The sequence below is a fragment of the Phyllobates terribilis genome, unplaced genomic scaffold, assembly GCF_046119375.1.
Source record: "Phyllobates terribilis strain yellow unplaced genomic scaffold, ASM4611937v1 Scaffold_11__3_contigs__length_659146591, whole genome shotgun sequence".
Classification (NCBI taxonomy): Eukaryota; Metazoa; Chordata; class Amphibia; order Anura; family Dendrobatidae; genus Phyllobates; species Phyllobates terribilis.
In genome coordinates this window covers 52,384,591-52,528,769 of record NW_027362771.1, presented here as the reverse complement: position 1 = coordinate 52,528,769, position 144,179 = coordinate 52,384,591, and the positions used below count along the sequence as shown (strand labels likewise).

At 47.6% G+C, this 144,179-nt stretch overlaps 1 protein-coding gene across 4 annotated transcripts; it reads right to left on the bottom strand.

Moving 5' to 3' along the window:
• Positions 1-73,047: 73,047 nt before the first annotated feature.
• GNPDA1 (glucosamine-6-phosphate deaminase 1) lies at positions 73,048-123,376 on the bottom strand. Of its 4 annotated transcripts, XM_073651257.1 has the most exons (8): positions 122,009-122,530; positions 119,600-119,781; positions 112,740-112,869; positions 112,266-112,367; positions 108,959-109,141; positions 90,481-90,665; positions 89,455-89,629; positions 73,048-73,744 (listed from the first exon to the last, which is right to left on the bottom strand). In XM_073651257.1, exons 3-8 carry the CDS (start codon positions 112,861-112,863, stop codon positions 73,644-73,646), a joined length of 870 nt encoding a protein of 289 aa, XP_073507358.1. In that variant the 5' UTR covers positions 112,864-112,869; positions 119,600-119,781; positions 122,009-122,530; the 3' UTR covers positions 73,048-73,643. The 4 variants fall into 4 exon arrangements, with proteins under 4 accessions (XP_073507358.1, XP_073507356.1, XP_073507359.1 ...); XM_073651255.1 differs by lacking the exons at positions 119,600-119,781; positions 122,009-122,530 and adding an exon at positions 122,538-123,376; XM_073651258.1 differs by lacking the exon at positions 119,600-119,781 and having other exon boundaries at positions 121,961-122,530.
• Positions 123,377-144,179: the final 20,803 nt, after the last annotated feature.

Here is a 144,179-nt window from a genome sequence, read left to right as displayed (position 1 = left end):
GATTGCAAGATATAAAGAGGTCATGATTCACATGGAGCTTATTGCAGACAGAACAGGCCTTTCAGAATGCTCCAGAGACAAGGGGGTGGGCATCAGGGGAACGGGTTTTACGTAAGCGAGAATGAGGTACTTCATATTAGGTAGGGAGCGATATTAGGGGGACATAGGTCACCAGCAGAGAAAGGAAGAGCAGGTGGAAGAAGGAGAGTGGCGGGCTTGATTTATGTTTTAGTAGGATAGATCTGAGGTTGAAGAGCAGGTCTGCAGATGAGGTCAGGTGGTGAGGTAAGAGGGAAGGGGAGATAATTATTTGGTTAGACGGTGCTGATGTTTGGGGATAGTGAAGGAGAGTGAGGATTAATGGAACAAAAACTGTAAGAGCATATGTAATCATGGTGAAAGAGTAAGTGTGGGAGAAAAAGAAAAGCCAAGTACATTTAGTGAACAGTGTTTACTCGTACCTTCTTGTCCATTTCTGGCATATTTCTGCTGCTCACTTTAAGAGCCACACTTAGATGAGCCAGACCATGGTCATGACAGACCTGTGCCTCTAAATTAAGTATGCTGTCATCCCCCTATATAAAGTATGAGCCCTCACACAGCCCCTTATATACAGTATGAGCCCCCACACGGCCCCTTTATATGCCGCATGAGCCTACACACAGCCCCCTATTTACCGTAAGAGCCATCACATAGCCCCTCTATATACAGAATGAGCCACCTGTATACACTGTGTCACCACATAGCCCCCTGTATACAGTGTGAGCCCCAACATTACCCTGTATACACAGTGAGCCCCCACATAGCCCCCTATATACAGTAAGAGCCCTCACATAACCTCAAACAGTATGAGCCCCCGCCTAGCCTCCTACAGTACTGTATATACAGTGTGAGCCCCCATATAGCCTTCTATATGCCATATGAGCCCTGATATAGCCTCCTGTATACAGTATGAGCTCCCACATAGTTTCTCTATATACAGTTGTGCTCAAAAGTTTACATACCCCGGCAGAATTTTTCCTTTCTTTGCCTTGTATCAGAGAATATGAATGATAACAAAAAAAACTTTTTCTCCACTCATGGTTATTGGTTGGGTGAAGCCATTTATTGTCAAACTACTGTGTTTTCTCTTTTTAAATCTTAATGTCAACCAATAACATCCAAATGACCCTGATCAAAAGTTCACATACCCTAGTGATTTTGGCCTGATAACATGCACAGAATTTGACACAAATTGGTTTGAATTGCTACTAAAGGTAACATCCTCACCTGTGACCTGTTTGCTTGTAATCAGTGTGTGTGCATAAAAGCTGAGTGAGCTTCTGGGATCCAGACAGACTCTTGCATCTTTCATCCAGCCACTGACCTTTCTGGATTGTGAGTCAAGGGGAAAGCAAAAGAATTGTCAATGGATCTACGGGAAAAGGTAGTTGAACTGTATAACACAGGAAAGGGATACAAAAAAATATCCAAGGAATTAATAATGCCAGTCAGCAGCGTTCAAACTGTGATTAACAAATGGAAAATCAGGTGCTCTGTAAAAACCAAACCACGGTCAGGTAGACCAACAAATATTTCAGCCACAACTGCCAGGAAAATTTTTTGAGATGCAAAGAAAAACCTACAAATAATATCATCTGAAATTCAGGACTCTCTGAAAACTAGCAGTGTGGCTGTTTCAAGATGCACAATAAGGAGGCACTTGAAGAAAAATGGGCTGCATGGTTAAGTCGCCAGAACAAAACCATTACTGCCCAAATGCCACAAAGTATCTCGCCTACAATATGCCAAACAGCACAGAGACAAGCCTCAAAACCTCTGGAACAAGGTAATTTGGAGTGATGAGACCAAAATTAAACTTTTTGGCCACAATCATAAACGTTACATTTGGAGAGAGGTCAACAAAGTCTATGATGAAAGGAACACTGTAGAGCCGGCGTCTCTGCCTTCTGCCGGGCAGAGACACCGCTCTCCTCACCGCCGCTGTCCTGGTCCAGCGTCCTCCAGCTCCCCTGTTGCTGTTGCGTGCACCACTCGCAGCTTTCCGGGCACTGTGCTTAGGGCGCGCGCGAGCTCCCTCCATCTTAAAGGGGCCGCGCGCGCCGTCCTAAAGAGTCCCCGGCCAATGGCCAGAGGACCACTCCTATTTAAAGCACCTCCTCCAAAATGGAGGTGCCTGTGCAAGGTTGTTGTTTGTGTGCTAACACTCTCCTGAGCCCTCTGGTTCCAGTGCCCGCCTGTCTGTCAGCCGTGCCCGCCAGCCTGTCTTTCAGCCATGCCCGCCAGCCTGTCTACCTGCCGTGCCCGCCGGCTTGCCTACCCGGATCACCTGTCAGGTTACCTGCTGTGTCCGCCTGCTTGTCTACCCAGATCACCTGTCTGGCTACCAAGCTACCTGCCGCTGTACCTGTCAGCCTCAGCCACCTGACCCGTGGGAGTCGCCTGCTCTCACACAAGGTCGGTCCCAGAGTGGCACCTGGTTCCCCTGCCCGGTCCCTCCTTGGTTCACGGAGTCGACTAAGCCACCGCGTGGCCAGGGTCGGTCCGAGTAGGCGCTTAGTTACGCCCCTCTGGTCCCTCCTTGCATCCCAGCACAGAGGTTCCACCACCCGGACACGTATCAAACACCATTCCTACAGTAAAGCACGGAGGTGAATTGCTGATGTTTTGGGGATGTGTGAGCTACAAAGGCACAGAAAACTTGGTGAAAGTTGAAGGAAAGATGAATGCAGCATGTTATCAGCAAATACTGTAGGCAAATTTGCACTCATAAGCCCGGAAGCTGCGCATGGGACGTACTTGGTCCTTCCAACATGAGAACGATCCAAAACACAAGGCCAAGTGGACCTGTCATTGGCTACTGCAGAACAAAGTGAAGGTTCTGGAGTGGGCATCTCAGTCTCTTGACCTCAATATCATTGAGTCACTCTGGGGAGATTTCAAGCGTGCAGTTCATGCTAGACAGCCCATGAATTTACAGGAACTGGAGGCTTTTTGCCAAGAAGAATGGGCAGCTTTATCATCTGAGAAAATAAAGAACCTCATCCACAACTACCACAAAAGACTTCAAGCTGTCATTGATGTTAGAGTGGGCAATACACGGTATTAAGAACTGGGGTATGTGAACTTTTGATCAGGGTTATTTGGATGTTTTTGGTTGACATTAAGATTTAAAAAGAGAAAACACAGTAGTTTGACAATAAATGGCTTCACCCAACTAAGAACCATGAGTGGAGAAAAATTTTTTTGGTATCATTCATATTCTCTGAAACAAGGCCAGGAAAGCAAAAATTCTGCCGGGATACGAAAACTTTTGAGCACGACTGTACAATATGAGCGCTCACATAGTCCCCTAAAATACGGTAAGAGCCCTCATACAGTATTCTACATACATGCAAACATCCCATAAACATGGAAAAAAAACAACACATAACTTGCTCCCATTTCCCTGGTGTTCTTTTCCCATCTCCAATACACTGGCTCTCCCCACAGCTGACCACGATGTAATGACTGCCTCAGTTGCGCACACAGATTGGTGGAAGAAGGAGTCGACTGCTCTGTTCCACCCCCCAATGTATTCATTGCTATCTGCATCCCGAGGATAGCAATGACAGCGGGTGGCGGCAGACGGACGGCATGTGTGAGCATGGTGGGCCATTGTTTCAGCCTTCAAATGCCTCAGTCCGCTGGCTGGACTGGAACAGCCAGAGGCCCGAATGTGGCCCACGGGCCGCAGTTTGCCTAGCTCTGCTATATAATGTACTGAAAAACAGGAATAAAAATTCCAAGGATGAAATGGAGAAAAACAGGCAATTCTGACATTGTTTTTTTGTTTAATTTTTACAGTGTTAATTGTACAGTAAAAATAACCTGGTAACATGATTCTGACGCGCCCCCTGGGCCATATTCTTTAGGGGAATATCCGGAGCCGGATCAGATGGGAGTTGTAGTCTTCCGAGTGGCTGTGACCCGGTCCGTGCCCAGGGTGTCAAGCTCAGAGTATGTGGCAGTCCTACAGATGTTATAAAGTTCTTAATGTCGACTACGCCACCCGTTGTATTGCGGTCACTATGGCCGCCGCTGCAGCAGGGTCCGCTGAGGCTGATGGTGTTGGTGCAGCTTTTGGTAGTATAACCCCCAACGGGTGGGGTATAGCCTCAGGGGGTCAGGTGCAGAGGATGGGGGTTGTGGTGGTGCAGCATAGATGTTAAGTGAAGACAGAGTCGGGTTGTGCAGTTTAAGGTATTTACTCACTGCTGATGTTCCGGTCACTCCAGCTTCAAGTGACCACCCGAGCCGTGCTGCGTCCACCAGGTCCTGGATTCAGCAAACCCCCAAACAGGTCCGGAGTGTGACCCTGAGCTCTCCTTCTGTCCTTTCCTCTGGCCGTCCCCAACAGTGATCCACCTAGGTCCAGCTCCCTCGGGCCTTCTGTTGGGAGACCCTTGGCCTTGGGTTCCCTGACCCTCCATGTGGTTTGCCTTCGGGGTGGATGTGGTGGGTGGCCGTGGCAGATCCTGCCCACGGCCTCCGGTCTCTGGCTAGGGTGTGCTTTTGCCCCCACCAGTTTGGGATCCGGTACCCTATTGCCGACTCTTCACCCGGGGATTGAATTTGGGTTCTCAGAGTCCTTTCCTTTTCCCTCTCTGGGTCTTTCCTTCTCTGCTCCACTCTCTCTCTGCAGGCTCATCTGGACCTCTGCTTCTTACTGACTCTGACAGACTGACCCTGATCTTTGATGGTGCCCACCTTATATACTCCCTCTATGTGTGAGCTCAGGTGACCAGCACCCAATGAGCTCCTATCTTTACCCAGGCTGCTCCCCCTATCTGCCCCTACACTACTTGGGATGTACCACCCCCCTCCCACTCCAGCCAGGAACAGACTCGGTCGTACCTGCACATTTCCAAGTGGGAGTACCGTTGGTCTGTTCCTCGGAAATGGGATGTGTGTAGTGCATGCAGCCTACCGAGCTCAGGTCCACACTCCATCCTTACCCGGGAGTGGAATATCACACCTCTGGGTTGAGGTGCAATACCCCTGTAGCAGCCGAATCCTCAGGGTGCTACATTCCCCCCTGGTAAATCACAGCACGTCCTCGGGCTGTAAGAACAAAACACCATAAAACATACAAATTTTTTTTTTTTTCATATAAACAACATAGTAAAAACATATAAAATATCATATATATATCAGAAAACTTTTCATACAAATAACATTCTCGTCGCCTCTGCTCCTCCTCCGGTCACTGTGCAACGTGTGACCGGGTAAAGTGCGACAGTCTTCGGAACTCGTGGCTTTCCTATAAAACCGGTAGGGGGCGCTTTAGGACGCGCAACTATTTACAAGGGATATGGCCGCTCTCAGTCCTCGGCCAGGTATTAGGGAGGAATGACCGCTCTCAGTCCTCGGTCAGTGGGATTTAAGGGATAAACGGGTAAACAGTTCACACTTGCTGGTCCCAACGGGGACTATATTATCAGCAGTTCACTGTGCCCCGACGGGCAACTATATACAGCTTGTACTCTGCTGTACTTAACGACGGCGTCCTCCTGCTCTTTCTTTGTGGTTACCTTTAGCTTCAGACCCGTCCGGGTCCTCTTGTTCTTCCTCACACCGCAGCTCCTCCGTCAGGCGATGCACATGGAGGGCGTAGGGTCCTTTGGCACACTTGTGCCGGGTGAAGGTGACCTCGTCCCCGATGTAAAGGTCACGACCTCTGTGTCCCTCCGGTAGGTGGGACTCAACGTCTCTCCTGGTTACGAAGACGTCGCCTAGGGTGCGGTGGTCTCGGATGAAGCCCCACCCATGCTGCATGTTAAACTTGATCACAGTCCCGGTGGTGCGGGGACTATGCGCTGCACGGGGGTCTCTCCTGGCCCGGCTCTTCTGCTCCGCGCTCCTTATCTGGGCTTGTTGTTCCCGGACCCGCCTCTCTCTCCGCTCCCTCTCAAAGACCTCGAGCTGCTGGCGGCAGCACTCAGCACGCTCCGCTGCGGCTGCCCGAGTCTCCTGAGTGAACCCCATGAGATCTTCTCCGGTGGGGTCCCACTCAAATTGGGCCTCTTCTAGCGGGGGCGAGATCCTTTTTACGGGCTTTGGAGCCGGGATCAGGGGTTCACACATGGGCCTTGCCCTCTTTTGGAGCTCTTGTTCGTAGTACTCCCTGGGCCAGACAAAGGGCTGCCCGTCCGGCCATGTGTGTTGGGCGAACAGATCTTCTCCCAGATGCGGCACTCTTGGTTTTATGGGCGCGGTGGTGGTGGCGCCCGGGTTGCCCGGGCCTTGCGGCCAGGCCTGGGGTATCTGGAAGGTGAAGGGCACCGTAAGGACGGCGGCGCCCTGGGCTACTTGGCCCTGCGACCAGGCCGGGGGCTCCGCGGAGGTAGGGGGCGCTGTTGGTATTGCGGCGCCCGGGGGTACTAGGCCTTGCGACCAGGCTGGTGGTACTTCCTGCTTGGTCACGCTCGGGGTCGAGGCGTGTGACGTCACAGGGGTCGCGGCTGCGGCTTCCGGTTGAGGCCTAGTCTGTGGCGGTGACGTTGCGGTTACGGGCACGGCAGGGGGTGCTTCGGGCTCTGCGACGGGGAGCTGGGGCAGGCACGCGGTTTCCCGGCTTGGGGTAGAGACGTCCCCTTTACCTGCCTCCCTTCGTTCGGCTCCCTTCTCGGCGCCGTCTCCGGCCTTCAGTCCTCCTGCGCCATCCTCAGAGGCGGTCTGTCTCCTCGTCTCGGGTGGCGTGCTCCGCTGACGAGTCTCGGTCCGCTGGGCCATCTCTCGGCTCCACTGCGCCAACGTCTCTCGCTGCACCCGGGCCATCCTCCTTGCGAGGCCCTCCAGAGCGGTCTGCGCACACTCCCGGTCTCGGGGGAGCTGTGCTAGGACCTCCACTAGGCCTAGTGGGGTCGTTGCTTCCAGCAGGCTCCTGACCAACGGGTCGGTGCTGCTCTGCTCTCCTTCTGTTGTTTCCAGCAGGCTCCTGGCCAGCGGGCCGGTGCTGCTCTGCTCTCCCTCCTCTGTTTCTAGCAGGCTCCTGGCCAACGGGCCGGTGCTGCTCTGCTTTCTCGCCATCTCCGGGTAAGCTCCTCCGATACTCTTCTCCAGGCTTCTTGCCTTCGGGTGCGCTCGCTCCAGACTGCTCCAAGCGACACCCATCTTTGTTCTCCCTTTCTCAGTCCTCCCACTTCGAGGGCGGTCCCGGGGCCACTTGGTGATTGTCAGCTCCAGGGGCAGTTCTTTCACGCTGACAGACACCTCTAGCATCACAGTCTCTGTTGGTGGGGGCGGTTTCCACTTTTGGCGCCATTTTCGGTCCTGGCCCACGATGGGAGGCGGCCTCTTACCACCCTCTGGCACGCCCATAATGGCGTCCGCTCTTCCAAGGCGGGAAACCTTTGGAAATGGCGGGAATCGTCTCCCAGTGGCGGGAAACTCTGCAAATGGCGGGAAAAAGCTGTTAATGGCGGACAACCGGCGGGAATCGACCTGTGATGGAGTCCGATGGCGGGGACCCTCCGGAACCGGCAGGAGACTTCTTTTTGAGGTAAACTCGTTCTTTTCTTCAGGCACGCAGTACCCGGTTGTTGTGGGCACGTAATCCTGCCGACTACGCCAAAGTTGACGCGCCCCCTGGGCCATATTCTTTAGGGGAATATCCGGAGCCGGATCAGATGGGAGTTGTAGTCTTCCGAGTGGCTGTGACCCGGTCCGTGCCCAGGGTGTCAAGCTCAGAGTATGTGGCAGTCCTACAGATGTTATAAAGTTCTTAATGTCGACTACGCCACCCGTTGTATTGCGGTCACTATGGCCGCCGCTGCAGCAGGGTCCGCTGAGGCTGATGGTGTTGGTGCAGCTTTTGGTAGTATAACCCCCAACGGGTGGGGTATAGCCTCAGGGGGTCAGGTGCAGAGGATGGGGGTTGTGGTGGTGCAGCATAGATGTTAAGTGAAGACAGAGTCGGGTTGTGCAGTTTAAGGTATTTACTCACTGCTGATGTTCCGGTCACTCCAGCTTCAAGTGACCACCCGAGCCGTGCTGCGTCCACCAGGTCCTGGATTCAGCAAACCCCCAAACAGGTCCGGAGTGTGACCCTGAGCTCTCCTTCTGTCCTTTCCTCTGGCCGTCCCCAACAGTGATCCACCTAGGTCCAGCTCCCTCGGGCCTTCTGTTGGGAGACCCTTGGCCTTGGGTTCCCTGACCCTCCACGTGGTTTGCCTTCGGGGTGGATGTGGTGGGTGGCCGTGGCAGATCCTGCCCACGGCCTCCGGTCTCTGGCTAGGGTGTGCTTTTGCCCCCACCAGTTTGGGATCCGGTACCCTATTGCCGACTCTTCACCCGGGGATTGAATTTGGGTTCTCAGAGTCCTTTCCTTTTCCCTCTCTGGGTCTTTCCTTCTCTGCTCCACTCTCTCTCTGCAGGCTCATCTGGACCTCTGCTTCTTACTGACTCTGACAGACTGACCCTGATCTTTGATGGTGCCCACCTTATATACTCCCTCTATGTGTGAGCTCAGGTGACCAGCACCCAATGAGCTCCTATCTTTACCCAGGCTGCTCCCCCTATCTGCCCCTACACTACTTGGGATGTACCACCCCCCTCCCACTCCAGCCAGGAACAGACTCGGTCGTACCTGCACATTTCCAAGTGGGAGTACCGTTGGTCTGTTCCTCGGAAATGGGATGTGTGTAGTGCATGCAGCCTACCGAGCTCAGGTCCACACTCCATCCTTACCCGGGAGTGGAATATCACACCTCTGGGTTGAGGTGCAATACCCCTGTAGCAGCCGAATCCTCAGGGTGCTACAATTCCTTAGGTCAGTACAATTACAGCAATACCAGATAGTTATTTTTTATATTTTAGTGGTTAAAACAAATTCAGAACTGGTTTATATCACCATTTTCTGATACCAGTAACTTTTTTATTTTTCCGGAGCTGTATGACAGCTTCCTTTTTCTTTAGGAGTTGTAGTTTTTATTCAGGGCCGGCTCCAGGTTTTTGTGGGCCCAGGGCGACGAGTCTCAGTGGGCCCCTTTAACACATACCACGATTCATGGTGCACAGATACCGCAGAGAAATATAGATATATAGTACAAGGCCAAAGATTTCACTTACTTCTTACATTACATGAGTGATATCTATTGTAAAAATTCTACAATAGCTCGGAAACCTCTGAATCCTCGCAGCACAAAATGCAGACCGGATAGTATAGTCCTCCATACAGTATTATGGGCACCACATAGTCCTCCATACAGTATTATGAGCCCCATATATTGCTCCATACAGAATAATGGACCCCATATAATGCTCCATACAAGATAATGGCCCACATAAAACGCTCCATGCAGAATACTGGCCCCATATAACGCTTCATACAGAATAATGGACCCCATCTAATGCTCCATACAGAATACTGGCCCCATATAATGCTCCATACAGAATATTTGCCTCATATAATGTCCCATACAGAATACTGGCCCCCATATAATGCCCCATGCAGGCTGGGCCCCCATATAATGCCCCATGCAGGCTGGGCCCCCATATAATGCCCCATGCAGGCTGGGCCCCCATATAATGCCCCATGCAGGCTATGCCCCCATATAATGCCCCATGCAGGCTATGCCCCCATATAATGCCCCATGCAGGCTGGGCCCTCATATAATGCCCCCTGCAGGCTGTGCCCTCATATAATGCCCCATGCCTCCATACATTAAAAAAAAATAAAAAAATCAAATACTCACCTCTCCTCACCTGCAGCAGCTGCTCTCATCACTGCCGCTGCTCTGCTCCGGACTTCTCAGCCGCGTCGCCGTCTTCCCGTTCTCTGCGCTGTAACTGCTAAGCAGAGAGCGCGGTGGAAAGACATCATCGCGTCCTCTGACCTGAGACGTCAGTCCGGAGCCGCGGAAGATAGAGGACCTGCTGCAGAGGCACGGGGAGAGGTAAGTATTGTGCCGGGGCCCTGAGCAAGCAGGATGGGGCCCAGCCGCGGGCGCTAGCATCGGACTCCTCTTCTCACGGCTCCCATAGCTGCCAGGGTGCCTGACGGCGATTGGGCCCCCCGTCTGCTCAGGGCCCTGGCAATAGCACGGGTGCGCAGGGTGCTGACACCGGGCCTGCTTTTATTGGTGCCATTTTTGGGGTACAAATTATATTTTACTTTTTTGAGAGGTGCAATGACTAAAAACTGTAAGTTTCAACTTTTTGGTTCTTTTTTTTTTTTCTTTACAGCATTAATTCTATGGTTTAATTTATATTTTTTCATGGATCAGAATTTTATGGATGCAGCAATACCAAATAAATTTCATATTGTTTACTTGCATTAGATAAAGGGAGGTAATTTACATTTTTTTATTACAGTTCACATACTTTTTTTAGTCCCTTTAGGAGACTTGAACCTGCTATACTATAATATTGCATTATGGGCTACCATAGAGTATAACAAAATGGCGGTGACAAAAGTCTTCAAAGGTAATGACATGGAAACAAATAAGCACCGCACACTGAGGCAATGAGGAACCATTTAAATGCTGCTGTCAGTGACGGACAGCCTCATCTGAATGACTAAGTAATAGTGATCGTAGTTAGCTGCTAACTGCTCACTGCTGATAGAGACAAGTGCCTTCTCTATAACACAGCCGATACCTCCCAATAATGTGGGAAACTATGTTGGCACTAGCATGAAGCACCTACTTTCCATATGAATATAATGAATGTTTTCTCCAAAACTGACCAGTGGAAATTTTATTTTTACTAAAGGTGACCCATGTGGCTTACTTTGATATAGATTTCTGAGCTGACTAACTCCCTTCAATTTTGGCATTGATGAAATAAAAATTATTTCAGTTTCACTCCCTGAATTGATTGCCATGTTTGCCTGTTGGATCGCCACAGATCAGGCAGTTAAAACCTATGGCAATCAGCCATTCTAGCAGGGGGAAGCTGTGAGTGACTACACAAATGTGTTATTATATGGCACCTGTTTAGATCACTTAATGAGCAATACATGATCTAGCCCAGATCTGGGCAACGTGCGGCCCGCGGGCCACATCTGGCCCTCTGGCTGTTCCAGTCCGGTCCGCGGACCGAGACAGCCGAAGGGCTGATAACAGTGGCCCACGAGCCGCACTGCACCGCTCGCCGTCACTGCACACCGTCACCGCTGTCTCAATCCGTGGTCTCAATCTGCGGTGAATGCATTGGTGGAGGAGGGGCCGCCACTTCCCTCTTCCACCAATCAGCATTAGAAACAGCTGACACAATGGCATCAGCCTGCACACTGCGGAGAGTCAGTGCATCAGAGACAGGAGCGTAGGGAAACGGGGAGTGAAGTAAGTATATGCTGGACACAGGGGGGGCTTTAATGCTGGACACAGGGACGGCTTTGCTTTGATGCTGGACACAGGGGGGCTTTAATGCTGGACACAAGAGATGCTTTAATGCTGGACACAGGGGGGCTCTCATGCTGGACACAGGGGGGCTCTCATGCTGTACATAGTGGGGCTCTCATGCTGGACATAGGGGGCTCTCATGCTGGACACTAGGGGGGGCTCTCATGCTGGACACAGGGGGCTCTCATGCTGGACACAGGGGGGGCTCTCATGCTGGACACTAGGGAGGGCTGTCAGGCTGGACACAGGGGGGGCTCTCATGCTGGACATGGGGGGCTTTAATGCTAGACACTGGGGGGCTTTAATGCTGGACACTGGGGGGCTGTCAAGCTGGACACTTGGAAGGGCTGTCATGCTGGACATGAGGAGGCTCTCGAGCTCTCATACTGGACATGGGGGGGTGGGTGGTGCACATGCTGGACATGGGAGGGCTGTGTGGGGCTCATGCTGGACATGGGGGGCTGTGTATGGCTCATGCTGGACACGGGAGGGCTGTGTGGGGCTCATGCTGGACATGGGAGGCTGTGTGGGGCTGATGCTAGACATGGGGGGCTGTGTATGGCTCATGCTGGACACCGGAGGGCTGTGTGGGGCTCATGCTGGACATGGGGGGGCTGTGTGGGGCTCATGCTGGACATGGGGGGGGGCTGTGTGGGGCTCATGCTGGACATGGGGGGGGCTGTGTGGGGCTCATGCTGGACATGGGGGGGCTGTGTGGGGCTCATGCTTGACATGGGGGGCTTTGTGGGGCTCATGCTGGACATGGGGAGGCTGTGTGGGGCTCATGCTCATGTTAATATTAATATTGAGCAGAATTCATTTCAGCCTATTGGTTCGGCCCTCCCCAACAGTCACGGTCTCTCATGTGGCCCCTCGGGAAAATTAATTGCCCACCCCTGATCTAGCCGAACCCTTCAGAATGGGAGCTGTTCTTTGCAGTGGTTCTCCACTACTGCTGATGGGGAATATTGTCTCATTTGGAACTGTTTCTTGTCTCATTTGTAATGTGTCATAGGAACAAGCCTTATTAACAGGGGATTATATGGTTGGGATCTGAAAAGTCTCTAATTCCATTCACTCATTCAAGAGAGAATCTGTTAGTCAAATCCACAACAATTGATAAGTCTGCTCCAATTTGGAAGTGACCACTATTTCTTACCTGCATTCCAGAATATATTGGCACTATGTAATCTGTAAATAAATATCTTGAAACTTCATGAAGAAAATAGTGGAAAACTCAAAAGTAAGTAGCTGCTAATGGATCTATTATACATTTCGTAAGTCTGTCTAAAGCATTTGTCTCCATAAAGGTATACTGATGAGACCTTATCCATGTTCAGTAACAAATTAGATATCCATATGTTGTTGAACTAGATGGCAAAGTGGGGCCCCAAATGCTAACATATTGCACCATCACACAGAAACAGTTCGGTTGTATTTACATGCGCTGAGTTCAGGTCGTTAAACGAGCGTGATCGACAAGATTGAAGTCGTTCAATGCTGTTTTCACGGCCTCTTTACACAGGATGAAGAAGAATGATGGGCACAGAATGATCACTAGTAGATCTATCTGTCCCCATACAGTATCATATTATCAGCAGCATATCTGCAGTTTTCACCAGCGATGTGCTGCTGAGAACAATGATTTTTCTTTTGGCATAAACAATCCAATCATTTGATGAATAGGCAGCATTTTGTTTGTTTAGTAAAGAGGTGGGGAACCTCAGATCCCGGACCATTTACGGCCCTCGATTACCTTTTCTCCGGCCCCGGGCAGATTCCTGGGGACTACAGTGCTTGGGCCGGCAGCTGTTTTGATGGACACCGGCCTTTTAATTTCTTCTTGCTCTGTGAGCACGCACACACAAGGTTCCCTACTGAATGCTGAGGCGCATGCAATGAAAGATTACGTCCTGACACCAGTGCCAGTATTAGGACGTACTTTGTGGGCGAAGTTAGAGTGCAATTTGTATGGCCCTGGAAAGATTACTTAAATATCCAAATGGCCCTTGTCAGAAATAACCTTCCTTGCCCCTGGTTTAGTATAATGCACCCCATAGTACTCCATATAGTATAATACACTCCCCATATTCCTTCATATAGTATAATATACTACCCATAGTCCTCCATATAGTATAATACACTCCCCATAGTCCTCAATATAGTATAATGCATCCCATAGTACTCCATATCGTATAATGCACCCCCATAGTCCTCCATATAGTATAATGCACATCCCATAGTTCTCCATACAATATAATGTATTCCATAGTCCTCCATACTGTATAATGCACCCCCCATAGTCCTCCATATAGTACAATGCACTGCCCATAATATAATGCACACTATAGTCCTTCATACAGTATAATGCACCCTATAGTCCTCCATACAGTATAATGTAGCCCCCATATAGTACACATAGCATAATGCACTCCCTATAGTCCTCGTTAGAGTATAATGCAGCCCCCATATAGTACATATAGTATAACAAACAGCCTATAGTCCTGGATAGAGTATAATGCAGCCCCCATATACTATAAAGCAACTCCCATATAGTATATACTGTATAGTATAATGCACTGCCCATAGTCCTCAATAGAGTGTAATGCAGCTCCAATATAGTACATATAGTATAATGCACGCCCCATAGTCCTCTATAGAGTATAATGCAGCCCCACAGAGTATCATGCAGACCCATAGAGTACATTATTATTATTTATTTATATAGCACCATTGATTCCATGGTGCTGTACATGAGAAGGGGTTATGTGTCACCCCAGGCCTGGATGCCACAAATATTAAAGGCTGTGTCTGAGAGCAGGAGGGAGGTTCCCTGGTCAGGGACCATTAGCATGCAGCACCTCCTGTCCCAGGCCAGTAGGGGGAGCAGGCTGCCCCTATAAAAGCTGGAACTGAGGGCAGGGTTAGAGACCAGGACCCACTTCTGAAGCATCCAGAAGGGTTCCCAGAGGAAAGGGACAGGTCAGCAGCAGCTGAGGAGTCTGGGAGGCAGAGGAGGAACAGCAAGCCAGGGACAGAGGCGACGAGAGCCGGTCCTGGCTGAGAGAGAACTACACAACCGGACACTGGGGTCCGAGGCTGTCAGGGCTGCAAGCCCGGCAGCAGATAACCAACCCGCGAGGGATTTCAGGTCCCTTGGCCTGAGAAGCCTGGAGGCTCCGCCACACAGAGGGACCGGTACAGCACGGAGAAGCAACAGGTACCTAAGGCCCAGTCGCAAGCCATACGGGCGTAGTACACGGCCAGCTCAGGGACGTGGGCTATCACACCACGAAAAGGGGGATAGTCAGCAAGGGCAGAGAGAGAACGGTAGGCCTACCTACTCACCCTGACCAGTGGGGCTCGCCCAAATGCTCTCAGACACCCAGGCCCATTCCTACCCTGTACTTCTGTTGGGCGGCTTGCACCATCACCCCCAGCATCCTATTGCACTGCCCTGAGGCTACACTCTTCCCGTGGGGAGTTATCCTATCCCTGTGCTGCATACCAACATCAGCCTCAGCGGTCTGCCTTGCAGCGGCGGTCATCCCTGACCGCAATCCACGGGTGGCGTAGTCGGACATTCAAAACCCTACAAATAGACTGCCACAGCATTTGGTCTGACAACCCTGAGCCACGGGATCGGGTTGCCACTACTACCCCCAACATTGCACATAGCCCGGTTCCGTGTGCCCCACGGCCCAGGGGGCGAGTCAGCTTTGGCGTAGTTGGCAGGATTGTGACCAACCCGCCACAAACGGGTATTGCGTGCCTGAAAAAGACTGTATACGTACCTTAAAATGAAGTTTCCCGCCATACGGAGCCGTTTCCCGCCATCTTCAGTCGTCTCCTGCCATCTTCAGTCGTTTCCCACAATCTTCAGCCGTTTTCCCGCCATCGGACGCCGCGCGGGAAGAAGAGGGGCGTGAACGTCCAAACCGCGCGAGACCTGAAGCCCTGCCCTACGCACCGACGCTGCGCAAGGTCCTGGAAGGAGAGAGAGCGACGCTGACGTCACCAGGACGCGACACAAGGTCCTCGCCCGGAGCAGCACCAGCGGAGCCGCGGCCTACAGAAGAGGATCGTCGGAAGGTAGGCCACGGTTAACTAGGGGGGAGGAAGATGATGGACGCGGAGAGACCTTCTACCACCAGCGTGGCTGCAGCAGCGGTGATGCCGTTCTCCATGCCCTATATCCCCGGAGCAGCCTGGCTGCCCCAATACTCAGGGGAATCTCATACCTTAACTGACTTTAAGGAAAGACTGCACAGTTTATTTAAAGTTTATCCCCTGACAGAAGAACAGAAAGTGAGCATTCTGACGGGGCAGCTAACCGGTGCAGCCCAGCGGGAAGTGAAATCATGGTCAGATGAGGAGAAAAGGACTGTAAAGGACATTCTGACCCAGCTGCAGAGTACCTTTGATACCCGTACTTCAGCAGAAATCAAAATGCGGTTCTATGGCTGTAAGCAGCGAGCCCAAGATAGTATCAGAGACTATGCCTGGAACCTGCAAGTAGCTCTGGGAGCAATTAAACAAGCTGACCCTGGCAGCGTGCAGGACACCGATAAACTGTTGACTGACCAGTTCATAGAAGGTCTGCTGTCCAGCGCCTACAGAACCCAGCTGCGCCTCATGGCCCTACAGAACCCCGATCTGACTTTTGTGCAGTTCAAGGATAGGGCCATCCAGGTGCTCCGAGAACCCGCACCAAGTGGCGCTGTAGCTTCCCGGCGCCCTGCCATCACTTACCACCAGGGTGCGGTGCCCTACCCCGCAGACCTTGTGGGGGCTGATGCACAGGCCCTAAATCCATCCCAGCCTGCAAACCTGCACCATCAGGTCCAAGAGCTAACAAAGAGTGTGGCTGCACTGACCAGGACTGTACAGTCGTTGCAGGTGGAACCGTCAAGACCAATCAAGCTGGCTTCCAGTCCGGAGGATGTCCCGTGGCGTCGACAGAGGAGGATCCCGTCGTTCAGAGGGAGGCCCGCTGACCGTTACACTGAGGATGGACAGCCGATTTGCCGCCGTTGCAGTCAGCCAGGACACATAGCAAGGTACTGTACTTTAAATGGGTCCGACCTGGGGCAAAGGGCCAACCCCCAGGCATAAGGTCATCAGGCCCGTCTAATTGGCGTGATAAGTACGTGGGGGGATGCCCGGTCTTACCTGTAGTGCTGGACGGTATCCCCATGAGTGCACTACTGGACACCGGGTCTCAAGTGACTACCATCCCCTACGTACTTTTCAAACGGTACTGGAGTGACACTGATATAACTCGTTACCTAGACGATGACTTAAGCATCATCGCCAGCAATGGCCAACCCGTGCCGCAGGTGGGGTTCAGAGAGATGACCATCAAGATTGGTAAGGTTGAACTGCCGGCACAGGGAGTGATCATTGTGGACATTGACCCCCGTGAAAGTCACCCTAAAATAACCTTGGGTACTAATGTGATTGAAAACTGTCTTTCAGAAGTAATTGTGATTTTGCAGCAGGTGGCGATGAATGCGAGCTCCAGCCAACAGAGGGTCCTCCAGAAAGAGATAAGAGCCCTGATGAGACGGCAACAGGTAGAACTGTCTGGTGGTGAGATCGGTAGCGTGAGGATGAGCGACCCGTTCCCCATTGCCATGCCTCCCAAAAGCGAAATGATGATCTGGTGTCGGACTGCAATCGGGTTAAGAGGGAGAGACTACCAAGCCATGGTAGAACCCGTGTACTCAGACAGCAGGCCCGCCATTTTGACAGCCCGGGGGGTGGTTGATGTCCGCCATGGAAGGGTGCCCGTCCGGATCTTAAACATCGGGGAAAGGGAAGTACACTTGCCCCGGTACGCTACACTAGCCAAATTGTTTGCCGTCGAACACAATGCTATCAGGGTCGTGGAACCCTTGCCTCCATCTCCCCCGGTGGAGGGTAATGGCTCCCAGAAACACAAGGAGGACTGGTTCCAGAAACTCCATGTGGGTGCTGACTCCACTCCCCTGCACCAAAAACAAGGAGTCTACCGGGTGGTTCAGGAGTACAAGAGAATCTTTAGTAAGCACCCGCTAGACTTCAGCCGAGTAAAGGGAGTAGAACACCACATCCCCACGGGGAGCCACCCACCAATAAAAGAGAGGCACAGACCTGTACCCCCTGCACATTATCAGAACTTAAAGGGCATGCTGAGAGAAATGAAAGTAGCTGGGGGTCATTAGAGACAGCTGTAGCCCCTGGGCAGCCCCCTTAGTTCTGGTAAAAAAGAAAGACGGTACCATGAGAATGTGCATGGACTATAGACAAATCAATCGTATCACCCATAAAGACGCGTACCCGTTACCTAGGATAGAGGAGTCTTTAGCAGCTCTAAAATCAGCTAATTTCTTCTCTACTTTGGACCTTACTAGCGGGTACTAGCAGGTTCCTGTGGCAGAGGCTGACAAGGAGAAGACCGCCTTCACCACCCTGATGGGATTGAGTGAATTCAACTGTATGCCCTTCGGGCTCTGCAACGCACCAGGGACCTTCCAGAGGCTGATGGAATGCTGTCTAGGGCACCGAAACTTCGAGACGGTCCTACTTTACCTGGACGACGTGATTGTCTATTCGAAGACTTACGAGGACCATCTACAGCACCTGGCTGAGGTGTTCAAAGCCCTGGCAGGCTATGGCCTGAAGGTGAAACCCTCAAAGTGTCACCTGTTGAAACCGAAGGTCCAGTACCTAGGACACGTGGTGAGTGCAGAGGGAATAGCCCCCGACCCCGACAAAGTTACAGCCATCAAGAGCTGGCCAAGCCCCTCTAACATCAAAGAAGTGAGGCAATTCCTCGGGTTGGTAGGCTACTACCGAAGGTTCATCCCCGGGTTCACAAAGATGGCAGCTCCAATGCAGGACCTCCTGATAGGCCAGTCTAAATCCAGAAGTCACAAGCCACCCTTCAAGTGGGACAAGCCGGAAGAGGAGTCCTTCCGCCAGTTGAAGATGGCCCTAACGGGGGATGAGATCCTGTCCTACCCCGATTATGGCCAGCCTTTTATCTTCCACACAGACGCCAGCAATGTGGGGCTGGGAGCCGTACTGTCACAAAACCAACAGGGCAGAGAAAGGGTGATTGCGTACGCCAGCCGGAAGCTTAGGCCCACTGAAAGAAACCCGGAGAATTACAGCTCCTTCAAGCTAGAATTCTTGGCAGTGGTGTAGGCCATCACAGAACGGTTTAAGCATTACCTGGCCTCCGCAAAGTTCATTGTGTACACGGACAACAACCCGCTGACACACCTGGACAATGCAAGACTAGGTGCCCTAGAACAGCGGTGGATGGCCCGGCTATCCAATTATGACTTCACAATCAAATACCGGGCAAGCAGAACTAACGCCAACGCAGATGCTCTATCAAGAATGCTCCACCTACCTGAAGGAGAAGAAGACTCGGAAGAGCTGGAGGAAGTAGAGCTCCCTGCGTTCCACCGGTATGGGGCCACTCAGTATTCTCACCGGGTAAGAGACAAAGACCTAACCACCGTCATGTTCAACCCCTTACCCCACCACGACTGGGCTGAAACGCAAGATAGTGACCCTGCAGTTCGCCTGGTGAAAGACCTGTTAACCCAGGCAGACGCTAGCCCTGGCCCTGACGCTCCAGAGGAAGCCAAGCAGTTATGGAAGGAGAAAAGCAGGCTATTCCTCTACGAGGGCAAGCTGTGCAGAAGGCTTGTCAACCACCGGACGCACGAGCTGACCTGGCAGGTAGTGGTCCCAAGGCGAGATGCAGCAATGGTCCTGGAGGCCTACCATGACAGAGAGGGACACTTCGGGTGGAAGAAACTGGAGTTCCTACTGAGAGAGCGGTTCTACTGGATCGATATGAGAGGGGCCATAGAGAAGTGGAGCAGGGGCTGCGGCCTATGCCACCTCAGAAGGAAGGATCGTACCAGCCAGAAGACACCCTTGAGGCCCATCGTCACCAGGCAGCCTCCTGAGCTAGTAGCTCTGGACCATGTGAAGTTGGCTCCAAGCCGGTCCGGCTACATCTATGCCCTCACGATTGTGGACCATTACTCCCGGTTCCTGGTGGTGGTTCCTGTTAAAGACCTGACAGCCCAAACAGCAGCCAGAGCCTTCCAGCAACACTTCTGCCGTCCACACGGGTATCCGGAACAGGTCTTGACAGATCAAGGTCCAGCGTTTGAGGCGGAAGTCTTCCAGGAGTTCTGCAACCTCTACGGCTGTAGGAAGATTCAGACAACGCCATACCACCCGCAAACCAACGGGCTGTGTGAGAAAATGAACAATATCGTCATTGATCTCCTCAAGACGTTGCCCCTGGAAGAACGCAGCCTGTGGCCGGAGAAGCTGCCAGACCTAATAGACTTGTACAACCATATCCTGGTGAATGCTACAAATTGCACCCCGGCTTACCTGATGCGAGCAAGACCAGGTAAGCTGCCCATGGACCTGGAGATGGGAGTCCCGACACCCGAGGACACCTCCCCAGACGCGGACTGGGATACGGAAAGGCGGCTACAGTACAAGAAGGTACAGGAGAGTGTGGAGAGGAGTCTGGCTCAAGCAAGAGAAAAGCAAGAGAGGCTCTTCAACCAACACGCCCCTGCTGGTCCCCTGGAACCTGGTGAGCAGATCCCGAAGCCGAAGAGAAGGCTTCACAAGCTGGACGACCAGTGGGAGAGAGACCCGTACACAGTACTGCAGTCCGACCACAACAACCCGAAGGTATGTGTGATTACCAAGGATGGAGGAGAAACCACTAGCAGCGTCTCCAGAGACCACCTAAAACGGTGCCCCGAGCAGCTACAGAGTCCAAGTGAAGATCAAGATGACCTTGAACCCGCAGAGGACAAGGAAGAAATGATCAGCACAGTTCTCGGAGAGTTCCCCCGGACCTGGACTTGGATAAATGACTCGATAGTGGTACCCGTCCTACACTTCCTTCAGCCTATCTAGCAAGAGCCTACAGGAGAGCAGGAAGAACAAGAAGAACAAGCAGCCCCAGAGGCAGAAGAACCCTTGCCAGCTGCCCAGGAGAGTCAACCCTCTGCTGACACTGAGCCTGCCATGCCTGCGGTAAGCCAAAGAACCCGCAGACAGCTGCCTGCCCTGCCTGTAAACCCAGCTAGTAGCTGTACCTTTAATATTAGTGGGGAAAGCCAGGTTAGACCACCACCAGACAGTGGGTTACAGAGGTCAACCCGGAGCACTAGGGGACAAATACCAGCTCGCTGGAAGATCTAAATGTATAATGTATATATTTAATGTGTTATGTTTGTACCCTGGTTACTAATAATGTTTCTCCAGTTTTTCTAGATATATGGACTAACAGGTTATGGACGCTGAATAACCGGAACTACCATGTAGATAGTTGCACCTGGTGCCTTCTTTCGAAGATGACCACGGAAGAAAAACCTGTCCGGCGTGGCCTCCTTGTGGTCCAAAGTAGGTAGCTCAGCCTTGCCGCCATGCCCAAGGCCAGGAACTTGGGGTTTATAGGGACAGGTCCCCACATCACTCAAAAACTTCGCCTTATTGGGTGATATGGACACCCGGTCACAGACCACACTGTGACCTAAAGAACTCAATATGTGATGTTGTTTGTTATTTCTTTCCCTGTTGTGTTTATGGTCATGCAGTTATACCCTGTATTTGTGTTTCTTGTTTAGTCCCGGAGTACTAAAATTTACTAGGGGGGAATGTGTCACTCCAGGCCTGGATGCCACAAATATTAAAGGCTGTGTCTGAGAGCAGGAGGGAGGTTCCCTGGTCAGGGACCATTAGCATGCAGCACCTCCTGTCCCAGGCCAGTAGGGGGAGCAGGCTGCCCCTATAAATGCTGGAACTGAGGGCAGGGTTAGAGAGACCAGGGCCCACTTCTGAAGCATCCAGAAGGGTTCCCAGAGGAAAGGGACAGGTCAGCAGCAGCTGAGGAGTCCGGGATGCAGAGGAGGAACAGCAAGCCAGGGACAGAGGCGACGAGAGCCGGTCCTGGCTGAGAGAGAACTACACAACCGGACACTGGGGTCCGCGGCTGTCAGGGTTGCAAGCCCGGCAGCAGATAACCAACCCGCGAGGGATTTCAGGTCCCTTGGCCGGAGAAGCCTGGAGGCTCCGCCACACAGAGGGACCGGTACAGCACGGAGAAGCAACAGGTACCTAAGGCCCAGTCGCAAGCCATACAGGCGTAGTACATGGCCAGCTCAGGGACGTGGGCTATCACACCACGAAAAGGGGGATAGTCAGCAAGGGCAGAGAGAGAACGGTAGGCCTACCCACTCACCCTGACCAGTGGGGCTCGCCCGAATGCTCTCAGACACCCAGGCCCATTCCTACCCTGTACTCCTGTTGGGTCATTAGTACTAACTACAATAAAGACCCTGGACTGTTTGAAGCAGACTCTGAACCCTTATTATGGCGGCTTGCACTATCACCCCCAGCATCCTATTACACTGCCCTGAGGCTACACTCTTCCCGTGGGGAGTTATCCTATCCCTGTGCTACATACCAACATCAGCCTCAGCGGTCTGCCTTGCAGCGGCGGTCATCCCTGACCGCAATCCACGGGTGGCGTATTCCGACATTCAAAACCCTACAAATAGACTGCCACAGCATTTGGTCTGACCACCCTGAGCCACGGGATCGGGTTGCCACTACTACCCCCAACATTGCACCGAAGCCCGGTTCCGTGTGCCCCACGGCCCAGGGAGCGAGTCAGTTACATACAAGATACAGATATCAGTTACAGTAAATGAACTAACAATGAGAGACTGGTACAGAGGGAAGAGGACCCTGTCCTTGCGGGCTTACATACTACATTATGATGGGGAAGGAGACAGTAGGTTGGCATGTTGCAGCAGCTCTGGTGGTGGTGAGGAGGCATTGTAGTCATTGCAGGTTGTAAGCTTTCTTGAAGAGATGGGTTTTCAGGTTCCGTCTGAAGGATCCAAATGTGGTGGCTAATTGGATGTGTTGAGGCACAGAATTCCAGAGGATGGGGAATATTCGTGAGAAGTCTTGGAGGTGATTTGGTGAGGAACAAATAAGTGTGGAGGAGAGAAGGAGGTCTTGGGAGGACCGGAGATTGCATGAGGGAATATATCGGGAAACTAGTTCATAGATGTACGGAGAAGAAAGGTTATGAATGGCTTTGTAGGTCAGTATTAGTAGTTTGAACTGGACACGCTGGGCAATTGGGAGCCAGTGAAGGGATTTGCAAAAGGGGGTAGCAGAGGAGTAGCGAGGAGAGAGACGAACTAGTCGGGCAGCAGAGTTAAGGACGGATTGGAGAGGTGCAAGAGTGTTATCAGGTAGGCCACAGAGGAGGATGTTGCAGTAGTCGAGACGGGAGATGATGAGGGCATGCACAAGCAGTTTAGTAGATTGAGGGTTGAGGAAAGGAAGTATTCTGGAAATATTTTTGAGCTGGAGGCAACAGGAGGTGACAAGAGCTTGGATGTGTGGTTTGAAGGACAGGGCAGAGTCAAGGGTTACTCCGAGGCAGCGGATTTCCGGTTCCGGTGGAAAGCATGATGTCATTTATTGTGATAGATCAGACGGGAAGATACGTGAGGTGGAGGAAAGATGATGAGTTCAGATTTGTCCACATTGAGCTTGAGGAAGCGAGAGGAGAAGGAGTATATAGCTGATAGACACGCTGGGATTCTGGACAGCAGAGAGGTGACGTCTGGGCCAGAAAGGTAGAAAGGTAGGAGTGTCATCAGCGTACAGATGGTACTGGAAGCCATGGGATTTTATGAGCTGTCCCAGGCTAAGGGTATAAATGGAGAAGAGTAGGGGTCCTAGGACGAAGCCTTCAGGGACTCCAACAGAGAGAGGGCGGGAAGAGCTGGTAGTGTGGGAGTGGGAGACACTAAATGTGCGGTTGGAAAGGTATGAGGAGATCCAGGATCGGTCAAGGTCTTTGACTCCAAAGGAGGAGTCTGGAGAATTGTCTGTTAGCTTTGGCTGTAAGTCATTAGTAATTTTGGTCAGGGAAATTTCGGTGGAATGGTAGGGACAGGAGCCAGATTGTTGGTTGTCAAAAGAGAGTTAGGCGAGAGTATAGCCCCATAGAGTATATATAGTATAATGCAGCCCCATAGAGTATAATGCACACCCCATAGTCCTTCAGTATTATGGCCACCATGTACTCACTGATTTAAAAAAATAAATACAATACCTCTCCCCGTTCCCTGCTGTTCCAGTCTCTGCAGCACGTCTAATCAGCAGCTCCTCTGCCCGGCACCGTGTGACGTGCGATGACGTGACATCATCGCGCCCACTGCATCAAACGCAGAGGGGGAATGATGAGACTCCTGATGCTCTCTCCTCCATCTATGATGCTGATACAGTTGAATGTGCGATGTGGGTGGGGCACCAGGCCCCCCTAACTCTCGGGCCCCATTGCAGTCACTGGCTGGGGGCCCCTGGTGGAGCGGAGGCCCTATTTTACCTTCCCCTAACGCTGGCCCAGGTTTTGAGGATATTCACACCAGTCATAAGTAAAGGAAAAAGGAAGTCATAAAATCAGCAGATGCCTCAAGTACTGAGTTTCCATGAGAGCCTAGGAAAAAGGAAGCTAAGTCCCCACAATGTTGAAACATAGCAGATTTTCTGTTGCATTTTTCACAGTGCCAGTATGTTGCAAAATATTTTAAGGAATCTCATCCACATGCTACAAAATATATCCACAGCATGTCAAGGTGCAAATTTCACTTTTTCCAAAGCAAAGGGTGAAATGTGCACCTCTCCAGCTCCTTGTTCGCAATGATATGCACAGTAGTAAATTGCCTCTGCAGATATTGCTGCGACATCTATGCTGTAGGAGGTCCACAGTGGAGATGCTACATTAGTATAAGGGTTTGCTCACATGACCATATAAATCAGACGAGTACAATGCGAGAAAAAAATTTGATTGCACTCAGACCAATGTTATTCAAAGAGGCCGGGCAAATCTGTGTATTTTTTCTCAGCTTGAGAAAAAAAAAATCGCAGCATACTGCGATCTCACTCCGAAATCTAATGGGTGTGAGGAAAGAAAAAATCGGATGCTATACCATCATTATGGCATCCGATTTGTATGGATACATTACAATTCTGTACCATAGGAAACTGTAAATGGTCCTGTAAATCATTAATACAGTGCTGGTCACCATTATTGGCAACCCTTCATTTTTTTCATAGACTGTACAATATCTTCAGAAATAAATGGAAATGTACCATAGTTATATCCTCAGGATTTTTTAATTAGTGGACCAAAGTAATACAACAATAAAACATTGTTTTTCAACTTCCATGATGCAATTTCAAAGAGAAAACAATAAACAGCATGTGCAGCAATAAAGGCACCCCTAATTAATACTTGGTTGCACACCCTTTGGCATTGCTGACAGCCTCTAAACGTTTCTTGTAGCCATCTATAAGTTTCTTGCACTTCTCAGCTGGAATTTTCTCCCACTCTTCCTTTGCAGTTTGTTCAAGCTCTTGAATGTTTGCAGGGTTTTTTTTCCCAATGGAAGATTTCAGCTCACCCCAAAGATTTTCAATGGGATTGAGGTCAGAACTCATTGCTGGCCATTTTAAAACAGTCCATTTTTTCTTTTTCATACATTCCTGTGTACTTTTGGATGTGTGTTTTGGGTCATTGTCTTGCTGGAGGACCCATGATCTTCGACTCAAACCAAGTTTTCTTACACTGGGTAGGACATTTCGCTCTAAAATCTCTTGATAATTCTCTGATTATATGATTCCTGTGATACAGTCAAGGCCTCCAGTACCAGGCGCAGCAAAGCAACCCCACAGCATTATGGATCTTCCACCATGCTAAACTGTTGGTAAGGTGTCTTTTCTTCAGCAATGGATCCAGTTGGATAAACACTTAGGTGGGCTGCACTGCTGAAGTAAATCAATTCTTCAGAGATGATGATGAAAAGGCTTTTTATTAACAACGCGTTTCAACGCTGTACCAGCATCTTTTTCAAGCAAAAAAAAACAAATGTCCTTTTTCTTCAGCAATGCAATGGTTTCTTCCTTGGCATTCACCCATAAAACTCTGCTTGATTTAGTGTGCGGGATATGGTACTTGTTGAAAATATGATCCCAGGCTGTTCCAGGTTGGCCTTCAGGTCTTTGAATGTTTGACGTGGTTTTTTTTCCACTATTCGCATCAAACCTTTGAAGACATCTCTTGTCAATTTTCCTCTTTCCCCCACGTCCAGGGAGGTTCTTGACGGTTCCATGCTTGGCTAACTTCTTAATAACATTGTGCACTGTTGAAACTGGGATACCAATGTCTTTGGAGATGGCCTTATACCCTTTGAAAGTGTTGTGTTTGCTAATAATAGCTGTTCTGATGTCCTGAGACAGCTCCTTTGTCTTCACCATTGTGACAAAGGAACATAGCCTACCATGTGACTTTTTAAAACACTGAAATCATCATTCATTGGCTAATTAATGTCATATGGGAACTGACAATCAATCACAGGAGAATCTGTTTTGTAATTTACCCCAGGCGAAATGTGTTTCCATACTAAATTAATGTAAAGGGTGCCAATACCAGTGTCTCAGCTAGCTTTAGATTTTTCTATTTTTTCTTCCCATTGTTTTTTTTTTAAATTGTTTATCATTTGCGCTTTTGTATTTAACACGAGTGCGCTATGCAAAAAAAACTATTTCACTTGATTCATTTTTTCAGGAGATATTCCACATTATGTACTTAAACTTCATAGATGCCAATAATGATGAGCAGGACTGTAGGTGCTGCACATGGACAGCACACGTATGACAAGTGAGAGATAAAAAAACTGTCCCACTCTCCTGGATGAGAATGGGACGGATTTTTTTATATGCTAGTGTGACTTAGGGGAAAAAGACTTAGGGGAAAAAAGTAGAAAGAATTGAGCAGCCATAACATTGAAATCACGGACAGTTGAAGTGAATACATTGATTATCCCACTCATTACTTTTATTCATACTACCAGGGGCTGGATATATTAAGCAGATAGTGAACAGTCAGTTCATGAAGTTGACATGTTGGATGCAGGGAAAATGGGTGAGTAATGATCTGAGAGGCTTTGAGAAGGGTCAAATTGTGATAGTTGGATTGCTGGTCAGTACCATGCAGATCAAAATGTTTAATCTTTACCATGGTTACAAGGAAAAAACATACCATTGTAAATTAATACAGCATTTCTCCCAAGTATGGCAATACCCTACTTGTGACCATACACTTCTGTTTGGCACACACGGCAGGTTTCAGAAGAGAAAGGAGCGCCATTTGGCTTTTAGGGCACAGAGTTCCCTGGAATAGTTTGTGGGCACCATTTGCATAGCCCTTAATCTTCGAAAACAGCAAAAAAAAACAAAACAAAGTGACTACATTTTGCAAATTACACTCAGAGAAATCATCTATGGTGTGGTGCTGGAGCAGTTTTCAGCTGATAAGTGGTTGTGTGAGTGTCAGACCCCACTGATCTCGTATTGTTGAACCAGCGGATAGGTCATCAATGATTAGACCCAGAGAACACCATTAAGTGCGCTCTCCCCTATGCAGCAGTGCCATACATGTTGATGTTAAGTGTGACTTGGACACACAGCAGAGCTCAGAAGGGGTGCCATTTGGTTTTGCAAGCGTGGATTTTACTGGACTGTTTTTTGGAGTCATCTCGCTTTTCCAACACGTTTGAACTGCTAGTAACATGGAAGACTTCTATTCTTCCGTTGACAAATGGCACATCTTAGTAGGGGCTTATTTTTTACGGGATAAGTTGAAGTTTTTATTGATGTCATTTTGGGGTACAAAACATTTTTTAATCACTTTTTATTCCAAATTTGAGAAACAAAATGAACAAATATACAGCAATTCAGGAATTGCCTTTAATTTTTTTTTACGCCATTTTACGCTGTTCACCATGCGGTGTGTCACGCAAAGTGTGGGAAAGACTTAGTGCAACACAGAGGGAAGATGGAAAGGGAGGAGTGGAGACCTCCTGCTCTGGTGTCACCCTGTCTCAACTACCGTCCCTATATTGGCTCTTCACCAATCGCCACACGCGTTCCTCGCCCTGATCTTCCGGGGTAGCGCAATGTCATCTGTGCATCCTGCAGATGTCCGCACCAAACTACACAAGAACAATCTTCTCCTCTTTATTCGATGTGTTTTGGTGCAGATGTGAAGCTGCATTTTTAAGGTGCTTTTTATAGTACAGAAAAGCTTTGATTTTGCACTTAATGAAGTATCTGCGTTTTTTTTAGGCTCCGCATAGAAGCGTCTGAAGACGCTGCTGAACTCTGCAATAGTGATGAGCGAGCATGTGTTGTTAACCCTTTCGGCGAGCACGCTCGGCATGTATGTTAGTGCCGCCGCGGCTGCATGTGTCACAGCTGTCTAACAGCCGCGACACATGCAGCCGCTGCGGCTCAAACGTAGATGCTGAGCACGCCGAAAATACTCTGCGAGCACCCGAGCGTGCTTGCCGAAAGGGTTAACAATACGCGCTCACTCATCACTACTCTGTGGTTTTGGAGCATTTCTCTGTATAGGCTTCTTCTGAAAAAACGCATGAAGAAAAAACTCGGCCCAAGGAAAAAATTGGGCATGTGCACAACCCCATAGAATATCATAGGTACGAGTGCTACCCGTGAAAGTCAGGGATAACCATCGTACAAGAAAATTGGTTGGGTGCACGAGCCCTTAGGATTCGACTTTGCTTTTGCCGATTTCTTCAGTCGTCAAGTGAATGCTCATATGCCACCTGCTTACTTGTGGTCACGTGCTCACTAAGTTCTCTCCCTAACATTAGCATTCAGAGAAGCAGGAGAACTAACTAGTCAGCATGTGACCACAAGTATGCAAATTGCATATGAGTGATCACGAGACGACTGATAAAATCAGCAAGCAGAGCTGAATCCTTACATTGCGCATCTAATGGCAATACCGTAAGATACATGGCCTGGCAAAAAATAAATTATTGCATGTTTTCATAGGTTTCTGCCCCCATGACAACTATATTTCCCCCTTTATCTGATTTTTTAATCACTATTTTGTCATCATTTTCTAAGGCCTTTAGTGCCTGAATCTCTTCTTTAGAACAGTTTGGTTTAGAATTTTTAGCCTCTAGTTCTATTAAGTCTTTTGTTACCATGTTTACAAAAACGTCTATTGCTGATAAGCCCTACTGGGTGGAGGCATTTTTGTGCTTTTATTTTTCAATAATGTATGAGGTCCCATGCCATCTGACCGGTCGAGGTACTCATTTAGATCGACTAATTCTTGCACATCAGATAGCAAATCAAACGGGATATTCAAATCGGAATATAATTGTTTATCCTTCTTCCTAAAAAATTTTGCCACCTTAACCTCCGGGCTAATAAATTAAGGTCCTTGACCCACTCAAAAAGATTGTAGTCACTCGTTGGTACATATGACAGACCTTTGCTTAGTACATTCGTTTCTATTTGTGTGAGAGGACGGTTAGATACATTTATAACTGAGGACTTTTCTAGGTATTCCGGTTCCTGAGGTAATAATTCCTCTCTAAAAAAAAAAACCCGTTTGGTGATGGTCTACTATTTCTATCACCTCTATATCTACCTCTACCCCTCCCTCTCTGTCTACCTCTGAAAGGTTTGTTTGTACCTTCGTTATCATAAAAATCCGTTGCCGTGGATGAGAGATCAGTTACTGTATCTTTTCGTTCTGGTCTCTCCTCCAAGAAACGATAAGCTTTGTTCTCCTTAAATTCTTGTAGGTCTCTTTGATACTGTTTATGTTTGCGCTCCTTTAAATGATATTGAAACCTCTCTATTGTATTTTGTAAGAGGGTTTCTTTGTTTTGTTAGGGCGGGAGCTAACACCAGGGGCACGACAGGGTAGATTTTCTTCGGAGGAACCAATGGATTGAAGGGGATGAAGAAACCCGAACGATGCCCACGTGCAAAAAATGGGGGAGATCCACACATGTCACTAATATTTGATAACACTGTATTTTTTTTCATTTACTGACCAAGATTGTTTGGAAATTATTGGCCTTTTGGAGGTCATATGTTTGCATGCTATTAGGGCTGTTTAGATTATATGTTTTAGAATAATTTTGGTTGTTTTTGGCATCATTTGCCTCTTGTTTGGTATATTTTGAGAGGTAATACTTGTCAATTTGGATATAAGATGTAATTAAGGACTGGTATCAGGTTTTGGAGGTATTTATTATATACTCTCTTTTTAGAGATTTATTAAAGGTTATATTTTAAGAGATACCTCGTGGCTGTTATATCTTGTTAAAATACTGAGGAAAATTATCTGCTATATGTTAAGCAGATCATAGCTATTCAATTCTGGCAAAAATTAACTCTAGTCTGAAAAACCCCTTTAATCCCTTTCCGACATTGTGCGTAATAATACGTCCCTGTGCTCTGGGCTTTATGGACCAGGTACGTATTATTACACACAGGCGAACGTGCCCGCACCCAGGCTGTCTGGGTCTGATCACTGCCGGGTGTCAGCTGCTCCTGGCACTTTAACCCCCTAAATGATGCGATCGGAGCATTTAGCGAGCGAGCAGAGGGTAGTAGTCCCTCTGCTCTTGGATTGGAGACCCTGCGCCGTCAGCGTGGGGTACCTGTCGCTGCCATGGTGACCAGATGCTGTCATGACTTTGATCATGCGCAGTGCATGATCAAAGTAACTTGTCTCTGCAGAACTGACAGGTTATAATTAGTGTTGAGCGAGCATGCTCGACACTGCTCGTTACTCGCCCAAGCATCACGCTACGCGGGATGTTCGGCGAGCACCGAGCATTTCCGGGTTACTCGGGCGGGAGCTCGGGTCTCCGCCCTGCACGTTTGGCGTTCTTTATGACGTGCCCCCAGGGCAGTGGGGTACTCGGCAGCCGGGCCTATGGATGCTGGTTGGGGATATGTCACAGTGGCTGGCCCGGTCCGTGGCCCAGGGCGGTCAACCAAAAAGGGGGGTTGTAACTTGGATGGGAAAAATAAAATAAATAGTTTGTGACGCCACCTGTGGTACCTGGTAAGGTTTACCAGTGCTGCTGCAGACCTCCGGGGGGGGGGTGATGGGATGGCAGCTGAGGTGTTTCTGCTCCCCACAGGCGGAGCAGGCCCCCGGGGCAGTGTGGAGTTTGATGGTGGGTGGTGATGCTGGGACTTGTAGTGCAGGCGGATGGCGCAGCAGGAGTAACTAACAGAGACAGGGGATTCGCTTCAATACCTTTACTGGTGCGGATGTCAGGTACGGTCCAGGGTACTCAGTAGGATGGGTGCACTTCAGGACTTCTCCCCAGTGAGCGGGTATAAGGCCTCCTGGTCCGTGTCTGCCTCTCTGTATGCTCCTGGCCAGCCTGCAACTGGGCCTAGCTTATGTGTCGTGCTGTTCCTTCACCTGTCGCTCGGTAGTAGGACCTTCTGCTGGTAACCACTCTCGCTGGACGCTGGGGCCTTGTGGCTCCTGGTCCGATAATGGGTCTAGCTTCAGGTCGTCCAGGGACTTGTAGTCCTCCTGGAATGCCGGTGATCCCTACTGGGTATAAAGGGACCCTGTAGGCGCGGACCCGGTGTCCGGTTTGTATACTGGGGTGAGCCTATGATGCTCCTCTGCCCCCTCAACTCCTCTCTCCTTTCTCCTCTTGCCTTCGGCCACACTTGGGGCCCTCAGAGCTCAGCAGCAGATGCGCTGTGTCTTCGCTGCTCTCAGCGTCAGCACGCTCTCAGACTCTCTCTCAGTCTGACTCCTTCTGACTGACTGCCTGGCTCCACCCTCCATATATATATCCCTAATGGGCTCCCTCTGCTGGTATGAGATGGAAAGGTGGAGGTGTTTGTATGTAATGAGGGCCTCTTGTGGAGAAGTCCGTCCATGCACCCTGGGTCCTGTGGTACCTGTGCGCAGCAGGGTGCCACATTCCTCCCTAGTACAATTCAGTACTCCTGGACTGAAGCATTTTTTTTTAACAGGTTACAACAATAATAACAATTATAATAATAACAATAATTAAGTTACAGTAAGTCCCGTAACCAGGTGTCCATTTCACCGATTTAAAGTGCAAAATGAGTAACATGAGGGACCTGCCTGAAAACCCTCAACGTAGGCCCTGGGTGTGGCTGGACCATGTCTTCAGCCACGCCAAACGGGTTTTCGTTCTGTGGTCAATTATAGGGTATTTTGATAAGTGCAACTATTTACAGGTAAAGTTTTTGGCTGCTCACAGTCCTCAGCCTACAAGTCTTTAAACACTCACGGGTAACTACAGGCACATATATTTTTCAGTTTACATAATAAACAATAACAGTAGCAATACCCACTGGGTAACTATTTATAGTTTAGGCACTTTGTGCTTATTCCCTAAACCTGGCAGGGATTTGTCCTTGTGTGCTGCGTGTGGACCTTCGTAGCACTGGGGTGTTACTAGTGTCTGTGCATGTGACGCGCCCCTGGGCCTGTGTCGCGCTGCGTTGCGCACGCGGGAGCTTACCCGGAGCCGGATCTCTTGAGGGTTGTAGTCTCGTGGCGGTGATCCGGTCCGTGCCCAGGGAGTCAGACTAAGTGGCGCTGTATTAGCGGTAGATGTTGGACGACTACGCCACCCGTTGAGTACAGCTAAGGAGCTGCTGCTGCAGGGCAGACCTCTGAAGCCGGTGGTAGGATTGTGCAGCGTGATAGTATAACCCCCAACGGGAGGGGTATGGCCTCAGGGCAGCCGACGTGGATGATGGGGGTAGCAGGAACCACTCAGAGACGGTACGGTGTAGTTCAGGGTCTTTACTGGTGACAACGATAGACCCTCCCGGAGTACTGGCTAGCGATTGGGGCCTGGTCAGTCCTTGAGCAGATGGGATCTCCCCTGGCCAGGCGGAGTTGTAGGCCTCCCAAACTAACGATACTCTTCTGGCTACCTTGCTAGAAGCGGGTATAAGTAGCCCACGTCCCTGAGTGTACCGTGTGGTGCTCACCCGTATGGCCGGTGACTCGGGGCCTTCTAGTAGCTTCCGCTCCACGACGGCGGTGCTGGTCCCACGCGTGTGACCGTGCCTTCGGGTTTCTGGGCCAGAGGACCTGCAATCCCCTGCCGGTCGGTTTCTGCTGCTGGATAGGAGTTAGTCCCCACAGCCTCGGACTCCGGGTCCGGTGATAACTTCTCAGTCAGGGCGAGCTCTGCAGCTGCCAGCCCCTGACTCCTTGTAGCACTGCTCCCACAGAGCTCCTGTTGTTTCTTCCTATGCTGCTTCTCTTCTCTACTTCTGGCATGGCCCAGGAGCTGGGCCCAGCCGGAGCCACAGCTCCCTGTCAGCCCTCCTGGCTGAACTCTCCCTCTGAACTCTCTAACCCTGCCTCAGCCCCAGGTTTATACAGGGGAAGTTCTTCCCCTCCCAGGACTGGGCAGGAGGTGTGGCATGCATAGGATTCCTGACCAAGAGACCTCCCACCTGCTCTCAGACATAACACTGCCGTTACTGTGGAAACCAGACCCCTGGGGTGCCACACATGCACCTTCTGTTAATCTAGCAGGTGTACGTGCTGGTAGATTATAGAACTGCCTTAATCTCTCTATGGGACTGGCAAGTACACTGTCTACTGGGCCTGCAGGCTCTGCTTCAACGGGTGATTCTCTTCTTTCTGGGGACTCTTCCTGTTCCTGAGCATGCTCTTCCGGGGCGCTTACAGATTCTTCTGGTTGTTGATAGAAGTGTATCACGGGTATGATCACTGCTCCATCAAGCTGAGGCCAGTCTGCAGGGAAATCTCCTAGAACTGTGTGAAGCACTTCTTCCTTGAGTTCTTCTGGTGCTATAGGAGGCACTTCTTCTTCCGTTGTCTTCAGTAGACTTGGGCACACTTTCAGATGGTCTCTTGAGACTGTTGCAGTTGTTTTTCCTCCATCTTTGCTAATCAGGCAAGTTTTACTGTTGTCAAATCTGGAGTTCAGCACTGTGTAGGGCTCTCTTTCCCACTGGTCATCGAGCTTGTGACTTCTTCTCTTCCGCTTTAGCACTCTCTCTCCAGGTGCCAATGGTTCTGCTGGTGCATGTTTATTGTACTGCTCTTCCTGTTTTTCCCTTACTCTGTTTAGACTGTCTTCAACACAGGCCTGTACTCTCCTGTACTGCTCTTGCCGATTTGTATCCCAGTCTTCAGTGGACATATCTGCTTCCGGTTCTACCACTCCGAGTTCCAGATCCATGGGCAACTTTCCGGGTCTTGCTCTCATGGAGTACAATTTGTAGAACTCACAGGTATGTGATTGTACAGATCTACCAGGTCAGGTAGTTTGTCTGGCCACTGATTTCTTTCTTCCAAGGGTAAGGTTTTCAGCAGATCTATGACGATGTTGTTCATTTTCTCAGACAAACCATTGGTCTGAGGCTGATACGGCGTAGTCCGGATCTTCTTGCACCCATACAGATGACAGAATTCTTTAAACAGCTCGGCTTCAAAGGCAGGGCCTTGATCCGTCAGCACTTTGTCCGGGTATCCATGGGGCCTGCAGAAGTATGCTTGGAATGTTCTTGCTGCAGTTTCTGCTGTCAGATCCTTGACAGGGGCTACCACCAGGAACTGGGAATAGTGATCCACCATGGTCAGGGCATAGGAGTAGCCTGACCTGCTGGGTGACAGCTTGACGTCATCCAGAGCGACGATCTCCAGGGGCTGGGTTGTTTTGATGGACTGCAAGGGTGCTTTCTGGCTGCCGTAGTCTTTCCTTCTGAGGCTACAGGGCCCACAATTCCAGCACCACCTTTCTATTGAACTCCGCATTCCAACCCAATAGAACCGGTCCTTCAGCAGGGTTTCCAGCTTCTTCCAGCCAAAGTGACCTGCCTGATCGTGGTAGGCCTCCAACACCATCTGGATATCCGTTCTGGGTACAACAATCTGCCACACCATTTCATGGGTCTTGGGGTTGACATATCTTCTGCACAGCTTCTCTCTGTAGATGAACAGCCGGCTTCTTTCATTCCACAGTTGCTTGGCTTGTGGAGCAGCATCCTTCTCCAGGTGGGAACCTTCCTGGGTGATCAGTCTTTTGATAAGGCTGACAACCGGGTCACTGTCCTGGGTCTCCTTCCAACTGTGGTGGGGTAGAGGATTCAGCGTCCTTCCCTGACGTCTTCTGGTGACGCGTTACTCATGGACCACTCCGCTTCGGTGGAAAGCAGGTAGTTCAACTTCCTCTAAATCATCCACTTCATCCTCGGTGTCTGACTGGTGGGGCATCCTTGACAGGGCATCAGCATTGGTGTTCTTGTGACCTGCCCGATACTTGATGGTGAACTGATAATTTGACAGCCTGGCCACCCAACGCTGTTCCATGGCTCCCAACCTGGCTGTCTCCAGGTGTGTCAAGGGAATGTTGTCAGTAAAAGCTGTAACCTTAGTTGAGGCTAGGTAATGCTTGAACCTTTCAGTGATAGCCCAGACCAAGGCCAGGAACTCCAGCTTAAAGGAACTGTAGTTCTCCGGGTTCCTCTCGGTAGGGCGTAGCTTCCTGCTGGCATACACAATTACCTTCTCTCTTCCATTTTGCTTCTGGGACAACACAGCTCCCAGTCCCTCGTTGCTGGCGTCGGTGTACAGCAGGAAAGGCTGGCTGTAGTCAGGGTAAGCCAGGATTTCTTCACAGTCAGGATTTCCTTCATTACTGCAAAGGATTCGGCCTGTTCTTTGCCCCACTGGAATGGGGGACTCTTTCCTCTTTTGGACTGTCCTACCAGGAGGTCTTGTAGAGGTGCTACCTTTTTGGTATAGTCCTTTATGAACCTCCTGTAGTACCCGACCAGCCCCAGTAATTGCCGTACTTCTTTGATACTTCTCGGTTCAGGCCACTTCTGAATGGCAGTGACCTTCTCCGGGTCTGGTGCTACTCCCTCCGAGCTGACTACGTGCCCCAGGTACTGAACCTTCTGCTTGAGCAAGTGGCATTTAGAAGGCTTTAGTTTCATCCCATACCGGGACAATGCTTCAAATACCTCCGCCAGGTGCTTCAGATGGTCCTCATATGTCCTCGAGTACACGATAACGTCATCCAGGTACAGCAGCACTGTCTCGAATTTCCGATGTCCCAAGCAACACTCCATCAGCCTCTGGAACGTTCCGGGTGCATTGCAGAGTCCAAACGGCATACTGTTGAACTCGCACAGTCCCATCGGGGTGGTGAAGGCAGTCTTCTCCCGGTCTTCCTCAGCAACAGAGACTTGCCAGTACCCACTAGTGAGATCCAACGTGGAGAAGTAATTGGCAGATTTTAGTGCAGCCAGAGATTCCTCTATACGGGGCAAAGGGTATGCATCTTTATGTGTTATGCGATTAATCTGTCTATAATCTACACACATCCTCATGCTACCGTCCTTTTTCCTGACCAGGACCAGGGGAGCTGCCCAGGGGCTACAGCTATCCCTTACTACCCCTGCCTTTTTCATGTCGTGTAACATTTCCTTGGCTTTCTGATAATGTGCTGGTGGTATGTACCCCTTTAACCCTTCCAAAATCAAGTGGGTGTTTACTAAACACTTGTTCATATTCCTGAACCACTCTGTAAACACTGTGTTTCTGATGGACAGGAGTGGCGTCAGTCCCAACATGGAGCTGTTGACACCAATCCTCCAGCTGAGCTTCGGAGTCATTGTCCTCCACTGTGTCTGGCGGGGTCAAGGATTCCACTGTGTGTATGGCATCATCATTCACAGTATACAATCTGGCAACAGTGATGTATCTTGGCAATTTAACTTCCTCCTCCCCACAATTTAGGAGGCGTACGGGTACCCTTCCATTGCATACATCAACTACCCCTCTAGCAGTTAAGAGTGTAGGACTGTGCTCTGAGCTAATGGGCTCCACTACCGCCTGGTAGTTCTGTCCCTTGAGACCTATTGCTGCCCTACACCAAATCAGCATCTCACTCATTGGGGGAATCACAATGGGTATCGGGTCTGTCACCCATACATTACCAACCTCACCACCTGTTAGCTTTACCTGTTGCTGTTACAGGAGGGCTCGAATCTCTCTCTGGAGCACCTTCCTCTGCCCTGGTTTGGCAGTGTCAGCAATCTGTTGGAGCAAAAACATCACTTCTCCCAAACAGTTACCAACAATATTTGTACCAAGTATCATATACAAGTCTGTATCACCAGGGTTAGATTCTATGACAATTAGTCCTTGGTCCTTTAGTTCCACTCTCCCCACCTTCACTGTCACGTCCTTAACCCCTACTAGGTTAAGAAGAAGGCCGTTAGAGGCATACACAGAGAGGTTCGGGGCTGGCGGGTGGAGTTCATCTTTGGACCAGTACCTTTTGTAGAGGACATCAGGTATGATGATTACCTATGAGCCGGTGTCCAGTAATGCAGGTGTTGCTATGTCGTCCAGCACGATGGATAGGAAAGGCCTTCCTCCTACAAACCGATGGTACCAGCTTGATGGGCTTGATTGATCTACTCCTGGGAGTCGGCCCTTGGCCCCAGGGTTTGCCCGTTTAAAGGACAGTTCCGCGCTGTGTGGCCTGCCTTGTGGCAACAGTAGCAGAGGAAGTCTCCTGGAGGGCGACGTTGGTCGTTGGTCCTCCCACGGGGTGGCGTTGTCCTCCTACGGGGTGGTGTTGTCCTCCTTCTTCTCCTCATCCAGGGGACATCCTCAGGGCTGTCGGCGAGTAGGATCCTTTCTTCCGGCTCGGGCTCTGCCTGTAGCTGCAGGGTGCTCAGGACAGTGGCCAGGGTTTTACTTAGCTGACGCACTTCAGAGCGCAGGCTGTCCAGCTCGCTAGGAGGCACTGTTTGCATTTTTGTTTCAGACGTTAATGAAGGAGCAGTGGGTGCTGCGGGCACTGTGGCCCCACCCTGGTAACGCTGGATAGCAGTTCCTGATGTTTCCAGGGGCTGCAGACCTTTAATAGCCATGTCCTTCAGGGTGTCAAAGGTGGCATTTGGATGATCTAAGGCCCACCACCGTACAGTTCTGCTCTCCTCCTGGGACCTCAACCCCCGGATGAACTGTTCCATCAGCATTTTATTCTCATCTTGTATGCTGGCTGGACTAACCTGTTTCAGGGCCCGCAAGGATGCCTGTAAGCGCCAGGCATAGTCCCGGATACGGTCCTCAGGTTTCTAGACACAGTGGTAGAACCTCATCAGGAGATCTGTCTCAGTGCGGTTTTCAAACACAGTTTGCAGTCTCTCAAAGATAATGGATACTGATTCCTGGTCCGCGGCTGGCCAGGTTTCAACTTCCCGCTCTGCGGCACCAGTCAATTGTCCCAGCACAACAGCGGCTCTCTGCTTACCAGTCATAGAATACATGTCCAGTACACCGCATATTTTTCTCTTGAACCCAGACAGGGTGTCTGGTTTGCCATCATACTGGGGAAGCCATTTCACTCCAGAGATATACGGCAGGGCCATGGGTATCAACGGAGTCACGACCCCTGCTGGTGGGGCGGCCGCTCCGGCCTGTGCAGCACCGGGCGCAAGTTGGGCATCAGGAGCGTTAACCGGTGCTCCGGCGGCTTGCTGGTCGTCGGCCATGGTTGCGCCCCCCTAGTAAACCGTAGCCTACCTCCTGCTTCTTTTAATCGGGTAGGCCGCAGCTCCGCAGACGACGGTCTCCTTCCAGGACCTTGCGTCTCCCTCGCGGCTGACGTCAGAGCGTGCGCTTGACAACGGTCTCCTTCTAGGACCCGATGCTTCCTGGTTCGGCGTCAAGGCGCGAGGCGGGGCCTGGGCTTCGCGCGCTTACAGCGGTTACGCCTCTCCGATTCCCGCGGTTACGCCCCTCTTCTTCCCGTGCGGCGACAGGAAAATGGCGGATAATGGCGGGAAACCTAGGGAATGGCGGGAAACCTTCACCACAGTAAGTCTTACAGTCTTTTAAGGCGCACAGTACCCGGTGGCAACGGGCACGGAATCCTGTTTGTGATGCTAGAAGTTGACGCGCCCCCAGGGCAGTGGGGTACTCGGCAGCCGGGCCTATGGATGCTGGTGGGGGATATGTCACAGTGGCTGGCCCGGTCCGTGGCCCAGAGCGGTCAACCAAAAAGGGGGGTTGTAACTTGGATGGGAAAAATAAAATAAATAGTTTGTGACGCCACCTGTGGTACCTGGTAAGGTTTACCAGTGCTGCTGCAGACCTCCGGGGGGGGTGACGGGATGGCAGCTGAGGTGTTTCTGCTCCCCACAGGCGGAGCAGGCCCCCGGGGCAGTGTGGAGTTTGATGGTGGGTGGTGATGCTGTGACTTGTAGTGCAGGCGGATGGCGCAGCAGGAGTAACTAACAGAGACAGGGGATTCGCTTCAATACCTTTACTGGTGCGGATGTCAGGTACGGTCCAGGGTACTCAGTAGGATGGGTGCACTTCAGGACTTCTCCCCAGTGAGAGGGTATAAGGCCTCCTGGTCCGTGTCTGCCTCTCTGTATGCTCCTGGCCAGCCTGCAACTGGGTCTAGCTTATCTGTCGTGCTGTTCCTTCACCTGTCGCTCAGTAGTAGGACCTTCTGCTGGTAACCACTCTCCCTGGATGCTGGGGCCTTGTGGTTCCTGGTCCTGTAATGGGTCTAGCTTCAGGTCATCCAGGGACTTGTAGTCCTCCTGGAATGCCGGTGATCCCTACTGGGTATAAAGGGACCCTGTAGGCGCGGACCCGGTGTCCGGTTTGTATACTGGGGTGAGCCTATGATGCTCCTCTGCCCCCTCAACTCCTCTCTCCTTTCTCCTCTTGCCTTTGGCCACACTCGGGGCCCTCAGAACTCAGCAGCAGACGTGCTGCGTCTTTGCTGCTCTCAGCGTCAGCACGCTCTCAGACTCTCTCTCAGTCTGACTCCTTCTGACTGACTGCCTGGCTCCACCCTCCATATATATATCCCTAACGGGCTCCCTCTGCTGGTATGAGGTGGAAGGGTAGAGGTGTTTGTATGTAATGAGGGCCTCTTGTGGAGAAGTCCGTCCATGCACCCTGGGTCCTGTGGTACCTGTGCGCAGCAGGGTGCCACATTTACACAGCCAATGAACATGCAGGGATTGCCAGCCAGTCACTGTAATGCCGCAGCCATGTTGTTTATGGGCATTACAGTGATTGGCTGGCAGCACAGCGTCACCTCGAGAATTTAAAACCGGGCGCCGCCATCTTGGACACAGTCGCTCCGGATCAGCCAGTGTAGGGTCAGTGCTGCTGAGTTAGGGAGAGATATATAGTGCGAAATAGGTAGTGTAGGGTCTCTAAAGCCTGCCAAATCAAACAAACAGTCCTTCTCAGGACTAATATCCATCCCAGATATCAGGCAGGCAGGCTGTATAGGAGACGCAGTGGTTATACCAGCAAACGCTGCATTACAGTCCTGTGTGCTCCTGTTGGTCAAATTGCTAGACTGATCACCCCGGTCTCAGGGGCCAGGAAAAATTATTATTTTTTTTCATCTAAATCCTGTATTTTTTTTTTCCTCAGTCTGACTGTCCAAATACGCGTCTTATTAACCTTTTGGTATCCCCCCCCCCCCAAAAAAAAAAAAAGAAAAATTGAGTGTGTCTGTGACTGTTCAGACACCAATATATCTGTTTGAAAGAGTCTGGTGTAGACCAGAAAAATATGACTGTGGTTTTGCAGTTCCATGGGTCAAATCTCTGTATTATCCACTTTTGGGTCTTTTTTGCATAAAAAAAAAACAGTTTGAGTGTGTCGCTGACTGTTCAGCCCCAAATATATCTATTTAAAAAAGTCTGGTATACGCCAGTAAATTAGAACTGTGGTTTTGCAGTTCCACGGTTCAAATCTCTGTATTATCCAGCTTTTGGCCTGTTTGACGTAAAAAAAAACAGTAATAGTGTCTCCCTGTCTGTTCAGTCACACATATATCTGTTTAAAAGATTCTGGTGTAGGCCAGACAAATAGAACTGTGGTTTTCCTCTTCCACGGTTCTAATCTCCTTTTAATTACCCTTTTTCCATTGATAGTGTCAGTGTAAGTTATTTTACTTCACTTACAATGGGCAAGGCGCGTGGCAAGGGACGTGGAACTGGACGTTCTGGTGATGGTGCGTGTAGAGGACAGGGGCCGTGGCCAAGGTGAAAATGTGCCACAACCAACAGCCACATCTTTTCGCTCCCACTTCTTGACCGAATTACTAGGGAAGCACACTACAACACCAGTATTGCGAACTGATCAGTGTGAACAGATTATTAATTGGATAGCAGATAATACTTCGTTACCTGGGCACCACCACTTCCGGTCTGTCTTCCACACGGTCAAGTTTTAGTAGCCGTGAGTCTCGACCGCATACTCCTCCTCACCCTGATGCTCCTTCCTCCCACCATGCCGACTGTCGTCAGGCAGCAAATGATCCCACACTTGGACACTCTGAAGAGCTGTTCACTAGTCCATTTCCATATTTGTGCCCCTCCCCTGCTCCACTTGAAGTGGTGGAAGAGGAGATCAAATGTAGCGATGCCCAAATATTTGAACAGCCACGGCCACAGGAAGTCGACGCTGGCAATTTGTCACAAGAGGTGGACGATGACGAGACACAATTGCCACGAAGTGAGGAGGAGGATCGTGATGCGCAAGTGGAAGATGAGGTGGTGGATGATCTAGTAACTGACCCAAAGAGGCAGGAGGACACGCAGAGCGAGGCCAGCAGCACACAGGGGGAGGGAGGCAGAGTACCCCAACAGGCAGGAAGAAGCAGTGTGGTGGCCGCACACAGGAGACGGGCAACAGTTCCCCATAACACCAACACAAGGGACATTGCCAGTACAACCGGTAGGTCTTCCAGAGTCTGGAATTTTTTTAAAGACTCTGCTGATAACCCCAAAAAGTCCATTTGTACCACCTGCCATGCCAGCATCAGCAGGGGTGACAAAACTACCAGCCTGACCACCACCAGCATGATCAGGCACATGGCAGCAAAGCACCCGACTGTGTGGGGCGAACCCCAGGGTCCACGACCAGTGTCAGAGGGTGTCACCCCTGCTTCTTCCGCTGTTGTGTGTGTGATAGAACCCCCTGTTGTGCATGTGTGACACCCCAGGGGTCTGGTTGCCACAGTAATAGCAATATTATGTCTGAGAGCAGGTGGGAGGTCTCTTGGTCAGGAATCCTATGCATGCCACACCTCCTGCCCAGTCCTGGGAGGGGAAGAACTTCCCCTATATAAAACTGGGGCTGAGGCAGGGTTAGTGAGTTAAGAAGGAGAGTTAAGAAGAGGAGAAGCAGCTATAGGAAAGAGAGATCAGGAGCTCTGGGGAAGTCGTGCTAAAAGGAATCAGGGGCTGGCAGATGAAGAGCTCGCCCTGATTGAAGAGTTACCACCGGACCCGGAGTCCGAGGCTGTGGGGACTAATCCTTACCCAGCAGCAGAAACCGACCGGCAGGGGATTTCAGGTCCTCTGGCCAAGAAACCCGAAGGCACGGTCACACGCATGGGACCAGCACCGCCGTCGTGGAGCGGAAGCCACTAGAAGGCCCCGAGTCACCGGCCATACGGGTGAGCACCACACGGTACACTCAGGGACGTGGGCTACTTTTACCCGCCTCTAGCAAGGTAGCCAGAAGAGTACAATTAGTTGGGGAGGCCTACAACTCCGCCTGGCCAGGGGAGATCCCATCTGCTCAAGGACTGACCAGGCCCCAATCGCTAGCCAGTACTCCGGGAGGGTCTATCTTTGTCACCAGTAAAGACCCTGAACTACACCGCATCGTCTCTGAGTGGTTCCTGCTACCCCCATCATCCACGTCGGCTGCCCTGAGGCCATACCCCTCCCGTTGGGGGTTATCCCATCCACGCTGCACAACCCTTCCACCGGCCTCAGCGGTCTGCCCTGCAGCGGCAGCTCCATAGCTGCATTCAACGGGTGGCGTAGTCGTCCAACATCTACTGCTAATACTCAGCCACACAGTTTGACTCCCTGGGCACGGACCGGGTCACCGCCACGAGACTACTACCCCCAACAGGCCCGGCTCCGGGTAGTCCCCGCGTGCGCAACGCTACACCAAGTAGGCCCAGGGGCGCGTCAACTTTTGGCGTAGTCGGCAGGATTTCGTGCCCGCAACCACCGGGTACTGCGTGCCTGAAAGAGACTGTTCAAACTTACCAGTGGTGAAGATTCCCGCCATCCGTGGAGGTTTCCCGCCATCCGGCGCCATCTTCTACCTTCTTCCCGCCATCCGCGAAGTTTTCCCGCCATCCGGCGCCATCTTCTGCCTTCTTCCCGCCATCCGTGGAGTTTTCCCGCCGTTGGACGCCATCTTGAAGACGCCGCGCGGGAAGAAGAGGGGCGTGGACTCTGAAAGCGCGCGAGAACTGAAGCCCCGCCTCACGTCCGGACGTTGCGTAAGGTCCTGGAAGGAGCCCAGCAGACGCCGACGTCACAGGAGCGCGACGGAAGGTCCTCAACCCTGACGATCCACTGCGGAGCCGCGGCCTACGGAAGAGGATCATCACAAGGTAGGCCACGGTCCACTAAGGGGGGACAAAGATGTCGGATACGGAGGAGAGCTTCACTGCCTCAACCCCCGCCAGCGCCACCGCTGCTGCAGTCATGCCTTTCACCATGCCCTATATCCCGGGAGCAGCCTGGCTACCCCAGTACTCAGGGGAGTCACATACCCTGAATGACTTTAAAGAAAAGCTGGATAGCCTCTTCCAGGTGTACCCCCTCACAGAAGAGCAGAAAGTGAGCATCCTGGTGGCCCAACTAACCGGGGCAGCCCTGAGGGAGGTAAAGTCCTGGCCACCTGGGAGGAGGACTGTCGCAGGGATATTAACCCGGCTGAGGGACACCTTTGATACCCGCACCTCAGCCGAGATTAAGCTTAGATTCTATGGGTGCAAGCAGCGAGCACATGAGAGTATAAGGGACTATGCACTAAACCTACAAGAGGCCCTGAGAGCCATTAAGCAGACCAACCCTGACAGCGTGGGAAACGAGGACAGGCTGTTGACCGAGCAATTTATAGAGGGACTATATTGCAATGTCCACCGAACCCAGTTGCGGGCCATAGCCTTACAGGATCCTCATCTGGACTTTGCACAGTTCAAGGACAGAGCCATCCGGGTGCTCCGAGAACCGGCACCGGGTGGCGTTGTGACCCACAGGCGCCCAGCTATCACTTACCACCAGGAGGCGGCGCCCTTGTCGGCAGGGCCTGTGGGAGCTGATGCGCAGGCTTTGAACAATGACCCGGCTCCAGACCTGCACCATCAGGTCCAAGAGCTAGCTAAAAGCGTTGCTGCGCTAACCCGAACTGTGCAGTCTTTACAGGTTTCTGCTCCAGGGAAGATCCAGCTGGCATCCGGACCGGAGGACATCCCGTGGCGTCGACCAAGGAGGACCCCACCGGCCAGAGGAAGACCCAGCGACCGATACAACGAGGACGGACAACCCATCTGCCGCCGCTGCAATCAACCCGGACATATGGCAAGGTACTGTCCTTTAAACTGGCACAACCTGGGGTAGAGGGCCAACCCCCAGGAAAAAGATCACCAGGCCCATCGAACTGGCGCGACAAATATGTGGGAGGACGTCCAGTCTTGCCTGTGGTACTGGATGGCATCCCTATGAGTGCCCTACTGGACACCGGGTCACAGGTCACCACCATCCCGTACGTGCTCTTCAAGCAGTACTGGAATGACTCGGATATAACCCGCTATCCAGACGACGACTTGAGTATCATCGCCAGTAATGGTCAGCCCGTGCCACAGATCGGATTTAAAGAAATGACCATTAAAATCGGTAGAGTCGAACTGGCAGCACAGGGACTGATCATTGTAGACATTGACAAGCGCGAGAGTCACCCAAAGATAACTCTAGGAACTAATGTGATTGAAAATTGTCTTGCAGAGGTGATTTTCATTTTACAGCAGGCTGCCAAGAACGCCAGCTCCGGCCAGCAGCGAGTGCTCCAGAAAGAGATCCGGGCACTGATGCGACGGCAACAGGTGGAACTCTCCGGTGGTGAGATTGGTAGCGTAAGAATGTGTGACCCTTTCCCTATTGCCATGCCCCCGAAAAGTGAAATGATGATTTGGTGCCGGGCAGCTATTGGTCTGAGAGGTAGAGATTACCAGGCCATGGTAGAACCAGTCTACTCAGACAGTAGGCCCACCATTTTGACAGCACGGGGGGTAGTTGATGTACGCCATGGGAGGGTGCCCGTTCGTATAATAAATATCGGGAAAAGGGAAGTATACCTGCCCCGGTATGCTACGCTAGCCAAATTATATACTATCAACCAAAATTCTATACAGTCTGTGGAACCCTTGCCTCCATCTCACCCGGAGGAAGGTAACGGCTCTACGAAAATAATGGAGGATTGGTTTCAGCAACAACATTTGGGTACTGACTCCACTCCCTCCCACCAGAAACAGGGAGTCTACCGGGTGGTTCGAGAGTACGAGAGAGTGTTTAGTAAACACCCGTTAGACTTCGGGCGAGTCAAGGGGGTAGAACACCACATCCCCACGGGAGACCATCCTCCCATAAAAGAGAGGTATCGACCCGTACCCCCTGCACACTACCAACACGCCAAGGGGATGCTTAGAGACATGAAGGAGGCTGGGGTAATCAGGGATAGCTGTAGCCCCTGGGCAGCTCCACTAGTCTTGGTCAAAAAGAAAGACAACACCATGAGAATGTGTGTAGATTACCGGAAAATTAACCGTATCACACACAAAGATGCGTACCCCTTACCAAGAATAGAGGAGTCTTTGACCGCATTCACCACCCCGATGGGACTTAGCGAGTTTACCTGCATGCCGTTCGGACTCTGCAACGCACCAGGAACCTTCCAGCGATTGATGGAATGCTGTCTGGGACACCGAAACTTTGAGACGGTCCTGTTATACCTGGACGATGTCATCGTCTATTCCAAGACCTACGAGGACCACCTGAAACACCTGGCGGAAGTGTTCGAAGCTCTGGCAAGTTACGGCCTAAAGGTGAAACCCTCCAAGTGTCACCTCCTGAAGCCAAAGGTGCAGTACCTGGGACACGTGGTGAGTGCTGACGGAGTGGCTCCCGACCCTGATAAGATCACCGCAATTAAGGAATGGCCAAGCCCCTCCAGCGTAAAGGAAGTGAGGCAGTTCCTCGGGTTGGTAGGCTACTACCGAAGGTTCATTCCCGGTTTCACCAAAAAGGCAGCTCCTATGCAGGACCTCCTGATAGGCCAGTCCAGGAAGGCCAAGAACCAGAAGCCACCCTTCAGATGGGAGAAGCTGGAAGAAGAGTCCTTCCGCCAGCTGAAGATGGCCCTCACGGGGGATGAAATCCTGGCGTACCCTGATTATAGCCAGCCCTTTATCCTCTACACCGACGCCAGTAACATCGGGCTAGGAGCCGTACTGTCCCAGATCCAGCAGGGGAAGGAACGGGTAATTGCTTACGCCAGCCGAAAACTGCGACCCACCGAAAGAAACCCTGAGAATTACAGCTCATTTAAGCTAGAGTTCCTGGCAGTGGTGTGGGCAGTCACCGAACGCTTTAAGCACTACCTCGCTGCTTCCCGGTTCACCGTGTACACGGATAACAACCCGTTGACACACCTGGACACAGCAAGACTCGGTGCCCTAGAGCAGAGATGGATGGCCCGCTTGTCCAACTATGAGTTTACAATCAAATACCGGGCAGGACGCTCCAATACCAACGCGGACGCCCTGTCCAGGATGCCGAACCTACCGGACGTAGGGGAAGATTCAGAGGAACTGGAAGAAGTTGAACTCCCCGCGTTCCACCGTCATGGGACTATCCAGTATTCCCACCGTGTAAGGAGTAAGCAATCCGCTACGTTCAACCCATTACCTCATTACAACTGGGCGGAGACGCAAGACAGTGACCCTGCCGTCCGACTGGTAAAGGAGATGCTGACTCGGCCAGATGCACGCCTTGACCCAGACGCTCCGGAGGAAGCCAAGCAACTGTGGGCCGAGAAGAGTCGACTGTTCCTTTACAAGGGGAAGTTGTGCCGCAGAATGGTTAACTCCCGGACGCATGAACTAATCTGGCAAGTAGTGGTGCCAAGAAGAGACACAGCTATGGTGATGGAGGCATACCACGACGGAGCTGGGCACTTCGGATGGAAGAAGCTGGAGTTCCTGCTGCGCGGGCGGTTCCATTGGGTAGGCATGAGAGGAACCATCGAGAGGTGGTGCAGAGACTGTGGCCCATGCAACCTAAGAAGGAGGGACCGTGCCAGCCAGAAGACTCCCCTGCAGTCCATCATTACCAGACAGCCGTTGGAACTGGTAGCCTTGGATCATGTAAAACTGACCCCAAGCAGAAGTGGCTACGTCTACGCGTTAACCATCGTGGATCACTACTCCCGGTTCTTGGTTGTCGTCCCCGTCAAGGACTTAACGGCTCAAACAGCAGCTAGAGCCTTCCAGCAGCACTTCTGCCATCCGCACGGATACCCGGAGCAGGTGCTGACGGACCAGGGGCCTGCCTTTGAAGCGGAAGTCTTCCAGGAGTTCTGCACCCTGTATGGCTGCCGGAAGATTAGAACAACACCATATCACCCGCAAACTAATGGACTTTGTGAGAAAATGAACCAGGTGGTGATAGATCTTCTGAAAACATTGCCCCTGGAAGAACGTAGTCTGTGGCCTGAAAAGCTGCCCGACCTGGTGGACCTATACAACCACATCCCTGTAGGTTCCACCAACTGTACCCCGGCTTACCTAATGAGGGCAAGACCTGGTAAGCTTCCTGTTGATCTGGAGATGGGAGTCCTGACACCCGAGGACACTTCACCAGAAGCAGACTGGGACACAGAGAGGCAGCAGCAGTACCGGAAAGTACAGGAGAGCGTGGAGCGAAGTCTCTGTCAAGCTAGGGAAAGACAAGAGAAAACTTACAACCAGTATGCTCCCGCTGTTCCCCTGGTGCCCGGAGAGCAGGTCTTGAAGAGGAAAAGACGGCTCCACAAGTTGGACGACCAGTGGGAGAAGGACCCGTACACCGTACTGCCCTCAAGCCACAACAACCCAAAGATCTGTACAATCAGTAAAGACGGAGGGGAAACCACAGCCATTGTATCCCGGGATCACCTGAAGAAGTGTCCCGAACAGCTACGGAACCCTGAAGAGGAACAAGAAGACCCTCGACCCGTAGAGGAAAGGGAAGATATGATTAGTACTGTGCTTGGAGACTTCCCTCGGTCTTGGACTCAAGTCAATGGTGCTGTTGTGGTACCCGTCCTCACGTTCCTCCAACCAGCATCCCAAGTGCCTACGGAGACACAGGTAGAGCTGGAAGAACAGCCGGTCCAGGAGGCAGAAGACCCCACACAAGCAGACCAGGAGAATCAACCCTCTGCTATAGTGAGCCTGCCATACCCCTAGTGAGCCAAAGAGTCCGTAGGCGGCTGCCCAGTTTACCCTTGACAGCTCCTATACCCTGTAGCTCAGGACCAGTCAGCCAGCTCCGTAGGTCCACTAGGGTCACTAGAGGCCAGTTGCCCCTACGGTGGAGGATCTAAATGTTCGAGCTATTTTATTAATGTTTACCTATTTGTTGTTGCTTGTGTATAATTATGTGTTTCTAGTTGTTTGTAGGAGTCTTTGGTGGATTTACCGGGAATCCTTTGTACATATGTTGGAGCGTAACCCAGGAATGGACTAAAGACTGATAAGGACTCGGGGCAGGACAGACCCCTACCTGGTTACGTCTCCCTGTTTTGGTGAAATGGACACCCTTGTTTTCTTGAAAAACTGCACCCGGTTGCGGACACGCCGTGACCATCCTAATGTTTTTCTTTATTGCGTTGTTTCTGTTTGTAATTTGTTTTGTTTTACAAAAAAATATGTTTAGTCCCGGAGTACTAAATTTCACTAGGGGGGAATGTGACACCCCAGGGGTCTGGTTGCCACAGTAATAGCAATATTATGTCTGAGAGCAGGTGGGAGGTCTCTTGGTCAGGAATCCTATGCATGCCACACCTCCTGCCCAGTCCTGGGAGGGGAAGAACTTCCCCTATATAAAACTGGGGCTGAGGCAGGGTTAGTGAGTTAAGAAGGAGAGTTAAGAAGAGGAGAAGCAGCTATAGGAAAGAGAGATCAGGAGCTCTGGGGAAGTCGTGCTAAAAGGAATCAGGGGCAGGCAGCTGAAGAGCTCGCCCTGATTGAAGAGTTACCACCGGACCCGGAGTCCGAGGCTGTGGGGACTAATCCTTACCCAGCAGCAGAAACCGACCGGCAGGGGATTTCAGGTCCTCTGGCCAAGAAACCCGAAGGCACGGTCACACGCGTGGGACCAGCACCGCCGTCGTGGAGCGGAAGCCACTAGAAGGCCCCGAGTCACCGGCCATACGGGTGAGCACCACACGGTACACTCAGGGACGTGGGCTACTTTTACCCGCCTCTAGCAAGGTAGCCAGAAGAGTACAATTAGTTGGGGAGGCCTACAACTCCGCCTGGCCAGGGAAGATCCCATCTGCTCAAGGACTGACCAGGCCCCAATCGCTAGCCAGTACTCCGGGCGGGTCTATCTTTGTCACCAGTAAAGACCCTGAACTACACCGCATCGTCTCTGAGTGGTCCCTGCTACCCCCATCATCCACGTCGGCTGCCCTGAGGCCATACCCCTCCCGTTGGGGGTTATCCCATCCACGCTGCACAACCCTTCCACCGGCCTCAGCGGTCTGCCCTGCAGCGGCAGCTCCATAGCTGCATTCAACGGGTGGCGTAGTCGTCCAACATCTACTGCTAATACTCAGCCACACAGTTTGACTCCCTGGGCACGGACCGGGTCACCGCCACGAGACTACTACCCCCAACAGGCCCGGCTCCGGGTAGTCCCCGCGTGCGCAACGCTACACCAAGTAGGCCCAGGGGCGAGTCACATGCAAGGCAATCCCCTGTCCATACTGCATGCAAAGATGCCCCCTCCTCTCAGTCTTCACTTGTTATGACAGTTTCTCAAGAAACAGCATCAACGTCCACGTCCACGTCCCACCGCAGCGTTCAATTGTCCATATCCCAGAGCTTTGAACGAAAGCGCAAATTCGCAGCCAACGCCCCACAGGCTACAGTCCTAAATTCGCACATTTCACTACTGCTTGCGTTGGAAATGCTGCCTTTTAGACTGGTGGAGACGGAATCCTTCCGCAACCTTATGGCGGTGTCCGTCCCTCGGTACTCGGTCCCCAGCCGACACTATTTTGCCCGGTGTGCCATCCCCGCACTACACGAGCACATGTCTCAAAACATCTGCTGTGCCCTCAACAACGCAGTTACTGGGAGAGTCCACCTGACAACGGACACGTGGACAAGTGCTTGTGGCCAGGGATGGTACATCTCCCTGACGGCACACTGGGTAAACATAGTAGAAGCCGGGACCCAGTCGGACCTTTGGACGGAACACATCCTCCCCACACCGAGGAGTGCGGGCCCTATGTCAGTCAGAGTTGCCCCCACAGTGTACAGCTCCTGTGCATCATCCTCCTCCTCCTCCTCATGTTCAGCCTCCATCTCAGATATCACCACATCAGTTACAAGCTGGAAGCACTGCAGTACTGCCTCAGCCAAGCGGCAACAGGCTGTGCTGAAACTCATAAGCTTAGGTGATAAACCTCACACTGCTTGTAAGTTGTGGACAGCTGTGAAAGAGCAGGCAGATCTGTGGCTAAGACCGCTGAACCTACATCCAGGCATGGTCGTGTGTGACAATGGCCGTAACCTGGTGGCGGCTCTGAGGCGAGATCACACACGTACCATGCCTGGCTCATGTGCTTAACCTCGTGGTTCAGCGGTTTCTTAAATCGTACCCCGAGTTGCCAGATCTGCTCGTCAAAGTACGCCGCCTGTCAGTTCATTTTCGCAAGTTGGCTACAGCTTCCGCCACCCTTACTGTGTTGCAGCAGCGTTTGCAGCTTCCGGCACACCGACAGGTGTGTGATGTCCCCACACGTTGGAACTCTACCCTCCACATGTTGCAAAGGATTTGTGAGCAGAAGAGAGCAGTTGTGGAGTACCAGCTGCAACAAGGCCGTCGATATTCAGGTCAGACTCCACACATAAGACCTCAGGAGTGGACCTGAATGTCTGACATATGTACCATCCTGACAAACTTTGAGGAGTCCACCAAGATGGTGAGTGGCGATGACGCCATCATTAGAGTCAGCATCCCACTTGTCTGTCTGTTGCAATGCTCTCTGCAGAGAATTAAAGAGGAGGCATTGCAGCCCGAGTATGATGAGATGGATCAAGAAGCCGTAGCGGGCGATTACACACAGCCCAGCCTCATCTCATCCCAACGTGCATTGGGGGACAATGAGGGAGAGGAGGAGGAGGAGGAAGAACAGGAGCTGGTATCATGCGCTGTAGTAGTAGTACCTGTACAATTGTCATACCGTCGGTTCAGCGTGGGTGGCCTGAGGACAGGGGGGAGGAGGAGGAGGAGGAGGAGGAGAGCATGGTCAGTCGTCATCTTGGTGAGGACGCGGAAGTCTTGCCCGTTACCAGTCTGGCACGCATGGCTGACTTTATGTTACGCTGCCTTAACCGTGACCCTCACGTTGTCAAAATGTTGGGTGACAGTCATTACTGGTTGGTGACACTTTTAGACCTCCGCTACAAGGAGAACTTTCACTCTCTTATTCCTGAGGTGGAGAGGTCTACAAAAATGGGGCAGTACCAGAAGGCCCTTGCTGCAGACCTGTTAAAAAAATTCCCATCTGAACACGCTAGCGGCAGAGGTCACAGTTCGTTGCCCAACCAAGGCATACAGGCGAGAGAGACGCAACTCCTATCCAGCAGAGGCAGGGGAACACTCAACGTTCTGGGACAGTTTTCTGAGATCCGCCCAGCTTACAGGCCCTGACGCGCGGGGCACTCTCACAAGGAGTGGAAAGTTTCAAAAGATGGTGAGGGAGTACCTTGCCAACCGTACCAGCGTCCTCCGTGATTTCTCTGTGCCTTTTAATTATTGGGTATCCAAGCTGGACACTTGGAATGAACTCGCTCTGTACGCCTTGGAGATCCTGGCCTGCCCTGCCACTAGCATTTTATCGGAGCGTGTTTTTAGTGCCGCAGAGGGAATTATAACAGATAAGCGCACTCGCCTGTCAACTGACAATGCTGACAAGCTGACCCTTATCAAAATGAACAAGGGCTGGATTGGGCCAGACTTCTCATAAAGTCAAATCCACTGTGTTATTTCGGGAGGTGTATTTCCATGCACCGCTTCATCCCCACACATGGGTATATACGCTTGTTCATTTCGGCTGTATTTTGCTCTTCTCCTTATCCTCAGCCTCCACCACCACTATACCGCCAGAGTGACCTTGGTCCGTGTTGCCAGCATTGCAAGTTCCTCCGTCCTAATTTTTGGCAGCTTTTACTTGGAAGGCATAGGCAAAGACTATGGAAGACCCACTCCCCAATAATGGTAATAATGTTTTTAAGATGCTGTACTGCATGGTTCTTCCAAGGGGCATTAAAACCGTCTTGTTAAGCTATTGCGACCTCCACCATTCTTCCAAGGGGCATTAAAAATGTCTTGTTAAGCTACTGCAACCTCCACGTCTCTTCCAAGGGGTATTAAAACCGTCTTGTTAAGCTACTGTGACCTCCACGTCTCTTCCAAGGGGCATTAAAACCGTCTTTTTAAGCTACTGCGACCTCCACCACCTTTCCCAGGGGCATTGATATTGTCTTTTTATTCCACTGCGACCTCCACCATTCTTCCAAGGGGCATTAGAACCGTCTTGTTAAGCTACTGCGACCTCCACCACTTTTCCCAGGGGCATTGATATTGTCATTTTATTCCACTGCGACCTCCACCATTCTTCCAAGGGGCATTAAAACCGTCTTGTTAAACTACTGCAACCTCCACGTCTCTTTCAAGGGGCATTAAAACCGTCTTGATAAGCTATTGCGACCTCCACCACTTTCCCCAGGGGCATTAAAACCGTCTTGTTAAGCTACTGCGACCTCCACCACTTTTCCAAGGGGCATTGATATTGTCTTTTTATTCCACTGCGACCTCCACCATTCTTCCAACGGGCATTGCACTTCCTCCTAATTTTAGTCAGCTTTTGCTTTTCAGTGCATAGGCGAACACTAAGGGAGACCCACTCCCCAATAATGGGTAGAAGGCTTTTAGTATGCTGTAATCCACGTCTGTTTCAAGGGGCATTGCAGTTCCTCATAATTTTTGGAAAGCCTTCCATTCACTGCTGAGGCCAACAGTGCACAGGAGACCCAGTTGCTATAAAACGGTTTAGTTAAGGCCCTCTGACCTCCATGTCACTTCCAAGGGGCATTGGAGTGCCTCGAAATTTTGTTAGGCATTGCACTGCATGCCTTATAACTGTGTAGCCTAACCGCTCCTTTTGGTACAGAAACATATCCTACAAGACATGTGTGGTTGACTGGCCTGATATTGATGTGAATGGTCCCTATTCCTCCTGCTCTTTCTCCTTTGCCACCACCTCATCCATCATTCATCACCTGAAGCTTTGTTTTAACGGGAGTTATAGAACTGGGATAGTAGCCGGAAATCATCCAGCAATCCTCGGAGGAGGTAGGATATGCGCTAAAACGCTGACCTTCTCAGGCCTAGCCACTACTACATACATGCGCTTGCATTCCAAGAAAACAAAGCAGACGCTAACTTCTATCATCATCATCATGCTCCTCATCTTGGCACTCTCAACTCCCCTGATGGAGAAGCCAGGGCCCACCGGAGGAGTCTGGTTCTCTGGTGGGCTCATCCAATGCTGCCCTAAAGCAGGCCAGGCTAAGAAAAGAGTGGGGGAAGTTTGAAGGAGAAATAGGGGCGGCTGCGGATCGTTTATGGACACCCGGCCGCCCCCAGGCGGCTGGGGACCGTGTGTGGACACAAGGCCGCGGGACGGCTGGCGACCGAGTATGGACACCCGGCCGCCCCCTGGCAGCTGGGGACCGAGCGTGGACACCCGGCCGCCGGGCGGCTGGAGACTGAGTATGGATACCTTGCTGCTGAAGCAGCCATGAGGTAGTGGCCAGCTTCGGCCTCCTCCAAACTAAAAGGCCCCATTTCAAGTGCAAGCTAGCAGTATGGTATTGCAGCCTGGGGGTGGGTGGGTGTCAGGCTGCATACTTGCGCTTGCACTGCAAGGAATGGGGGAGGTACAATTGAACACTGCCCTGGGACAAGGACTTGCACGGGGATAGTTGCAAGTCTGCATCTTCTGATGCGGAAAAGATCACTTCTGATGGGCACACTTTTAGGCAGTGACCTGGGTATCAGAGATGCTTCCAGGGGTCTTCCCCATGCTGTTCCCATGTCTTTTCAGCACTGTATGCATGTGTCACATAGCACATGGCCAGATAAGATTGTAAAATGTTAAAATGACATTTCCCGGTGAATGCATTTGTCACGGGTGAAAGGAATACAAAAGTGCAAAAACGCATAAAACGCATAAAAAATGCTACTTGTGAACATAGCCCAAGGTGTGGAGGAGTATTTTTGTTTTTGGTTATTTATTTTACCTTATACACAAGTCTTTACCCTGGGAAGGAAGTTCCTTAACATATTTCACAGGAAAACCGTTTCAGTTTCGTTTTTGAACGTTTTATTGTGAGCTCGTTAAAGTGGCTTAATACCTCTGACCACGTTGTTGACAGCAGTGACCTGGGGGTCAGAAATGCTTCCTGGGGCGATGCCCATGCTGTCCCCATGTCTTTTGAGCACTGTCACTATCGTTTTGGGCACTATTTAGGCTTTCTACAGACTGCCGGGGGTGCCGCCGCAAAAATACTCGGGTCTCCCATAGACTACCATTGGGCTCGTTGCTCGGCCCGAGCTTCGAGCACCCGAGCATTTTAGTGCTCGCTCAACACTAGTTATAATGTATAACAGTGATCATGCACTGCTATATATTATAACTGCTATCAGATTGCAGAAAGTGAAAGTCCCACCAAGTACAAAAAAAAAAAAGTTGGAAAAATATTTTCTAAAAATAATAAAAAAAAACTACATACATATACATTATATATTATATATATATATATATATATATATATATAGTACAGACCAAAAGTTTGGACACACCTTCTCATTTAAAGATTTTTCTGTATTTTCATGACTTTGATCGTCATCATTTTTTTTTCTTTACTTCTGAAAAAATCCCAACCCTAACCCGAACACAACCCTATTTATTGGGTGAAGCCAGTCATCAGGCCAAAATCACCTAGGTATGTGAACTTTTGATCAGGGTCATTTGGATGTTTTTGGTTGTCATTAAGATTTAAAAAGAGAAAACACAGTAGTTTGCCAATAAATGGCTTCGCCCAACCAATAACCATGAGTGGAGAATAAGTTTTTTTGTTATCATTCATATTCCCTGAAACAAAGCCAAGAAAGGAAGAATTCTGCCGTGGTATATAAACTTTTGAGCACAACTGTGTGTATGTATATATGTGTGTGTATATGTATATATGTATATATATATATATATATATATATATATATATATACATATACACAGTACAGACCAAAAGTTTGGACACACTTTCTCATTTAAAGATTTTTCTGTATTTTCAGGACTTTGAAAACTGTACATTTTTCTTCAAAGTAGCCACCTTTTGCTTTGATGACTGCTTTGGACACTCTTGGCATTCTCTTGATGAGCTTCAAGAGGTAGTCACCAGAAATGGTCTTCCAACAATCTTGAACGAGTTCCCAGAGATGCTTAGCACTTGTTGGCCCTTTTGCCTTCACTCTGCGGTCCAGCTCACCCCAAACCATCTCAATTGGGTTCAGGTCTGGTGACTGTGGAGGACAGGTCATCTGGCGTAGCACCCCATCATTCTCCTCCTTGGTCAAATAGCCCTTACACAGCCTGGAGGTGTGTTTGGGGTCATTGTCCTGTTGAAAAATAAATGATGGTCCAACTAAACACAAACCGGATGGAATAGCATGCCGCTGCAAGATGCTGTGGTAGCCATGCTGGCTCAGTATGCCTTAAATTTTGAATAAATCCCCAACATTGTCACCAGCAAACCACCCCCACACCATCACACCTCCTCCTCCATGCTTCACCTTTTCTGCGGCGCACAAAGACACGGCGGTTGGAACTAAAGATCTCAAATTTGGACTGATCAGACCAAAGCACAGATATCCACTGGTCTAATGTTCATTCCTTTTGTTCTTTAGCCCAAACTTGTCTCTTCTGCTTGTTGCCTGTCCTTAGCAGTGGTTTCCTAGCAGCTATTTTACCATGAAGGCCTGCTGCACAAAGTCTCCTCTTAACAGTTATTGTAGAGAAGTGTCTGCTGATAGAGCTCTGTGTGGCATTGACCTGGTCTCTAATCTGAGCTGCTGTTAACCTGCGATTTCTGAGGCTGGTGACTCGGATAAACTTATCCTCAGAAGCAGAGGTGACTCTTAGTCTTCCTTTCCTGGGGCGGTCCTCAAGTGAGCCAGTTTCTTTGTAGCGCTTGATGGTTTTTGCAACTGCACTTGAGGACAGTTTCAAAGTTTGCCCAATTTTTCAGACTGACTGACCTTCATTTCTTAGAGTAATGATGGCCACTCGTTTTTCTTTACTTAGCTGCTTTTTTCTTGCCGTAATACAAATTCTAACAGTCTATTCAGTAGGACTATCAGCTGTGTATCCACCAGACTTCTGCACAACACAACTGATGGTCCCAACCCCATTTATAAGGCAAGAAATCCCACTTATCAAACCTGACAGGGCACACCTGTTAAGTGAAAACCATTTCCGGTGACTACCTCTTGAAGTTCATCAAGAGAATGCCAAGAGTGTGCAAAGCAGTCATCAAAGCAAAAGGTGTCGACTTTGAAGAACCTAGAATATAAGACATATTTTCAGTTGTTTCACACTTTTTTGTTAAGTATATAATTCCACATGTGTTAATTCATAGTTTTGATGCCTTCAGTGTGAATGTACAATTTTCAAAGTCATGAAGATACAGAAAAATCTTTAAATGAGAAGGTGTGTCCAAACTTTTGGTCTGTATTGTGTATATATATATATATATATATATATATATATATATATACACACATACATACACATATATATATATATATACACACATACATACACATATATATATATATATATATATATATATATACATACATATATATATACATACATATATATATATATATACACATATATATATATATACATACATATATATATATATATACACATATATATATATATATACACACATATATACATACACACAGTTGTGCTCAAAAGTTTATATACCACGGCAGAATTCTTCCTTTCTTGGCTTTGTTTCAGGGAATATGAATGATAACAAAAAAACTTTTTCTCCACTCATGGTTATTGGTTGGGTGAAGCCATTTATTGTCAAACTACTGTGTTTTCTCTTTTTAAATCTTAATGACAACCAAAAACATCCAAATGACCCTGATCAAAAGTTCACATACCTAGGTGATTTTGGCCTGATGAATGGCTTCACCCAATAAATAGGGTTGTGTTCGGGTTAGGGTTAGGATTTTTTCAGAAGTAAAGAAAAAAAAAATGATGATGATATGCGACTAGCGTTGAGCGCAAGTGTTCGCTACTTGAGTTTGCATCGGGTGCTCAGATATGCACCGAGTATCGCGGGTGCTCGAGTGACATGCTAGAGTCCTCACATGTTTTGCAGCTGTTATACGTGGATTAATAACCATAAAGCATGTCACTCGGGCACCCACGAGATACGTGGTGCATACCCGAGTACCCGATGCAAGCTCAAATAGCGAGCTCTTGCGCTCAAGACTAATGACAACATATTCAATATGATGACCTAATGTTATCAAATTCTATGTCGTACCTCTGGGTTCAAAATGTTCACCATATCCCTTGATAAAATCCTTGAGGGGTGTAGTTTCAAAAATGGGATCACTGGGGGGTTTCCACTGTTTAGGCACATCAGGGGCTCTCCAAATGCGACATGGCATCCTCTCTCGATTCCAGCCAATTTTGTGTTCAAAAAGTCGCACAGTGCTCCTTCCCTTCTGAACCCTGCTGTGCGCCCAAACAGTGTTTTTTCCCCACATATGGGGTATCAGCGTACTCAGGAGAAATTGCACAACAATTTTTGGGGTCCATTTTCTCCTCTTACCCTTGTGAATATAAAAAATGTGGAGCTAAAAGATCATTTTTGTGGAAAAAGTTAGATTTTTTTTATTTTCTCGGCTCTATGTTATAAACTTCTATGAAGCACCTGGGGGTTCAAGGTGCTCACCACACATCTAGATAAGTTCTTTTGAGGGGTCTAGTTTCCAAAATGGGGTCACTTGTGGGGGGCTTTACACTGTTTAGACACATCAGGGGCTCCCCAAACGCGACATGGCTTCCGCTAATTATTCAAGCAAATTTTACATTCAAAAAGTCGAATGGCGCTCCTTCACCTTCCAAGCCCTGCCGTGCGCCTAAACAGTGTTTTTTCCCCACATATGGGGTATCTGCGTGGTCAGGAGAAATTGTACAACACATTTTGGGGTCCATTTTTTCCTGTTACCATTGCGAAAATAAAAAAAATGTGGGTCTAAATAAAACTTTTATGAAAAAAAGTTAAATGTTTATTGTTTTCTTAAACATTCCAAAAATTCCTGGGAAGCACCTGAAGGGTTAATAAATTTCTTGAATGTGGTTTTGAGCACCTTTAGGGGTGCAGTTTTTAGAATGGTGTCACTTTTGGGTATTTTCTGTCATAAAGGCCCTTCAAAGTTATTTCAAATGTGACGTGGTCCCTAAAAAAAATGTTTTTGTAAATTTTGTTGGAAAAATGAGAAGGTCACTGGTCAAATTTTAACCCTTTTAACTTCCTAAAGAAAAAAAAAAAAAAAGTAGACATGTGGGAAATGTTATTTATTAACTATTTTGTGTGACATAACTCTCTGATTTAAGGGTTTAAGGGCATGAAAATTCAAAGTTTGAAAATTTCAACATTTTCGCCAAATTTCCGATTTCTTTTCACAAATAAATGCAAGTCATATCAAATAAATGTTACCACTATCATGAAGTACAATATGTCACGAAAAAAACATTCTCAGAATCAGGTGGATCCGTTGAAGCGTTCCAGAGTTATTACCTCATAAATTAACACTGTTCAGAAGTGTAAAAATTGGCCCGGTCATTAATGTGTAAACAATCTTCGGGGGTAAAGGGGTTAATGATAATGCATTTTTTTATATAGATGAAAGATGTACCCTCAGAATCAAATCCTCTGGTGGGTTCAATGTTCCCCAGTTTGACACTGAGTAGAAGCATGTATCTCCACAATGCAGGAGGCGAACAGTAGCCATCAACAGATCACTATTAATCACTCTCGTACACATGCAGTAATCACTAAAAGAGGGATAAAAACCAAATTATCAGGCTGTAGTATATTTATACGTAGATAGTAAGCCTGAGATGAAGTGGTCCTCTTCGCCTCTGTACCAGTCTGTCACTGTTCATTGTAATTTATATATGTATTTTGTATGAAAACCCTCTTTACATGTACAGCACCATGGAATCAATGGAGCCTTAAAAATAAATAATACATATAGTCCATCAGAAAAATAACAAAAGCACAGCTGAGTGGCATAGGACTGAATTAGGTCCATCTTACTTCTCCTGTCATGATGTGGCCGGGCAGAGATCTAGTCTGCTTCACCAGAAGGGCCCCTACTGAGTGGTCCTCTAAGGCCACGTTCACATGCAGGGTTGGACTGGGGTATCTGGGGCCCACAGGGGGAATTGACCCTAGGATCCCACCCTACAGCTATATGCAAATACCTGTTAGCTGTTATCCCTGTTATAGTAGAGCATCTACTGTAAAATACAGGAGGCTCTTGCACATCTACTGTGCGCCATCATAACTGGGATGTATAATTATGGTAGTTTACATTAAAGGGTTCTTTGATGAAAACACGTTATCACCGATCCACAGGTTAGATAGGTGCTAACTTATTGATCGGTGAAATCCGAGTATTGGAAACCGCACCGATAAGAAGAATGGGGAACTTTTATCCCTGACGGCACTTTTATCCCCATTTTAAAATAGAGCAGCAGATGGGATGTTTGACCACAGCGCCATTCATCCTCTTTCCGGCTTCCAGAAAAAGCGAAGAGCAGCCACTGAGGGAATGAATGGATCAGTAGTCGAGTTGCACATGCCACTCCAGTCTAATGGGGATAAAAGCATATCACCACTTCTGCGTATTTCACCCACTCCTGGTTTTGGCTTACAAATACTGATGTATGTATGTATATATGTTACTGTAAAAGTCAGAAGGCCAGTAAAACCTAGGATTTACCGGTCAATCTGGACATTTACCGAGGCCGTCGGTAAAAGCTCAAAATGAAAAGTAAAATTGGACTTTTACCGGTGAAGTCTTGGTAAATCTTAACATTTCTCAACAGCGTTGGTAAAAGTCAGATGTATTCCATATAAACGAACGATTTTGGACTTTTACCTGGGCGAATTGGTAAATCTTTACATTTACCAGCATGTGTTGGTAAAAGTAACTACCAGCATGTGTTGGTAAAAGTAACTACCAGCATGTGTTGGTAAAAGTAACTTTGAGTCACAGAATTCTGACTCTTACCAGCAGATGATGGTGGTAAAAGTTAACTAAACGCAATTTCCGACTCTGATGAAGGCCTTAATCGTTAGAAATATTTTTATTCTTCAAACTGCAAATGCAAATGAACAAATACAAATAGGAAAATGCAAATAGAAAACATTTATGTAGGAAAATACTTCTCAAAAATGACAAATTACCGCAAATACAAGAATAACGCAACTTCAAAACTATGTAATTCTGAATGCAAATAGGAAAATGCAAATAGAAAACATTTATGTAGGAAAATACTTCTCAAAAATGACAAATTACCGCAAATACAAGAATAACGCAACTTCAAAACTATGTAATTCTAAATTCAAATAGGAAACATTTATGTAGGAAAATACTTCTCAAAAATGACAAATTAACGTAAATACAAGAATAACGCAACTTCAAAACTATGTAATTCTGTAATTGTGACTAGGGATAAGCGGATAGATCCATCCACACCCGTTATCCGAGCGGATAACGGGCTGTACGGATACGGATAATCCCGATATCTGTCGGATATATCTGTGCCTTCCGATAATGCATGTTTCATGCATCATCGGAAGGCATGGATGGTGCGAGTGTGCAGGGCAGACAGGTATAAAGCTAAATTGCTACTTACCGGAGGTTTCCCTGGTCTCGTCGTCCGCGTTCTCCTTCCGGGTCACATGACTGCATACGTCACCACGCAAGTGACGCATGCGTAAGTCATGTGACGCAACTCGTGTCACATGACTTATGCACCTGTCATTTTCGTGGTGACGTATGCAGTCATGTGACCCGGAAGAAGGAGGATGACGAGACCTGGGAAGCCTCTGGTAGCCTCCGGTAAGTAGTGATCTTTAAGTGAAGTCATCTTCTTTTTTTATAATAATCGCAATGATCGACTTAGGGTCCATTTTTGAACGGTCGACGTCTGGAATTTTGATTCTGATGTTCGGTCCAATGTTAGGTTTGGGTAATTTTTGACTGGAAAATTTCAACATTTTCTTGGCCTGTGTTTCAAGTCCTTCTCTTGCAACTTTTCGAACTCTTCTGACCGCACCAATTCTTCTATTGATTGTATGCGAAATCAAAACGTCAGGTTGCTGATCATCATGAAGTTCTCCATCTTTCTTAGAAGGCTTTGACTCGACACTTTTTTCTTTTAGGTCTTCATTATTCTTGGATGGCAAAATTGGTGGAGTTTCATATGCGGTTAAGGTGTGCAGACAGTTGGATAAGTCCAAAGCTTCTCCTTCCGTTGTGAACAGCTGATGACAGTTGGATTCATCCGAAGCTTCTGCTGCTGTCGGTGCTGACGTGTGATGAAAGTTAGATTCATCTGACCCTTCGGCTTCTGTTGGTGATGTCGGATCACTAGGTTCCTCTTGCAAACCAACAAATATTTTTTCAAGATCTTCTTCTGAAGAGAGATTTCTGATCCCATCACTAGGAATTTTGGAGGTAGCTAGACCCATCTGCATTTGTACTCCAAACATAGCTTCATAGGGCGAGCATTTTATTCCCTCATGGTATGCTCTATTTTTCATTGCTTGTACAAAGCGAAGGCCCTCAGCCCACTTGGGTGTCTTATTTGTTTCCATCCACATTGACAATATGTTTTCAATGTCTTGATTTGCTCTTTCCACGGAGCCTTGGGACTGGCTGTGTCTTGGTTTACCATGCACTATTTTCATATCAGGCCACATCGCGCACAAACTCTGTATGACCTTATTACAAAATTCCCTCCCATTATCAGAATGCAGAATACACGGGGCACCAAAAGTGGAAAAAATGTCAAGAAGGTGGTACGCAACCTCTTCTGCTCTTTTAGTGCATAAAGCACGTAGAAGAACAAATTTAGTGACGTGGTCTTGATAGACGAATATGAACTTGAAATCATTATCACAATTGGATTGCATGTCAATGAGATCGACTTGAGCACGAGAATTCATTTCACTTTGTAGGATGGGTTTCACAACAAGGCCTTTTTTGGTAATCTTCTGTTTTTTCTGGCATGGCTGGCAGAGTCGCAGATAAATAACTATTGACTCCATTGTGACATTTTTGAACTTACGGTTCACCTCCTTTAGGATCCTGGTCCGCCCTCCGTGGCCGGTACTGATGTGCGCATTATGAATGACACTAAAGAATTCTGCACACCGAACGTAATGCAACATGTTGTCTTTTTCACACGAGATTGGTGCAATTAACTTTTCATCACTTCCGACAGTCATGATGTCGTACCTCTTCAAACGCCTGTAGTGAATACTCTGTTTAGGTACCGCCACCTTAGCCTCCTTCACTTCTTTCAATATATTCTCGTATTTATCATCCGTGAGATAAAAATTATTATCTCGCTTTTTCTCCACCACTTCATTCAAGAGCTCCGAAAAACGATCTTTCATTTCCTCACTTATGATCTGACAATCAGCTAGTGCTTGTGCAGCTTTGACAGGCAGTCGGCTATGCAGCTTTGAGCAGTATGTGCAGCTTGCAAAACACTCAGGCACACAAACAGGAAGTACGCCCATTTACCCACACTGCTTGGCAAGAATCCCATGTTTTTTTTGTAATAGGGTTACTCAGCATTGTGTGAAAGACTGTACAACAGCACCATCTACTGGTCTAACACTGCCATTGATGAGTTAGTGATTTTCTTCAGGCAGTGATTGGGCAGCAATCTAAGAAGAGAACCCCAGGAAACTAGGACTTGAGGCAGGAGCTATTTTAGGGAGAGTGAGAGGACTGGTGCTGTGCTGACTAGACTGAGCCCAGACAGGGCTGTTGCGCTGTTTCCTTCCAGCCTTTTCTCGGAATGCGCTGTCTTCCAATTCCCCTGATCAGAGACTTATCTGCATATCTTCTGGTTCTACTACATTGGCGCGGCAACGGTAAATCGTGTGTGCGGTGTTAGCGTCCACCTTGCAAGGGGCCCTTGGAAAGACTTTGGACTCTGCGCTCTACAGGAAGCTAAGTACAGGACAATTTATACACTACTACACCGGCAGCGTGTGTACTTCTTGTAACTTTTTGTGAGAGGGTGCTGCGGAACACTGATACCCTAAGATTCATAGGACGTTCTCTTTTGCATATTTTAGTGTGGGGTTAGTGGTTGTATGTTAGCGGGAAGTGGGCACTTTTTGTATGATCGGAACAATAATCATAGGATAGTCAGGATTGACATCAGTATATATAGAACGTACATATGTTACAGGGTAGCAGATACCTTACAGGGTAGCAGATTTTGTTCATTGTTATTACCATATTTTCCCCATTTACTCTTATTACATTTATAAAAACTTTGAACACTGTGTCCTCCATTTCCTCGCCGTATCTGCCTGATCAGACACCTTTCCCACTGTGTCCTCCATTTCGTCGCCGTATCTGCCTAATCAGACACCTTTCCCGCGGTGGCTTACACTTTTTATTACACCCTTCTCAGCTACATTTACCAAGAAGCCGTGGTAAATGTGCACATTTACCAACTGCGCTTGAATAAAGTCAGATGTTCCATCTTCACACCTGATATTTCTGACTTTTACCACGCTCAACGGTAAATGTTAACATTTACCAAGACTTCACAGGTAAGTCCAATTTTACTTTTCATTTTGAGCTTTTACCGACGGCCTCGGTAAATGTTCTGATTGACCAGTAAATCCTAGGTTTTACCGGCCTTCTGACTTTTACAGTAACATATACATAGATTTTTCTGGCTAACACGGTACCACAATATAACTTTGTATTGTACATCAAAATACTGATGTAAAATCCTGACCAAATACTGAACATGTGAACATGGCCTTAGGATAGGCGATTACTTGTTTTCACCGGAGAACCTCTGTAAGTGCATATTTGCTACTGTGTAATAGACACAGGACAGAGAAGAGTTTAGGCTATGTGCCCACGTTGCATTTATGAAGCAGAAAATTTCTGCTGCATAAATGCAAGTCCTCTCCCGGAAAAACGCATGCGGAATTCCGCACGCGTTTATCGCGCATTTTTCGCGCGTTTATCACGCGTTTTCCACATGCGGAATTGCCTTGCGTTTTTTATGCATTGGACAAAGGCAATTCCGCTTGCGGAAACGCAAAATTAAATGACATGCTGCGGATTTTTGAACGCGGCATAAACGCTGCGGAAAAATCCGCAGCATGTGCATAGAACTTGCGGAATCCCATTGGGGACCATGGGGTGCGGATATACATGCGTTTTTCAAGCGTTTACGCTGCGGAAATTCCGCAGCATATACGCTTGAAAAATGCTACGTGGGCACACAGCCTTAAACATCCAAGTAATTAATCTCTTTTGGAAATAAAGAATCTTCCCCTTATTGATATCAGAGAGACTAAGTGACCTCCATACACAACACAATCCACTATGCCTAGACCAATAATACCACATACAAGGAACAAATACCGCCACACCATGACCAGATCACATATTACCACCACTAGGTGACCAAAACCACAATAATAATAACTTAAATATGACCACTGGTGACATTATACACAGGAGTTCTGTATATAGTGTCAGCATACAGGTAATACAGTGATCACCAGTGACATTATACACAGGAGCTCTGTATATAGTGTCAGTGTACAGGTAATACAGTGATCACCAGTGACATTACACTATGTACAGAGCTCCTGTGTATACAGTCGGTGCTGATCCCTGTACCCGATACATCATATACAGAGCTTCTGTGTATAACGGCACTGGTGATCACTGTATTATCTATTCACTGACACTATGCACAGAGCTCCCATGTATATATTATACAGGTAATTCAGTGATCACCAGTGACATTATACACAGAAGCTCTGTATATAGTGTACAGGCAATACAGGGACCACCAGTGACATTATAAACAGGACAGGTAATACAGGGATCACTAGTGACATTATACACAGTAGATCTGTATATAGTGAATGATTTACAGGTAATGCAGGGATCACTAGTGAAATTATACACAGGAGCTCTGTATATAGTGTATATTGTGCATGTACATGTAATACACTGACTCACCAGTGACGTCTCTAGTTGAAGTCCTTCATATAACATACTGTTATCAATAGCTGATCACTTCTAGAACATATTCCACACTTATTCTCCGACTTCTACACTACGCCATATGAAGAAAAAAAGCGACATAGTGCCGCCCTGCACAGTAACAGGACCTCCCTTTTGTTCCTTCCCCATGGAAGACAGTATCCTCAAAAGTAAATTATATTACAGCAGTATTGTCCCCTACAGTAATTATGTCCCCACTTGCCACCATATACTAATAATACATTATTCTGGCCCCATACTGCAATTGTCACCCACCCTGGCACCCTGTATTTAATATCCTCATCCTAGGCCCCTATGTATCACTACCCCACCCCCCACCCTGGGCCTCTATGTATCATCCTTCCCACCGTCCTGGGCTCCTATGTATTCCCCCCACCTATCCTGGGCTCCTATGTATCACCCAACCCCACTCATCATGAACCCCTATATATCACCCAGCCCCACTCATCATAGGCCCCTATGTATCACCTCCCCTTCATCAGGGGCCCATATGTTTCACCCCCCAAATATGGGCCCCTATGAATCACCCCCCCCCCCCCGAGTTTCTATGCTGCCCAATCCTAGTTCTCTATGTCCACTCACTACCCTACTCATTCATATAGGGAAAAAAAAAATCTTCTTACCTTCTTGCGCTCCCCCAGCGGCGTCCTCTGCAGGGTTGTGGAGTTGGAGTCGGTATAAAATGGACCAACTCCGACTCCTAAACTATATAATAAATTGGGAGCAGAAGTTCAATGCCGTTTGTGGAGAATATTTTTTTTCTTAAGAATTCGGGAAAGTTATGAAATGTCCTATAAATGTCTGTCCTATTCCTGATCTAAGGGTCTAGACTTTTAGATGAATCCGTGCTACAGTAAATTTTTCACTTAAACATGAGCCATGTATGAGGAAGTTGGAGTCGGAGTCCGTGTCATGGAAATTGAGGAATCGGAGGTTTGGCTTACAGACTCCACAGCCCTGGTCCTCTGCAGCTTCATATCGGCGTGGTCTTCAACAGGGCCAGCGACCCATCAGAGGCCGTGCACTGACATCAGCACCCAGCGCATAGTAGTAACATTTAAAGGTTGGAGGTCGTTTGACATCACTGCTATGCGCCGCGCACTGACGTCAGCGCCCGGCGCATAGCAGTGACAATCAATGCCCGCTGGCCTATCAGAGGCCACACGCTGACATGCGCGGCCTTTGGTTGACCGGCGACCTTTAAACATCTCTGCTATGCGCAGCATGACGTCCGTGCGCAGCACATAGCAGACAGTGATAGGCCCATGACTAGAAAGACCACAGTTACCGGCGGGCGCCCGCGCAGTAGCATCTATCACTTGCTGACAGATGCTACTGTGCCATTTTACTTGATGCAATTTTTTTTCTAAGCCCATATAATGCATATACTATGTAAAATAGGAGGCAGGTCAGTGAAGGCACAGTGACCTGTCATAAGAGCATACAGATGAATATGTAAGCAGAGCACTAGATAGAGCCCATCCCACAGGCCACCCCGAAGCACAATAATCTCATCTCTAAACTGAAAGTAAAGATTAAACAAGAACCACAGGATGGATTTCATCCACCCAGGTATCATTTTCATAAGTGTAACGGGGCCTACCTGATAGTGTATGTAGTTTACTTCGCACAATCCTGCTGACATGTTCACTTTAAGCAGTAAATCATACTGCACTTGTTATTTAGCCATTGTATCATGATTAGTGATGAGCGAGAATGATTTGTTAACCCTTTACCTAATAAACAAGCAATCCGCAAGCAATGTGTCACAGGTGTTTAACAGACACTTACATCGATGCCGAGAACGCCGCAAATACTCGGTGAGCACCTGAGCGTGCTCACCGAAAGGGTTAAAAATCCATACTCGCTCATCACTAATCATGATCATTACCCCCCACACAGTATAATGCCCTTACAGCTCTTCACATAGTATGATACCTCTACTGCCCCCCACAAACATAATATGATGGTCCCCACAGCACCCCACTAAGTATGATTCCCAGACACACAGTATTATGCCCCCACAGCCCACCTAAACCATATGATACCCCCACTGCCAATGACACAGTATGATGGACCCCACCAGCCCCATAATCACAGTATGATGCTCCTCAACCACCCACACACAGAATAATGGCCCCCACAGTTTCTTCCAAGTACCGACATACAATTAAAAATAAACGAATAAAACTCACATAACGCCGTTCCCACGATGCTCTGGTCTGTGCAGTGTGTGGACTAAGGCACAGCACAGTAAGTGCGATCTAGTGACCTTGCACTGGCTGAATGGTGGCAGCAGGAACTAACACTATTGTATTTAATGGTATCTGCATTCTGAGGATTCATATACCAGTTAGACTGAGATGCCATGCAGCCAAGTAGTCCGGTAGGCTACTGCTTCCAGCCCTTTGGCTGTTCCTGCCCGGACCCAAGAAGAATAGATAATAGTATTGGTGACATTGTAAATGAAAGGGATACCCCTTTGGCAAAACAAGAACTCGAAACATAAGGAGGGGGTGGGGTGAGAGAGTTGAATTTCATGGGCTTCAATAAGGTGAGAGCACAACTGGGATTGGGTGCCCTGCAACCTGAGGCATAGTGGATGTTTGGCCTGAACAGTGGGACACCCCAGGGTTTGAATGAGCAGCTTGATTTCAGCTACTTTTTATTAACTTGTACAATAATCTCACGTCGCTATTGCTAATTATATGCCATATTGAGGTAGTATTTCAATTTTGAGATCTGCTCCCTGTGTCCTTTTATTATTGCATAAATACCCTGTCTGAGAACTGACTTTGATATCTAACTTTGATAAGGGTACTTTGACAAGTGACTGACATCTGACAATTATAAAAAAAAGAAAGAAAAAAAGAAGTTCACTGTACGCTGCTGGGACTTGAACCCAAACCTATGTCTGGAAGCCAGTACGCTAACCATTGAGCCATACACTCAATTGAAGAAACCTAGGCGTTCTATTTGGTTGTGATTTTCAGTGCAAACCTGTCTGAAACTCATTGGGACTTTCACACATACCTCCTCAAAGCCAAATTCAAATGATGTGTGACTTTGATATGAGAGTCTGATATCTGACTTTCTTCAAACATCAGAATCACAAGGACTTTTAGACTCCCTAGTATTTTCATGGCTGATCTCATAAGCCAAGAAAAACTGCTTTCATCAACTAAGTGTATAGCTCAATAGTAAGTGCACTGGCTTCTAGACAGAGTTTTGGGGTTCAGGTCCCAGCAGCGAACATGGACTTTTTTTTATTATCAGTTGTAAAAGTCAGATGTCAAAGTCTCGGTGAAACACATCCTGGCACAACTCTGTTCAATTGTAACCCTCATTCACCATGTTCCCAAAGTTACATGGTTACTGGATGTCTGAGAGGTAAGACTAGGGAAGATGTTCCTTCACCCTTTGGGTTTTACGATTGTTACAGCCTACAATTAGTGGGTGGGCTAACTAGTAGATGCTAAGCGAGCGTCAGTTGTATGTGCACATAGCACATAGCACATATCCCAAAGCCAGTACTAGCACTAATCTTAGCTTTAACAGGAATCTGTCAGCAGGTTTTTGCTATTTAATCTGAGAACAGCATAATGTAGAGGCAGAGACCCTGCTTCCAGAGATGTCATTTATTAGACTGTGTGCTGTAGTTTCAATACAATCAGTGTTTTATTAGCAGGAGATCATCACTAGAAGACTAAGCCTCAGGCCTTTCAGGCTCATCTGTGTACAGTGTACTCAGGCAGCTGCCAATCAGGTGTGGATAGGGATCTACAGAGCTCAGCATTTTGACCAAAGCAACATCTATAAACAGAAAACATGGATTCTATTCAAAGTAGACAAAAGAAGTCCAATGACATTTCGCTGGCATCAGGCTCTCTGCCCCTACATCATGTGGTTCTCTGATGAAACCCTGTGGGTGAAAAAACACATTAGGAATGTTGGGACATATGAGAGACCTTGCAGTTAGGGATCGCTATGGACAGCCCTTGTTAAGGCAGGAACAATTGGGGACCCTAGAGCACAATAGCTCACACGGGGCAAAATGGAGGGGGGGGGGGGTTGTGGCATATAAAATTACCCTAACACTAAAATGGAATGATAAAAAAAAAAAAAAATCACTGTGTCGCTCACACGTTTGCTTAAGAAGATGGGTAAGAATGTTCTTTTCTCAGTCTTACGCTGTTATGCACCATACGTTAATGGGCTCTGTGTGTTAAACAAAATACTTGTCTACTATACACTTCTGACTTGGTGAAAGCTGTGTCACATCTTTGTTCTATACTAGAATAGTGTGATTTGGGTGAGGCTCTATCACAGTTAGGCTAGGGTAAAACTGCCATACTTTCTCGAGAGAATCTGGCCAATTATCACACTCAGATTAGAGTTTGATCAGAGTGTGATCCAATTTTCTCAGATGTGGAGAAAAAAAAAATGCTACATTTTGTCAGTCCGTGAAAATTGCCCCGCACTCTGCAGTCCGATGTTTTCCACAGACTCAATGACTTGGATGGCAGAGCAGGATCCAAATATCAGATGCATATTGTGCATGCTGCAAACCACCCCCCCTCACCACCCCCAAGCCAGTCTTCGATGGGTGGTTGGGGGAAGAAAAGAAAAACAAACAAAAAAACAAAACACACACCCACACAAAATCGGACATGTGCACTGCCTCAGAGTAACATTGGTCTGAGAGTGATCCAATGTATTGTTGGACTGAAAATACTTTCGTCTGAGAGAGCCCTTACCCTTCACCCATATAAAAAACCTCAACTGAGGACCACGCATCAGATATTTAATAATGTTCTTATCTTAATATTTTTCAAATTTGGTGGCAAAAACTGGCCACTGAGTGCAATACAAGCTTTTCTCTTTTATGGTTTTAAAAAGTGAGCCATCGCTTCCTGTTTGTGAATTGTTTTAAAGTTTTTCAGACCTCACATTTTGTTTGTTATATTGGAACAAGTCATAAGTACTGACAAAAGTAGTCAGGTGGCAATCTTCTAGTTGCTCGATTGTCTACAACTAGTCAAAGCTTCCCCAAAACGGCAGGTCCTGTTGTGTGTTCTGATTATGCAATGACAATAATTACCAAAAGTGGTCTAAAAATGGACAGTTTGTGAACAAGCAACATGGTCATGGGTGGTGAAGACTGATACATGTGATTAACTATTTTTAGAGTTCTAGCAGCACATGATTAGGGCCAAGCAGACTAGCAGCCAGGGCTCAATGACTGATGCTTGCTCATCTGGTCTGAACCTATAGGTGAACTAATGTACAAATTTGGTAATAAAGTTAATTCTTACTAACTCACTGTTCATAAGGCCGGGGTCACACGAGCATATAACACGGCCGAGTGCCACGTGATTAAACATTGCATAGCACTTGGATCAGTGTTATTCTATGGAGCAGCTCACATCTGCTATTATTTTCTCATGCCGATTTGGCATGAGAGAATAATCGCAGCAAGCATGGTGGCTCAGTGGTTAGCACTGCAGCCTTGCAGTGCTGGGGTCCTGGGTTCAAATCCAAACAAGGACAACATCTGAAAGGAGTTTATATGTTCTCCCCATGTTTGTGTGGGTTTCCTACAGGTTCTCCGGTTTCCTCCCACACTTCAAAGACATAGTGATAGGGAATCTAGATTGTGAGCCCCAATGGGGACAGTGCCGAAAATGTGTGTAAAGCACTGTGGAATTGATGGTGCTATATAAGTGAGTAAAATAAATGCTGCGAGTAGCAGCAAAACTCAAGTATATGGGTGCATGTGGAATATCGAACTGCACTCAAATGTAATCATAATGCAGTCTGATATATGCCAAGACAGGAAATGGAGAAATTACTTTGTCTCCTCCACACCTGTGCTGTGATTCTCTCATGAGAGAGGAACAGAGCACTGACACTCTGCTCACACTCACAGCAGAACTGGAGCCAAGGGTAATTAGCATATTGCAATGGAAGAAGGTGACTGATAATACAATTTTCGTTTACATGTGGACTGCTGGGTAGGGATGGGCAGACCAGTGGATGTTCAGGTCCGTCGAGTTTGGCCAAACTTTCTATAATAAAAAAAAAAAAAAAAAAAAAAAAAGGGTCCGAACATCCGGCGGTTCCCAAGCTGTGACCGGTCAGAGCCGGTGGTAACCTTACTGATGTCACCGCCGGTCACAGGCGCTGAGCATAGTGGACTGCTGCGGGTTCCTACGGTGTCACACAGAGGACAGCGTGTGAGCCAGCAGTTATGACCGGTGGTGAAAAGGTTAGCGCCGGTCAGGAGTCGGCTGATGACTACTACTTTTATCACCATGCGCCTGGTCTTGCTGAAAGCAGGCAACCCTGATGAGTGTATTCACCAGCTGGCGCCTGTGCATAGAAAGAAATCGGTCTGTGAGGTATATAATTAGTGCAGTATGTGTGTAGCTTACTGTAAATGTATTTAGCTAATAAAGAAATAAGATGAAAAAAAACCCAGCTGAGGGAAAGCAGACAGCTGGGGGCTGGTCTTAATATTCTGTGAAAGGGGGCAATAAACCTGAAGCTTCCCAGGCTATTAATATCAGCTCAAAACTGTCTGCGTAGCCTTTACTAATTAAAAACGGGGAACCCCCCCCCCCCCCTCTTTTAATAATCAGCAAAGGCTAAGCAGACATCTGCAAACTAAACACTAGCCCTCAGCAGCCCCAGAAATGGCGCATCCATTAGATGTGCCAATTCTAGTACTTAGCCTTGGCTCTTCCCGCTTGCCCTGGTGTGTTGGCAAGCAGAGTAATGGTTTTGGGGTTGATGTCAGCTGACCTCAAGCCCAGGGGTTAGTAATGGAGGGGCATCGATAAGATATCCTCATTACTAACCCCATAGTCAAAAGTAATACACACATAAAAGTGCTTTAATTGTACCCATTTAATATCTTTAAAAAATAAAATAATCCAAAAGGAGTCCGCTGTAAATCCATCCCACGACGATCCCAGACTCTGGCTTGTAAATTAGGCTGCTGCAACGAGCGCTGCCGTCAGTAAGCTTATCACAGTACAGACTATGAACTCCGATAACCTTACTGACATCAGCGCTCGTCACAGCAGCCGGATTCACACGCTACTGTGTTCAGGCAGCTGTGCTGAGCAGTCACATTAATGATGTACGATGGACCGCTTTGGATTTTATATTTTATTTTATTTTTTTAAAGGTAATAAATGTGTAAAAGTGGGTCAGGGAGCACTTTTAACAATTAAAGGACTTTCTTTGTGCGTGTTTATTGCTTTTGACTACAGTGTTAGTAATGAGGTGTCTAATAGACACCTCTCCATTACTAACCCCAGGGCTTGATTTCAGCAGACATTACACAACTGACATAAACCACAAAATATTACCCCACTTGACAATGCAACAGGGCAAGCGGGAGGAGCCAGGCAAAGCGTCAGAATTGGCTCATCTAATGGATGCGCCTTTTCTGGGGCAGCTTTGGGCTGCTCTTTTAAGGCTGGGGAGGGCCAAATATCCTTGGACCTTCCCAGCCTGAGAATGCCAGCCCCCAGCTGTCAGCTTAACCCTGGCTGGTTATCAAAAATAAGGGGAACCCCATGCAGTTTTTAAAATAAGAAAGCGGCGAGGGGGCCCCCCCCCTCTATTTTTGATACCTGTCTAGTTTATTTTGGCTGGCTGAGGGCTGCAGCCCGCAGCTGTGTTTTACCTGCGCTTGTTACACATATTGTGCCAGCCAATCACAGCTATGCAAATACTGGACAAGCTTGTTTTGTTGAAAGGCTGCAGCCAGCTTTGTTCGCGCTTTCGAACCCGAACAGTAATATGGACTTCCGTGAGAAGTCCTTGTTCGGGATCCATGTCCGGTATGGACCCTCAAACTTTACTGTTCGGCTCACCCATCACTACTGCTGGGTGCATGTGTACTACTTACCTCGGCGCAAAAATAGTTCAGGAATGGTTTGGTGAACTTAGACTTCAGACTACTCTAACTTAGCATCTGTGGAGTGTGTAGATGATAGAAAAAAACAACAACAAAAAAACCACACACGTGCCATGGAGACCTGTTTGCATCAATGTTTAATCAAGAGTTTCTTTAAGAGGACTAGCCCTGGACATTTCATACAAAACTGCAACATTTACAGCATAAATTTAAGAACTCTAGAATACAAAATTTCTAATACAAAACCTTTGCAATTCATTATGCACACAAAAAAGTCAAGGCTTATAAGGTTATATTCAGAGTTTTAGTGATGTGTGTAAGGCAAGTTTCACAGAAGCATAATACAGCTGCAAAAATGCAAATGTATTACACCAAAAATCCCAGCCGAGTGAACCAAAAAAAACCGCATCATACACCCCTGTGATACGATTACTTCTGGTTATTAGATCTGAAGTAAGGTTATTGTTGGTGCCATATCGTGCTCATGTAAAACCAGCCTTAGGACCTTACATATCTGAAGAAAGCACACAAAATTGTCCAGCAGATTGAACAAGGTGTAAAATATACAGTTTAAAAAAAAGGTATGAGATCATACTGGTCCACCAAGGCACAAGGGGGCTATCTGCCTCTTGACTGGGAGGTAGCAGACCAGGTTCTTCAAGTAGCAGTTATACAGTCTGATCCTTCATGACATCACCTCAGAATTCCACTGCTCAGTCACTGTATGGTTTCTTTGGGGTCTGTCCAATTCCAGTTCCTTTTTCCTTCATGCTGTACAGAGGATCAACCAATTTATTGTGAACATGCAATAAACCTGTAACCAGGAGGACAAAAAAGGCATTAATCCATGGATATTGAAGGAACAGTAGTTTGCAAAACTGCTCATAAGAAGAACAAAATAGTTTGGCGACAAGCCACAATTGTTTGTGCAGCTGTGCCACGTGAACAATAGTCCCATCACAATGGGTTTACACCACTTGTAGTTTTCTCTCCAGTTTTATTTCCATAGTGCCAACAGATTCCACATCACTTTGCAAGTGATGTGGAATATCAGAGTGGTCAAGTATAAACTATACAAGACATTACACAGCAATAAGTTATTAAACTATGCAAACAAGTGGAGTGAGGATCCTGCTTGCAAGCTCACAATCTGAGGAAAGGCAGGACACAAACAAGTAAAAATAATCTGACAAAGGATTATCTGGCAGCTCTTCTGACATTTCTGTTTTAATAAATACTTGTATTCATTGAATAATTCTGCAGAATTTGTTTTTGTTATAATTCTGTTTCAGGATGTCCCTCGTAGAAGTGTATGAATAAATTGAAGATTAGGTGTTACCAGTTGGGTGCATGCTTCTACAAAGCCTGATAATGTCCATTAAGTACTGAAAAGGACACAGTGTAGGTACACACCCTTTCAAAATGTGACAGCCATTTGCCATTTTATTCACAATTATCAGGAGGAAAGGCCAAATCGGGAAGAAGCATATTATATGGAAAGAAGCTGTGCCATTCTAGAATGTCCTGATATTTCTAAAACACTGCAGAAAGCTAAACCACTAGTAGGTGAAGATAAACATGCAGAACATGACTGGAATCTTTATGTTGAGGCTGTTTGCCTTCCTCTTGTTATTAGGTTAACTTTACTAGACAGGCGGTAAGGGCAGAGCAATTATGGTATATGATTATCTGCAAGTGAAATCCATGCATCTGTCAATTTACTATGTATACATTGCAAGTAGCTCAGATGTGGTCAAAGGTTCTTCCCACAGTTGCATCAAGCCTTCAGTTTTTATGGGATTGCAAATAAGCAGAGTGGGTCTAAATTTAGCAAAAATTATTCTTTTTTTACAGGTTCTATGGTACCCGAGTCCGGAGGAGAGTCTCCTCTCCTCCAGACCCGGGTACCATCCACACATTGAAACGCATGGAATGTGCATCCACAGATGCAGTGATGCGGAATCCATGCGTTCTAATGCAAGTCAATGGCGGCGAAAACGCAGCACTTCCGCAAAATAATTGGTAGTGCTGCGTTTTTTTTCCGCAATGATAATCCACAGCAAAAATTTCCGCAGCATGTGCACAGCACATGCTGATTATCATTGGGGAACATGGCAGACCTTCTACCATGCGTTTAAGTGTTTCTGCAGCAGAATTGCCGCTTAAAAAATGCATCGTGGGCACACAGCCTATATGTTTTTTTTTTTTGAAGAAAAGAAAAAATAACTCGCATGGAAGTTCCATCAGGAGATCAAGCTATCTACCACTGAAAAAATACAACTCATCAATTCTTGAGGACATGCACATTCATCTCCACTGCCAACTGCCCTTCCATACAAAGCCTTATCTTCTGCAGGATGAGTTGCAGCTTCATTGGCACCATACACTCTTGCACTCAGAATAAAAAAAAAGTGTAGGAACTGAAAAATAAATAGTAATCTCACCATTTTTGTTTCACTTTTTCACAGAAACTGCAGTAAAAATGGTAGGTTACTTTATTCTGCAGGTCAGTAAAATTCTAGCGACACCAAATTTACATAGATTTTAATGTATAACTACATTAACCCCTTCATGACATCCGCCATACATACACACGCTGTGATGGGTGCAGCACCATAACTGCAGGCAAAACAGATTGGGTGATTGCAACGCCACCACTGGCGATTAACTCTTTTGGCTGAATAGTTACTAAACAATCGGCGCCAAAAGGGTTGATTTAAAATGATTGGCACTCTGCACGCCATTTTTTCCTCAGATCTGGCACGCAGAGCAGTTGTAGACCCCCCCCCCCTCTGTGTACCTGAGAATAAGAAAAATTTAATAGTAAATAGTACCTTTTTACATGTGTATTGTGTGGGGTGTGTGAAAAGCACCACTTTCACACACATCCCCACTGGTTAGAAGAATATAATAAAAATGGCCCATTCATCAAGAAGACATTATTCATTCAGCAGAATAAGAATCCTCCTCCTCCTCCTCCCAGTGAGGAAGGACTTCCATTGAGGAGGCGCTCCCAGAAAGGCCCCCCTAGGACCGAGGCAACCCCTTCAGCAATTGATCCCATATGGACTCCACCCCCAAAAATGATCAGCCTTGTAAGGCAGCTACCGGACATATAGTTGATGGGAGGTATGTGTCAAAGAGATGGTTGTCATCTGTGATGTAATCCTGGAGTGTTGCTCTAGTGCACATAGCACTAAGAGGATTGTTTTACGGTCAGCCTTAGAGACCGTCTGATCTGGCTGCCCACATACCTCACCTCTGGGTGTGGTTAAGAGGTTAAAATGGAGTCCGTTTATTTGACACATGGTCTGTGTGTGTGTGGAGGGAAAAGGCCTCCTGTGTGATATCCAGACTGAGCCAGTGGACAGGATGCTCGCAGCCTGTGTGACCACAGGACTGGCTAACCAGAGACTAAAGAACTTGTTTTTGCTTTGCCTGCACTCAAGGCAGTTTATGGAGCAATAAACAAAGGGGAAAATAAACTGTCCTCAAGCAGACTTGGACATTTAAACTGAAACGCTTCCTGTTTTGCCTCCCGACGCACCCAAGTGAGTGGAAATCCCACAGCTTGTTAGTTTGGATTTCATGGGTAGCTCAGGAATCAATTTTGACGCTACAGGCCTCACTAGAATGGACTTTTGCAAATTATTTTTCAGCGAAGATATAATTAATCTTATAGTGGCCCAGACAAATTTGTATGCAAATCAATTTTTCACCCAGATCCCAAGCCAGATGGACCCATGTAAATGCAGCACAGATGACATTTTGGGGCATTGTGCTGGAAATGGGCATAGTGAAAGATAAGCTTTGGCAATACACGAGTACTGATACAGCACACAAAAGTATTCCGTATGGCCATAACACGGACACGATTTGAAGCAATTTCAACATTTTTGCATTATAGTGATAATGCGCTGGATCCTCCCCAAGACCATCCCAACTTTGATGGTCTATATAAAATTCAGCCAGTAGTTGAACACTTCAGCAGAAAATTTGCTGAGGCGTACAACCCCCAAAGGGACATCTGAATAGATGAATCTCTGGTTCATTTCAAAAGGGAGGCTAAAATTTCCGACAATACTTGCCCAGTAAGAGGGCAAAGTATGGAATTAATTTGTACAAGCTGTGCGAGAGTACCTCAGGGTACACCCACAGATTTAGTATTTACGAAGGGAGGGACACCCAGATTGACCCCCCCCCCCTGTTCTCAAGCAGAGTGGTGCACCCTCTCTGCCAGAGGTACAGCTGCATGCAGTGCCATGGGAAGAAATCAGAGAGGCCTCTCTAGCTTGCTAATCGGGCAACTGCTGGGAGAGCGACAGCAGAGACCAATGCAGTGACAAACAGCTGGTGGTCAAGTATAAGGACAAGAGGGATGTTCTTATCTTGACCACCATACACTGAAAAAATTTCCCATGTCACTGTCAGAGGTACCACAATGAAGTCCCAAAGCCAGATTGTAGCCTGGATTATAATAAATTCATGGGGGAGGTGTAGATCTCTCAGATTAGGTCCTTGAACCATACAATGCCATGCGAAAAGTAAAAATGCTAAAGTATGGTACAAAAAGTTGGCCGTGCTTTTGTGCGGTTTCTATGTGCAGGATATACGGGGTTCTTCCTTCAGTTTCAGGAGGTGGTCATCAAGGCCCTAATGTTTGGCACTCAGGAAGGTGAGGGTCCCAGTATTTCTGAAACGGATTGTGCCCGTAATGCACCAGATGAACATTTTCCCGGTGAGGTTCCACAAACTGCGAGTAAGGAAAGAACAAAAAAGGTGCAGGAGTATGGGGTCACTTGTGGGGGGTGGGGCGATTCCACTGTTTAGGCACATCAGGGGCACTCCAAACGCGACACAGTATCCGCTATATGTTCCAGACAATTTTGCATTCCAAAAGTGAAAGGGTGCTCCTTCCCTTCAGAGCGCCCAAACCTTAGTTTTCCACCACATATGGGGTATTGGTATACTCAGGAGAAGAAACTGCACAACAAATTGTATTGTCCATTTTCTCCTGTTACCCCTGTAAAATGAAAAAATTGGGGCTAAAGTAACATTTGTGTGGGAAAACACCAAGGTTACTTACCGGTAGCCGGTTTTTCCTGAGCCCATGACAGCACACCTTGAGAGAGAGGATCCGCCCCACCAAGGACAGGAAACCGTCTGAAATAAAAGGGCGGTACCTCTCCCTCGCTTCAGTTGTTTACAGAGCATTGAGAGGACCTCGCTAAACAGGTTAGGCATATAACCAACACCCACAATATACATATACACACCACCCAAAACAGTGCACACCAGGGTGTGAGAAACATAGAAAAAATAGGGGGGGGGGGAAACCTACGGGTGCTGTCATGGGCTCAGGAAAAAACGGCTACCGGTAAGTAACCTTGGTGTTTTCCCCTCCCCCATGACAGCACACCTTGAGAGAATTTTGGAGAATTAGGAGCACCCTAGGGAGGGACCACCGCCTGAAGTACCCTTCTCCCAAAGGTGAGATCAGAAGAGGACAGATCCAACCGATAGTGCTTAAAGAAGGTGGATGGTGTAGACCAAGTAGCAGCCCTACATATCTGCTCGATCGAGAAGTCTGCCCTCTCTGCCAAGGAGGTTGCGACGGCTCTGGTGGAATGAGCCCTCACATTGTCCGGGGCTGGAACCCCTGTGGACGTATAGGCTAAGCAAATGGCCTCCCTAAGCCACCTAGAGATGGTACCCTTGGACACCCCGTGACCTTTCCTACTCCCTTGAAAGGCCAGGAACAAGGAATAGTCCTTCCTCCACAGACTAGTCATGTGAATGTACTGTAGCAGGGACCTCCTAACATCTAGGCTATGGAACCTGACTTCCCCTGGGTTCTTGGGATTGCTGCAGAACGAGGGTAGCACAATCTCCTGACTAAGGTGAAATCTAGATACCACCTTGGGAAGGTATGCTGGATCTGGCCGCAAGGTGACCCTATCCTCAAAGATTTGTGTGTAAGGAGGATTAACCGAGAGGGCCTGCAGATCACCCACCCTACGGGCTGACGTTAAGGCCACTAGGAGGATGGTCTTGAGGGTGAGAATCTTTGGAGAGACCTTGTGTAGGGGTTCGAACGGTTCGCTGGTAAGAGCGTTCAAGACTAAATTCAGGTCCCAAGGAGGAACTCCCATGGACCTAACCGGTCCTGCTCTGGCACAGGACTTGATAAACCTCGAAATCCACGTATTCCCGGCCAGATTACAATTATAGAGTACCCCCAAAGCTGAAACCTGAACCTTAAGAGTCCCTGTAGCAAGACCCAGGTCCCGCCCCTTTTGTAGAAATTCCAGGATCCCTCTGATCGGAGGTCTGCTCGATAACGGGACATCTATAAACTCTAGGCACGATCACTACGTTCTTGATCCGTAGAAAGGCTGTCACTTCTGCTATTAGTTTTGCAAATATTCTCGGGGCAATGGAGAGGCCAAAGGGTAGGGCAGCAAACTGAAAATGCCTCAGCTCCCCCAGAATAGACAGGGCTACTCTCAGATATTTCTGATACTCCGGATGGATTGGGACGTGATAATATGCGTCCTTCAAGTTTATTACAGCCATAAATCAGTTGTGATGTAAGAGCTTCACTGCCGAGCTTACTGACTCCATCTTGAAAGTCTGGTTTTCTACTACTTGGTTCAGACTCCTGAGGTTGATGATGGTCCTTAAGGACCCGTTTTTTTTTTTTTTTTTTTTTTTTTTTTATCATGAATAGTGGGGAATAGAACCCCTTCCCTCTCTGTGGTGTTGGTACTTCGAGAAGGACCCGCTTCCCTACTAACTCTAATACCTGTTTCCAGGGCTAACTGTTCTTCCTGGACCTTCCGTAGGGGGGTAACCACAAAGGTCCGACAGGGGGTCTGGCTGAACCGGATCTTCAGGCCCCCACTGATAATTTTTAGAATCCAGGGGTTTGTTGTAACCGCCTCCCAAGCTGGAAAAAAGTGGGAAAGCCTTCCACCCACTTCCAGCCTGGCGTCATTGGGAGGATCTCTTTGAACTTGAGGATGGTCCCCCAAACATGTAGCCCGACTCCTTTTTGGTCTTGGCTTCCCATCTCCTTTTGTCTCCCGGAGGACGACCCCGATTAAATTTCCTCCTCCGAAAACGAAATCTTCTTGATTCCCCCAAAAATCCCGGGAACCCTTTGCTTTTATCGCCTGCTTTTTGTAACAGGTCTTCTAATTCTTGGCCAAACAGGAGTCTACCGTCACACGGGAGGGAGCACAGCTTCTGTTTTGAAGGTAGGTCGCCTGGGCAACCTTTGAGCCACAAGGCCCGCCTGGCTGCGTTAGATAGTCCCACTGCCCTAGCTGAAAGCCTGACCGAGTCTGCTGAAGAGTCGGCCAGGAAGGCCGATGCTGCTTGCATTAGAGGTAGATCCGCAAGAATTGCCTCTCTGGAAATCTTTTTATATTTAAGCTGGTCTTCCAGCTGTTGGAGCCACACCATCAGGGATCTCGCCACACAGGTGCCAGCCACCGCTGGTTTTAGGCCTCCTGCCGCCGCCTCCCACGTGTGGCGCAGGAAGTAGTCGGCTCTTTTATCCAGGGCGTCTTTTAGGACGCCAGAGTCCTCCAAGGGCAGGGAAGATTTTTTCGATGACCTTGCTACAGTCCCGTCTACCTTGAGGATCTTATCCCAAGGTCCCGCGTCCTTCTCTTCGAAGGGGTACCTTCTTTTAGAGAAGGAGGGTAAAGCTCCTGATCTCTCTGGTCTCCTCCACTACCGGTCAATGAGGCCCTGAATCTTACTGTTAACCGGAAATGAGCATCTCTTTTTCTCTCCCAAGCCCGCAAACATGATGTCCTCCCGGGATTTAGATGCTCTCTCTTCCGCCAGACCTATGGTTGATCTTACTGCCCTAACCAGCCTGTCTGTATTCTCAATGGGGAAGCAGGGTCTACCGCCCCCCGATGAGGAAGAGGGCAACGAATCCCACTGTTCCTCGGACTGGGAGGAATCAGAGACGGAGGAAACCTCTCTACGGGGTCTTTCCTTCCCTCTAAGGAACCCTTTCAGGGACCCCTGAACTTCTGCGTGCACTATGGACTTCAAATTTGCAGCGAAATCCCGGGAATTCTCAGCTATGGTTTTGGTCACACAGCCCTGGCAAAGTGGTTTCTGCCACTCTACAGAGAGGGAAGCTTGGCAAAGGGCACACATCCTATGCTTTTGCTTGGCACTACTCTTCTTAGGCTCCTAAAAAAGAAAAAAAAGAAGCACATAAGAGACTTCCCGTTACTAACCAGTGACATTCACGAAGCTCACTCATCCCCGGAGGTCACAAACGGGTACCGGATTCGGAGGCTGTCGCGGAACCGATGATTCCATTCTGGATGGTCCCGAGGCACTTGAAGCCTTACTTCTGCGGCTGCCACTACGATTACTCGAGCGGCTGTCTGTATGCGATGCATCCCTCTGCTTTTTCGGTTGCTGAGGGGAGGGGTAAGCTGCTGCTCCTGGTTATCCTGGTCAGCCATGTTTCAGAAGCGTACCACGCTTCCAGGATAGCCCCCCCCCCCCTTAAAAATAGGGCCATCCAGCCTCCTCCAGTTCGTGGGCCCTCACCCTTCCCCAGGCCGGTGCTCTATCGAAAAAAACCTCCGGCCTGGAACGCTCCGATGGGCGCCGCCATCTTGGATTGGGCGCCGCCTCCTGACGTCACCCAGCGCGCTGCTCCCAGCGTGCCCTGCGCCGTGATGTTAGGCGCGTCACACCCGGAAGCGCTGCCGCACGGCAGGGGGAGGACGGCGCCGCGGTCTCTGGGAGGACAGAGCCTGCCTCACCGCGTGCACCCCGCTCGGCGCAGAAACCCCAGGGGAAGCTGCGGACGGCGCTTCTGGGATACTGAACCCGGTGCACAGGCCAGTGCCCGCTCTTCCACACTGGGACAGCCCCAGGTAAGTCTTCTTTTCTTCCTGAGACAGATTCCCATCAAGGACAGGAAACCAACTGAAGCGAGGGAGAGGTACCGCCCTTTTATTTCAGACGGTTTCCTGTCCTTGGTGGGGCGGATCCTCTCTCTCAAGGTGTGCTGTCATGGGGGAGGGGAAAAAAGTAAAATGTACATTTTTTTCCCTTCCACATAGTTTTAATTCTGCGAAGCATCTGAAGGGTTAATACACTTTTGGAATGTGGTTTTCAGCACTTTGAGGGGTGCCATTTTTTGAATGGAGTCACTTCTGGTTATTTTAGGGCACATGATCCCCTCAAAGTTACTTCAAATGTGATGTGGTCCCTAGAAATAATGGTTTTGTAAATTCCCCCCACCCCCAAAAAGAAAATTGCTGATAAACTTTTAACCCTTCTAAGAAAAATGTTTAAAAAATGATGCTGATGTGAAGTAGACATGTGGGAAATGTTATTTAACAACTTTTGTGTGACATAACTCTGATATAGGGGTATAAAAATTAAAGTTTTCAAAAATTTGCCAAATTTACACAAATAAACGCAAGTCACGTTAAACAAATTTTACGACTATCATGAAGTACAATATGTCACGAAAAACCAGTCTCAGAATCACTGGGATCCGTTGAAGTGTTTGAGAATTATTACCTCAAAGTGACACTGGTCAGAATTGAAAAAAAATGTGCCTGGTTAGGAAGGTGAAAACAGGTTCTGAGTTGAAGGGGTTAAATATATAAAACTTAACGATCTGTTCCTCTTGCTCTGTAAACCGCACCCCTGAAGCCATACGTTACCTGTAATGGGTGTCCAATGAGCCTGTATAAATTGGTGGTGGCAGCTAAAAAGTTACTTTCGTTATTGTGGCATTGGCAGTGATCATATTGAGGTGTGTAAAAATGAATACATACATAGGTGTATGTATTTTTACACATTCCGATACGATCATATACATCCCATTAGTTGGAATCGGAGGTGTATATACACCAAACGCTCACAGGGTTCCCCAATAACTGGCCTAGCAGGGAAAACAGACACAGCCTTATCCATCACTTGTTAGTCAATTGCGTAATTGTCTTAACGATTGAAGGCGTCCCCTGACAAACTGGTGGCAGTGTTGGGATCTGCGTAATCTCTCCGGTGTTCTCCTTGACACTGTAAAAAGAGTAGTGAATCTTTGAGACAGTAGTGAAAACAAAGACCCACAAGTCGGCTGGCTAACCAGGCAGAAGCCTCGGCCCTCAAAGTTGTACATACCACTGAAAGTCATACTTCATTGAAGGGTCCCTTCAAGCCACGCCATGAAGTAGAGGCAGCCGATGAAAACCTTAGACCTGAGGTGGCAGGCTAGTCAACAACTATGAAGCGGCTGGAAAACTTTCAGAAAGCAAAAATGAGACATGAGGTGGCAGGCCAAACACCAAACATGAGACCACACACCAGGCCGTAGACCCCAAAAAAAACAACAACAAAAAAAACTAAATAAATAAATCAGGCCGCTGGACATGCGAGAATTAGAAGGCCCCCGAAAATACCAGGCCCCAGGCCATGCACCAAACATGAAGCGGTAGGTACTTAAGCATTAAATCTGGATTTTCCCAATAACATTTCTGTGCCCAACTGAGCTATGGTGTTCTAGGATTCACAGCTGCTCCAACCATGTGCTCAAGGCTCCTATATCCAAAAGGGCAGGAAACCAAACCACATTGAAGGAGAAAGTGGGGAGTTGCCTTTTTCATTTTGAGCTCTTGACTTCCTTTCTAGTGATGGGGGTGGATCCCTCTCTCAGGTGCTGTCATGGTTGAGGGGAAAAACAGCAATTCTAGCGTATTAACCCCTTCCATCCCATAATGTACCATTACATCATAAAACTGTTGTGGGTGTATAGAAGGGGATTAAAAACTGATTCAATGCCACCCAAGGTAGATTCTAGTGTGTGTGTTATATTGCCAGCATCTGCCTTTAACAGCAATCATCACTAGCGCCAAATGCTGCTGTCAATTACCGACAATGGCAAATAAACCTCCCTATCCTGCCCGGCGGTCTGTTCTGGGCACCTATTGACCCACTGTATCACGATCACGAGTGTATCAATGGTTTGCCATGGCAGCTGGGGTTTTTCTCAAGTGTATAGAACAAGCAATTGAGCGATCAGTCACATACCCAAGAAAAAAAGAAAAAGTGCAATATATATCTATTGCAAATCATCTCCCTTTCCCCCCAATTAAGAAATTTAAAAATAAAAACATTAGATATTGCTATATCCGTAAGAGTCGAATAAAAATATAAAATGAGAAATTCAGTAAGAAGCAATCAAGATGTTGCATCTAACCTAAAAACGATATCAATAATGTCAGCTTCCAACACAAACACCATCACAGCTCAAAAGTGAAAGTATTACCGGGTCTCAGGAGAAAAAAAAAAAAGAAAAAAAAAAAAAAGTACTTAAACGGGACAGAAAAGGATACGGGTCCAGTTTCAGTGCCGCTAATAGTACAATACAATACTTTGGTTTTGTAGCATCCCATTGGCAGAGAATTCATTCTCACTCCAAGCCTTTGCCCCTTTCTTCCAGCATATACAGTACAGACCAAAAGTTTGGACCTTCTCATTTAAAGATTTTTCTGTATTTTCATGACTATGAAAATTGTACATTCACACTGAAGGCATCAAAACTATGAATTAACACATGTGGAATTATATACTTAACAAAAAAGTGTGAAACAACTGAAAATATGTCTTATATTCTAGGTTCTTCAAAGTAGCCACCTTTTGCTTTGATGACTGCTTTGCACACTCTTGGCATTCTCTTGATGAGCTTCAAGTCACCGGAAATGGTTTTCACTTCACAGGTGTGCCCTGTCAGGTTTAATAAGTGGGATTTCTTGCCTTATAAATGGGATTGGGACCATCAGTTGTGTTGTGCAGAAGTCTGGTGGATACACAGCTGATAGTCCTACTGAATAGACTGTTAGAATTTGTATTATGGCAAGAAAAAAGCAGCTAAGTAAAGAAAAATGAGTGGCCATCATTACTTTAAGAAATGAAGGTCAGTCAGTGCAAAAAATTGGGAAAACTTTGAAAGTGTCCCCAAGTGCAGTTGCAAAAACCATCAAGCGCTACAAAGAAACTGGCTCACATGAGGACCGCCCCAGGAAAGGAAGACCAAGAGTCACCTCTGCTTCTGAGGATAAGTTTATCCGAGTCACCAGCCTCAGAAATCGCAGGTTAACAGCAGCTCAGATTAGAGACCAGGTCAATGCCACACAGAGTTCTAGCAGCAGACCCCTCTCTTCAACAACTGTTAAGAGGAGACTTTGTGCAGCAGGCCTTCATGGTAAAATAGCTGCTAGGAAACCACTGCTAAGGACAGGCAACACACAGAAGAGACTTGTTTGGGCTAAAGAACACAAGGAATGGACATTAATCCAGTGGAAATCTGTGCTTTGGTCTGAGGAGTTCAAATTTGAGATCTTTGGTTCCAACCACCGTGTCTTTGTGCGACGCAGAAAAGGTGAACGGATGGACTCTACATGCCTGGTTCCCACCGTGAAGCATGGAGGAGGAGGTGTGATGGTGCTTTGCTGGTGATACTGTTGGGGATTTATTCAAAATGGAAAGCATACTGAACCAGCATGGCTACCACAGCATCTTGCAGCTACATGCTATTCCATCCGGTTTGCATTTAGTTGGACCATCATTTATTTTTCAACAGGACAATGACCCCAAACACACCTCCAGGCTGTGTAAGGGCTATTTGACCAAGGAGGAGAGTGATTGGGTGCTACGCCAGATGACCTGGCCTCCACAGTCACCAGACCTGAACCCAATCGAGATGGTTTGGGGTGAGCTGGACCGCAGATGGAAGGCAAAAGGGCCAACAAGTGCTAAGCATCTCTGGGAACTCCTTCAAGATTGTTGGAAGACCATTTCCGGTGACTACCTCTTGAAGCTCATCAAGAGAATGCCAAGAGTGTGCAAAGCAGTCATCAAAGCTAAAGGTGGCTACTTTGAAGAACCTAGAATATAAGACATATTTTCAGTTGTTTCACACTTTTTTGTTAAGTATATAATTCCACATGTGTTAATTCATAGATCTGATGCCTTCAGTGTGAATGTACAATTTCCATAGTCAAGAAAAAACAGAAAAATCTTTAAATGAGAAGGGGTGTCCAAACTTTTGGTCTGTACTGTACACCCCTAGTAGAACATTTGGTACATATAATAAAGCAGACTACATTCGGGTCGATATGATTACAGTGATATCCAATTTAACCCCTTACTTACCGGGGACGTATTAGTACGCATATTTGCGTACCGCGGGTTCAGTGAGGGCTCCGGCGCTGAGCCCTCACTGAACCGAGCACATGTCAGCTGATTCTTACAGCTGACATGTGCCCGCAACAGCCGCGGGTGGAATCGCGATCCACCCGCGGCTGTTAACCAGTTAAATGCTGCTGTCAATCTCCGACAGCAGCATTTAACGTGCGCTTCCGGGTAGCGCGTCATAAGCCCCGCCCACCGGCGACCCAGTCACGTGATCGCGGGTCGCCGATGGGCGTGCATGACAACCCAGGGTCTGCAGCAGACGCCTGTGGTTGTCATGATCTTGTCGCTATGAGCGCCACCTAGTGGTCGGCGCTCATAGCACAGGACCATTTCTGCTGCATGCAGGGGACCTGCTCGTCCCCTGTATGTAGCAGAGGCGATCGGATAGTTGCTGCTTCTAGTCTCCTATGGAGACTATAGAAGCATGCAAAAAGTAAAAAAAAAAAGTTTTTAAAAATATAAAAAAAAATAAAAAAATATAAAAGTTTAAATCACCCCCCTTTCGCCCCATTCAAAATAAAATATATATAAAAAAAACCCCACATACACATATTTGGTATCGCCGCGTTCAGAATCGCCCGATCTATCAATATAAAAAAAGAATTATTCCGATCGGTAAACGGCGTAACGAGAAAAAAATTCTTAACGCCAGAATTACGTTTTTTGGTCGCTGCAAAATTGCAATAAAATGCAATAACGGGCGATCAAAACATCGGATCTACCCCAAAATGGTATCAATAAAAACGTCAGCCTGGCACGCAAAAAATAAGCCCTCAACCAGCCCCAGATCCCGAAAAATGGAGACGCTACGGGTCTTAGAAAATGGCGCTATTTTTTTTTTTTTTTTTTTTTTTTTACCAAATTTTGGAATTTTTTTTCACCACTTAAATATAAAAGAACCTATACATGTTTGGTGTCTATGAACTCGTAATGACCTGTAGAATAAGAAGAGCAGGTCAGTTTTAGCATTCAGTGAACATGGTAAAAAAAATAAATAAAAAACAACTGTGGTATTGCACTTTTTTTGCAATTTTACCGCACTTGGAATTTTTTTCCCGTTTTCCCGTACAGGATATGATAAAACTAGTAATGGCGTTGAAAAGTACAACTCTTCCCGCAAAAAATAAGCCCTCACATGGCCATATTGACCAAAAAATAAAAACGCTATGGCTCTGGGAACAAGGGGAGCAAAAACGAAAATGCAAAAACGAAAAATGCTCCGGGGCTTAAGGGGTTAAACTTATGGTTTTACGATTTAAAAAAAAAACAACTAAATATTTTATAAATACATCCAACGAAGAAAAAAAAAAATGCCAGGACCAAAATACATCCACATTGTTTAAAAAGATGTAAATATTTTATGTATCATACGCTAAGAGTCATAAGTTTTCCCTTTTTCTGCAAACGTCTTTCTTGCATGAGGAGCTCGTTTTTAAATAGTATCCTTTTGAGATCGACAAATTTAAATAAACAGCAAAAAATTTGTGAGGTGGGCTAAACAAAAACAAAAAAAAGTGGCATAGTTTTTTGTATTTTTTTTCTTTTTTGCAGCGGGATAAAATATATTGTTTTATTGTATTTTGTGATACCAGATGTGTCTTTATGGATGTTTACTAGGAGTTGTTTCTGCACCAGGAGCATGGATTGCTACACGCTAAATTCAGATTAATTTGACAGAGTTCTTCCACAAACCTGACGTATGCAAATATAACCAATGGCAAGTTGGGTACATTTTAGTGCAGGAAATAAGTTTAATCCTCTGAAAAATAATCTCTTGTCCTTAAAGGGGTTTTCCCATGAATAAAAGTTATGTTTAATCAATAGATCTTGGAATGATAATAAGTTCCACAATTGAATGCATTTAAATAAAATGTTCCTGTGCTGAGATAATCTTATAAATGTGCCCCTGCTGTGTACTGTGTAAGGCTATGTGCCCACGATGCAGAAATGCTCAGGATTTTTTCCTGAGCGTTTCTGCATCTCCTTGGCAGAAAAAAAACGCATGCGGATTGTACATGCATTTTCCTGCCATGGACAAGCGGAAATGGAGCGTTATTCACTGACATTTCCGCAAGCGGATTGACAAGCGCTTTCCAAGCGATTAGCATCACTTGGAAAGTGCTTGTGACAACTAGGTCACACTATATAAATCCATGCAAACTGCATGGATTTATATAGTGTGACCCGAGAGAGTGGTTAAAAATAAAAAAATAAATATATACTTACCCTCCGATGGCCCGCGCTGGCTTGCTTTGCTCGGTGCCAGTAGCGGTGGATTGAAAGACCTGCCGACGTCAGCGTCGTGTGACCCGTCACATGACTCTGACATCAGCGTAGGTCCTTCAATCCACTGCAAAGTGACAGGAACCAAGCAGGAGCGCAGCGCGGGCCGCCAGAAGGTAAGTATATATTTATTTTTTATTTTATTCTTTTTTTACAAATTTTTTAATGCTACCTGGGTGTGGATGAGACTCTCCTCTCCTCTACACCCGGGTACTATCCGCACATTAGAACACGCCAATTACGCAAGTACAGATGCAGTCTTGCAGAATTGGCGCGTTCTAATGCAAGTCAATGGCGGCGAAAAAGCAGCATTTCCGCAAAATAATTGGTAGTGCTGCGTTTTTTTCCGCAATGTTAATCCGCAGTGGAAATTTCCACAGCATGTGCACAGCACATGCGGATTATCATTGGGGAACATTGCTGCCCTTCTACCATGCATTTTTAATGCGTTTCCGCATCTGCAAAAATGCTGCAGAAACGCATTAAAAATGCATCGTGGGCACACAGCCTAATGGTTGTGTCTGACCGTACAGGTATACAGACATTACAGCATGGGATCACAGCTGATTTCAATCTTTGAAGTAAAACATTGTTTAAAAACAGGGAGGGAAATGTTTTACCTCACAAAAACAATCAGCTGTGATCCCTGTTGTAATATCAGTATACTCTTCAGCTTCCTCCCCTCAGGAGCTGTGGTATGATCAGACCATGTTCCTGCACGGTCAGATTCAGCCATTACACAGTACACAGCAGGGGCACATTTATAAGATTATCTCAGCACAGGAACATTTTATTTAAACACATCCAATTGTGGAAAATTATTATTATTCCAAGATCTATTGATTAAAATGAACTTTCGTTCGTGTGAAAACCCCTTTAATATAGTTTCTTTGAATTTTCCAACAACTGTGTAGATTGATGGTAATAAGATAGTAAAATGCATCATCTTAGATAAACTTCATAATACAATGCTGCGTGATAAGAATATACCTTTAAAATATTTTACAGTCTTTACTCGGAGCTCCAGCGTTGCATCCTCATCACAAACAAACACGGTACTTGGGTGCTGCTGGAAAGCAGACACTGTCCACATGTGGTTTACGCCTTCTTCTATAGCTTTGTATAGGGCAAAGGCCTTATGTGCCCCAGTGATGAGTATCATTACCTAAAAGAAAAAAATATATATATATAAATTACAGACATATGCTCTATAGTAGGGGTCTCAAACATGCAGCTTTTGGGCCCCTGAGACAACTGTGTCCAGCGAGCCAGGGCCAGCTGAAATCAGCGCTTCTTTTTACCCAACTGTGCGTCATCGGATACGCATTCAGTTGAAGTTTATTGCGACTCAGAGACCAGCTCTCTGCACAGCAATACAAATACCAGCCAATGGCCAATGACATCGGCGTCCTGGAGTGGCCGCACATTAAGTCTTTGCTAAGCACACCGGCTGTGGAGGAGGAAGAGGATGCTGTTTGCTGAAGAGCGAGGTCTGATGAGAACAATTTTTTTTTTAATACGTATGTAAGGAGCAGCAGAATGGGGGACATGGTTACAAAAAGGGGACCAGGATAGGAATATTACTACAGGACAGGGGGCAGGACATTATTAGAGGATGGGGGCCAGAATTACTATATGGGGTTAATTGTAAAACTATATTACTGTATGGAGCCGATTGGGGCTCAAAAAAGGGGAAAAAAAAAAAAAGGGATCAAAGAGTCATAGAAAAATAATGGCATCACTAAAAACATAAATGTTCTCCCGCAAATAACGTAGTACTTCATATTCAAATTTTTTCTACGTGCGGCCCATTCACCTGGCTGAGTTTGAGACCCCTGCTCTATAGCCTCAGAACAATATGTACAAAACAGTTCATCATTTACTTGTCAGTTTGTTTTCTGCAGGTTTTCAATGTTTCAATTAATTTACTTAACATACATGAAAATAAAAAAAACCTATAGCATATTTCTCCTTTCATGAAAAAACAAACAGTCTGGTAAAGCTACTGTACATTACCTCTTTCGCATCCATCACTGTTCCCACGCCAACAGTCAGAGCCATCGTGGGAACTTTTGCAAGATTGTTGTCAAAAAAACGTGCATTTGCCAATATAGTGTCCATAGCCAATGTCTTCACTCTAGTTCTGGATACCAGACTGGACCCCGGTTCATTAAAAGCTATGTGACCATCGGGTCCGATCCCTGTAATAAAGCGCTGTTCAGTACAACCCTGTATAACGTATATGCATATTGCATTTTATTTATTAAAAAAAAAAAAAAGGTATAACCAAGTTTCACTACAAACAAAAGTTACAGAAAACATTGCGTATCCTCTCTTTGCTACAACAAGGCCCAATCTTTAGGCCAAACTGACTCCACTCCCTTGTAGCTCATCAGAAGCCGGACAGAGAACAGATCATCGATCATTGATTCAAATAGAAACGATATCCCAAATAAATAGCTATGATAACTCTGCTGCAAACTTAAAGGGAAGCTGTCATGAAGAGTTTGTGCCCCAAACTAATGACACGTATATAAAATAGAATTAGACTTACCGGTAATTCGGTTTTTAATAACTCACCACGACAGCACACAGGAGGCTGTAACCCCACCCCAATATGGACAGGAAATACGAAAAGGTTTAAATAGCCCCTCCCTCCAGTGTTATTACAAAGGACCACAAGAGTATAGATGCTTCAAATTAATTTTTATTTCTACTGATCAAGCTGTCGTAGAAACAATAAGCAAGGGGGAGGGAATTACCCGTGCTGTCGTGGTGGGTTATTAGAAACCGAATTACCGGTAAGTCTAATTCTATTTTCTCTAATAACCCCCCACGACAGCACACAGGCGGTACAAAGATATACTAGGGAGGGACAATAGCTTGAAGGACCTTCCTTCCGAAGGCTAAATCTCCAGACATTAAGTCTAGTCTGTAGTGTTTGGAGAAAGTATGAATTGAGGACCATGTGGCAGTTCTTCAAATCTGTTCGATGGATGAGCTGGCTTTCAGCCCAGGAGACAGATATCGCCCTTGTACAATGGGCCTTGAGCTTTGCTGGAGGAGGTAGATCCTGGATCTGGTAAGCCTCTGTAATCGCCCTCTTAATCCAGTTGGCTATTTTTACGGCTTTCTTTTCTCTCTTTGGACCTTGTGTATGGACAAATAGGTTCTTGTCTTTCCTTCCTTCTTCTGTTTCCTGAAGATAGTGCAGTACTATTCTCTGAACGTCCAGAGTGTGGAATTCCATCTCTTTTTTGTCTTTTGGGTTGGCACAAAAAGATGGAAGGATTATCTCCTGAGATCTGTGGAAATTTGAGACCACCTTAGGTAGAAATGAAGGGTCAAGTTGGAAAATTAGACGATCTTCCAGGATTCTCAGGTAGGGTTCGTTGACCGAAAGGGCCTGTAGTTCACACACTCTTCTGGCTGTAGTTATTGCCACCAGGAAAGCCGTTTTCCAGGTCAGCCTGTCCAGTCTTATGGTTGATAAGGGCTCAAAGGGTGGAAGGGTTAACCCTTTTCAGAACAATGTTAAGGTCCCAGGGGGGGGGAACCAGGTCTGTTACTCTAGGGTGGATACAGGTGGCTGCTGTCATAAATCTTCTCACCCACCGATGTTCCGCTAGTCTTTGATCGAAGTATGAACTTAACGCCGCTTCTTGGACCTTAAAGGAGTACTAGGTCAGAGACCTTTTTCCAGACCTTCTTGTAAAAAGTCTAGAATCTGAGCCACATCAGCCCTATGAGGGTCTGGGCGAGTGGGTGCACACCACCTTAAGAAGGTTTTCCAGAACTTATGGTAAATGGTGTTCGCTACAGGTTTCCTGCTCTTCTGGAGAGTTTTGATGACTTTCTCTGAGAGGCCTCTTGTCTTTAATATCAGGAATTCAGAAGCCAGGCAGTTCGGTGTAGTCTCTCGGGATCCGGATTGTGAATCGGTCCCTGGAGAAGGAGATCCTTGATGGGAGGAAGGATTAGAGTGTTCTCCACACTCACACAGGTTAACGTTCCGAACAAACTTCTTTTTGGCCAGCGAGGGGCCACTAGGATTACTCTGGTCCCTTCGGTCCTTATCTTCTGTAAGGTTTTTGAAAGGATAGGTAGTGGGGGACAGGCATACGCTAGTTTCAACTCCCATTTGTAAGCGAATGCATCCACAACCAGGCAAGGGCCGTTTGGATCCAGGGAGAAATATTGAGGCACTTTCGCGTTCTGGTGTCCGGCAAAGAGATCTACCTCTGGATAGCCCCATCTCTCGACTAACATCTGGAAGACGTCTGGGTTTAGGCTCCACTCTCCTGGATGTATCTTTGTTCTGCTAAAGATGATGACGAAGGTGGGCTACCGTGGTGATATTGTCTGAAAATATCTGAATGTGAGATTTCTGGACCAGAGGCTCTGCTGCTTTGAGGACTTCCTCTACGGCCTTTAGTTCTCTGAAATTTGATGAGCGTTAGCTCACCTCTTTGGTCCATATACCATGGAATAGCTCTTGGGAGACCATGGCTCCCCATCCCTTTTCGCTGGCATCCACCTTTATGGTTACCAGCGGTTTCTGGATCCATGGTACTCCTCTGTTCAGAGTTTTTCTGTTCCGCCACCAGAATAGAGAAGTCCTTACTCGTGGTGGTATAGGGAATCTCCTGTTCAGAGACCGTGGGGATCCATCCCAATTCGTAAGGATGTGGGTCTGTAATGTTCGGGTATGCGCCTGAGCCCAGGCCATCATCTGAATACAGGATGTCATAGCGTCTCTTAATGATACTGATCTTCTGCTCCTTAGGACATTGATTTTTGCTTTTATCATGACCTGTTTTTGTTTGGGCAGGAATGACTGGCTGTGGGAATCCAATAGTACTCCTAGAAATGTTTTTGTCATGGAGGGAACCAGCTCTGATTTTTTCTGGTTCACTAACCAGCCCAGAGACGATAGGATCTGAGTGGTCAACTGTAGATGTTCTCGGAGTACTGGTACTGAGGGCCCGATTAATAACAGGTCGTCGAGGTATGGGACTATTGAAATGTTCTGAACCCGGATATAAGCCATGACTTTTGTAAATATTCGCGGGGCTGATGAAATTCCAAATGAGAGAACATTGAATTGATAGTGGACTATTTGATCCCCCTGAGCCACTGCGAATCTTAGGAACCTCCTGTGAAGTGGATGTATGGGGATGTGGTAATATGCATCCTGGAGGTCGATTGTGGCCATGACATGGCCCTGCTCTATCAGGGGGACCGTCGACCTGATGGATTCCATCTTGAATCATTGGTAGTGGATATACTGATTCAGTGGCCTTAGATTGATTATTAATCAGTGTGAGCCATTTGCTTTTTTTTATTAGGAAGAGTCTGGAATAATGTCTTGTGCCCATCTCCCTTGTAGGAACCAGGGATATCACCCCAGAGGACAATAGGTCTGTAAGACCGGATATCAGGGTGGCCTGACGACTGAGAGGAGAGCGGTGTTAACCTTATCCTCGCTGGAGGATAGGAGAAATTTACCTTTTACTCCGAACTCAGATTTCTTTCCACTGAGGGAGAAAATTCGAGATGCGGCCCCCGACTGTCCTGACGTCATGGTCTGTTCTGACGTTGGTTTTGGGAGAGAAAGATTTTTGCCTCCTCTACCCTGTGGGTAGCTCCATCGTCCTGTTTTGCCTTTACCCCTATATTGAGGGGTCTGCTCTTGGGAGGGACGAAAAGGTCTCTTCCTCACATTCCTAGGTTCCTGGAGGGCCTTCTTGCCTGAGGCCTTCTCTAGAAGATCATCTAGGGCTGGCCCGAACATGCATTTCCCCTTAAAGGGGATGGAACACAACTTCATTTTTGATGCCACGTCGCCGTTCCAGGATTTCAACCATAGGGCCCTTCTTACAGAGTTTGATTGCCCAGATGCTCTTGCCCCCACTCTCACGGATTCTGCAGAGGCATCTGCTAAAAACCCCGTAGCCATCTGTAGAAGCGGTAGGGATGCCAAGATGTCTTCTCTAGGGGTGCCTGAAACTAGGTGTTCCTCCAGTTGGTCTAGCCAACGAGCCATTGATCGAGCTACGCCCGTAGAGACTGCGTTGGTGCTTAATAGTGTTGCCGAGGTCTCCCAGGATTTTCTGAGTAGTCCCTCCATTTTGCATTCCAAGGGGTCTTTTAATTGAGAGGAATCTTCAAAGGGCAGCGTGGTTTTCTTTGCTACTCGTGCAATTTGGATATCCACTCTTGGGACTTCAGACCAGCATTCTGCCGTCTCATTGTCTACAGGAAATCTATCCCTTAACTCTGTAGGGGTATTTAATCTCTTTTCTGGAGATTCCCACTCCTCTAAGATTAAGTCCCTAATACTCTGGTGTATAGGGAACACCAATTTTTTCCTGGAACGTAGCCCCCCCAAACATCTGATCCTGTACTGTTTGGGCCACTTTTTCTTCCTTGACCTCCATAGTTCTCCTTACTGCCATGAGGAGTTCCTCCAAACTATCTGATGGAAAATAATCTCTCTCTCGTTGGGAGTTATCAGGGGTTGGACTTAGTTCACCTTCCTCTGGAAGATCTTCCGAGATATACATCTCCTCTTCAGAGTCTTCCTCCCCTCCCTCTGGCAGGCTAATCTTCCTCTTTTTGGCTGCAAACGGAGTAGATGTAGAACCCTGACTAGGTGAGGGCGTAGGGAGAGTGACCGAGGCTAAGGAGGATTTGATCTCCTGATGTACAATCCCCTTTATCTCCTCCATTAAGGAAGGTTGTTCCTGCCTGATAATCTTCTCCGTACAGTCCTTGCATAGGGGCTTTCTATGGGAGGATGATAGGTTTTTTTAGTACAGATGGGACATCTGCATGACTGTTTGACTTTTTCTCCATATGCAGGTTCCTTGTACCCCTACAAGAGAGGGGAGAAGGGGAGGGGAGCTATATAATCACCATTTCCTGCATCTGGGAGATGGACTACCAGTGCTATACTTACTGGGACCAGACTGGCGCTGGGCTCTACAGATGCAGAGCGAGAAGCTTCAACACACATGGTTTTGTCCTACCTGTAGATGTCTTCCTGTCCAGGGCTCCTTTTATGGGCGACCGGACCAGCGCCTCCCTCTGTTTAGAGGGCTCCTCCCCCGGTGTCCAGGTGAAGATTTCTGATCACCGGCGGCATTCCGCTCTTCTTCCCCCATAGTTTTTGATGCGGTTCACAGTGGAACGCAAACTGCCGGAAGTGACATCATCCACCGCCCGGTGTCAGACGTCACTTCCGGCGCCACGGCGTGCGCTCCACATCCGGGAGCCGGATCGCCCGCGCATCCAGAGGGGGAGAGGAGGAGGAGATGGCCTCCGGTCAGAAGATCCAGCAGACCTTGCCCGAGAGCGCGGACTGCAGGAGGGGGTCCCGAATCCGGAGGAGACGGGAGCAGCGCCCTGAGGAGGATAGGTAAAGACCGCTCGATCCTCCGCTGCCCGGCTAGTAGCTTTTCCCCAGTGCCTGTCGCCGGCCCAGCACACCGGGAATGACCTCTTCATCCCTGATAGGGACAGGAAATAAACACTGGAGGGAGGATGTGGGACGGGCTATTTAAGCCTCTTCGTATTTCCTGTCCCTATTAGGGTGGGGTTACATCCTCCTGTGTGCTGTCGTGGGGGGTTATTAGAGAAAAAGGTGCTTTAATGCTGAGTAAATCCAGACCTTGCTTATACAAAATCAGTTTTGCAGTTTTAGAGAAATCCATAGTTGAAACTGTATGCTAATGAGACAAGTGCAGCAGGGTGGGCAATGCATGTATAGCTCTCCTGCCTGATGCCTACCACCTGTCTCTGACTTACAGGTTTCTGTCAGAGAAGGCAGGTGACAAACATTAGCGACCGATCAGTCAGACACAGGAGGCAAGAGGCGTGCCTAAATTGGGGTAGAAGCAGTAGATTTAAAAATGCAATATCCCACCCTGCTGCACTTGTAACTGATTAGCATATAGTATCCACTTATCAACTATGGATTTCATCAAAATGGCAAAAAAGATTTTTACAAAGATAATGATTTAAGCAGTATTAACCCCTTCACAACATTAGACGTATCTATATGTCATGGAAGGGAAAGGCTTCCCGACCAATGAGGTATACAGTGAAGGAAATAATTATTTGATCCCTTGCTGTTTTTGTAAGTTTGCCCACTGACAAAGATATGAACAGTCTATAATTTTAAGGGTAGGTTAATTTTAACACTGAGAGATAGAATATTCAAAAGAAAATCAAGAAAAAAAAAAAAATCATATTGTATAAATTAGATACTTATTTCTCACTGCAAAATGCAAATAAATGTAAGTATTTGATCCCTCTGGCAAACACTTAATACTTGGTGGCAAAACCCTTGTTGGCAAGCATAGCAGTCAGATGTTTTTTGTAGTTGATGAGGGTTGCGCACATCAGGAGGAATTTTGGTCCACTCCTCTTTGCAGATCATCTCTAAAGCATTCAGATTTTGAGGCTGTCGCTTGGCAACTCGGAGCTTCAACACCCTCCATAAGTTTTCTATGGGATTAAGGTCTGGAGACTGGCTAGGCTACTCCATGACCTTAATGTGCTTCTTTTTGAGCCCCTCCTTTGTTGCTTTGGCTGTATGTTTTGGGTCATTGTCTTGCTGGAAGATCCATCCACGACCCATTTTTAATATCCTGGCGGAGGGAAGGAAATTGTCACTCAGGATTTTACGGTACATGGCTCCATCCATCCTCCCATTGATGCGGTGAAATAGTCATATGCCCTTAGCAGAGAAACACCCCCAAAACATAATGTTTCCACCTCCATGCTTTACAGTGGGGACGGTGTTCTTTGGGTCATAGGCAGCATTTCCCTTTCTCCAAAGACGGAAAGTTGAGTTAATGCCAAAGAGCTCAATTTTTGTCTCATCTGACCAGAGCACCTTCTCCCAATAACTCACAGAATCATCCAGGTGTTCATTGGCAAACTTCAGACAGGCCTGCACATGTGCCTTCTTGAGCAGGGGGACCTTGCGGGCACTGCAGGATTTTAAACCTTTAAAGGCATCATGTGTTACCAATGGTTTTCTTGGTGACTGTGGTCCCAGCTGACTGGAGATCATTAACAAGTTCACCCCGTGTAGTTTTAGGCAGATCTCTCACCTTCCTCATGATCAAGGTTGCCCCACGAGGTGAAATTTTGCATGGTGCCTCAGATCGATGTCGATTGACAGTCATTTTGTATTTCATCCATTTGTCTCCTTCTCATCCCGCGTCTTACTTATGGTTTTGTAACCCATTCCAGCTTTGCGCAGGTCTATGATCTTGTCCCTGATATCCTTAGAAAGCTCTTTGGTCTTGCCCATGTTGTAAAGGTTAGAGTCTGACTGATTAAAAGACTCCTGTCCACAGACTCAATTATACAGGTGACTATGTAAGACATCTGTCTTTAATGCAGGTAACGAGTTGATTAGGATTGCCTAACTGGTCTGTAGGAGCCAGAACTCAATGGTTTGTAGGGGATCAAATACTTATTTCTCATTGCAAAATGCAAAAAAATCAAATTTATACAAAGTGATTTTCTTGATTTTTTTTTGGATATTCTCTCTCTCAATGTTAAAATTATAGACTGTTCTTGTCTTTGTCAGTGGGCAAACTTATAAAAACAGCAAGGGATCAAATAATTATTTCCTTCACTGTATGTACAGTACAGACCAAAAGTTTGGACACACCTTCTCATTTAAAGATTTTTCTGTATTTTCTTGACTATGAAATTTGTACATTCACACTGAAGACATCAAAACTATGAATTAACACATGTGGAATTATATACTTAACAAAAAAGTATGAAACAACTGAAAATATGTCTTCTATTCTAGGTTCTTCAAAGTAGCCACCTTTAGCTTTGATGACTGCTTTGCACACTCTTGGCATTCTCTTGATGAGCTTCAAGAGGTAGTCACCGGAAATGGTCTTCCAACAATCTTGAAGGAGTTCCCAGAGATGCTTAGCACTTGTTGGCCCTTTTGCCTTCACTCTGGGGTCCAGCTCACCCCAAACTATCTTGATTGGGTTCAGGTCTGGTGACTGTGGAGGCCAGGTCATCTGGCGTAGCACCCAATCACTCTCCTCCTTGGTCAAATAGCCCTTACACAGCCTGGAGGTGTGTTTGTGGTCATTGTCCTGTTGAAAAATAAATGATGGTCCAACTAAACGCAAACCGGATGGAATATCATGCCGCTGCAAGATGCTGTGGTAGCCATGCTGGTTCAGTATGCCTCACAATGACCCCCTGCACTTGCTCATTCCAGCATGGAGACGTTGCAGGGTCGGTCACTGTGCCATTTTGCTGCCGGATCTGTGGTGCCACAGACTATTTTTGCCTGTGCCATCATTGCTGCTGTTCCTGAAAAAAAGTTCCTGTCCTTTCCTGATCCATTCTTGTCCCCAACTTTTTCCCAATCTACCCCAATATACTGTAGTAAATCGCTTACACTACAGTATATTTTACTAAAATATAATCACAATCCGCGTCAGATAGTTGTGGGCGCTCAGTAATTTGTTTTTATTGACATCAGTCTAGTAATTGTAGTTTCACTGTCGTCCGGTTACTAAGTTTTCTTATTTTACCAAATTTTTACATTCTATTTATTTTTTTTTTTTTTTAGATCCTTCTGTTCTAAAATATATATAATTTTTTTTTTTTTTTTTTTTTTTTTTTTTTTTTTTTTTTTTTTTACACCAAACACACCACATGTAAAAAAAAAAAAAGGTCCAGCTTGTCCCAAACACTATTCAGCCGAGGAGGCATACACCTTCCTAGCCTACAATACTGATAGTGAGGGAGAGGATGCCACCTTCCTTTTTTTTCCCTCCTCCTCCTGTGATACCAAACTGCAATGCAGACTCCCCAGGACAGAAAATGAGCCAGCGCCCAGTAAGTGACCCTCTATGGACCTCACCTCCTGAAAATTATGAACCACAGACTCCTGATTTTGTGGCACAATCAGGAATCCAATTTGACACTACCAGCCTCACAGAAATGTACTTTTTCAAAGTCTTTTTCTCTGACAATTTTGTAGATCCCAGACATTTGCACACTCAATTTTTATCCCAAAATCACACTTCATTTGCCAACTGAACCCCCGTAGACACTGTAGAAATCATGAAGTTTCGGTGCCTTGTTCTTCACATGGACATATTGAAGAAGCCAGAAATTCGGCAATATTGGAGTGTTGTTTATAATACTCCACTCTTCCGCATAGCTATGACCGGTAAACATTTTGAGGCCATCCACAAATTTTTGCATTACGATAATACACAATGTCCTCCCCAAGATGACCCCAGCTTTGACCAACTTTTCAAAGTTCAGTCGGTCATTGATCACTTCAGCAAAAAGTCTGCTGAGGTGTATGTTCCCCAAAAGGGACATTTGCGTAGACGAGTCCCTCATACATTTCATGGGGAAGGCTCAAATTCCAGCAATACCTGCCCAGTAAAAGAGCCAGGTACGGAATTAAACTCTACAAACTGTGCGAGAGTACCTCAGAGTACACCCATAGGTTTAGGGTTTATGAAAGGAAATGCTCCAAGGACAAGGGGGGGTTGAATCCGGGAGTGAGTGGGAAAATTGTGTGGGAATTAGTGCACCCACTGCTAGATCAAGGTTATCACCTCTACGTAGATAACTTTTATAAGAGCATCACTCTTCAAGTCCCTCTCTGCCAGAAGTGCCACATCTTGCGATATTGTCTGCAAAAATCAGAGAGGACGCCCTAGGTTGCCAATTGGGCAGCTGCTCAGAAAGGGCGAGAGCAGAGCCTAATGAAACAACAACAACAACATGCTCGTGGTCAAGTACAAGAGGAATGTCCTTTTCTTGACCACTATACATAGTGAGGGTAGCACCCCCACCGCAGTATGAGGTTCCTCTGCACAGGTCACCAAAACCAGACTGTATCCTGGGGAACAACAATAACATGGGTGGAGATGATCTCTCTGATCAAGTCCTCCAGCCCTACAGGGCCATTCGAAAAGCTAAAGTGTGATGCAAAAAGCTGACAGTGCACATCGTACAGATGGCATTGTATAACGCTTTCGTGCTATCATGATGTGCAGGCCAGGCCGGAACCTTCCTTCAGTTCCAGGAAGTAGTGATCAAGGCCCTAATATTTGGAAGTCAGAAAGGAGCAGGCCACAGTATTTCAGGAACTGAAGGTTCCAGTGTTGTACCAGGTCAACATTTCCCTGGTGAGGTCCTTCAAACTTCCCTGGTGAGGTCACAAAAAAAAAGAAAAAAAAGAAAAAAGAAGATAAAGTGTATTACAGTAGGGGGACCCGAAAGGACACCATTTATTAGTGTGAAATCTGCCCGATAAACCGGATATGTGTATGATGCACTCTACACAACTTTTGAATGCCACCACATTACAAAATTCACATAGCAGGAAAACACTAGACCAATTCCAATACAGGGTCAAACTACAGTTTGGGAGCACAGCAGGGCTCGGAAGGGAAGAAGCACTTTTTGACCTTTTGAACACAAAATGTGATGTGCCTAAACAGTGGAAACTCCTCCACAAGTGACCCATTTTGGAAACTGGACCCCTCAAGGAATTAATCTAGATGTGTGGTGAGCACCTTGAACACCCAGTTGCTTCACAGAAGTTTTTAACGTTGAGCTGTGAAGAAAACACACACACACACACACACACACACACACACACACACACACACACACACACACACAATGTTTTAGCCCCAAATATTTTATTTTCACAAGGGTAGCAGTAGAAAATGGACCCCAAAAATTAGTTGTGCAATTTCTTCTGAGTATGCGGATACCCCATATGTGAGGGAGAACTACTGGTTGGACGCACAGCAGGGCTCGGAAAGGAAGGAGTGATGTTTAGAATACAGACTGATGGAATGGTCTGTGGGCATCATGTCACGTTTGGTGAGCCCCCTGATGTGCCTAAACCCCCCACAAGTGACCACATTTTGGAAAGTAGACCCCCTCAAGGAATTTATGTAGATATATTATGAGCACTTTGCACTCCCAGGTGCTTCACAGAAATTTAACATTTTACTGTGAGAATGAAAAAAAAAACAAAAAAAACCCCATTTCCTACAAAAATTTCTCATTTTCAAAGGGTAACAGGAGCAAAATGGACCATACTTGGGAGAAATTGCACAACAATGTGTATGCGGATACCGCACATGTGGGGGAAAATTAATATTGAGGCACAGTGTAAAGCTCAGAAGGGAAGAAAAGCTGTATTGGAGTTCATATTTTTCTGGAATGGTTTGAGGGTGCCACAGCCCCTGAGGTGCCAGAGCAGCAGAAACCCCTCCCTATAGGTGACATTTTACAAACTACACCTCTCAATGAATTCATCTAGGGGTGCAGTGAGCATGTTGGCAGCACATGTGCCTCACAGAAATGTATACGATTGGGCGGTGAAGAATGAATAATTACATTTTTACAGCTAAAATACTGTTTTAGCCCCAAATTTTTAATTTTTATACGGGCCAATAGGAGACATTGCACAACAAACTAAGAGGTCCATTTCTTCCTGAGTGCGCCAATCCTCTACAAGTAAATCGGGAACTACTTTTGAGGCACAGTGCAAAGCTCAGAAAGGAAAAAGGGCCATATTATAGTGTAAATTTTACTGTTATGGTTTGCAGGTACCATGACCCACTGGGAGGGCCCCTGAGGTGACAGAACAGAACACCCCACCCCACAATAAGTGATCCCATTTTACAAACTACACCTCTCAATGAATTCATCTAAGGGTGCAGGGATCATATTGACACCACAAGTGTGTCAGAGTTGTATACCATTGGACAGTGAAGAAAAAATAATTACATTTTTAAACACAAAAATGTTGTTTTAGCCACAGATTTTACATTTTTCACACTGGTTAACCCCTTAACATTTGACGTACTAATACGCGTCTGTGCCCTGGGACTTAAGAGCCAGACCCGTCGCGGTGACAGCATTAAAGTTACGGTGCCATCCTATCTCTTGGTAGATGGAGTCATCATCCCGGGGGCTGTCGCCGCCCCCCCGCACCAGCGATCGCTGTGATTGGCTGTTCAAATCTGAACAGCCAATCACAGCATTTCTCACTGTTTCCGGCAATGTGATTGCCGGAAACAGTGATCTGCAGCCTAGGATCGGTGCTCCTAAGAGCACCGATCCTAGGCTGTTGCTAGGACACCCCAGCCCTGGCCCCAGACTGCTATGATCGGTGCGATCATATCGATCGCACCGATCGTAGCGCGACCGCGCGGTGACAGGGCGGTCATGGGGCGGTGACCGGCTTGTGACCTGCCTGTCACCGCCCCATGACCCCCTGTAATGTGATTCAAGTCCCCAGACTACTGTGATTGGAGCGATCGATGATGACATCGATCACTCCAGAGTACCTGAATACAGGTGACCAGGCGGTCACAGGGAGGTGTCACCTCTCTGTGACCCCCTGTGGTGCGTGCTCTGCTCCAGCCAAGTCTGATTGGTGCAGTGTCACCAATCAGATGGCTGGAGCACAACATGCACCACAGGGGGTCACAGAGAGGTGACACCTCCCTGTGACCGCCTGGTCACCTGTATTCAGGTACTCTGATTGGAGCGATCAATGTCATCAATGATTGCTCCAATCAGATTACCTCCACCTGTCACCACCCCATCATCACCCTGTGACCGCCCTGCAGACCCTCACACTTGGTGAGGATTTCTACAGAGCGATCACATCTGATGTGTCTGTGCTGGGCCTTGTAGTGCCACAGAATATTCTGTGACACCACAAGACCATCTTCTCACTGTTCCAGTCGCTGCTGCCGCTGCTCCTGGATCTTCTGTTCCAGTGTCCTGGATCTTCTGTTCCAGTGTCCTGGATCTTCTGCTCCAGTGTCCTGGATCTTCTGCTCCAGTGTCCTGGATCTTCTGCTCCAGTGTCCTGGATCTTCTGCTCCAGCGTCCTGGATCTTCTGCTCCAGCTCCTGGATCTTCTGCTCCAGCTCCTGGATCTTCTGCTCCAGCTCCTGGATCTTCTGCTCCAGCTCCTGGATCTTCTGCTCCAGCTCCTGGATCTTCTGCTCCAGCTCCTGGATCTTCTGCTCCAGCTCCTGGATCTTCTGCTCCAGCTCCTGGATCTTCTGCTCCAGCTCCTGGATCTTCTGCTCCAGCTCCTGGATCTTCTGCTCCAGCTCCTGGATCTTCTGCTCCAGCTCCTGGATCTTCTGCTCCAGCTCCTGGATCTTCTGCTCCAGCTCCTGGATCTTCTGCTCCAGCTCCTGGATCTTCTGCTCCAGCTCCTGGATCTTCTGCTCCAGCTCCTGGATCTTCTGCTCCAGCTCCTGGATCTTCTGCTCCAGCTCCTGGATCTTCTGCTCCTGACCTGCTGTGATTCCTGCGCCAGAGCCTGCTGCTGATCCTGCAGAGAAGACTTTGGCAAGTCTGTTCTCCCCTCATCCACCCCAATCCCCCCTCCCCCCTCACCTTTTTTTCTGCATCCTGCAGCGGTCTCCAGCTCTGGTCCGAGTTTCCAGCTCCGCTCCCGGTCACCAGCGCCGGGCTCCTGGTCTCCTGCGCCGGGCTCCCGGTCACCTGCTCTGGGTCTTCTCTTCCAGTCCTGCTGACCCTTTGGTAAGTCTATCTCTGATCTCCCCTCATCCACCCCAATCCCCCTCCCCTGTCTTTTTACCCCTCTTCCCACTCCCCTGTCTTTTTACCCCCCTTCCCACCCCAATCTGCCTCACCCCAGTGTCCCTGTTAATTCTTTTGCTCCCGGTCTCCTGCTCCGGGCTCCCGGTCCTGAAAGAAGAACAGAGAGGACTTTGGTAAGTAATCTCTGATCTCCCCTCATCCAACCCAATTCCCCTCTTACCACACATTTGTGCGCACATCCAGCAGCCGCCGAGTATTGATCGGTGGCATAGTTCACCAATCCACACTCGTGCTCGCTGTTTGCACCACATACAGTATTTCCTTTTTCCACACACTCTAAATAAAGTACTGACACACACACACACACTCTCAATAAAGTATTGACACACACGCACCACATACATAACAAACAATGTCCTGCTCATCCCAAACTCAGTATTCAGCGGAGGAGGCATACGCTATTCTTGCCTCCGACACTGACAGTGAGGATCCCACATTTCTTTATTTTTCCGACTCCTCGTCGTCTTCCTCCTCTTCCTCAGGTTCTGCTGGCCCGCCCCGCCGTCGTCGCAGGAGAGATGTTCCAGCGCCCCCCACTACTGAGCCTATATGGACTTCGCCCCCCGAAAATTATGAGCCGCTGATTCCTGATTTCGTAGCGGAATCAGGAATCAAGTTTGACACCACCGGCCTCACAGAAATAGACTTTTTCAAAGTCTTTTTCTCTGAGGATTTTCTAAACCTCCTGGTGGGCCAAACTAATTTGCATGCTCATCAATTTTTAGAACAAAACCCCTCTTCATCATTTTCTAACTGGTCTCCTGTAGATGCAGTAGAAATGATGAAGTTTTGGGGCCTGGTCCTTCTTATGGGGATCTTGAAGAAGCCTGAGCTTCGGCAATACTGGAGGAGTGTTGACGTTTTGTATAACACTCCAGTGTTCCGAATGGTCATGCCCCGGACACGCTTTCAGGCCATCTACAAGTTCTTGCATTACCAAGATAATGCAAGGTGTCCTGCACGCGATGACCCGAACTTTGATCGTCTTTTCAAAGTTCGGCCTGTCATCGAACACTTCAACAACAAGTTTGGTGAAGTGTACGTGCCCCAAAGGGACATCTGTGTGGATGAGTCCTTAATTTCTTTTAAGGGGCGGCTTGGATTCCGGCAGTACCTGCCCAGTAAGAGGGCAAGGTACGGGATCAAGCTGTATAAACTTTGTGAGAGTACCTCAGGTTACACTCACAAGTTTAGAGTTTATGAAGGGAAGGACTCCCGGATTGAACCCCCTGAATGCCCCCCTGTTCTGGGAGTGAGTGGGAAAATTGGGTGGGACTTGGTGTACCCACTGCTTGATAAAGGTTATCACCTCTACGTGGATAACTTTTATACAAGTATCCCGCTCTTCCAGTCCCTCTCTGCGCGACGTACCGCAGCCTGCGGTACTGTCCGCAAAATTCAGAAAGGCCTCCCAAAGACGCTAATTGGGCAGCTGCTCAGAAGGGGTGAGAGCAGAGCCCAATGTAGCGACCACCTGTTGATGGTCAAGTACAAGGACAAAAGGGATGTCCTTTTCTTGACCACCATACATGGTGATGGCAGCACACTCAGCACTGTACGAGGTTCCACTACACAGGTCGTCAAACCAGACTGTGTAGTGGGGTACAACAAGTACATGGGGGGAGTTGATCTCTCTGATCAAGTCCTCCAGCCATACAGTGCTTTGAGAAAGTCCAGAGTGTGGTACAACAAGCTGGCCGTGCACATTGTACAGATGGCAATGCACAATGCTTTCCTTCTGTCACAATGTGAAGGCCAGACTTCTGCGTCATATCTTCAGTTTCAGGAAACAGTTATCAAGGCCCTGATATTTGGCAGCGGTGACAGAGCGGAACCCAGTACTTCTGGAATTGAAGGACCGAGAATTGTACCAGGCCAGCATTTCCCAGGGCAGATCCCTCACAGCGGAAAAAAAGGAAAGTCACAAAAGAGGTGCCGAGTGTGTTATAAAAGTGGAATACGCAAGGACACCATTTATCAATGTGACACCTGCCCTGACAAACCTGGCCTGTGTATGAAAGACTGCTTCAAAAGGTACCATACTTCGATGGACTATTGAATTAATTTCTGACATATGACAACCTGACGAACACTACACAGCTGACGTAGTTTTAAACAAACAAAAAAACTCAAGCTGTATAGGCCAAGTTTAAAGGAAGATAAATAGACACATATAAAATCAATATAGTTTATTTCAATAGTTTTAAAATATATATATTTTTTTTTTTTATATAAAAAACCGGTGCCTTCAAATATTACAACAACCAAACCTCCAACATAGCTATATTAGTACATGAAAATTAGCCCATCCATGGCAATTTTGATTCATAGATCCAATATTGCACTAACCCTATTATAAAGTGCTGTTGCCAATTAATCCGTGAATGAAAAATGCATATAGAACTCCCCTAAAACAAGGTAAAGTGCAAGTGCAAGTGCAAAAAAGGGGGGGGTTTGTTTTAAGTATGTGGAAAGATTAGCATCAAAGTAGCAGTACAACACAAGAATATTTTACAAATAGAAGTTCAAATATTGGAGCATATAGCCCCTATATGCTATAAGTAAGTCAGCAGATAAGTACAAGGTATAAAGGCATCAGGCCAATGCATATCAAATGTACTAATTACTAAGGCTGTGCATATGGTGTAGCTACATATAGGGTGTGTTATGACAAAACATTAAAGCCAGTGGAGAGTACTCACATATAGTAATTCAATAAGTTGATCAGAGGAGGGATGGTGAAGTTAACCCCGACGACGCCGTTTCGCCACAAGCTTCTTCAATGGGGGCACTAACATGTGCACAAGGTACCGCTTTTATACCTATTCTAACCAGCTGAGTATGGTAATCAAATTAGGATGGCATGAGTCAGAGGGGTTGTTTAAAATTACTCTGGGAGTGATAACCTTGACCTTGTTGAGCCACAGCTGACGTAGTGTTCGTCAGGTTGTCATACGTCAGATTGTCCTACACAACTGATGTACAACACTACATTACAAAATTCAAAAATCAACTAACTACCAAAAAGGGGGCACTTGTTAGGCATTTCACTGTTTAGGCACATCAGGGGCTCTGAGAACATGACATGACGCCCGCAGACCATTCCATCAAAGTCTGCGTTCAAAAGCGTCACTCCTTCCCTTCCGAGCCCTTACATGCGCCCAAACAGTAGTTTTTTCCAACACATAGGGTATATGCGTACTCCGGAGAAATTGCACAACAACTTATGGGGTGCAATTTCTCCTGGTACCCTTGTGAAAATATTTTTTTTTGCATTTTTGTGGAAAAAATGTTTTTTTTTTATTTTCAAAAGTCAAAATTATGATTTTCTGTGAAGCACCTGGGGGTTCAATGGGCTCACCACACATCTATATAAGTTCCCTGGGGGGTCTAGTTTCCAAAATGGGGTCACTTGTGGGGGAGCTCCAATGTTTAGACACACAGGAGCTCTCCAAACGCGACATGGTTCCAATTTGTTAGGGGACACCATGTTGCGTTTGGAGAGCCCCTGAGACTTGTAACTTTTTTTCTGCTGACGGAGCTGTATGGTGGCTGTTTTTTTACGGGACTAGATGCTTTCAGCTATACCATTTTTAGTTGTTTAGTTTTTTTGATCGCTTTTTATTCCACTTTTTGTTTGGTATGATGAAAAAGTAGTATTTTGTTTTTTGTGGTGGTCACTGAAGGGGTTCACTAGTGTGACAAATTTATAGGTCGGGTCGTTGTGGACGCAATGAAACTGTAATTTCTGCTCTCACACAAGCTTATTAGACCATGCACTGAGCATGGTCTAACAAGCGAGCTAGAGCCTGGTGACCCGGATGTAGTCATGACGACCTGTGGTAACCATAGCATCAATCGGGTTTTTGCGATGACGCCATGCGGCGCCGGCCAGAGGGGAGAGGGAGCCACCTCCCTCTCTTCTAAATGCTGTGACAGATATCGATCACAGCATTTAGAGGAGGAATTAAACTGCCGGGAGTGGTGCGCACACCTCTCCTGGCAGTGATAGCTGGGTGGCAGCTGTCATGCAAGCTGAACACCTAGCAGCAATAGCGCGCACACAGCTCCAGTGCGCTCAAAAATTGCCATGAGTTATCCATACGTTCAAGGTCGGGAAGTCCTTCACAACCTGGATGTATGAATATGTCTAAGGTCATGAAGGGGTTAAAGGTAGATGCTGGCTGAACAACACAGCCAGTGTCTGCCGACCAGAGGCAAGCTCAGCTCCTAAGCTCACATCAAAGAAGAGGAGCTGACATGTGACGTAAAGGTTTGTCATATGTCGGGAAAGGAGTTGCTTTTCTGGCTCTGTACACTGAACAGGCAGTCGCAGTGGGGAGCTACAAATAGCTGTTCAACCCACAGTAGGGGTGATGGGTGTTGGACCTCTACCAATCTGATATATACAGATGACTCACAGCCATCATTATAAGTCTTGGACAACTCCATCAAAAGGACAGCATACTTTCCAGAATGAGATGCATTAGAGCAGTGTTTTGATCAATCAGTGGAGGTCACAGGACCTGGACCACACCAAATTGGCTGCAGTTTTATATACCATAATCCCCCACCCTTCCTCCCTGCCACATGGAAAAAGGCACCAAATAAACAAACAAAAAAATAGTGTTTTATGAAGCATTTTTCCTGCCAACACTGTATTGTACTGCATGTATGCACATAATCACACGTTGAGGGCTTATTTTATGCTTAGGTTTTCCATGTGAATACATAAAATACCATTAACTCACCCTTTCCAGTCTTATTACCATAATCAATAGCTAGCGGATTATTTTCTTACCTCCAACAAATAGTTCTATTCCACCAGCAGCCTTAATTTTTTCTTCAAATAAATTACATTCACTCTGAAGATCTGGAGCGTTTCCATCCAAGATGTGAGCATTCTCAGGAATTACATCAATGTGCTTAAAGAAGTTATTCCACATAAAGGAATGATAGCTTTCAGGGTGTTCCCTGGGTAGTCCTATAGGTCAAAGCCAATAAAATATATAAATTATTTAACATATTCCCACACATTCACAGTGCATATATTCCACATTTTTCAAAATGTTGAAAAATGATAAAGAAACTTTACATATCCGGTATTGACTTGTGAACCTTACAAGCCTAGACTCACATGATGCGTTTTGGCTGCATTTTTTCTATGAAAGTTAAAAGCAGCTTTTTACAGTACCAGCAAAAGCTATGAGATTTCAGAGATGTGTTTTTTTTCCCTAAACTGAATTGGAAAACTGCTGCTTTTTTGAAAACTGCAGCATGTCAATTCTTTTAGCAGTGTTTTTTCACCCACAGAAAGCAATGAGTACTAAAAAGCAGCAAAATACCAATGCCATCAGTTTTTGTGGCGTTCTTAGTGAAAAAAGAATGTAAAGCAGGATGTGAAACTTTTTTTTGCAATTTTCCCAAGTTTAAACCAAAATGGTATCCTCACTTGAGAATGAAAGTATTAGTAGTTTAATTAAAATTAGAGATGTGTGTTAAAATAAGCAAAGCCTGACCATTTCAATGCCCGAACAATATGTGAAAGTAAAGAATGCCCAATGCACTGCCAATGTCTTAGGTAAACTATTCCCGAAAAATTCAACTCCTTCAAACTGTTTTTACATTAGCAATTGTGTCTTTTCTCATGAACTCATGTTCAGAATAGTCACTATTTTTTCAGACATAAAAATCTTTTTCCACTAAATAATTTGATCAAATTGCCCTTTTCTCCAAAAATATTTTATGGTTTCACATATGTCTTACATTAGTGGCCTAACACCTTGCATTGTTTCCACCATACAAGCATGAACAAATTTAAACTTTGGGATCCTGAAAAACGCTGCAAAAAAAAAAAAAAAAAAAAGTTAACCTGGAGGAGGGCAAACTGCATTTGTCTTTAATCTCTTAGGTTATAGTCACACATTGTTTTGTTTTTTTCTTGTAAACCTACCCTCGGACTCATGCTGCCAGCGTCAGCTGACAATTTCCATTTAAAAGGAATCTGTCACGACCTTAATCGAAACCAAACGAAATACATGTCCTTGTAGATCATAGAAATAAAGGTCATGCCAGCCCGGTTAGAAAGTATATATACCAGGCTGTACTGGAGAAAAGGCATTTCACTCCGTGTAAAGATATTTTGGTAAGTCATTACAGAATTAACGCCATTTAGATTATATTAAGAAAAAAAAATTGTCTAAAAGGTGATGTTAATTTCTAAGTTTGGCAAAACCTATATATGCTGAACTTCAGTACCAATTAATGATGTCTTGTTGCTGCAGACTTTGCCTTCTATGTGATGCAATGTTAGTTTTAAGGTTATTAGGATTTTTACATTTGGCAGCATGCTCTGCTTAGCAATAAGACAGTATCCAGAAATAATTACAGAGAACATTGTCCTTTACATCCGGTTCCACATCTTGTCCTGTAGGCTATTGTTTTTGCCAGCTTTTCAGGTTTTAAAGGGAAAGCGAGGTCAGAAAAATGACAAAGTATTTCAATCAAGATTTTAATATAAATATTTTGTACGCATTTTTATGTAATTCTCCATATAAATAAAAGTCTTGACATAATGTTTCACACTACCCTCTGGAGCAATCACAAAAGGCTGACAATTCACCTTTTTCTCCAGATCATTTGTCAGCTTTGGAACAGACCCCGATGATGGGAGATTTACTTACAGCTCTATCGTTCTGCATTCCTATTGTGTGCCATTTGTTTTCATCTCACGACAAATTATGGAGCATATGTTTGATATCCGCTTCATACTGTTTCCACATGTGCACAAGTTCTACCCTACTCTCCAATGTTACCTAGTCGCTGGCTCGGGACATCACCCAGCACAAAACACCTCCCTGAAGCAGCATATCATCACTGATGCTGCCTCAATAGGGTAGTGTTGAGGAGGCGGCACATCACGTGACGTATAGAGGTGAAGTCAATGCAAATATAGCACAACAGAGTGGCAGAAGTCACATGATGGCTTGGGTGAATTCATAAGAAGGACACTTTACCAGACATGTGCAAACTTTGCACAGTCAACCATGCAAATGTTCTGCATGGAGAATGGCAGCAGTGTGCTTTCCTGGCCGCTCTGGTGGCTTATCTCCAGGGAGCACAAAAGGATTGGACATTTAAAGACGTTTTCTCACAAACAAAGTTGATATTAAAATTAACATTTTAATCAATAGATTTTGGAATAAAAATAAGCTTCCCAATTGGATGTGTGTAAAAAAAACAATGTTCCTGTGCCGAGATAATCTCATATGTGCCTCTGCTATGTGCTGTCTCTGACCGTACAGAAATATGATCTGATCCTGTCATCCTGCCACATCTCCTGGGCAGGGAATAGGAGGGGAGGGGGACAGGCGCAAGAGAGTATACAGATAGAATATTTTGTGATCCTGTGCTGGCCTTTCTTTGAGGTAAAACATTGATTAAAAACAGGCAGCAAAGTGTTTTACCTCAGAGAAAGAATCAGCTGTGATCCCATGCTGTAATGTCTGTATCCTCTTTTGCTTCCTCCCCTGCCCAGGAGATGTAGTATGATCAGACCATGTTCCTGCATGGTGAGACACAGCCATTACACAGTACACAGCAGGGGCACATTTATAGGATAATGTTGGCACAGGAGCATTATTATTATTTAATTTTTTTTTTAAACACATCCAATTATGGAACTTATTTTTATTCCAAGATCTACTAATTAAAATTAAAGGTGTTTTCCCACTAACAAAAAGTTAAGTTCAAAAGGTCTAATCCTTCTCTTGCAAAGACAGAGGAAATGGACATACATACAAGATGATTGGCCAGTCCCGCCTAAATCGACAAGATCATAAAACTTTAGTGTACAGTATCTGTATGAAGGCCTTAAAGGGAACCTGTTACTCAAGTTATGCTTTAATAGTTTCCAGTAGCTTTAAAATAGAATTTTTTTTTTTTTATTATTTAGAATATAAAAATGGTTATGGGCTTTGCAGAAAGGTAGAATGGAAATCTGCACGTTACTGCATTTACGATAGAAATAAACTTTATAAAAATAGAAAAGCCATTTAAAAAAAAAAAAAAAAAATTACCAAGAACAGAGTTTTTAATTTAAGACTCACCAACATATTCATCCATGTTGAATGTTTTCACATACTTGAAGGAGAGATCACCATTTTTATGGTATTCAATAAGCTTTTTGTAGCATCCCAGAGGTGTGCTTCCTGCAATATTTCAAGGATGAAAAATCAAAGGCTAAACGTCTTACTAAAACCTACCATACAATTGCATGAAACTTGGAAGCATTTCACAGCACCCATCAACTAAATCCACTGTAGGGGATTTAAATGGACAGCTCTCCGTTGTAGTTAAAAGATTGGGATCCTCAGCGGTAGACTCCCCTCTATTACATCATCCATATACCCTACATGGCATATAGAGAATACATTGTAAACCACTCTAATGCTTTGAAGTCTCACATTCTCCCAAGTAACCTAATACAATCTGTATGTTTGTTTATAATTAAAAGCAATTTTCTATAACACAAGCTATTTGCTAAATCTCAAAAAGATCAAAAGGAATCAACTGCATCTTACCTGTAGGAAGGCCCAATGTAAAATACTTCTCAGCACTTGGGTTAAAGTGTATGATGCGATTTCTGATGTACTTAGCTGCCCACTCACTGGCCTGGTCATAGTCATCCAAAATTATGAGTTTCATTTTTACCTAAAATACAAAGAACGAGGCATAAATGTAAGAAACAAGGCATAAATGTAAGCAACATATCTGCCGTGCAAGAATTAAATTATTTTCAGTCTAACGTATAATTGTGATGCATCTGGGAGTATTTTTGAAGGCAAAATTCAGAAAGTGTGATTCTGCTTTCAACACCACAAATGTACAAGGCAGGTTGCTCAACTTTCTAAAATATTTTACTGTACATCTCTGCATAGCTTATTACTTTAATTAATTGGTGTAAACTCATTTAAAATTAACTTCTGTATTTTGCCCTTGAGAACAGATGTTTCCACTTTACAGTCGCACAACATATTTGTAATCACAGGCCTTAGCGGTCAGATGGCCCCAAAAAGGGGCACCATTACCTCCTGGCCCCAGATTGAACCCTCTTTTAGGTACATCTACATGGGGTATAAATTAAACAGAAAAAAGTCTGCCACAAACTACAAAAGCACAAAATTCACAATGCAAACCCATTCTCATGGGTCTAAGAACAGACAGGCAGGTAGTTGCCAACTACCTGCCTGTTCTGCTAGCTCAGAGTGGTCACAGACTGCTCCTGGTGGCAATTCTGCTTTATTTGACCTCAGAACAGCTCTTCTTCCTCCGGTCTGCTCTGTCGACAGGGCTTCACTGCCCACGTCATGTTGATTGACAGCCAGCTCCCTGCAGTCAGGCAACAGGCTGTCAATCAGCATGAGGTGGGCAGAAACGCCCAGTCAACAGAGTAGAGTAGAAGAAAAGCAGCTGCTCTGTCGACAGGACATCAACAGAAGCCGCAGGAGCAGTCCATGACCACTCTAAGCCGGCAGAGATTGGTGCTAGGCAGTTAGTTAACAACTACCTACCTTTAAGTTCTTAGGCTTAGTCCTCTTTAAGGATCATACTTTTACCCCTTTGATGATTAAAGCCAAATTTGGCTATGTCTTTAATCATCAAACAACTGTTTTTTGTTCTTTCGATGTTGCATTCCAGGAGCCACAATTTTTTTCTTGGCTTGTTCAGCTGTAGGTTTTATTGGTACCATTTTGGGATATACACAACTTTTTGATCAATAGTATATTTCTTTTTTTTTTTTCGTAAGGTGGCGAGATGAACAAATGAAAAAAAATAAAGCATTTTCTGCAGCATTTACCATGTGAGATAAATAAAATTATAAATAATTAAATTAGTTTTTGCCAAAACATTGGTAACAAAAGTTTCTTTTTCTTAGGAGTTTGTTTTATTAGATGGGTGAAAGTAGGATCATTTAGTTTTCATAATTTCTAAAGCCATGTTAGGCTATGTGCCCACGATACAGAAATGCTCTGGATTTTTCCTGAGTGTTTCTGCATCTCCCTGGCAGAAAAAAAACACATGCGGATTTTAGATGGTTTTTTTCCTGCCAGGGACAAGCGTTTGTCACGCGTTTTGCACATGTGATTTCGCATGCGGGTTGACAAGCGCTTTCCAAGCTATTTTAGCATCACTTGGAAAGTGCTTGACAACTTGGTCACACTATATAAATCCATGCAACCGGCATGGATTTTATATAGGGTGACCAAGTTAGTTTCTAAAAAAAAAAAAAAAAAAAAAAAAAAAAATAAAAAAATATGAAATAATAAAAATGGTAAAAAAAAAACCCAAACATTTTATCCGATCCTTATCCGATGCGTCCGGTCTCCCCAGTGTCTCGCGGTGGTGTAAAAGGTCCTTCCATGACGTCATTTAGTCATGTGACTAAATGACGTCATGGAAGGTCCTTTTAGACCATCGCGAGCCGCCAGGGAGCATCACTAAGGAGACCAGGGGCCATCAGAAGGTGAGCATAATGTATTTTTTTTTATTTTAAATTCTTTTTTTTTTTTCTTGCAGGTACCATGGTACCCGGGTCTGAAGGAGAGTTTCCCCTTCTCCAGGCCCGGGTACCATCCTCGCTCCTCCTGTACCAGTCGCTGACTCATTTTGTTAAGATTATAGAAATGTTTTTGCTATGTATATCCCTATCACATGTAAAGCGCCATGGAATAAATGGCGCTATAATAATAAAATAATAATAATAATAATAATTGAATCGCTTAATATCCACATGTGCACATGCAGTCATGTGGATATTAAGCGATTCAATGCAAGTCAATGGCGGCGAAAATGCTGCGATTACGCAAAATAATTGGTAGTGCTGCGGATTTTTCCGCAATGATAATCTGTAGCGGAAATTTCCGCAGCATGTGCACAGCACATGAAGATTATCATTGGGGAACATTGCAGAACTTCTACCAAGCGTTTCTGCAGCGGAATTGCCGCTGTGGAAACGCTTAAAAAACGCATAGTGGGCACACAGCCAAAGGTAAATTAGCAGTTGCTTCAGAGTATGCATGAATACACTTCAGGTACTTGTCAGGACATTAGTGGCATGCGCTGGAGAGCTTCATCTGTACACAGCAACTTCCTGGTAATAAATCTGTAGACATGTCAGGAACAGCAAGTCCTATAAGAAGCAGTTAAAAAGCTGACCTGTTAGCTTTTCCTGCAGCTTCCGGTGGAATGATAAACCCACAGAATATTTTGTTTTTTGCTGATTCAGAATCTGTCTCTACAGCCACTGTTTTTTCTCCTTTGCAGTAAAGTAGCTACGCTCAGCATTACAGTAAAAAATTTACTGCTGAGTGTGTATGTTCTGTCCCAACTATAAAACAGATTTGTACACTAAATAGGGTGGAATTTATAATGACTTGCATTTTCAACACCAGTTTTTCTTTTCTTTTAAACCTAGCTAGTGTAAGATATGACAAATTTATGAGGTGCATAATGTAGCACCCCGAGGACTCGGTTGCTACAGAGGTATTGCATCTCAACCAGATGTGCGATATCTCACTCTCAGGTAAGGATGGAGTGTGGATCAGGACCCCGACACCTGCATGCATTACACCACATTTCCGGGGGGCAGGGCGACCGATATGCTCCAAGCAGAGCACGACAGTCCCTGTCCCTGGCTGGAGTGGGGGGGAAGGAACAACGAGGAAGGGGGGACCCTGTAGTGCAGGAGCAGGGAGGAAGCAGTTCCTGGGTGCACCTAGAGGGAGGTATAAAAGGTGGGCACCATTTTAGTTCAGTGGAGTCCAGCTCAGTCTGAGGAGAAGTGACAGGGAGCAGAGGCTCTGCATGAGCTCTGCTCCAGAGGCGGGCCTAGCAACTGAGGCCCAAGCCTGGAGAGGAAGAGGAGCGGAGAAGGCCCCAGGAACAATGAACGAAGGGACCCCAGGGGTGTGGACCGGCGAGTCGCCACCGCACGCCCGAATCTACCTGCGTAGAAGGGTCAGGCCAAAGGGGGAGCCCGGTTCCCGAAACTAGTGGAGGCGGGGAACTACCCTCAGCTAGAAACCGGAGGCTGTGACATTTTATGTGGCGCAGCCCCTTGCCATACCCGTTAGGAAGGCACCACATAGGGTCAGGGAAAAGGAGGCCAACGTTTACCCGCCAAGGCCCGAGGCAGCCGGACAGAAGCGTGGTCACTGGTGGGGTATGACAGGCCAGAGAAAGGACACACAAAGGGGGTCCTGTGAAGCGCTCCAAAGTTATCTGGGAGTTGGCCGAGCCCCTCACCTGGAGAGCACAGTGCGATGCGGGACGTTATGACCAGCTGAAGTAACTTGGATAAAGAACTGTGAGTAAAAATCCTGAACTGCATTACAGAGACTCTGAGTCATTACTCCCGCGCACCATCACCCCCAACATCCCCACTTGCTGCCCTGAGGCTATACTCCTCCCGTGGGGAGTTATACTACACTCTGCTGCGCCCACAACACCAGCCTCAGCGGTCTGCTCTGCAGCGGCGGATCACTCTGACCGCAATCCACGGGTGGCGTAGTCTGACATTCAGAATGTATAGACTATCCCCTCTGGTTTGACCGCCCTGGGCACGGACCGGGTCGCCGCCACGGAGACTACAACCCCCAGCATCTCACAGAGGCCCGGCTCCGGGTATTCCCCTACACACACGGCCCAGGGGGCGCGTCACATAATACATATTTGATTAATTTGGGGCATTTCTGGTCTTCCCGTGACTTTTTATGCCAGAAAGTCAATGATGAATTCTCCAATCAACAACTCAAGTATTAAATACCTTGTGCACAGCCATCAAAATCATGCACATAGTAGATTTAAAGGGAACCTATGTCATCAGAAAAAAAAACTATTGACCTGCAGATATGGGGTCTATCTGCAGATTAATAGAGCTATTAACCTGCCCTGTGCCCACACTTAGCCAAAAGTTGCACTGACTGACAGCTGGCCCCTACGCAGAGCCAGTGTAAGTCAAGGCTAGATTCTGTATTCTCAGAGTGGTGCCAAACCCGAACGCTGCCAGAGGGAACAAAAGTTAATTTTCTCCCCGCAGCATTCGGCTGAGTGCGGCCACCGGACAGATTAGTAACGCTATTAACAGCGTTTTTTTCTTTCGACAAGTTCCCTTTAAGTATAAGAAGTCATCAGGAACAATGTTATAGTTTTATAGGCTTTAAGAGTAATGAGCTCACCGCCTCTCAGTGGTGACTGAGGCACACTGCAGCCAATCGCTGTGGACAAACAAACACAATAAATGAAGACAGCAGATTCATAGCTTTTTGAGTCCCCTATATTCCTTCATCAATCCCCATTAGCCAAATTGCATATATTTTTTATGCAATTTGAACATAAAGCAGAGACAATCTAACCGATTATAATACTGACCTTAAAGGGAACCTGTCAAGTCTGAATTTTCTTTCTAAATAAAGGCAGGTCAGTCTAGTTCTTGTAATTATATTTGAGATGATGTCCAGGTTGCAGGCAGTAGAAAATAATGTTATAATCCCACTGTTTCCACATAATTCAAGCCATCTAGACTAGGCGCAGCACAGAGCAGTCACGTCTGTACTCCCTGTATATAATGTGATCATACCCATACAACAGTGGTGAAAAGTTGAGGCTGACAAATTTTGGCTTTCACAAAGTTTGTAACTTCAATGTTTTTAGATCATTTAGTCAGATGTTTCTATGGTCTTTGATTAAAAACTTATGAAATTCTTAGAATTTTATAACATTTATTGACAAATACATCATGTTTATGCAAAGACACAATATTTACAGAGATGACCCTTATTTTTAAAGATTTCTGCAATTCAGGTTGTGAATTGCTTTGTATGCCAAGGTTAGGGTCTTGAACTAGAGTCTCTGGGCAATGGGGAGCCAGTGAAGAGATTGACAGAGAGGAGAGGCCGGGGAGTAGCATGGGGGCAGGTGTATTAGTCGGGCAGCAGAGTTTAGGATAGATTGGAGAGGTGCGAGAGTGGTAGAAGGGAGGCCACAGAGCAGGAGGTTGCAGTAGTCGAGGCGGGTGTGCACTAGTGTTTTTGCAGATTCGTGGTTGAGGAATGTGCGGATCCGGGAGATATTTTTGAGTTGGAGTCGGCAGGAAGTGGAAAGGGCTTGGATATGTGGTTTGAAGGAGAGATCAGAGTCCAGGGTCACCCCAAGGCAGCGAGCTTGAGGGACTGGGGAGAGTGGGCAGCCATTGTTTTGGATGGAAAGGTCAGATGAAGGGAGGGGGGGGGGTTGAGTGAGATGGGGGCAAGATGATGAATTCAGTTTTATCCGTGTTAGGATATTATCATAATTTTTGTTTGTCAGCCCATTTTTTTTTCTAAGATTGATAACAGGTTCTCAATGGAATTGTGATCTGGGGAGTTTCCTGACCATTGACCGAAAAGTTCAATGTTTCGTTCACCGAGTCGCTTAGTTATCACTATTGCCTTGTGACATGGTGCTCCATCATACAGGAAAAAAGCATTGTTAAGCATCAGATTGCTCTTGGATGATGTTGCTCTTGGAGAGGTTGGTCTTTGAGGATGTTTAGATACCATTCCTTATGAATGGCAGGGTCATAAGGCAAAATTGTGAGTGGGATTGCTTTTTCTTAAATGTCTACCATTTTGGAGTAGACATGTTGTTTTGATCTACCTTTATTGCACTTTGTTTGCGGTGTTGAGGAGTCTGAAAAACAATAATTCTGTTTTTTTTCTGATTACATCGTTTACCGATCGGATTAGTTAATTTATCCTGATTTTTTTAAATTCATGTTAATTCTTACTGTTCCGGATGTAGATATACATTCTTTTTTCATGGGAGAAAAGAGGGGCAATGTCAACTTTTATAACACACACACACACACACACACACACACACACACACACTTTCTACTATATTTGTTAGTTCCTTAGGGTACTTGAACCTGAGATCATCTGATCGCCTGTATCATACACAGCAATACAGCACTGCTGTGTATAGCGAATATCACAGTCTCCTATGAACGTCAGCCATAGGCTGGCTTTCACAGGCAAACCGTCATGACAAGCACGGGAGGTCTTCAGCAGAACCCTTGCAGCCATGGCAACCCATTTGCGCCTCATGATATAGGGAGGGGGGGGCAATACTACCCCCCCAGCACACAGTATGTGCAGCTGTCAGAGATTGACAGCAGCGTTTACCATGTTAATATCCGCAGGATCCTCTCCACCCACAGCTGTTAGAGCCAGATGATGGCTGATTAGCACACAGTCATCTGCCAGGAAAAATGGCAGAATGCATATGACATAAATGTACGTCCTATATCAGTAAGCGGGATCCCCCCCCCCCCTATCAGAAGTTTATTTTGGAAGTTAGGCAAAATAAACAAAACAAAAAAAGCAAACCGAGTATTACTTACTTTTTCCAAGTCCAAAGCCAGCTTTATGCCGCTACCTCGATCTCCATTGTTTATCTGCAGAATTGATATCTCTGGAGCCAATCAACGAGCTTAGAGGGTTCTTTGTGGGCAGTTGTCAACAGCTACAGAATTTACAGATTGTAGCCAAAACCGGGGCAGCGGCAGAGAGCTGATGCTGGACCCTGGAAGGGCAAGAAATACTTGGTTTTAATTAACTTATTTGTGACTACAGCAGCGTACAAAAGAGTTTTCTGAAAAAGGACAACCCCTTTAAAGAGAACCTATCACCTTGGGAAACACCATCTCCAGGTAAATAGCATTATATTGCTGTCCAGCCGCTTTACTGACAGTGTGGCTAACAGGAGATAATGAACTCATTTCCTTCCAAGAGCCGCCAACTTTCAGTCATGGAGACGTGCATAGCACAGCGGTAAGCATGTCCTGTCACTTTGACATCTTGCTCTGACGTGCATCTGGGCAAACAGCCAGGGTGTACTTACAGCCGCCGCTCAAAAGTATAGTGAGCAGTGCTAAGAGCGGTGACTGTAGCCGCTCTGTGCAAGTCTCCATGAGGAAATAAGTTCATTTTCTCACAGTAGTTCCACTTTTGGTAAGGCAATATGAAGCAATGTTAAGCCATCTACCTGCAGGTTAACTCTAGATTTGCAGGCAAATAGCAGTTTTCAAGATGACAGTTTCCTTTATGGTTTTATCATTACATCAGATTTCAGTCCTGACATATGGACATTTATCAAATACAATTTCTGTTGAGGCAAAGAGTGATCCACTAGACCAGGGGTGGGCAATTCATTTTCCCCAAGAGGCCAAGTGAGGGACCATGACTGTTGTGGAGGGCCGAACCAATAGGCTGAAATTAATTATGCACAATATTATTACCATATTAATTACAGCTATTTATATTAATACTACTCAAAATTAAGTAATACAATTAAGCATGCCAAAATGCCTCCGACATACATACAAATATCCCATCCACATGAAAACAAAACACCACATACTCATGTCACTCTTGCTCCCTTGGTGCTCTGCTCCTGTGCACCAAGTATTAACAGCAGTGCAATGATTGGTGGAAGATTGAACCAGTGCCCCGTTCTCCACCAATGTATTCACCACTGTGAATCCTAAGGATGCAGATAGTGGTGACAGCAGACGACAGATGGACGGTTGGCAGGGGGAGGGCATCGTGCAGCCTGTGGGTCACAGTTTCAGCCCTTTGGCTTTCAGTCCCACGGGCCGAACTGGAACCACCAGAGGCCTGGATGTGGACCGCAGTTTTCCCAGGTCTACACTAGACAGTTTTCCTAATACCACCCACTGTATATTCAGCCCAATATATTGCAATCTAAATATCTGCTTGCACTCAGCCAGCCATTCACCTACATTTTTTGTAGGAACATCATTGGATTAATGGATTTTGACAGCATTTGGGTGTGGGATCCATGCCTATACTCACCTCCACACGCCACCGTCAGCTCACTACAGCCACTGATAGACTGCAACCTTTCATCCAAACAGAAGTTGGCCCGAAATGTGAAGGCAAAAGTAGATGAGACACTGACTGGCTGCAGCAGTCCTATGATGCCAGTAGAACTTAGGGGGTGAAACAACCATTGGGGAGGAATGGTGTTGGCTTTGGAAGCAAGTGTGTTTTTTCTTATACACAAGAATGGGGGGTGGGGGAGGGATATGTTTTAAATGTAAGGGACAACAGTATCTTTATCCACTGCAGACACTTCAATGACTGTACCATTCATATGAGCGAATCTTAAAATGGTTATTCCTAAAATTCCAAGTCATTACTCACTCACAGGATAGACTATAACTTGCTGATCAATCAGGACCTGGCCCCCACTGCTCAGAAATGCCCACTCAGACTGCAGCATTGGCCATATAGGAATCTTAATTGTGCTCTCTGTTGGACTAACTAGTGAAAGTGCTGCACTCCTCTCCATTATGTCCAGAGTCCAGTGTTCCCATAGATAATGAATGGAGCCATGGCACAGCTGAACAGCCAGAGGCCATCCTCAAGATCATTGAGGAACCCAGCAATTGGACCACCATCAATCAGAAAGGTGAGTGGGCCATAATTCCAGCACTGAAGGTTAACTCTTTAATGTGTAGTTGTCCCACTCTAGCGGTCTGTTACTAAGCAACAGTTAAATACACTAAAGAGGAAGCGATAAGAATATGAAAGCTATAATGCTGCCTTACAATGGTTTACAGGAGGGAAATGGACAACAACTAACCACCCTGTGCTATGTAGGGAGTCCCCAGAGTGTGTAGCAATAAGCAGGGCTGACATGCACAATGCAATGGAACAGCAAAGTACATCATACATACAATATAGAAAGCACGGACCGCAGCAGGGATACACCCGCGGGTACTCACAGGAGGCTGCGGCGTCCCCTCGACTGGCCTGCTACTTGGCTGTGTTTATGAACTCTTCAGCCTGTCCGCCTTCCTGCCTCAGCGCCGCCCTCCTCAGCCTGTGCTCCTCCCCTCAGCGCCGCCCTCCTCAGCCTGTGCTCCTCCCCTCAGCGCCGCCCTCCTCAGCCTGTGCTCCTCCCCTCAGCGCCGCCCTCCTCAGCCTGTGCTCCTCCCCTCAGCGCCGCCCTCCTCAGCCTGTGCTCCTCCCCTCAGCGCCGCCCTCCTCAGCCTGTGCTCCTCCCCTCAGCGCCGCCATCCTCAGCCTGTGCTCCTCCCCTCAGCTCCGCCCTCCTCAGCCTGTGCTCCTCCCCTCAGCGCCGCCGTCCTCAGCCTGTGCTCCTCCCCTCAGCGCCGCCGTCCTCAGCCTGTGCTCCTCCCCTCAGCGCCGCCCTCCTCAGCCTGTCTGCCTCAGTACCGCCCTCCTCCCTTCGGTGCCGCCCTCTTCAGTTTGTGCTCCTCCTCAGCACCGCCCTCCTCCCTGCTTCAGTACCGTCCTCCACAGCATGTGCTCCTCCCCTCGGTGCCGCTCTCCTCAGCCTGTCCGCCTTCCTGCCTCAGCGCCGCCCTCCTCAGCCTGTGCTCCTCCCCTCAGTGCCGCCCTCCTCAGCCAGTGCTCCTCCCCTCAGTGCCGCCCTCCTCAACCTGTGCTCCTCCCCTCAGCGCCGTCCTCCTTAACATGTGCTCCTCCCCTCAGCGCCGCCCTCCTCAGCGTGCGCTCCTTCCCCTCGGCGCTGCCCTCCTCAGCCTGTGCTCCTCCCCTCAGCGCCGCCCTCCTCAGCCTGTGCTCCTCCCCTCAGCACCGCCCTCCTCAGCCTGTCCGCCTGCCTCAGTACCGCCCTCTTCAGTCTGTGCTCCTCCTCTCAGCACCGCCCTCCTCCCTGCTTCAGTACCGTCCTCCACAGCATGTGCTCCTCCCCTCGGTGCCGCTCTCCTCAGCCTGTGCTTCTCCCCTCAGCATCGCCCTCCTCAACTTGTGCTCCTCCCCTCATCACCGCCCTCCTCAGCCTGTGCTCCTCCCCTCAGCATCGCCCTCCTCAGCCTGTCCGTCTTCTTGCCTCAGTACCGCCCTCCTCAGCCTGTGCAACGCCCCTCAGCCTGTGCTCCTCCCCTCAGCATCGCCCTCCTCAGCCTGTCCGTCTTCTTGCCTCAGTACCGCCCTCCTCAGCCTGTGCAACTCCCCTAAGCATCGCCCTCCTCAGCCTGTCCGTCTTCTTGCCTCAGCATCGCCCTCCTCAGCCTGTGCAACTCCCCTCAGTCTGTGCTCCTACCCTAAGCACCGCCCTCCTCAGACTGTCGTCTTCTTGCCTCAGTACCGCCCTCCTCAGTCTGTGCTCCTCCCCTCAGTACCGCCCTCCTCAGCCTGTCCGCGCCCTCCCACATTGCCGCCCTCCTTGACGCCTTGCCCACTCAGTGCGTCAGCGTTTCCTCTGTGTTATACTCTTGAGTGTCGTCCTTAGCCTGGGCTCCTTCCCTCGCAGCGCCGCTTCTCATCCTGCGCTCCTTTCTCCCCTCAGGACCGTCTTCCTCACTCAGCCTGTCCACGATTCTGCCCTCTTGAGCCTGTGCTCCTTTCTCCCCTTAGTGCCACCTTCCTCAGCCTGTCTCTATGGCGTCGCACAGTATAGAGCCCAATACTTTCTCTTCTGTCCTTTCTGCAGGTAGTCAGGAGCTCCCACTGCTGGTAGCCATTTGTATAGGCATGTGTTCTTCTGATAACTGCAGCTGTAGGAGGAAGCAAGGTGTGCGCATGTGCTATCTGATCACAGTTAAAGGGGTTGTCCAGTACTTTATATTACCCCCCAATGTATCCCCCCAGGGCCCCTAAGAATTTTTGTAATTACCTTATGTTGCAGATACTGCCTGTGAGTGGCGCTATCACTGGTCGCTCACAGGCATCACGTGACCCCCGGCTGCAGCCGACTCTGACATCCGTTGATGTCACGACAAGTGCTGGCAGCAGCCGGGGGTCTTTTTCTTCCTGGTTCCCCGGAGGATCCCAGGCTGTGGGCGGGGTTACCACCGCGCTCTCTGCCTCTCCCCATTCATTAGGAAATTGCGCAGTGGATGCTGGGTGTGATGCGGGGTGTGATGAACCTGTAGCCGCCATCTTGGTAATGATAAATCATATCCAGGGATGGCCACACTTCAGCAGCCCCCACCCTTGGGACCTTCTGTTAAAACGTCAACTAGATAGTTTCCCCCCATCCAGGCTCCTGTAAGATAAGAAGCCTACTTAACACTTGAATGCTAGGAGCTTCAAAGACTTCGAGAGGAAACACAGCCAGCAGGGGGGGGTGCTTCGTCTATCTGTACCTGACCATTTGTCCCATAGGACTAGTTTCTTTGTCTGTCACAAGCATGGAGGCATAAGATATAGAAACATGAATAGTACACGCATGTTGCGTGGGATGGGCCAATAAAAAAAATATCACGGCGTCCCGGAGCCATTGCGCACACAAGCCTCCGCGGTAGACGTTTGTACGTGCTCTGGAAGCCAAGATATAGCGCGGAGCCATTCCTGAGGACCGTATGGTATCATAATTGATATCAAAAGGTCGGTTACGGCGGCCCGAATCCATGGGAACCCCTGGGGGTATCATGAGACCATCCCAGAAGAAGTTATTGGGTTCCATAGAATTTGGGCTTCTGATCGAAGTTAGACCTGAGGGTGGAGACTGAGCCAGCTGACCTCACCAGCAGTGGGCGGGACGGGGCAGGTAAGATAGCAGGACAGACAAGAGACAAGTCAGTCTTGACCCAAGAGTGGTGTGCTGAACATCTGAGCACCAGCTGAGGCCACCAAGGGGAGGAGCAGTTTGACCATGCGGTGGTAGGCCTCAGCCTGTAACAAAGAACCGTGCCTGCGATCGCAGAATCCTCTCCCTGCGTCACAAGAAAATCAAGAAACCGGTAACTGATATGCTGTGGTGATTCTGTGTGTTGTATTCCATTGTTGTATAGTTTAGCCTGACCTTATACCTGTGTATATTTAGTTGTATATCGTGTATCTAGTGTATTATTATAATCAATTACCTCAAGTAATTGTGGGCCTGCCTTTTATTCTGCATAACGAACGCACGTCCGTGTGAGCTCGGCTCAAGCCAAAAACGCTACCCAGGGTTGGTTCCTGACCCGATATAGGCCCATTCACGGACTGGGCGTATATCTAAAATAGGGACTGGTGGCAGCATACCAACTGGGGATTGGGGAAGGCTGGTAGTGACGGTCGGAGGTTCAGATATATATATTCCTGGCGCGGCCAAGGAAGATATATATACCGCCCTCACTACAGAGGGCCCCGATACCCAGTAGGTTACAGGACAGTCTCTCTGGCGACCGCTTATCCTAGGTGCAGTTCCTTGACTGACCTGAGGCTAAGAGGGCGCTAGCGAGTTGTGCTGTGTAGTGACGTTACGGTTTAGTGACGTTGAAGGGATAACACACTACCGTGTTCCCTGCGCTGGTTGCAGCTACCTGGCACTACTTTCTCTAGGTGCAGTACCTTGACTGACCTGAGAGGTAAGGGGGCGCCAGAGAGCTGCACCCACCGGCCGGCTTTCATCACATTGGTGGCAGAGCGGTGGGATTGCAGAATAATAGTGTTGTGGGACCCCTACTCCCAGGCACTAAAGACTGCCAGTGGTAACTTCCACTGCTGGAGTCTTAAGGTCAGCCCAACGTTAGACGGTCAGGCTAAAAGTATAACAAGGTGTGTGCAAACTCAGGGTTGCAGCGGTGTCGGTTACCAAGATGGCAGACGGCACCAGGAGCAAGACCCTGCAAGAGGCTAATGCTACGGTCCGTGTGGCAGGAGGGGAGGACATTGTTACTCATGGCGAGGAGGAGTCCAGCCCGGGCACCTCAGGGAGCCAGTCCCCAGTATACGGTCCCGCAGTGGGCTGCCCACCACCTACCCAGCCCAGCCTGTCCAGATCACAAGCCCTTTTACAAGCGGCTATGGCAAGTCTCCAGTCTCATGGCGATGCCGTCTACAAAACCCTCCTGGCAGCATCAGAGAAGGCAGCGGAGGAGGAGCGTGCGGAGCGGGCTGCGGAGCGGGCTGCGGAGCGGGCTGCGGAGCGTGAAGCTGCAGAGCGCCGGGAGGCTGCGGAGCGTGAAGCTGCAGAGCGCCGGGAGGCTGCGGAGCGTGAAGCTGCAGAGCGCCGGGAGGTTGCGGAGCGTGCAGAGCGAGCTGCGGAGCGCCAGCACCAACTGGACCTGGCCCAGCGGGGGCTTCCGCTAGAGCAACCAACCCATCAGGAGACCAAGTCGTCCAAAGTCCGAGCTGAGGACTTCCCTCTACTGGAGAAGGATGGGGACCTGGACTCCTTTCTGGTGGCATTTGAACGGACCTGTCTTCAGCACCATCTGGCCCGGGATCAGTGGGCCAGATACCTGACCCCCCGTTTGAGGGGTAAGTCCCTGGATGCCTTGGGGGACTTACCTGCCGGGGAGGTACAGAACTACGACTGCATCAAGCGGGCCCTGATCCGGCAGTACAACCTCACTCCCGAGTCGTACCGCCAGAAGTTCCGGAGCCTGCTGCGTGGCCCCAAGGACACCTGGACCGATCATATGCGGGCGCTGTTGAGAGCCGCAGAGCACTGGACCTCGGGTCTAGCGCTTACTACCCGCCAGGAGGTCCAGGAACTGTTCGTCACGGAGCAGTTCTTGTGGAACTGCCCAGAGGACCTCCGACAGTTCCTCCGTGACCGAAAACCAACAGGGGCTTCTGCTACAGCCGCCCTGGCAGACGAGTATGCCAATAACAGGGCGCCTGAGCTGAAGAAGTCTGCCAGCAGCACCTGGAGAGGGGGTAAGCCCAGTCATGCCCCTGTTTCCCCGGCCCCTAGAACACAAGGGGTGTATCCCCCTGTTGCCCTCTCCAGGCAAGGACCAGACGTAAGACGTTGTCATCTATGCAACAAACCAGGACACTTTAGGGCTGAGTGTCCCCAGCGCCAAAAGACCCCATCCCAGTCCCAGAGAGCGCCCAATGTTTTGTGTGTGGGAGGGGGTGGTGGTAGGTCCCTGGACAACATCCAACCCGTCACCATAGGCCGTTCTGCGGTCATGGGACTGCGGGACACGGGCGCTGAACGAACACTGGTACGGCCTGAGGTGGTGTCCCCCCAGGACTTGGTACCAGGAAAGACTCTTTCCGTCTCCGGGGTTGGAGGCGTGGAGCCGGCACTTCCCGTTGCCATGGTGTATTTGGACTGGGGTGCCGGAAGGGGGATGCGGGAGGTGGGAGTAACGCCAAATATTCCCGCAAATGTTTTATTAGGGACCGACTTGGGGCGTCTAGTATCGCAGTATGTACCCTCTGAACCCCCAAGTTCGGCCCCCCAAGAGTGTATTGATTTGTCTGCTGCTAATGCCAACCATGTTGTATGTAGTGTGTGTCCTGCTGAGGAGGAGGGAGTGAAACCTGAGGGTAACACCTGCACAGACACAACACAAACAGGGTTAGTGAAAGCAGGTGGGGAGTGTGGGGATGCCCGCAGAGGTGCTCAGCCGGCGTGCCGTGACCTCTTGTCCTCCGGTGAGGGAGGGGGCGGGCAGGATTCTGTAGAGGGAAGCTCAGGGAGGGAGAGGGGGGCAGCTACCGGCAGTGTAGGGCTCCCAGGGGTATCCAGGCTGCTGAGTATAGGCCCACTGCAGGGGGAGGAACAGGCCATGGGGGGTGGGGGTGTCCCAAGAGAGGAGCCGCCAGGTAAGACCCCAGGGCAGGAGTTCCCCACATCCGAGATGTCCAAAGGCCTAGGAAGCCTGCCTGATCGGGCGGCTTGGTCAGAAACAGAGGGGAAGCGGGCACTACCCACGGTCACAGCGGTCATAGCCGCTGTCACCAGGAGTGGGAGCGCCGGAGCCCAAGGAGCCTTGCAGAGGTCCGACGGCTTCCCCACTTCTGACCAAGTGTCTGCCGGGTCAGACAGCGGCCAGGTGACATGCCCGGAGGGGCTGACAGAGGATGTGGCAGTTTCGTCGATTCTGGCCACATCAAGTCAGGAATTTCAGGCTGCGTTGGAAGCAGACGACAGCCTGAAAGCTCTCAAGGAACAGGCGGCACAGCCTCCCATGGAGTCAGACTGCGAGCGTGTGGTCTGGGACCAGGGACGGCTGTACCGGGTAACGGTCCAGCAGGGTTCACCGGAGGCGTGGCCCAGGGACCGACAGTTAGTGGTACCCTATCCGTTCAGGGCGGAATTGTTGCGGATCGCACACGAGATTCCGATGGCCGGACACCTAGGGATCGCTAAAACCAAGGCCAGGATAGCTCAGCATTTCTACTGGCCTGGGATGGGAGCCGCGGTGGGTGCCTACTGCCGTTCGTGTGACACCTGTCAGAGGGTGGGGAAGGCGGGGCCGCGCCCCAAAGCCCCACTGGTAACTCTGCCAATCATCGAAGAGCCTTTCTCGAGGGTCGCTGTGGATCTTATTGGACCTCTGTCCACTCCCAGCCACTCCGGGAAATGCTTCATACTCACGGTAGTGGACTATGCCACCCGGTACCCGGAAGCGGTAGCTTTGTCGTCCATTCGGGCCGACAAGGTGGCTACCGCCTTACTGGAGATCTTCTCCAGAGTGGGTTTCCCCCAAGAAATGCTCACCGACCGAGGGACCCAGTTCATGTCGCGGCTGATGGAGTCCCTCTGTAAGCAAATGCAGGTGCAACATCTGGTGGCCAGCCCGTATCACCCACAGACTAATGGCCTGTGTGAGCGGTTCAATGGCACCTTAAAGCAGATGCTTAAGATGTTGGTCGACTCCCACGGGAGAGACTGGGAGCGTTACCTCCCACACCTCCTATTTGCTTACCGGGAGGTTCCGCAGGCCTCAACGGGGTTCTCCCCCTTTGAGCTCCTGTACGGGCGACGGGTACGGGGCCCCCTGGCTCTGGTGAAGGAAGCATGGGAAGGGGATTTGGCCACCCCCGAGGTGTCGGTCATCGAGTATGTCGTGCGCCACCGGGACAGGATGATGGCCTTGGCAAAGCTGGTGCAGGACAATATGGCCCAGGCCCAGGCCGACCAGAAGCGGTGGTACGACCAGAATGCTTGTGAGAGGACCTACCAGGTGGGTCAAAAGGTGTGGGTACTGGTCCCCGTACCACAGAACAAGCTTCAGGCAGCCTGGGAAGGTCCCTACTTCGTGCACCAGAAACTCAATGCCGTCACCTATCTGGTCACCCTGGATCACGCCCGTGGAAGGAGGAAGGCCTTCCACGTGAACATGATGAAGGCTCATCATGAGCGGGAAGCGACTGCCCACCCAGTGTGCAACCTTCCCGAGGAAGGAGAGGTAGAAACCCTCCTGGATCTGCTCACCCAAGCCAAGGCGGGTGGGTCCATCGAGGATGTGGGGGTTGGCCACCAGCTCACGTAGGACCAACGGTCCCAGCTGGGGACCACCCTGCACCCCTTCCGGGGGCTGTTCAGCAGCCTGCCCGGAAGGACTGAGATGGCTGTCCACGACGTGGACACTGGCGATCACCCGCCGATCCGGCGTTCAGCATATCGGGTCTCTTTCGAGGTGCAGGGAAACATGCGCCAAGAGATAGACGAGATGCTGAAGCTGGGGGTGATCCAGGCATCCAGCAGCGCGTGGGCCTCGCCTGTAGTCCTCGTACCAAAGAAGGACCGAACTACACGGTTCTGCGTGGACTACCGGGGGCTCAACGCTGTAACGGCCACCGATGCGTTCCCCATACCACGCATCGATGACCTGCTCGATCGGATGGCCGGGGCTAAGTACCTGACCATCATGGATCTGAGCCGGGGGTACTGGCAGATTCCTCTGACCCCCGCGGCAAGGGAACGCTCTGCCTTTATCACCCCTTTTGGACTGTACGAGTCCACAGTGATGCCATTCGGCATGAAGAATGCCCCTGCCACTTTTCAGCGGATGGTCAATACGCTGCTTGAGGGACTTGAAGGGTACGCGGCTGCGTACTTGGACGATATTGCAGTCTTCAGTCCCACTTGGGAGGATCACCTAGAGCACCTGCGGCAGGTGCTCGGTCGGATCCACCGGGCAGGCTTGACCATCAAGCCGGAAAAGTGCCAGCTGGGCATGAGTGAGGTCCTCTACCTGGGTCACCGGGTAGGCGGGGGGGTTCTGAAGCCAGAACCTGGGAAAGTGGATGCCATCGCATCCTGGCCCACTCCTAGGACCAAAAAGCAGGTGATGTCCTTCTTGGGGACCGCCGGGTACTATAGGAGGTTCGTCCCACACTATAGCACCCTGGCCAAGCCCCTGACGGACCTCACCAAGAAGAAGCTGCCCGTCGCAGTCGACTGGACAGTCGCCTGCGAGACAGCTTTCGGGGCACTCAAAGCCGCCCTAAGTAGCTCCCCTGTACTGCAAGCTGCCGACTTCGACCGGCCGTTTGTGGTACAGACCGACGCCAGTGACTTTGGCCTCGGTGCTGTGCTAAGTCAGGTCAACACGACAGGCCAGGAACATCCTGTCTTGTACCTGAGCAGGAAGCTACTGCCCCGGGAGGTGGCTTACTCCACGGTGGAAAAAGAATGCCTGGCAATTGTATGGGCCCTGCAGCGTCTGCAGCCCTACTTGTACGGGAGCCATTTCACCGTGGAGACGGACCACAACCCCCTCAGCTGGTTACACACGGTCTCTGGGTCGAATGGCAGGTTGCTACGCTGGAGCCTCGCTCTCCAGCAGTACCACTTCTCCATTCGCCACAGAAGAGGCCGTGACCACGGTAACGCTGACGGGTTATCCCGGCAAGGGGAGGGTGCAGAAGGATGCACGGGGGAACACAGGAATGTGCTACCCCCTCGCGCCCTCGTATAGGGGGAGGTGTGATGAACCTGTAGCCGCCATCTTGGTAATGATAAATCATATCCAGGGATGGCCACACTTCAGCAGCCCCCACCCTTGGGACCTTCTGTTAAAACGTCAACTAGATAGTTTCCCCCCATCCAGGCTCCTGTAAGATAAGAAGCCTACTTAACACTTGAATGCTAGGAGCTTCAAAGACTTCGAGAGGAAACACAGCCAGCAGGGGGGGGTGCTTCGTCTATCTGTACCTGACCATTTGTCCCATAGGACTAGTTTCTTTGTCTGTCACAAGCATGGAGGCATAAGATATAGAAACATGAATAGTACACGCATGTTGCGTGGGATGGGCCAATAAAAAAAATATCACTGCGTCCCGGAGCCATTGCGCACACAAGCCTCCGCGGTAGACGTTTGTACGTGCTCTGGAAGCCAAGATATAGCGCGGAGCCATTCCTGAGGACCGTATGGTATCATAATTGATATCAAAAGGTCGGTTACGGCGGCCCGAATCCATGGGAACCCCTGGGGGTATCATGAGACCATCCCAGAAGAAGTTATTGGGTTCCATAGAATTTGGGCTTCTGATCGAAGTTAGACCTGAGGGTGGAGACTGAGCCAGCTGACCTCACCAGCAGTGGGCGGGACGGGGCAGGTAAGATAGCAGGACAGACAAGAGACAAGTCAGTCTTGACCCAAGAGTGGTGTGCTGAACATCTGAGCACCAGCTGAGGCCACCAAGGGGAGGAGCAGTTTGACCATGCGGTGGTAGGCCTCAGCCTGTAACAAAGAACCGTGCCTGCGATCGCAGAATCCTCTCCCTGCGTCACAAGAAAATCAAGAAACCGGTAACTGATATGCTGTGGTGATTCTGTGTGTTGTATTCCATTGTTGTATAGTTTAGCCTGACCTTATACCTGTGTATATTTAGTTGTATATCGTGTATCTAGTGTATTATTATAATCAATTACCTCAAGTAATTGTGGGCCTGCCTTTTATTCTGCATAACGAACGCACGTCCGTGTGAGCTCGGCTCAAGCCAAAAACGCTACCCAGGGTTGGTTCCTGACCCGATATAGGCCCATTCACGGACTGGGCGTATATCTAAAATAGGGACTGGTGGCAGCATACCAACTGGGGATTGGGGAAGGCTGGTAGTGACGGTCGGAGGTTCAGATATATATATTCCTGGTGCGGCCAAGGAAGATATATATACCGCCCTCACTACAGAGGGCCCCGATACCCAGTAGGTTACAGGACAGTCTCTCTGGCGACCGCTTATCCTAGGTGCAGTTCCTTGACTGACCTGAGGCTAAGAGGGCGCTAGCGAGTTGTGCTGTGTAGTGACGTTACGGTTTAGTGACGTTGAAGGGATAACACACTACCGTGTTCCCTGCGCTGGTTGCAGCTACCTGGCACTACTTTCTCTAGGTGCAGTACCTTGACTGACCTGAGAGGTAAGGGGGCGCCAGAGAGCTGCACCCACCGGCCGGCTTTCATCACACGGGGGTAATCCCACCCACAACCCAGCAGCCACCTCGGGGACCCCAGCGCTGAGTCACACCTCACTTGTCATGACGTCAGCGCGGGGTCACGTGATGCCTGTGAGCAGCCAAGGATAGCGCCACTCACAGGCATTATCTGCAACGGAAGGTATTTACAAAAAGTCTTAGGGCCCCTGGGGGGATACATTGGGAGGGTAGTCTAACGTAGTGCACAACTTCTTTAAGGCTGTGTGGGCATGTTCAGGATTTGAATGCAGAAAATTCCTTAGGCTATGTTCACACACGTTGTGTTTTTTTTCTGCTGCAAATCTGCGGCTAACTTTTCTCTGGCAGGAAAACAGCTGCGTAAAAAACGCAGGTTTTGTTGCATTTTTTTGCTGCGTATTTTTGACCACCCATTACTTCTTATGGGTGAAAAATACACAGCAAAAGCGCCGGTCCGTTTTCTGCTGCAGAAACGCTGAAAGAAGTGACACGCTCTATTTTCCAAATATGCAAGCAAAGCCGAACATAAGCAGCAAACAAAAAGCAGCATGTGTGAACAGAGAATTCTGGTTTCTCATAGACTTTGCTGGTACTGCTAGACGCAGATGAAAATTTGCATAAAAATCTGCTGCAAAATACACAGCAAAACACAACGTGTGTGAACATACCCTTAAAGGGGTTTTCCCCACGTACAAAAGTTATTTTTAAAAATTGTCTGTGTCTGACCATGTACAGAACATACCACATCTCCTGGACAGGGGAGGAAGTAAAATACAATACAGACATTACAACAGAGGATTAATTTTATGAGGTAAAATATTGTTTAAAAACAGACAGTGAAATGTTTTACCTCACAAAATGAATCTTCTGCGATCCCCTGCTGTAATGTCTGTATTGTCTTTTGCTTCCTCCCCTGCCCAGGAGCTGTCGTATCTTCCGTACACTTTCAGACACAGCCAATTTTTAAAATGAACTTTTGTTCGTGGGAAAACCCCTGTAAGGTTTCTGCATCTCTTGGCAGGAACAACGCTGCAGAAAAAACTTGTGTTTTACCGCGGTTTTTGATGCGTTTTTGTACATCAATGAATGCTTTTTGGAGCTAAATAAAGGTATTTGAAAAAAGAAACGTGGTACATCACTTTAACCCATGGATTACTGTCAGACCTGGGGTGAGTATATTGGTTAATTTAAATGATTAAAGAATGTGTCCATTGTATTTCAAATAAAGTGTTTGCTTTGTGTTTATTTAACTCTACTTTAATTAGGTTTAGTAATGAAAGGGTCTGATTGACACCTTGTCATCACTAAACAAAAGGACTAGGTGTCAGCTAATCCAATAAACCCAATGTCATTAGCATTCCCATTCATGTAATTTCTGGGGCAGCTGAGAGCTGATATTTTTAGCCTAGGAAGGTGCCATTAGGCAAACATGTTTCCTGGCTATTAATAACAGCTCACAGCTGATTTGTTAGCCGCTACGTCCCCACGATCAGCAACCAGCAGCGCTTTGAGCGCAGCGTATTTTGCTGTGTCCAAAACGCTGTGTTCTAATGCCGCACTTTTGTTGTCAACACATGCAGATCCATCACATATAATGACATTTCAATCAGTCAAAATCTGCAGCGGAGACTAGCGTCTCCACTACAGAGATTGACATGCTGCGGGTGGGTTTGGGTACGTGCCCACGATCAGGAACCGCTGCAGGTTCAAACTATGCGTGAATCTGAGGGTACGGATCACCCGTGGACACTGATATGCGGCTCATCTTTCAGGACTGCAGCATGTCAAACCCTCTTGCGGAGTCGCTAGTCTTGGCAACAGAAATTTGACCACTACAATGTATTTAATGCGGTAAATCTGCATAGTTCAACACATGTGGATTTACCTGCTTTCAATAGAACGCAGCAGAAATATGCTGCGTCCAAAGCGCTGCTACGTCTGGATCGTGGGCACATAGCCTAAAATAAAAAAAAATGGCGTGGGCTCCCGCGTCATTTTCCTAACAAGCCGAGGGAAAGCTGACCGCTGGGAGCTGATATTAGTAACCGGGGAAGGGGCCATTAGCCAAAAATGTTCCCTGGCTATTAATAACAGGCCACAACTGTTTGCTTAGCTTTTACTGGCTAGATTACAGACGGACCCCATAAAAAAATTGATGTAGGGTCTCCCTATAAAATCTAACCATAAAAGGCTAAACAGACAGCTGCGGGCTGATATTAATAGCCAGGGAAGGGGCCATGGATCCTGGCCCCCTCTGTGGCTAATAATATCAGCTCTCAGCAGTCCCAGAAATGGCGCATCTATAAGATGCGCCAAAACTGTCACTTAGCCTCCGCTTTTCCCACTGCCGTGTAGTGGTGGCAAGTGGGGTTATAATGTTTGAGTTCATGTCAGCCTTGTATTGGCGGCTGACATGAAGCCCAGTTTAGTAATAGAGGGCGTCTATAAGACACCCCCATTACTAAGCCCGTAGTAAGGTTGGACATCCTGCGGATTTGACGCAATGACAACCCTGTCAGGAAAACTGACACAGCACATCAGGATTGTCATTGCATTAGCTGGCACACGGATTACCTAGCGTTTTTGGTGCATTTCTGCGCTGAAAAGACGCTGCGAAAACGCATCAAAAACGCACAGTGTGCACATAGCCTAATACTGGCGGTCCTATTTACATGCTATATAATGCACCGTTATGTATAACCACATGTAACCTCATCAGGGCACATTAGTAATGGGTAGTATGGCTCTTTTTTGGTGATCTGGCTCCGCTCACCAATAACAGCCGACTTTTTAGGATCCTAAATGGATCCCTATTACATATGTGTTCACCATAGGTGAACTCTAGTGATGAGCGAGCGCTAAAATGCTCAGGTGCTCGTTGCTCGGGTCGAGCAAATAGTAATGCTCGGGTGCTCGACCCGAGCAACGAGCCCAATGTAAGTCAATCAGAAACTCAAGCGGCCCCCACCAGAGGTCTGCAGGGGGCCTAAAAATTGGCAAAATTGATGGGAACAGCATGAGGAAGACCCCTGGAAGCATGTCTGACTCCCAGGTCACTGCTGTGGACAATGTTATCAGAATATCACGCCACTTTTACAGACTCACAATAAAACATACAAAAACAAAAACAAAATGGATTTTCCTGGAAAAACGTCACGGGACATTCTTTCCAGGGTAATGACTTGCATATAAGGCAAAATAAATAACCCCCCAAAAGAATGCTCCTTCCCACCTTGGGCTATGTTCACACGTAGTGTTTTTGATGCATTTTTGCACTTTTGCATTGCTTTCAACGGTGAAAAATAGATTCACCAGTAAATGTAATTTTAACATTTTACTACCTTATCTGGCCATTTGGTGTGTGAGACATGATCAGACACATCCATACAGTGCTGAAAAGACATGGGAACAGCATGGGGAAGAACGCTGGAAGCATCTCTTACTCCCAGGTTACTGCCTAAAACCGTGGTCATCAGACGTGATCCTATATTACTGCAGTAATAATACAGACATTTTTGGCAACGTGACAAATATTAAACTCCATTTAAAATGGGCAGGACGTGTAGCAAGGGACAGGGAAGTGGACGTGATGGTGACGGTGCACGCAGAGGCCGAGGCAGTGGGCAAGATGAAACTGTGCCTGCTGAGGGAGCACAACAAGCACCCACATCATGTCAACCTAGCTTCCTGTCCCACTTTCTAGGGGTTTGTGGAATACCACTATTCAAGTCTGACCAGTGTGAAAAGGTTATTGGTTGGATAGGAGATAAATAGATAATGCTTTCAGTCAGTTTTCAACCACCACCACCCTATCTTCCACACGGTCCATTCTCAGTAGCCGTGAGTCTAGAGCACATTATTATAGCACCTTGTGTCTTTTTTTGTGGGAAAAAGGGACATTTTGTTGGGACCTGTCCTGCAATTCCTAGACAAAAGGAGTCTCGATTAACTCTTTGTAGTCTGGAGTTGGATAAACAAGGGGTGCATTTCTTACCAACCTGCAGTTCCCCTTTGTCCTGTCAGCAGAGGTGGTGCTAGAGAGCAAAACCGAGAAAATTTCTGTGTTTATTGACAATGGAGACGGAGTCAGCATGGTTGATGCTGAGCTTGTGAAAACTCATGGTCTTGCTTGCTGTGCTTTAGCTGAACCTATTTCCATCTTTGCCATTGACTCGGCGCCACTTGCACAGAAAGCATTTACTCAGATTGTACATAATGTAAAACTGAGGGTGGGGTCAGTTCATTGTGAAATAATCCCTTGCTATGTCCTGGACAATCTTCCCACACATAGTGTTTTGGGTATTCCTTGGTTTGTTAAACATAATCCGTTGGCGGATTGGCAAACTGGGGAGATTATTGAATGGGGAGATTACTGCCATGAGAACTGTTTAGATAATTCCCTTGCTACTGTCTCTATGGAAATATTCCATGCTTTTCTGTCTGGTTTTAAGGACGTTTTTACTGAGAGGGTATGTCAGGATTTGCCTCATCGTGCTTATGACTGTCCTATTAACATGACCCCCGGAGCTAAACTACCGAAATCCAGACCGTATAATCTTTTTGGCCCTGAGAAACAAGCCATGAAGCATTTCATTGTGCAAAGTCTGGAGAAGGGACATATCAGACCCTCACCTTTGCCTGTGGCGGCAGGGTTCTTCTTTGTCAAGAAAAAGATGGCGGTCTACGTCCCTGTTTAGATTTCCGGGAATTAATTCAAATTACTATCCGTGATCCATACCCTCTTCCTCTGATTCCTGATTTGTTCAGCCAAGTTGTAGGAGCTAAGGTATTCTCCAAGTTGGATTTAAGTGGAGCCTACAACCTGGTTAGAATCAGAGAAGGGGACGAATGGAAAACAGCGTTCAATACCCCGGAAGGACATTTCGAGAGTCTGGTTATGCCTTTTGACCAATGCACCTGCGGTATTCCAGCATTTCATAAATGATATTTTCCATCATTTGGTGGGGAGGTTTGTGGTGGTCTATCTGAATGATATTTTGGTTTACTCACCTGATTTTGAGACTCATTGGGGGCATGTTAAGTAGGTGCTTCAGATATTAAGGGATAAGAAACTTTATGCCAAACTGGAAAAATGTGCTTTCGCTGTTCAGGAGGTGCAGTTTTTGGGGTACTTGTTGTCATGTTCGGGTTTTCGGATGGACCCAGAGAAGATCTGTGCAGTCCTAGATTGGGAACGTCCCGACAACCTGAAGGCTCTACAACGTTTTCTTTGCTTTACAAATTTTTACCGGAAATTCATCCAAAATTACTCTGTTATTGTGAAACCCCTTACTGACATGACTAAGAAGGGGTCTGATTTTTCCATATGGTCGGACGCTTCCCTCCAGGCTTTTTCTTCCTTAAAGAATCATTTTGCCACTGCACCTATGCTCAGTCAACCTGATGTTTCCCAATCCTTTATCGTGGAAGTTGATGCGTCGGATATCGGGGTTGGGGCTGTGTTGTCTCAGGGTTCGTCCCCTGATAAATGGCGTCCATGCGCCTTCTTTTCTAAAAAATTGTCTTCGGCTGAGAGAAATTATGACATGGGTAATAGGGAACTTTTGGCGATCAAATTGGCATTCGAGGAATGGCGACATTGGTTGGAGGGGATTGTCCATCCTATTACTGTTATTACTGACCATAAGAACTTGTCATATCTCCAGTCAGCTAAACGTCTCAACCCTAGGCTAGCCAGATGGTCCCTATTTTTTACTCGGTTCAATTTTGTTGTCACTTTTCGTCCAGCGGTCAAAAATGTCAAGGCTAATGCTTTGTCCCGGAGCTTCCCTGGTGGTGGTGACCATGAGAACCCTGCCCCGATATTACAGAAAGGGTAGTCATTTCGGCACTATATCCTGAACTGGAGGGTGAGGTGTTGGAGGCTCAGGGGGACGCCCCTGCCTCCTGCCCTTTAGGAAGGTTATTTCTACCATCTGATCTGCGCTGCAAAGTAATTAAGAAACATCATAATGCTGTGCTTGTTGGGCATCCAGTTGGTAAGGCGGACCTCCTCACTCGTCGTTTTTGGTGGCGGGGGTGCATCGGGATTTGATTGAACACGTAGCTGCTTGTAGTATTTGTGCACATTCTAAGGTTTAGCATACCCGTCTATCTGGCACTCTTCTTCCGCTACCTATCCCTAGTAGGCCATGGATACACTTGTCCATGGATTTTATTTCTGACCTACCGGTTTCTGCAGGCAAACCGGTGGTTTTGGTGGTAGTAGATAGGTTCGGTAAAATGGTTCACTTCGTCGCATTGCCTGCACTTCCAAATCCCAAGGCACTTGCTCAGGTGTTCATAAATGAGATCGTGAAGCTTCATGGGGTTCCCTCAGATGTGGTGTCAGATCGGGAGACCCAGTTTGTTCTGGAAGGCATGCTGTTCTCAACTGGGGATGCAGCTGTCCTTTTCCTCTGCCTTCCACCCTCAGTCGAATGGTCAGACCAAGCGTGTCAATCAGAATTTGGAGACCTACCTCAGGTGTTTCATCTCGGCTATTGGCTGCCTTTATGTTCCGCTGCATTTACCGTGACCCTCGCGTTGTACACATTTTGGGCATTACAGAAAACTGGCGCGGCATGAGAGAAGTCTTGGAGATGGAGGTGTGAGGTTCGGATTAAGGAGGATATTAGTCTTAGATCAGTTGCAGAACGGAGGGCACGGGAGGGGTGATAGACAGGAATGAAAGATGAGATATAGGGTGGTGCAGAACTGTGGAGAGCTTGGTGGGTGAGAGAGATGAGCTTGTATTGTATTCTGTAGTGAATGGGTAACCTAACCCGTGCAATGACTGATATATACACTTAGGTCCATATATATTTGGACAGAGACAACATTTTTCTAATTTTGGTTCTAGACATTACCACAATGAATTTTAAACAAAACAATTCAGATGCAGTTGAAGTTCAGACTTTCAGCTTTCATTTGAGGGTATCCACATTAAAATTGGATGAAGGGTTTAGGAGTTTCAGCTCCTTAACATGTGCCACCCTGTTTTTAAAGGGACCAAAAGTAATTGGACAATTGACTCCAAGGCTATTTCCTGGACAGGTGTGGACAATCCCTTCGTTATGTCATTCTCAATTAAGCAGATAAAAGGACTGGAGTTGATTTGAGATGTGGTGCTTGCATTTGTAAGGTTTTTGCTATGAAGTAAACATGCGGTCAAAGGAGCTCTCCATGCCATCCTTAAGCTGCAAAAACAGAAAAAACCCATCCGAGAAATTGCTACAATATTAGGAGTGGCAAAATCTACAGTTTGGTACATCCTGAGAAAGAAAGAAAGCACTGGTGAACTCATCAATGCAAAAAGACCTGGGCGCCCACGGAAAATAACAGTGGTGGATGATCGCAGAATAATCTCCATGGTGAAGAGAAACTCCTTCACAACAGCCAACCAAGTGAAGAACACTCTCCAGGAGGTAGGCGTATCAATATCCCAATCTACCATAAAGAGAAGACTGCATGAAAGTAAATACAGAGGGTTCACTGCACGGTGCAAGACACTCATAAGCATCAAGAATAAAAAGGCTAGACTGGACTTTGCTAAAAAAACATCTAAAAAAGCCAGCACAGTTCTGGAAGAACATTGTTTGGACAGATGAAACCAAGATCAACCTCTACCTGAATGATGGAAAGAGAAAAGTATGGCGAAGGCGTGGTACAGCTCATGATCCATCATCTGTAAAACACGGCGGAGGCAGTGTGATGGCTTGGGCATGCATGGCTGCCAGTGGCACTGGGTCACTAGTGTTTATTGATGATGTGACACAGGACAGAAGCAGCCGAATTAATTCTGATGTATTCAGAGCCATACTGTGTGCTCAGATCCAGTCAAATGCAGCCAAACTGATTGGTCGTCGTTTCATACTACAGATGGACAATGACCCAAAACATAAAGCCAAAGCAACCCAGGAGTTTATTAAAGCAAAGAAGTGGAATATTCTTGAATGGCCAAGTCAGTCACCTGATCTCAACCCAATTGAGCATGCATTTCACTTGTTAAAGACTAAACTTCAGACAGAAAGGCCCACAAACAAACAGCAACTGAAAACCACCGCAGTGAAGGCCTGGCAGAGCATCAAAAAGGAGGAAACACAGCTTCTGGTGATGTCCATGAGTTCAAGACTTCAGGCAGTCATTGCCAACAAAGGGTTTTCAACCAAGTACTAGAAATGAACATTTTATTTACAATTATTTAATCTGTCCAATTACTTTTGGTCCCTTTAAAAACATTGTGGCACATGTTAAGGAGCTGAAACTCCTAAACCCTTCATCCAATTTTAATTTGCATCTGAATTGTTTTGTTTAAAATTCATTGTGGTAATGTCTAGAACCAAAATTAGAAAAATGTTGTCTCTGTCCAAATATATATTGACCTAACTGTACCTTTTAGTGTTCTTTCTTGTATTTCCATACTTATCTCCGCTGATCCTGTGATGCGCGTGCGCCCGTCGCGTCCGCGGCCCCGCACTGCGGTTCGGCGTCTTGTAGTCCTTGTGCGTGCAGTTCCCACTGTGCGCTCCCGGACATGACTGCCGGGCTTGCGGTGCGGGGCGCAGTTCGCATCGTGCGCATGCGCAGCTCACAGAGTGTCATTGGACGTGACCTGATCACGTGGTGCACCACGTGATCGGTCACCTGGGTTTTTAAAGGTCCTCAAAGCGCAGTTGCAGTACCTTCCCTTGATAAAGTCTGATACCCTCCATGCGAAACGCACGTTGGGAAGTGGGGTACGCCCAACTTGTTACCTCCCTGGTACTGGTCTTTCCCAGGGTAAGCTGTTCAGTTTGTCACATTTTTGGAGAAACTACTTTCCAGGTTCTTTTTTCTATGTATCATCTTGGCTTCTAAACTTCTTGGTATACTATATATGGTATCGGATGCACCACTTGGTCTATGAGGTTGTCAGCCAACTAATACTCCCTGTGTTTGTTTTTTCTCCTTCTTTTGCTACATGCTGGCTCTGAACTAGCCCCCATTACTTTATATTTTGGCTTGTTTGGCTCCCTGATACTCTGGCACCCCATTTGCTACTGTACTTGAGCTCTCCTACACATGTTTGATGTTTATATACACTGTGTGCCGAATTATTAGGCAAATTAGTATTTTGATCACATGATATTTTTTATACATGTTGTCCTACTCCAAGCTGCATAGGCTTGAGAGCCAACTACCAATTAAGTAAATCTGGTGATGTGCATCTCTGTAATGAGGAGGGGTGTTGACTAATGACATCAACACCCTATATGAGGTGTGCTTAATTATTAGGCAACTTCCTTTCCTTTGGCAAAATGGGTCAGAAGAGAGATTTGACAGGCTCTGAAAAGTCCAAAATTGTGAGATGTCTTGCAGAGGGATGCAGCAGTCTTGAAATTTCCAAACTTTTGAAGCTTTTCATGGCAAATAGCCAACAGGGTCACAAGAAGCGTGTTGGCCAAAAAATGCGCAAAATAACTGCCCATGAATTGAGGAAAATCAAGCGTGAAGCGGCCAAGATGCCATTCGCCACCAGTTTTGCCATATTTCAGAGCTGCAACGTTACTGGAGTATCAAAAAGCACAAGGTGTGCGATACTCAGGGACATGGCCACGGTAAGGAAGGCTGAAAAACGACCACTTTTGAACAAGAAACATAAGATAAAATGTCAAGAATGGGCCAAGAAATATCTTAAGACTGATCTTTCAAAGGTTTTATGGACTGATGAACTGAGAGTGACTCTTGATGGGCCAGATGGATGGGCCAGAGGCTGGATCAGTAAAGGGCAGAGAGCTCCACTCCAACTCAGACGCCAGCAAGGTGTAGGTGGGGTACTGGTATGGGCTGGTATCATCAAAGATGAACTTGTGGGACCTTTTCGAGTTGAGGATGGAGTGAAGCTCAACTCCCAGACCTACTGCCAGTTTCTGGAAGACAACTTCTTCAAGCAGTGGTACAGGAAGAAGTCGGTATCATTCAAGAAAAACATGATTTTCATGCACGACAATGCTCCATCACATGCATCCAACTACTCCACGGCGTGGCTGGCCAGTAAAGGTCTAAAAGAAGAAAAAATAATGACATGGCCCCCTTGTTCACCTGATCTGAACCCCATAAAGAACCTGTGGTCCATCATAAAATGTGAGATCTACAGGGAAGGAAAACAGTACACCTCTCGCAACAGTGTCTGGGAGGCTGTGGTGGCTGATGCACGCAATGTTGATCGAAAACAGATCAAGCAACTGACAGAATCTAGGGATGGAAGGCTGTTGAGTGTCATCATAAAGAAAGGTGGCTATATTGATCACTAATTTTTGGGGTTTTTGTTTTTGCATGTCAGAAATGTTTATTTCTAAATTTTGTGCACTGATATTGGTTTTCCTGGTGAAAATAAACAAGTGAGGTGGGATTATATTTGGTTTTTATTAAGTTGCCTAATAATTCTGCACAGTAATAGTTACCTGCACAAACAGATATCCTCCTAAGATAGCCAAGTCTAAAAAAAAAAACACTCCAACTTCCAAAAATATTAAGCTTGGATATTTATGAGTCTTTTGGGTTGATTGAGAACATAGTTGTTGATCAATAATAAAATAATCCTCTAAAATACAACTTGCCTAATAATTCGGCACACAGTGTATATGTATTTTTGTGTTTCAAATGTGTTTATGCGTGTATGTATATGTCTGTATATGTTTGTGTGCGTGCGTGACTGCATGCGGCCTCCTGCTGAGTATAGATGGCGCCGTGCGGCCTCCTGCTGTCTCTGGGGGGGGCGCCGTGCAGCCTCCCGCTGTGTATAGATGGCGCCGTGCAGCCTCCCGCTGTGTATAGATGGCATTCTCCCGCTGTGTATAGATGGCGCCGTGCGGCCTCCCGTTGTGTATAGATGGCATAGTACGGCCCCCTGCTGTGTATAGATGGCATCGAGCGGCCTCCCGCTGTGTATGGATGGCACCGTGCGTCCCCCTGCTGTGTATAGATGGCGCCGTGCGGCCTCCTGCTGTGCATAGATGGCGCCGTGCGGCCTCCTGCTGTGTATAGATGGCATTATCCCGCTGTGTATAGATGGCGCCGTGCGGCCTCCCGTTGTGTATAGATGGCATAGTACGGCCCCCTGCTGTGTATAGATGGCATTGTGCGGCCTCCCGCTGTGTATAGATGGCACCGTGCGGCACCCCTGCTGTGTATAGATGGCGCCGTGCGGCCTCCCGCTGTGTATAGATGGCGCCATGCGGCCTCCTGCTGTCTCTGGGGGAGGCGCCGTGCGGCCTCCCGCTGTGTATAGATGGCGCCGTGTGACCTCCCGCTTTGTATAGATGGCATCGTGCGGCCCCCTGCTGTGTATAGATGGCATCGAGCGGCCTCCCGCTGTGTATGGATGGCACCGTGCGGCCCCCTGCTGTGTATAGATGGCGCCGTGCGGCCTCCCGCTGTGTATAGATGGTGCCGTGCGGCCTCCCGCTGTGTATAGGTGGCACCGTGCGGCCTCCTGCTGTGTATAGATGGCACCGTGCGGCCTCCCGCTGTGTAAAGGTGGCGCCGTGCGGCCTCCTGCTGTGCATAGATGGCGCCGTGCGGCCTCCTGCTGTGTATAGGTGGCGCCGTGCGGCCTCCTGCTGTGTATAGATGGCGCCGTGCGACCTCCCGCTGTCTAAGTGGCGCCGTGCGGCCTCCCACTGTGTATAGGTGGCGCCGTGCGGCCTCCTGCTGTGTATAGATGGCGCCGTGCGGCCTCCTGCTGTGTATAGATGGCGCCGTGCAGCCTCCCGCTGTGTATAGGTGGCGCCGTGTGGCCTCCTGCTGTGTATAGATGGCGCCGTGCGGCCTCCTGCTGTGTATAGATGGCATCG

Excerpts from the sequence above, each read along its gene's own strand:
- GNPDA1 (XM_073651255.1), bottom strand. Across the intron at positions 109,142-112,265 it reads CAACATGGATGAATATGTTG|GACTACCCAGGGAACACCCT; the intron begins GTGAGTCTTAAA and ends TTTGACCTATAG. Across the intron at positions 89,630-90,480 it reads CAGTGATGGATGCGAAAGAG|GTAATGATACTCATCACTGG; the intron begins GTAATGTACAGT and ends TTTTTCTTTTAG.